The sequence below is a fragment of the Hemitrygon akajei genome, chromosome 8, assembly GCF_048418815.1.
Source record: "Hemitrygon akajei chromosome 8, sHemAka1.3, whole genome shotgun sequence".
NCBI lineage: Eukaryota > Metazoa > Chordata > Chondrichthyes > Myliobatiformes > Dasyatidae > Hemitrygon > Hemitrygon akajei.
The window spans coordinates 137,447,045-137,591,223 of NC_133131.1; the positions used below are offsets into that span (position 1 = coordinate 137,447,045).

Below are 144,179 nucleotides of genomic sequence, written 5' to 3' on the forward strand. Positions count from 1 at the left end.
AACAATCTTAACTTTAACTGGAAAATGATAACAAACAAATTACTAAAGCGAAAATATAATAAACTAAACAAATGCCATAAAGGCAACACACTCCCTGCCTGACCTTCGTAGGGTCACAATGAACATAATACAAAACTTCAGTCTCTAAATCAGTCCTTAGGTAGAAGTAGAATGACTTCTGTAACTGGCCTTTGGTAAATTTTCACATCACCTTGGTCAGACGTTTTTAACTCAACCTTCCTGACATGTCCATCCCTACTAGGGAATGTGGCACTGATTCTGGCCATTGGCCAGCTGTTGCGGGCGATTTGCTTGTCCCTGAGCAGGACTAAATCTCCAACTTGAAGATTCCTGCGAGGTCCTGTCCACTTTTGTCTGTGTTGCAACAAAGGTAGATATTCATGGCTCCAACAAGACCAGAACTGATTTGCGAGAGCCTGAACCTGTCTCCATTGCTTTGTGTACAAATCCTTGTCTGAGAAGTCCCCAGGTGGAGGGGGAACTCCTGTCTTCTGCGTAAGGAGCATTGATGGCGAGAGTATGAAGGGGTTTTCCGGGTCAGAAGACACAGGTAGGAGTGGTCGTGCATTTATAATGGCTGTGACCTCTGCCATTAGTGTGCACAGTACCTCGTGGGTCAATCGGGTGCGTTGCTGCAGAAACATTGAATCAAGAATTCTTCTGGTGATACCAATCATCCGCTCCCATGCGCCTCCCATGTGAGAGGTGTGTGGTGTGTTAAACTCCCAGTTGTACCCCTGCTGACTGAGGTACTTTTGCACCATTTTGTCCATCCCCAGCTCCTTTGATGCTCCAACAAAGTTTGTGCCGCAATCAGACCTTAACTGTTTTGCAGAACCTCTTAGCGCAAAGAAGCACCTGAGTGCGTTAATGCAGCTGGATGTATCCAAAGATTTGATGACCTCAATGTGTACCGCTCTTGAACTCATGCAGCTAAACATGATGGCCCACCGCTTGCTCTCTGCTTGTCCTCCTCTGGTGTGTCTAGTAGTGATAGTCCAGGGACCAAATACATTGAGCCCCACATACGTAAAAGGAGGGCAGGCTTCAAGGCGTTCTGGTGGGAGGTCCGCCATACGTTGAGCTTCCAACTTGCCTTGCAGTTTCCTGCAGGTTACACATTTGTGGAGTACTGAATTGATCAGTGTTTTACCTCCCAAGATCCACAGTCCCGCTGCCCTTATTGCTCCTTCCGTCAGGTGGCGGCCCTGATGCCTTACCTGTTCATGGTGATGGCGAGTGAGCAGTAAGGACACATGGCTGTCTTTGGGCAGGATTACTGGACTCTTTTCTGCAGCTGGAAGTTGGGAGTGTATTAACCGGCCTCCAATACAGATGATATCATTCTTCAGGATCGGGTTGAATTTCCTCAAAGGGCTGTCCTTTGGTATTGGTTTATTAGCTTGGAGAGCCGAAAACTCCCCTGCAAAAGCCACTCTTTGAGTTGCTTTAAAGATGACGTCCTTTGCCTGGGCCAATTCGTCCGCAGTGCGAGGTAAGTTACATCTGTGCCATAAGAAACGGAAGAAATTGCGATGGTCTTCCTGTACTAAGAAGCAATGGAACATCTGCTGGATGTCTGCTAAGATTGTGACCTTCTCCTTCCGGAAGTGCAGCAGGACCCCGAGAAGGGTATTGTTAAGGTCGGGGCCTGTAAGGAGCACGTCATTAAGGGAGATACTAGCGCACTGAGCACAGGAGTCAAAGACCACCCTGATCTGATTGGGCTTTTGTGGGTGATAAACCCCAAACGTTGGGAGGTACCAGCACTCCTCGCCTTCCCTCAGTGGCTGTGCTACTTCAGCATGTCCATTAGCAAAGATCTTCTCCATAAATGCTACGTATTGTTGCTGCATCTCAGGTTTCCTTTTCAGGGTTTTTTGCAAGGACATGAACCGCTTGACTGCCTGCTCTTTGTTGTTTGGCCAGCACTGGGTGTGGTTCTCTGAAAGGTAGTGGGGCGACCCAATTATTTGCTTCATCTCTGAAGACCTTGGTGTCCATTATTTTTAAGAAAATGGCGTCTTGAGCTGATGGAGCAAGATTATTATCATACTCAGTTTGAGCGAAGACTGACTGACCCAGCGTCTTGTCGGTTACTTTACATTTGTTAAAGCCTTGTCGTGCTTCCTTGATACACATGAAACTTCTGTGGGGTTGAAAAATTGAATGGCGGCCACTCTCTAGCACATTGGTCTTGAGTGTGTTAACTGTCAGTTTGTGTACATTGCCAAGGCACACCTCTCCTATCACCACCCAGTCCAGATCCAGGCGTTGCGCAAAGGGGGCGTTGTGTGGTCCATTGACCTGCTGCCTGACCTTGTGCACCTGGAGAATGTCTCTTCCTAATAGCAGGAGTATTTCTGCTTTTGGATCCAGTTCTGGGATGTGCTTGGCAATGTGGTGGAGATGCGGCTGGTGTAGCACTGCACTTGGCGTCAGGATCTCAGTGCGGTTATTCAAAATTTCATTGCACTCTAAGAGTGGAGAGAGACGGATGACAACTTTACCATCCAGCGACTCGAGTTGGAAGCCTTCTGCCTTCCTTCCATAAGTTTCCACGCTGCCTGAGCAAGTTCTAAGGTAGTATGGGAACTGATTACTCTCAATGTTGAACAAGTCACAGAACTCTGGTCTGTCTAGTGAGCGATTGCTCTGATCATCCAGAATTACATAGGCTTTGATGGCCTTGTCTTTGTCTCCCTTAGGGTACACCTTAGTGAGGCAGATCTTTGAACAAGAATGGCTTGATTGAGCTTGACCGCAAACTTCTGTGCAGCTCGAGCTGACAACGGTTGTCGTGGAGTGAGCCTCTCCCTCCCCGCCGTCCTGTTGTGAGGGTGAAGGAGCTTTGATGGTTTGCGGTAATGGGCCGGGATGCATGGCCTCATCGTGATTAGCGCTATTACAGTCCGGGCACTTCACGGAGATCGTACACTCTCTAGCAAGGTGAGAGGTAGAGGAACAGCATTTAAAACATATTTTTTTCTCCTTGAGAAGGGCCATCCTCTCTTCAAGGGTTTTTTTTCCTAAACATTCTGCATTTTTTGAGGGGGTGGGGTTTGTTGTGCAATGGACAATTCTTGCTAGGGTCACTGTTAGTTGTAGAGACTTCAGTTTTATGCACTGAGACAGGTTTATTGATGTTAAAGTTATTCGAAGTGGATTTAACTGGCTTGGTGTGAATTGTACTGCTACCTTGACTCATGAAACTAGGGTCGTTTTGATTCTTCGCCTCCTTGCACACAAACCTAGTGAAATACTTAAAGGGAGGAAATTGACCATCGTTCTCTTCCTTGTACTCTGAGCCAACAGACACCCAACCTTCCTGCAGCCCAAATGGAAGTTTGTAGACGATTTGTCTAATCTCGTATGAAGTATCTAGGTATAATAGACCAGTTAAATAGCCATCTTCTTTGGCGCCTTGAATCTCCATGAGTAGATCTCCGAGCTCTCTTAACTTAGTGTGGTCCTTGGCTGACACCTTAGGAAAATTTTCCAGACGTCAGAATAGTGCCGCTTCAATAATTTCAGGGGCCGCATAGCACTCCCAAAGTCTCTCCCATGCTTTGCGTAAGCCTAGCTTGGGGTTGTTAATGTACACTGAACGTATGCGTCTCACCTGTTCGCATGATTCTTGTTACATTTTGTCATAAGATCCAACTCTTGGGTTGCTCCGAGCTGGACTCCGTGGATAGCGTTGGCGAATGTGGAGTACCATGCATGGTAATTTTCAAATTTATCGTCGAACTGGTATAGTCCTGAAGTGATGAGATCTCGTCGTGCTATATACTGCGCCATGGGTTCAACTGCAAGTGGCATGCTGGCTGGGGGAATATGTCAGCGGGTATATGACTGAGGGTGTACATCTCTTATGGAATTTGCTGTTCTGAATTCAGCCTTTGCCTCTCTTCTCTCCAAATCTGGTAAGTTTTGTGTCGAGAAGTATTTGTCATCAGCCCTTTCATTCTTGAATTCATCGCGGAGTTGCAAGGGTAAATTGTCTTCCTCGGATGGATGTGTTGCAATTGGGCCTCTCTGAGACTCCTCATGAAATGGGACGTTAGCATATAAGTATGGAGAGGAAGAATGAATCTTCAAGTCTATTTGAGATCGGACATAGTCGCTTGTGCGTTCCAATCTGATCTTTTCTGAAGTAGATTTTACGTCAACCAGAACATGCATTTCTTCAGCATTTTCTATTATCTCTATTTCCACCCTGGCAGCTTCTGCTTCTCGGTGTAGTGTCAGCACTTCTAACTCTGACTCTATCCTTACCTTTTCCAACTGGTTTTTGGCTTCTCTGGCAGCCGCTTCCTGTTGGTTTTCAGCTTCTCTGGCAGCCGTTTCCTTTTTCAATTTTGCTTCTTGTTCGGCATACAACGCTCGCACCTTGGCGGCTTCTGCCTTAGCTCTTGTATGGGCAGCCTTACTTGTTGATGCCCTACTGCCCCTATCGCTGGATGGCAACGACTTGATGCTGGATCGAGTTGTCATTGCTGCACTTGAAATACCTGATAATGCCGCCTTTTCACTGTAGTGTTCTCACACAGGTGTAACAGAACTCTGAACTAAACACCAAGGTAAACCGTAGTCAATGAAGACAGGATCACAGTAAGATTAACCGTTTACTGTTCACTCTTCCACATTAACGTATGGTGAAAACTGTTGATAAAACAATATAGAATATATACAGTATTTGTTTCCTTCTTGATATCACATTTACATCATAAATACTTGCAGAAGTAAAACTACAACAACTATATTACACTAAAGTGCAACATACAATCAGAATCTACCTACGCCATCGACTGCTTTAAATACACTTCAACACAAATTATCCGCAACTCTTTAAATAACAAAAACATAAACCTTATCAACCATCACTACTTTTAACAGAATCAGCGTTAGCATTTTTAATTCAACATAACGATTATCTCATGAACTTATGGCGTTGCTTCACTGATGTTTCTAGTGCGTAGAAAGAAAACTTTTCTCGCACTGATCCTGCACATGTGAGCCCCCTCCTTCCTGTTTCTCCAAACTGGTATTTTCCCACAAGACGCGGCGAAACCGGGTGTGACGTCATCGCATGCCGCGATATATCACAGACAATGAATTTACTTTAAACAATCTTAACTTTAACTAGAAAACGATAACAAATGAATTACTAAAGCGAAAATATAATAAACTAAACAAATGCCATAAAGGCAACACAGAGGTGTATAAAGATTGAACATTCATGGTAAAAATGAAGCGGTCGGGCCCAGGGAATTGGAAGTTATTGAAGAGGTGAAGGGCGTGGGATGTATATTTAACATAACTTAGCATGTTGGTTTGTGCAGCATACTCATATGCTAAACCTAAGTAAATATTATAATCGCAGGCAAATCTAGATACAAAAGCAATAGGCAAATAAGTCCAGATAACGTTAGCCATTTCATTTTTTTCTGCAGTTTTCTTCCCTTACAGTCTTCCTCTTCGGAAGAGAGTGCTGATACAGTTTACACTTGGTTCCGTGTACCCATTTGGCTTTGCCTTGTACCTTGACTGGCGTCTGGGTGGTTAGTAGCACTAGATAGGGCGCCTTCCAACTAGGAGAGAAAGAATCCTTTTCGAACAATCTGATATACACAGAATCGGCTGGTTTAAAAGGATGTGTATTTTCTTTCCCAGGTTTGGACAGGGCTGTAATCACTCTTTTCATAATTCTTTCTAATAGGCTTATCTAGGATTCTTAATATCTCTAAAGCTTTCTCATCAGTCCATTCTGAGCAATCTGAGCACTTGTCAAGGTGGGGGCAGGTCTAGAACCTGTGAGCATAGGTCTTCTTTCTTTTTCAATCTTTTTATTAGTATTAAAAATATTATGAACAAAATACAGTTAATATATTAATAAAGGGATTACAAACATACAAATTCCCATTACACATGAAGGAATACATAAGCAATGAATACAGTATAAATAAGTTTTCCCAAAACATGAACCATATAGTATATATATGAACAAGGTAAATCTAGATATTTCATAATATATAATTTATAAAAAAAAGAAAAAGAAAAAAAAATATATGCAAAGTTACTAACCTACTAGTCTAATATCTAAGGAAAAAAAAGAAAGCAAAAAAAGAAAAAAAAACTAAAGAAAAAGAGAGAAAAAAGGGCTGTTTATAGTATCTCACAAGAATACATAAACATCAATGTCGTCAACTCCGATCCTCTCAACATACATACAATTAAAGCTGAAAAAACCAATAAGCTTGGCACAGGGCCATTACATCATATGAAAATATTGAATAAATGGTCTCCATATCTTTTCAAATTTAATAGAAGTATCAAATACAGCACTTCTAATTTTTTCTAAATTTAGACATAACATAGTTTGAGAAAGCCAATGAAATACCGTGGGAGGATTAATTTCCTTCCAATTCAACAAAATAGATCTTCTAGCCATCAAAGTAAGAAAAACAATCATTCGACAGGTGAAAGGAGATAAATGGAGTGAGTCCATCATCGGTAAACCAAAAATTGTGGTAATAGGATGGGGTTATAAATCGATGTTCAGTACCACAGAGATAATATCAAAAATATCTTTCCAATATTTTTTCAAAAGCGGACATGACTAAAACATATGAGTTAAAGACGTGATTTCTAATTGACATCTGTCACAAATAGGGTTTATATAAGAATAAAAATGAGCTAATTTATCCTTGGACATATGGGCCCTATGTACAACCTTAAATTGTATTAATGAATGTTTGGCACATATAGATGATGTATTAACTAATTGAAGAATTCTATCCCAATTCTCAATAGGAATAATAAGATTGAGCTCTCTTTCCCAATCATTTTTGGTCTTATCAAAGGGCACTGAACGTATCTTCATAATTATATTATAAAGTTTTGATATAAGCCCTTTTTGAAAAGGGTTTAATTCAAACAAACTCTCCAAAATATCTGAAGACACAAAATTTGGAAACGTAGGAAGTACCGTACTTAAGAAATGCCTAACCTGTAAGTATCTAAAAAAATGAAATCTAGGCAAATTATATTTATTAGATAATTGCTCAAAAGACATAAAACAATTGTCCAAAAATAAGTCAGAAAATCTTAATAAACTCTTAGTTTTCCAAGCCGAAAAAGCTTGATCTATAATTGAGGGGTGGAAAAAACAATTAGCTACAATAGGACTATTTAAAACGAATTGAGTCAACCCGAAAAATTTCCGAAATTGAAACCATATACGTAAGGTATATTTAACTATCGGGTTGTCAATTCGTTTCGGCAATTTAGAAAGAGCAAAAGGGAGAGATGTCCCTAAAATAGAACCCAGAGCATAACCTGATACCGATTTAGTTTCCAAACTCACCCAATGAGGGCCAAAAGGACCATCCCATTCTTTCAACCAACATAACAAATATCTAATATTAACTGCCCAATAATAAAATCTGAAATTGGGTAATGCCAACCCACCTTCCTTCTTTGTCTTCTGTAAGTATGTTTTACCTAACCTGGGATTTTTATTCTGCCATATATATGAGGAAATTTTTGAATCAACATTAGTAAAAAAGGATTTCGGAATAAAAATTGGTACCACTTGAAAAATATATAAAAATTTAGGTAAAATAACCATCTTAATAGCATTAATCCTACCTATCAGAGATAAAGATAAAGGTGACCACTTAGTAAACAAGCCTTTAATCTGATCAATTAAGGGTAGAAAATTAAACCCAAATAATTCTTTATGGTTTTTTGTGATTTTAATCCCTAAGTAAGTAAAAGAATCATTAACTAATTTAAAAGGTAAAATACCATAGCTTGGGACCTGTCTATTCAAAGGAAACAATTCACTCTTATTAAGATTTAACTTATACCCAGAAAACTCACTAAATTGAGCCAACAATGATAAGACTGCTGGAATAGATTTCTCAGGGTTAGAGATGAATAATAATAAATCATCTGCGTACAAAGATACCTTATGAATATCTGTTCCACGATTAATACCCAAAATATCCTGTGATTCTCTGATGGCAATTGCCAAAGTTTCTAAAGCGATGTTAAATAGTAATGGACTAAGAGGACAACCTTGTCTAGTGCCCCGAAATAAATGAAAAAATGGAGATCTTTGATTATTAGTAAACACTGAGGCTACTGGAGTTTGATAAATCAGTTTAATCCAAGAAATAAAGGTCGGACTGAAATTAAACTTCTCCAGCACATAAAATAAGTAAGGCCATTCAACTCTATCAAATGCTTTCTCCGCATCTAATGAAATAACACATTCTGAAGTGGTATGTGAAGGAGTATAAACAATATTCAGTAATCTCCTAACATTGAAAAAAGAATAGTGATTTTTAATAAAACCGGTTTGGTCTTCCGAAATAATTTGGGATAATACCTTCTCCAACCTGGAAGCCAGTAACTTGGAAAAGATCTTAGAATCCACATTCAATAAAGATATTGGTCTATAAGATGCACAGTCAGTAGGGTCTTTATCTTTCTTCAGTATTAAGGAAATGGAAGCTCTATAAAAAGATTGTGGCAAATTCCCCAATCTAATTGCTTCTTCAAAAACCTTGCATAGCCAAGGAGAGAGAGTAGCAGAAAAACATTTAAAAAATTCTACTGTATACCCATCTGGACCTGGTGCTTTCCCAGAATTCATTGAGGAAATAACCCCTTTAATTTCCGCATCCGTGAACGGAGTATCTAATACTGAAAGATCATCGGATGATAATTTTGGAAAATTCAATTTCCCAAGAAAATCACACATGGTATTATGATCCTGAGGGAATTCAGATTGATACAGGGAGGTATAAAAGTCTTGAAAAGACTTATTTATCTCATCATGGTTAACTGTCAAATCCCCATTCTGCTGACGAACCTTAGTGATTTGACGTTTAACCCAAACATTCTTCAACTGACTAGCTAACAGTTTTCCCGATTTATCACTATGTATATAGAAATCAGATCTGGTTTTCATTAATTGATTTTCAATCGGAGATGTAAGCAATAAACTATGTTCCATTTGGAGTTCAACCCTCTGTTTGTAAAGCTCCCTACTAGGAGTAGTTGAATATTTCTTGTCAATCTCTTTAATTTTATCAACCAATAAAAGAGTTTCCTTCTTAATGTGTTTTCTCACACCAACAGAGTAAGAGATAATCTGTCCATGTATATACGCTTTAAAGGTGTCCCAAAGTATTCCGCAAGAAATATCTTCCGTAGAATTAGTTGAAAAGAAGAAATCGATCTGCTCCTTCATAAATTTAATAAAGTCCGGCTCTTGCAATAAGGTAGAGTCAAATCGCCATTGTCTAGCACTTAAAACTGTATCCGTAAAATTAATAGAAAGTTTTAATGGAGCATGGTCAGATATAGCTATAATGTCATAATTACAACCAATTACCGATGGAATAAAACAGGAGTCAATAAAAAAATAATCAATTCTCGAATAAGAGTGATAAACATGTGAGAAAAAGGAAAACTCCTTATCATTAGGATGACGAAATCTCCAGATATCAAAAACTCCATTATCAGTCAAAAAGGAGTTAATACAAGTGGCCGACTTATTGGGTAAAGTCTGAATAGATGTAGATTTGTCCATCAAAGGATTTAGACAACAATTAAAGTCACCACCCATTATTAACTTATATTCATTTAAATTAGGTAAAGAAGTAAATAAGGACTTAAAAAAGTCAGGACAATCCACATTTGGAGCATAAACATTAACCATAGCAACCTTTTTATTACAAAGTAAACCCGTAATTAACAAAAATCTACCATTCGGATCCGAAAGGATATCATGTTGAACAAATGCAATAGAGGAGTCAATAAAAATTGAAACTCCCTTAACTTTGGCATTCGAATTCGAATGATACTGTTGACCCCGCCAAGATCTAAAAAAGTGATATTTGTCCTCCTTCCTCACATGAGTTTCTTGTACAAAAATGATATGAACATTAAGTCTTTGGAATACTTTGAAAATCTTCTTTCATTTAATCGGATGGTTTAAACCATTAGTATTCCAAGACACAAAGTTAATGGTTTTAGCCATGGTTCTAAAGTCATCCCTTTGGTATAGAAAGGGTTAACCATATTATAAACTCATGCACCCAGAAGAGGAACAAAAATAACGAGCGGACCCGGAAGTGACGACATCGTAGACATATTTGTAGTTCAAGAACAGCCCGAGTGAAAAAACTAAAACAAATTGATAAAAGAAAAATAAAAAAGGAAAACAGACCAACACCCACCCCCACATGAAAAAGAAAAAAAGCCAAAATATGGCTAAAAAAAGGAAGAAATTAGACTAAATCTACCCCCATATCAGCGGCAGACCACTCCGTATTTAAAGGATATATGAAAAAAAACCACCCCAACTTTAAGAATTATAATCGCAATACTAAAATCTGCACTTCTTAATATGCTTAGTTGTAAAAAAAAGAGTATAATCACTAAAAGTTTATAAATCGGGTTATAACCCAAACAAATCAAGAAGTATTTAAACTATGATAAGCGATGCATTATAGGAAGAAGACGAAAAAAGAAACAATAACGCCATCTTAAACAAAACCAAGAATATTTTGCAAAAAACTACCATCTTGATAATAAAAAAAAATTCCCTTCGAAAGGTTAAAAATATACCTTCAAGGGAACAAAAATAGTAGTCAAAAATATAGTATAGTGGTTAAAGTGTATGAGACAGAGCGATTAATATAATGAAAGCACACTTTAACTTAAATATGAAGTATAGGATAACCCTACACCAATAGCCAGAGACTAACCCTGGTTTAAGGAATCGAAAACCATCTTTCACGATCAGAATCACTCATTTATTAGAGAGTAGTGTCTATATCAGTAGGGAAGTTCTCCTCCAAATACTTTTTCGCTTCAAAAGTAGAAAGGAAAACCTGACGTGGAGCGTTCAGCAGGGAGATCCTGAGCTTCGCCGGGTATAAGAGCGCAGGTTTTAGATTTTTCTCATAACATTCAGACATCAGAGGTTTAAAAAGAAGCCTTTTCTTCATAATTTCAGAACTAAAATCTTCCACCAAACGGAAATAGTAATTTTGAAATGTAATCATCCCAGCCCTCCGAGCCTCACAAATGAGTTGTTCTTTGTCGTGTACGTAGTGAAACCAGACAATTACCACTGGGGGTTTGGCTGAAGCACTCGATGAACGACTCCAAATTCTATGTGCTCGGTCAAGTAGCGGGGGGTTCTCTGGAAAGACCGACGGAAACGCATCTTTTAAAAATTGAGCAAAATATTTCGAAGGATCGCCTTTTTCTATGCCATCTGGGAGACCAAGCATTCGTAGGTTCTGTCTTCTGGACCGATTCTCCAAATCGACACTCTTGGCTTTAAGTGTTTCCACCAGTTTAATGGTCGAAATTAAATCCTATTGCAATTTTTCAATTGTCAAATCTCGTTTCCGAGCTTCTTCTTGCAGAGACGCTATAAGAACTTGTTGCTGGTTAATTACTGAATCCGTCTTAACCATATAATCTTGAAAAGCCTTTATATCTTGTTTAAAAGCTTGATGTTGTTCATCAGATTTTCTATCCAAAACCTCCATAAACAGTTCATAAGTTAACTCAGTGCGTTGCGGTTGAGCTTGCTTCTTTCCATTACCGTTCGGGTTACGCCCCGGTTCTCATCCTTTGGATCTAAGAGCCATTTCTGTTTGCATATCTTCAAGAATTCACAATAAAATCTTAACGATAAGCCCAAGAAAGTAGCAAGAATCTTTTGGTGTAGGTAACAATAAGTTGAATAAGGGTGATCAAAGGTTAAAACAAGTAAAGGTTATGGAGCGGATCTGAAACAGTACTCACTCCATGAGCGTCTCCCGCTGACCAGCATAGGTCTTCTGTCAATATTTCAAAGGAGCTCAATTTTGGTTCTCCTGTGAACATAATTTCTCAATGTATACAGAGCAATCTGCCGTGCCTCGGGCCATTTCAATCCCGCTTTTTGGCGCCAGGGTTTCTTAATACTCCATTCTCCATTAAATGGAAGGAGTTTACCCCTATTACACATCTACAATGGCTACGTGATATTATGTCTTATTTAAATTTAGAAAAGATCCACTGCTCAGTCTTAAATTTGAAACGATCTTTTTATGATATCTGGGGACCTTTCCTAAATTACTTTTCCAATTTATAAATTTTAACAGTGCACAGACTTTTATGTTAATTTTTATCTTCTCTTCATAAGCGAACATGTCTTTTTTTCCTAATTATCCATTATCATCCATCAGCTTTTTTCTTTGGTAGTTGGTAGGGGGTTGACTTTTTTTTATATAAATTTTTTTTATGATGTATGACTTATCTTTAAATTTTTGATTACAGAGTTGTATACCTTTATGTGTTATGCTATAACATTTTGATCCATTTTATTACAATATATGAATGTACATAAGTTATGTTGAGATGTATCTATGTGTCGCACTCTGTAAATCTTGTTTTTTTTTCTTCTGAATAAAAATATTGTAAAAAGAATACTCCATTCATTCTTTCCTGAAAATTGAGATTGATAGGCTCCGCACCAATGCTTTCGTTTCCCTGTGAAATGGATTTCTCTATCACTATTATATTTACAAGAAATTCCAAATTAGCAAATAATTTCCTGCATCAGTATTTTAACTACTCTACGAGTATCACATTTAGGCTGTCATGGTCTGGTCCATGTAGACTGCATTCCGGTTAAGGTCCGGTTCAATCGCTCCTTATTCCAGGTTTTCTGGTTTTCTCTTGTTCTGTTGGGTGCTCTAATTGAGGCAGCTGATTCTCATTTTGGGCTGGCTATGGGTTCAGCTTCATTTGCTGGTAGTCAAGTGAATGGACAATAAATCCTGAAGGTGGCAGTAATGCAACAGTGTGGATGCCAACTGCTGTAAAAACTCAAGGAAGAAGAAGAAGCTTCATTTGCTGAACTGTTCCCTTCATCTTCCTCTTGAAGCCTTTGCCTGCAACCTTGACTGGATTGCTGTCAAGTTCTACTGCTGGATCAAGACTGGAGTTTTGCTGTGTCTAGATAAGGAACTGTCTATTGTTGTTTGGAACTGTCTCTGTGCCCATGCCCTTGCTAGGTAGGTCTGGCTGTTTGCTGCTACCTTGTGTTAGGAACTGTCTCTCTGTTCTGTGTAGAGCCCTGGCCCCAAGTCCTGTTTCTAAGGAGGGGTCCTGGCTCTGTGTTCCATGGCCCTGTGTTCCTGTCTCTCTCAAGGCCAAGGCTCTCTGTTCAGGTGTCCTGTCCTGTCCATGTGCCTTGTCCTGTGCAGGAGTTCCATGTCTAGTCCTGCAGCCATGCCTCGAAGAACCCTAGCCATGTCCAGTCCTGTAGCTATGTCATGTCCTCGCCTAGTTTTGGGGTCCAAGCCTGAGTCAAGACCTGGGTTCTGGGTCCTTGTCCAGTCTCTGGCTTGGAGTCCAAGCCCAGGCTCCTAGTTCCCAGTTCCTTGTCCTGGTCTTGCTTTCTTAGCCAAAGTCCTAGCCCGTCTGTGTTCCTGTCCCAGCTCCTAGTCTGTGTCCAATCCCATCCCTAACTCTAGTCCAGTCCAGTTCCTAGTACTTTTAGTGTCTGTGTCTTGCATTTGGGTCCACTCCTATCACCCACTTTATGACATAGGTGTAGGAAATGCTTCTACCCATTTAGAAAACGTATTCACAATAACTAACAGATATTTATACTATTTATAACCCCTCCCCCCACACACAAACACTTCCTGGTACATGTACAAAGTCTATTTATAGATTCATAAATGGTGCCTAGGGGTGGGCGAATAGTCAAATTTAGTGGGAGACTTCCCTCGATTGTTTCTTTGGCAAATATCACAAGTTCTAACCAACTCTTCTACTAGTACTGTTAGCCCTGAGCAAACAACTGCTTGTAGGGAAAATATGGTGTGTAGTGTAATTGTCCGTTAACATAGCATCAAAGGCTCTGTATTCCGGAGCCCAGTGTCAGTAATTTCCAAGGAATGCAAACATCGCTTCTTATTTTCTGGTCCAGGAGACTGTGCGATTGTGGACACGCGTTCAGGACCAAGTCTTCTGGTGCCTTGTTGCACAATATAGACCAAATGGGTAACAGTTGCATGGCGAAACTATAGCTTAGAGAATGAGGCTCGGTGTCCATCGGTTCACAAGTGGTTTGGCAGTGTCAGTCTTACGGCAATCTGCCAGTGTCTTGGAGGCCAGCAGCAGATCGTTAGCTTCAATTACACTAATATAATGTACTATTATATAATACATTATATAATGTATATAACTATAATGTACTCAACTCATCTCGTACGGCAGCTACATAAACCGCTGGACTCTCGGTATATACCCCTGAGGCATCCTCGTCCAGGTATATTGTTGTAATTTATACGTAAAGGCGAACCCATATTGACTGTCCCCGTACAGAAGGATCGAGAAGGCGGCAGAGCAGAGGTCCATCACTGTGTATCATCGAGGTTCAGATGGTATTGAGGCTGAAATTTGTGTCCGGTGCAACAGGGGAAATGGGCTGTACTATCTGATTGACAGCCTTCGAATCCTGCACAAACCGCCATTCGGTGTCGGGGATTGGCAATATGGGTTATTGCAAGGGATTTGTGCTGTGTGTAGCACTCCTTGTTGTAAGAGTCTTGATAACTGGTTTAATAGCGTTAACAGCTTCAGGAGATAAACGGTATTGACGAATGGTGAGGATTCTCACGTTTCACAGGTCACAGGTCAGACACTTCTTACAAAAATACTTAAATACTTTTTGCATATATACAAGGTTCTGACCTGTTAGATATTATTTTAAAAATGAATCCTTTAGTGAAGGGTTTTACTGGGGAAATTTATAATTTGTTGTTACAACAGCACAATTACCCTTTACTTAAGATTAAGCAAGATTAGGAGAGAGAGCTTAACATAACCCTGATAACAGAAGATTGGTTAACTCTTCTTCAACTTGTGCCAATCACTCATTAATTCAATTTAATATTGTACATCGTTACTATTTGACAAAGGAGAAATTGTCTAAAATATTTCCTAATGCTGATAGTCAGTGTGACAGATGTGAAACCGAGACAGCCACATTGACATATGTTTTGGTTGTGTTCTGTACTGAAACATTTTGGAAGTCTCTTTTCTCTACAATTTCTAAAGTTTTAAAAATTAATTTACAACCTAATAAATTGACAGTTTTATTTAGTATAATCACTCAATAGATTCATGGTATTTCACCATCAGACCAACATGTAATTGCATTTGTTAAATTATTGGCCAGAAGGGCTATTTTGTTGAAATGGAAAGGTGCTTCTGCTCCTACTTTGATACAATGGTTTTCTCAGGTGATGTTATGTCTTTATTTGGAGAAAATCAGAACTCAAACTTTTGATCCTTGATTTGATTTTGAGAAAAGGTGGGGTTCATTCACCAGCTACTATCTGATTTGAGTTAATTAATATGGTTTCCTTCCGATTTTTCTTTAAGAGGATTTGAGTTAGCGGATTGATATTTTTTTTTTATGGAAGCTTGTATGATGTATAACTCCAGGGTTGTACTCCCAATGTTTTTTTCAGTTAGTAGTGGTTTTTTAGTCAGTAGGGGTTGTTTTTTTTCTTCTTAAATATTCTTAACACTTTATTTTCTCTTATTATTATTGATATATTGCTTAGCTTTGTTAATCAGTTATTTGCTAATTTAATTCCTTATTGTACATAATGACATATTGACTTAATGTATCTCTCTTTGTTAATCTTCAATAATAATGAATAAAAAAGATCTTAAAATGAAACCCTTAGTCCTCAGGATAAAATTTTCTTCCACGCTCCTCTCCTTCGGGGGTTTACTGAAAGTCTGATCTTTGCCGACTCTATCACCCATCCTATTGGGTCCCAAGGGGATTTTGCATCATACAAGGAGCCGACCCTCTGAAGGACTCACTATTTTTCATTCCAGGGCCAGAAGACATAGGAGCAGAATTAAGCTATTCAGCCTGTCGAGTCTGCTCTGCCATTCCATCATGGCTGATCCCGGATCCCACTCAATCCCATACACCTGCCTTCTCGCCATGTCCTTTATTGCCCTGACAGATCAGGAATTGATTAAATATACGGAAGGACTTGACCTCCACTGTAGTCTATGGCAGGGCATTCCACAGATCTAATCCTCTCTGGCAAAAAAAATCCTCCTTACCTCTGTTCTAAAGGGTTGCCCCACAATTTTGAGGCTGTGCCCTCTAGTTCTGGATACCCCCACTAGAGGATAATTAGTTAATACTCGGCACTATTGTTCCTTTTACCAAAATGCATTATCATACATTTCCCAACACTATTCCATCTGCAATGTTTTTGTCTATTCTAATTTCTCCAAGTCCTGCTGCAGTGGCATTGCTTCCTCAGCACTGCCTACACCTCCCTCTATCATTCACAAACTGTGCCACAAAGGCATCAATTCCATTATCTAAATCATTGACAAGCAATGTAAAAAGCAATGGTCTCAATACTGATCTCTGAGGAACACCACTAGTCACTGGTCGCCAACCATAAAGGGCCCCCTTTTATTCTCACTCACTGCCTCCTGCCTGTCAGCCATTCCTCTATCCATGCCAGTATACAGTGGCATGCAGAAGTTTGGGCACCCCTGGTCAAAATTTCTGTTACTGTGAATAGTTAAGTGAGTACAAGCTCACCTGATTTCCAAAAGGCATAAAGGTAAAGATGACACATTTTAATATTTTAAGCAAGATTACTTTTTTAAATTTCAAAATAACAAAAAAGGAAAATGGCCCAAAGCAAAGGTTTGGGCACCTTGCATGGTCAGTACTTAGTAGCACCCCCTTTGGTAAGTATGACAGCTTGTAAATGCTTTCTGTAGCCAGATAAGAGTCTTTCATTTCTTGTTTGGGGGATTTTTGCCCATTCTTCCTTGCAAAAGGTTTCTATTTCTGTGAGATTCTTCAGCCATCTTGAAAGCACTGCTCTTTTGAGGACTATCCACAGGTTTTCGATCATGTTTGGGTCAGGGGACTGTGAGGGCCATGGCAAAACCTTCAGCTTGTGCCTCTTGAGGTAGTCCATTGTGGATTTTGAGGTGTGTTTAGGATCATTATCCTGTTGTAGAAGTCAACCTCTTTTCATCTACAATTTTTTTTAGAGATGGTGTGATGTTTGCTTCCAGAATTTGCAGTATTTAATTGAATTTATTCTTCCCTCTACCAGTGAAATGTTCCCCGTGCCACTGGCTGCAACACAAGCCCAAAGCATTATCGATCCACCCCCGTGCTTAACAGTTGGAAAGATGTTTATTTCATGAAATTCTGCATCCTTTTTTTATCCAAACATACTTTTGCTCATTGTGGCCATAAAGTTCTATTTTAAATTTATCAATCCACAGGACTTGTTTCCAAAATGCATCAGGATTGCTTAAATGTTCCTTTGCAAACATATGATGTTGAATTTTGTGCTGAGGATGCAGGAAAGGTTTTCTTCTGATGACTCTTCCATGAAGGTCATATTTGTGCAAGTGTCGCTGCACAGTAGAACAGTGCACCACCACTCCAGAGTCTGCTAAATCTTCCTGAAGGACTTTTGCAGTCAAACGGGGCAGTTTTGATTTGTTTTTCTAACAATCCTATGAACAGTTCTCTCAAAAAGTTTTCTTGGTCTTCCAGACCTCAACTTAACCTCCACCATTCCTGTTAACTGCCATTTCTTCATTACTTTATGAACTGAGGAAACAACTACCTGAAAATGCTTTGCTATCTTTTTATAGCCTTCTCCTGCTTTGTGGGCATCATTTATATTTATTTTCAGAGTACTAGGCAGCTGCTTAGAGGAGCCCATGGCTGCTGATTGTTGGGACAAATTTGAGGAGTCAGCGTATTTATAAAGCTTTAAAATTTGCATCACCTGGCCTTTCTTTTCCAATATTTTTATTAGTTTCTACATAAAAGAGTACAGAGTAAAAGAAAGTGTATATAAAGGTCAAAAACGATTAAAAAAAACCTACCAATTACATTATCTCTGTTCATAATAATCTCATTACCCCATATTCATGTAAGTTAATCAATAGTTATATTGAAATATACTAATTTATTACAAAAAAAACCTAACCCTTACCAAAACCGAAGCTGTTAAGGACAAGAAGGTAAAATACCTTCTCAAAAAATGAAAATTAATAATAGCCAACACCTGAGTTTAAACAATGAATTGAAGGTTTTGAAAATAATTCAGAAAAGGTCCCCACAATGTTTGAAAGTCTTGACAAGGTTCAGAAATTGAACAACTAATCTTCTCTAAATCTAATCATGACACTCTCTCACCTAGAGGGGGTCAGTTGTGCTGTGAGGATTACATTCCTTGACTTCTCTAGTGCCTTTAACACCATCCAGCCCAAGATCTTAAGGCACAAACTAACAGAGATGGGAGTAGACTCTCACATGGTGGATTGGATAGTGGACTACTTGACAGATAGACCTCAGTATGTGCGGTTGGGAGACTGTAGGTCTGACACGGTGGTCAGCAGCACAGGGGCGCCGCAGGGAACCGTACTCTCTCCGGTCCTGTTCACCCTGTACACATCAGACTTCCAATATAACTCAGAGTCCTGCCATGTGCAGAAGTTTGCTGATGACACGGCCATAGTGGGGTGTGTCAGGAATGGACAGGAGGAGGAGTATAGGAAACTGATACAGGACTTTGTGATATGGTGCAACTCAAACTACCTGCGTCTCAATATCACCAAGACCAAGGAGATGGTGGTGGACTTTAGGAGATCTAGGCCTCATATGGAGCCAGTGATCATTAATGGAGAATGTGTGGAGCAGGTTAAGACCTACAAGTATCTGGGAGTACAGTTAGACGAGAAGCTAGACTGGACTGCCAACACAGATGTCTTGTGCAGGAAGGCACAGAGTCGACTGTACTTCCTAAGAAGGTTGGCGTCATTCAATGTCTGTAGTGAGATGCTGAAGATGTTCTATAGGTCAGTTGTGGAGAGCGCCCTCTTCTTTGTGGTGGCATGTTGGGGAGGAAGCATTAAGAAGAGGGACGCCTCACGTCTTAATAAGCTGGTAAGGAAGGCGGGCTCTGTCGTGGGCAAAGTACTGGAGAGTTTAACATCGGTAGCTGAGCGAAGGGCCCTGAGTAGGCTACGGTCAATTATGGAAAACTCTGAACATCCTCTACATAGCACCATCCAGAGACAGAGAAGCAGTTTCAGCGACAGGTTACTATCGATGCAATGCTCCTCAGACAGGATGAAGAGGTCAATACTCCCCAATGCCATTAGGCTTTACAATTCTACCGCCAGGACTTAAGAACTTTTTAAAAGCTATTATTAATGCTTTTTGAGATAGTGATTTAGATGCATATCATATTCTTTACTGAGTTAAGTATTGTATGTAATTAGTTTTGCTACAACAAGTGTATGGGACATTGGAAAAAAAGTTGAATTTCCCCATGGGGATGAATAAAGTATCTATCTATCTATCTAATTTTGCATGACCAACGAGCATGAGTAGCAGGAAAAGCATCTTTCCATTTAAACAAAAGTACCCTCCGAGCTATAAGAGAGCTAAAGGCCAAAATATGTAAATCAGATGTCTTCAGCTTAATATCTTGTCCTGCAACAATACCAAATAGGGCAGTCAGACAGTTGGACTTAAAGTTGACTTTGAAAAGTAAGGAAAAAGTTTGAAAGACTTCCTTCCAATATTTTTCAAGCTTCGGACAAGTCCAAAACATATTAATTAATGAAGGTTCTCAATTATTACATCTGTCACAGTAGGGAGATATATTCAAATAAAAATGAGATATTTATCCTTGGTCATATGACCTCTATGTACCACCTTAAATTGTAGGAGGGAATGACGAGTACATAGTGATGAACTATTAACCTGTTTAAAAACTTCATTCCAAGCTTCCTCAGATATTGATGTCTGTAAACCTTGTTCCCAGAGATTCTTAATTTTGTCTAAAGGAACATTCCTCTTCTCCAGTAACATACCATAAATATTAGATATAGAACCATTATGAAAAGGTGTCAAACAAAATATTACATCTAGTAAGTTCTTAACTGAGCTTACAGGAAATGTGCAAAATTGAGATCTTAAAAAGTCTCTGATGTGTAAATGTCTAAAAAAGTGAGTTTTGGTTAAGCTATATTAATCTGACAATTGCTCAAATGATAAAAGGTTTCCTCCAACAAACAGATACCAATAACATTTAATACCCAACCTGTCCCATTCTTTAAAAACTAAATAAGTCATGGAGGGTTTAAAAAATTAGAATAAATGGGACTTGAAAGGGAAAATCTCAATAAACCAAAGTGTTTTCTAAATTGTATCCAGATCCTCAAAGTATGTTTAACTATCAGTTTAGCATTGTAAGTAAAATTATCAGTTTACTTACAAATAAAGGAAGTGAGGATTCAAGAAGAGAAATAATAGAAAATTTATGAACAGTGTTAGCTTCTTAAGAAACCCATACCGGACAGTCTACGTGATTAATATAATATAGCCAATATGTAAGATATTGTATATTAAATGCCCAGTAATAAAACCTAAAATTAGGTAAGGCTAAACCTCCAGACTTTTTAGATTTTTGAAGATGAATTTCAAATTGATTGCTACTTGGAATTGACATTAAATACTGGGACACTTTCTGTTTAAAACAAAAAGCTGAACAAAGAATATTTGTTTAAAGTTTCGGTTAAGAGGAATAATAGTCCTACTACACTAAGTGTTTAAGTTTTGAACTCCTTCTTCCTCATATTTTTCATGAAGCCAATTTTTAATATTTTAAAATAAATTTTAAATAATAAAGCTTTATTATCAACAACTCTGACCCCCTGGAAAGGTCTTGCAGTTTTGCAAGGAAACTGAACTTCCTTTTAAGCCTCTCAGGCTCTGAAAAGTGAAGGTCCATCATAACTGACAACTAACTCTCTGCAGTTCATGAAAACATCCCTGGCCTCTTCACTATGTTCTCCATCCCATTACTTTTGCCTAACTTTCTCCCCTTCTTTATCCCTTTTATGGTCCTTTTATCCCTTTTATGGACCATGACACAGTACTTCCCATATCATGGTCCAGTCTGTGAAATCTGCATTCCAGTTGATGGTCCAGTCTGTGAAATCTGCATTCCAGTTGATGGTCCAGTCCATGTTTCTTATTCCAGGTTTTCCGGGTTTCCCCAGTTTCTGTTGAGGCAGCTGATTCTTGTTTGGGCTGGCTTCATAAATAGCCTCAGGATTCAGCTTCCAGCTGCAGGATTGTTCCTGTCCAAACACTCTGTCTGTATCCCTTCCCCTCGCCTTCCTCCTGGAGCCTAGCCTAGCCTTGCCTTGCCTTGCCTTGCCTCTAGCCTTGCCCCACCTTGGCCAGGAGCCCTGCCCTGCCAGGAGCTCTGCCTCTACTTGGAGCCTCACCCTGCCCCACCCTGCCCTGCCTCGGACTGGAGCCTCGCCCTGCCCTGCCCTGCCCCACCTTGGCCTGGAGCCTCACCTCGCCTCGCCTCGCCCCATCCCACCTCTGCCTGGAGCCTCGCCCTGCCCTGCCCTGCCCCACCTTGGCCTGGAGCCTCACCTCGCCTCGCCTCGCCCCATCCCACCTCTGCCTGGAGCCTCGCCTCTGCCTGGAGCCTTGCCCTGTTTGGAACTGTCTGTCTGTGTCCAGGCCTTCGCTAGGTAGGTCTGGGTGTTTTGCCACTACCTAGCATTGGGAACTGTCTCATCATGTTCAGCATTCTGCATGATGAATCCTGGCCCTATGTCCTGTACCCAAGGAGGGGTACCAGCTCTGTGTTCTTCGTTCCTGTTCTCCCTTGACCAAGGCTTTGCGTTCCTGTCTCTTCCTCGACCAAGTCTAGGGATCTTGTCCAGTCCCAGTCACGTCCAAGGTCCTTGTCCTGTCCAAGCCATGGATTTATGTTCTCGTCTTGTCATGTGCCTTGCCCAGCCCAGGAGCACCTTGCCCAGCCCGTAGCTGGGGTTCCCTTGTCCTGTCTTGAAGTCTCACGTCCAGCTCTGTTGCCTCTCCTCATCCTGTAGCCACGTCTCGCCCAGCCCAGGAGCACCTTGCCCAGCCCGTAGCTGGGGTTCCCTTGTCCTGTCCATGAGTCTCACGTCCCATCCTGTAAACTCATCATGTCCTCACCAGGTTCTGGGTCCTTGTCCAGTCTCTGGCTCAGCGTCCAAGCCCAGGCTCCTAGTTCCCAGTTCTATGTCCTGGTTCCTCTGTCCTAGCCAAGTCCTAGCCCAGGCCCGGAGTCCTTGTCTGGTCCAGGGCCTGTGTCATGTCCAGCATCTCTTCTTCCTCACTTCCCTTGCTTCCTCCTCAAGCCTAGTCCTGTTGCTGGTAGTTCAGTGTCTGTGTCTTGCTTTTGGGTCCATTCCAACGACCCCCTTATGACATCTCAGTATCTTCCATTTTTATATCAGATTTCCAGAATCTGCCGTTTTTTTTGTTTTCAAGTGTAGATAGATCTTGAGAATCCACATATATGTTTATTTTTAGCGCCATTCCCAGTAGAGTGTAGAACGGGCTGCAGGGCAAGTAATTAATCTCCTGGGTACGAGCGATTAAATGGACGAGAAGATGTAATGTGAAAACTGCTGAAAGACTCAAACTGCTTTCAGAAGAGTTTGTAGTCCACACGGGCTTATCGATGGAGCTGAGTCCATGCATTTATTGGAAAACAAAACTGTACAGTGGAGAAACCAATGGCGTGGCTGTTCACTTACTCTCAGCCGCGGACAATGGCATAAAGAGCGGAAAAATGAATGTCCATCCCTCTGCGGATGGAGGTGTCGGTCAACTGGAAAAAAATACCTGTAACGCCTACAGAGGTCTGCCGAACGATGGGGATTTGAAAACTGCAATTGTTTAAATTCAAGTGATTTGTATTGGTGTCAAGAGTATTGACGACACTTTATTTTAAGATTCAGTCAGCAATCTGAGCACGGTCGGGGAACGCTGTTGCAAATGAGGTCTTATCCAAAAGTCGCATCCAACTAACGCCAAAAATAATATGTTGTTGAGAACCCTGGGAACCAGAACATGATAACCGATTATATTAAGTTTACAGAGCAAATAACCTTTTGGAAGAACTCAGCGAATCGAACAGCCTCTGAGCAAAGGGAGGAATTGTCAAAGTTTCGGGTCAAGAGTCTGCTTCAACTCTTCCCATAATTCACCCTTCCCCAAATGCAGCCGGAGCTGCTCATTTCCTCCAACAGGTTCTCTCCTCTTTCGCTATGGTTATCGTTAAAACGCGCAATAAGTAGGTGGAGCCACTGGGTGAACCGGTCGCTACAACGAAGGTAGAGTCACACTAGAAGTCAGACTGTCGAGTTTCTCTGATCGTTGAGCCATGAAATCAAAAGCAAGGTATTTCCTCCTTGTTGTAGTTTCTTCCGTTTGCTTCTGTTTCGTCTTTTGGAAAGGAAGAGAACAGATAAATAATTTCAGGTACGGAAAAATGATTTGCAAGTCATTTGACATATTTTCCAAGACGTGGGAGAATAATTTTTAAGAGAAGTCGGTTGGTAGTATTGATAATTAAATTGTTACATGGAAATATACTGAAGTTATCTCAGCAAATGATATTTGGTCTCGCCTCTTTACAACGGTAATTAACTTTTTTGTGAACAAATTGTTTCAATTAGTCAGTTTTTAGTCTGTATTTTTTAATTCTAAAGCATCCTTGGTTAAAAAAATTAAATGTGAAAGACTTGCCAACTAGTTGTGCAACAGGAAAGGATCAGTTGAACTGCATTCCCTAGGTTTCTTTACAAATTCGTCGAATCCAGCCGCGATAAACATCAAATAAGGAAGTCAGGGATAAAGAATAGGCATAGAATGATCTTGAGGTTAAATGATTAACCATATTTTTGTTAATGGCGGAGCAGGCACGGCAGGCCCACATAGCCTCTGTTTCTCATGTTTAGTTGTGCCGCTCTTTGACTTCAAAGAGACTTGACCTATACTTACATTACTGGAGGTGGTATTTCATTCATGAAAATATGCTGTTCCCATTGTGTGCTTGTGGGTCTTTAGAAAAACTCACTGCACAGTCAGTCTATATTGCCATATAACCCTCTCATAACTGTTACATATCCCATGAAAGTATTTTGTTTTCAAACCACTTAAAATATTCTACCCCTAAATGATGGGGCGAATGATCACTCTGAGTTATTGTGGGGTTGTGGAGTTATTGTAAGGTTAGTATTATACAGTTGAAGTCTTATTTATGCAAAAAGCTAAAGTTGAGCAGCCTTGAGTAATTGGTGAAACGTGCACGATATGGGGTTGGATCATTGCCGTCTCATTTAGAGGAATAACAGTTCTACTACACTAAGTGTTTTGGTTTTGAACTTCTTCCTCATTTTTCATGAAGCCAATTTTTAATATTTTTATTCATTATAGAATCAAGAAACAGATATGGAATGATCAAAAGGAAATAAATTCACCAGAATGTATGGAAATAGCCAAAATCCTCACACTTAAACCCAAAAGGTAACAAAACTTTCAATTCTGAGTCCAGCATCTCTGATTATATAAAATAAACCATTATATTGTCATGGTCCGGTCCATGAAATCCACGTCCCGGTTCATGGTCCGGTCCATGGACTCCGAACTCTGGGTCCTCTGGCTATCCATTGTTTCGGTTGGGTTTAATCACAGGCATCTGATTCTCATATTGGAGCTGGAATATAAGTGGCCCTGGGTTTGAGTGTAGTTGCTGGTTTGTCTTGTTGGTATCCTGTCCTTGCCTCTGTGGGGTAAGTCTGGATGTTCTTGCAGTTACCCTATGGTGGGATCTGTCCCATCCTGTCCTTGCCTGTATCGCCATCAAGTTCAGACGCCAGAGTGAGACCGGAGCCTTGCCACGCCAACAGAAGAAACTATCTATCGTTGAGCTTGGAACTGTCTCTTTGTGTCTCTGTGTTTAGTGTCCATGTATAAGTCCTGGCCCTATGTCCTGTCCCCAAGGAGGGGTCCTGGAGGTTCCAGTCTGTGTCCAAGCCCAAGTTGTAGCCTAGGCCCTGAACCCTGGTCTCGTCTAGGGCCAGTGTCCATGTCCAGCTATGCCTCTCCCCACCTCTGCGTTCCTGTTCTCCCTCGACCTAGACCAAGTCTGAGCTTCATGTCCTTGTCCAGCCCTGGAGTCCCACGTCCTGCCCTCACCTGGATCCGGAGTCCGAGCCCGAGTCAAGACCCAGGTTCCAGGTCCCTGTCCAGTCTCTGGCTTGGAGTCCTTGTCCTTGGATCATTTTCTTGGATCACTTTCTTACATAATAGAAGACACAATCTTAATAGACACTATAAAACACAACATCAGACTGAAATAGAAGGAAAGCTGAAGCTAGTGCTTGCGTCTGAGTTACGGAAAGAATATGTGATTAAGAAAAAGAAATTTTAGAACAAGACCAAGTAGAATGTAAAAAAGTACCAATTTCATGGTTACTTCGGAAACACTGATCAGATAAATTTGGGTTTAATTTATTTATTTTTTGTGGTGTAATATATAATTGATGTAAAAAATTGTATTGCACTAATCTTAATCGGACGTTTATTGTATTTGTCATACTCTCAAGACATAGTCTTGACCAATTTTTTTCTTCAATTTAAATATTCAAATCACTTTCCCATTTTTGTCTTGACTTATGGACTCCTTGTTTAATTGCCTGTTTTTGAATCAAATTATACATACAAGAGATACATTTTTTAATCTTTCCTTTTTGAATTAAAGTTTCTATTTCATTGGATTTTGGTAATAACATTGTTGGACCTAATTTTTCTCTTAAATAAGCCCTTAGTTGAAAGTAACAAAAAAGAGTGTTGTTTGATACTTTATATTTATTCTTTAATTGATCGAATGACATTAATATACCTCCTTCAAAACAATCTCCTATATATCTAATCCCTTTTTGAAACCAGTTATATAAAAGTATATAAAATTCAACCTTTTTGGACAAATTTAAGAGTTTTATTGGAACGAATTATTGGAATACAACTTCCACATAATCCAATATTACTTTTACTAGGTGATATTGAAGGGATAAAACCGATATCCAAATTGAATAAATATCAGAAAGAATTTATAAAAATTGCATTGGCAGTAGCCAAAAAAGCTATTGCAGTTACTTGGAAATCGGATACATATTTAAGTATAGATCATTGGAAGAAAGAAATTTATGGCTGTATTCCACTTGAAAAAATTACTTATAATTTAAGAGATAAATATGAAACATTTTTGAAAATTTGGCACCCTTATTTACAAAAGATAGGATTAAATATATAGGTGCTCCGAAGATGAAATAATTGGTTACTTGGGGAAAGAAATAAATATATATACTAAAGTTATTACGACCTCCATGGAGCATGTGGGGATCTTCCAATATCCAGGCATTCCTTTTTTCTTTCTTTCTTTCTTTCTTTCTTTCTATAGGGATGTTAGGGGGGAGGGGTTAAGGGGAGGGGGGATGGGTAACACATATTTTCTTTTTCACACTTTTATTCTGTAACTATTTGAAAACACAATAAAAAAAGTTTAAAAAAAAAAGAAAAAGAAAGAAATCAAAACACAAAATATATTAAAAGAAGTCTCATTAAGGTAAGTAATGTTTGCCTTGTTTTTATATTAAATCAATATATCATGTAAAAATGCTAGATATGTCTATATTAACATATTTTTACAAGAATTTTATGGGGGTACAAGAGTTATATGGCACATCTGAACTCGTGCGTGAAAAAATTGACACGGAATGTAAAAGGTTGGCCATCCTTGTCCTAGGCCCTCAGGTTCTGAAGGAAGTAGCTAGAGAGATAGCGGAGGCATTAACAATGATCTTTCAAGAATTGATAGATTCTGGCATTGTACCGGATGACTGGAAATCTGCTTTTTAAGAAGGGTGGGAGGCAGCAGAAAGGAAAATATAGACCTGTTAGCCTGACATCAGTGGTTGGAAGTTGTTGGAATCGATTTGTTAGGGATGAGATTACGGTGTACCTGGAGACACATGATAAGATAGGCCAAAGCCAGCACGGTTTCCTGAAAGAAAAATCCTGCCTGACAAGCCTACTGCAATTCTTTGAGGAAATTATGAGCAGGGTAGACAAAGGCGATGCATTAGACATGGTGTACTCGGATTTTCAGAAGGCCTTGGACAATGTGCTGCATCTGAGGCTGCTTAGCAAGATAAGAGCCCATGGAATTACAGGGAAGTTACTAGCGTGGGTGGAGTATTGGCTGGTCAGCAGAAAACTGAGAGTTGGAATAAAGGAATGTTATTCTGGCTGGCTGCAATTACCAGTGGAGTTCCACAGGGGTCAGTGTTGGGACCGCTGCTTTTTACAACATAATTCAATGATTTGGACAACGGTATTAATGAATTTGTGGCTAAATTTGCCAATGATACAAAGTGGAAGAGTAGGTAGTTTTGAGGAAACAGAGCCTGTAGAGAGACTTGGATAGTTTAGGGGAATGGGCAAAGAAGTGGCAAATAAAATACAATGTTGGAAAGTGTATGGTCATGCACTTTGGGGGAAGAAATAAACAGGCAGACTATTATTTAGATGGGGAGAGAATTCAAAATGCAGAGATGCAAAAGGACTTGGGAGTCCTTGTGCAGGATACCCTAAAGGTTAACCTCCAGGTTGAGTCAGTGGTGAAGAAGGCAAATGCAATGGTAGCATTTATTTCTAGAGGTATAGAATATAAGAACAGGGATGTGATGTTGAGGTTCTATAAGGCACTCGTGAGACCAGACTTGGAGTATTGTGTGCAGTTTTGGGCTCCTTATTTTAGAAAGGATATACTGACCTTGGAGAGGGTTCGGAGAAGATTCACGAGAATGATTCCAGGAATGCAAGGGTTACCATATGAGGAATTTCTGGCAGCTCTTGGGCTGTATTCCCAGGAGTTCAGGAGAATGAGGGAGGTTTGCATAGAAACATTCTGAATGTTAAAAGGCCTGAACAGATTAGATATGGCAAAGTTACTTTCCATGGTAGGGGATTCTAGGACTTCAGGATTGAAGGACGTCCTTTTAGAATTAAAATGCAGTGAAATTACTTTAGTCAGAGGGTGGTAAATCTATGAAATTCGTTGCCACGAGCGGCTGTGGAGGCTAAGTCATTGGGTGCATTTAAGGCAAAGATAGGATCTTGATTAGTCAGGACATCAAAGGGTGAAAGCAGGGAGGTGGGATGACTGGAAGAATTGGATCAGCCATGATTGAATGGCGGAGCAGACTCAATGGACTGAATGGCCCCAGCAAATCTAGTTTGAACTCTCTCCAATAGCCTTAGCAAACCCCCCCTGCCAGGATATTGGTCCCCCTCATATTCAAGTGCAACCTATCCTTTTTGTACAGGTCATGCCTGCCCCAAAAGAGGTTCCAATGATGCAGAAATCTGTATCCCTACCCACTGCTCAAATCCCTCACCATACATTTAGCCTCCACTTCATTCTATTCCTATACTCACTATCGTGTGGCACAGGCGGCAATCCTGAGATTACCACCTTTGAGGTCCTGCTTCTCTGCTTCTTTCTTAACTCCCTGTAGTCTGTTTTCAGGACCTCCTCCCTTTTCTTACCTATGTCATTGGTACCAATATGTTCCACGACCTCTGGCTGTTTACCTTCCTACTTCAGGATGTCGTGGCAACGATCAGAAACATCCCAGACCGTGGTATCTGAGAGGCAAACTACCATCCGTGTTTCTTTCCTGTATCCACAGAATTGCCTCTCTGCCCCCCTAACTATAGTCCCCTATCACTGCTGCCATCCTCTTCCTTGCCCTACCCTTCTGAGCAACAGGACCAGGCTCTGTGCTAGAGGCACAGCCACTGTTGCTTCGCCTAGGTAGGTTAGCCACCCCCCACCCCCCCACCGATAGTACTCAAACAGGAGTACTAATTGTTAAGGGGGACATTGGGGTATTTGGGGCACCGAATGTTGGAGTATTCTCTAGTATCTGACTCTTGCCCTTTCCTCTCCTGACTGTTACCCACTTATCTGTCTCCCGAGGCTCCTAGTGTGACTACTTGTCTATAGCTCCTCTCTATCACCTCCTCACTTTCCCCGACCAGACAAAGGTTATCAAGCTGCATCTCCAGTTCACTAACCAAGTCCCTAAGGATCTGCAGCTCGACACACCTGTGCAGATGTGGCTGTCCAGAAGGTTGTGAGTCTCCTCGACATCCCACATCTGACCCACAGTACAGAACACTGGCCTCACAGACATACTTACTGTTTCTTTTCTTCACAAGTAACTTACCTCACCTCGATGCATTATCACCAAAGACCAATTGAGCCAAATCCCTCCTACTCTGACTCCCTCTACTCCGTCACCAGCTCCTCTGATGCCTGCTCTATAAAGCTATCTTCTTTTTACATTCTTCCCACCGGTCTAACTCGTTGATGTACACATGCCTGCGCAATCATGCCTCGATCAAAACTTTTTGTTTTCCCGGCATAACATCACCTTCCATTCTAACATCACTTTGTGGTTTGACTTCAAATTTCATAGCAATATTTGCATTCGATATTTACTCGTTCAACCATTCTACTACAAGCTGCTTGGATGTATTCCTTAAACAATCTCCTTAACTGGAGTGTATGCACTGGCAGGACTGGACGAAGGGTCTCGGCCTGAAATGTTGACTGTACTCTTTTCCATAGATGCTGCCTGGCCTGCTGAGCTCCTTCAGCATTTTGTGTGTGCTGCTAGGCAGGCTTCACTCTCTTGCTTCTTCTTTCCTCTTTGGTGGGCAGCCACATAACTGCCCTCTTACGCTGTCTCTAGCAATTGTTGTACCCACTTCTCTGACACAATCCCATCGATTTCAGGTTCGGACAAACCTAATGCTAACAACTCCTCTAATACTCTCATGTCCCTTCTCGTCCTGAATTTATAAGGGTGTAACCTTTTGAAGATGCACTGTATTCCTTATTATCATTAAGGCAAAACTACCTGCCGTGTTCCGGCACCATTTTTGCAATCGTATTTTGTAGTTTTTGTTTCATCCTTTCCAAAATTCCACTAGACTGTGGTCTATAGGGTACATGAAATCTCTGCTTGATCCCTAAAAGTGCCATGGCATCTTGCATTAGCTGAGCCATGAAATGTGTCCCTTGTTCCAGTTTGGTACTCTGGGGTAGCCCCCAGCGAGGGAATATCCTTCTTAATAAGACTTCTGCAGTGGCCTTTGCTGAGTTTGCCTTAGCCAGGAAAGCTTCCGCCCATCTATTACTACTAGAATATATTTGTATTGTCCTGAGCTGGACAGTAAGGGACCAATGTAATCTATCTGCCAATTAGTCCAAGGCCCTTCCACTGATCTGGTGTGTCAAAGGGCTCCTTTCTTTACATTTCTGTCAGGATTATATTGTACACAAATCAAATAAATGTTGACATAATGCTCCACATCATTCTTCATCCTAAGCCAGCAGCCCACTTTTCCAGAGTGCCTGGTGTCCCCATAGATCATGGTACCAATGGATCATCTGGTTTCTTCCATCCAAAACCATAGGCTTTCCTTCATGAAGGACAACTCCATCTTTGACAAGCACTCCCGAGTACTCTTTTTGTATATTTCAGACAATTTTTAAAATTCTTGCATCTGATCCTTTGTAAAATCCACAACTTTAACCTGTTCCTTCTGCCTCCCAATCTCCCCAATCTGTGGCTGCCATTCCTACCCAAATAAAGCACCTTGCTTTGCCAGTTCGTCAGCCTTTCTGTTTTCCTCAGGAGATAATTTAGAGTGGGATTTCACCATTATGACTCCATATTTTTCCCTTTGCCAGCTCAGATATATATTGTAATAAAGTAGCAATGTGAGTGGCTTCCGGTCAGCTGAAACAAGTCCTCTGGCTTCCCACAGAGGCAAATGTTCTGTAAGGCTGTTCCAAGTGTATTTACTATCAGAGTGTAAGACTAACCCTGGCAGAAAACGTTCTGGATAGCTAACCACGTATGCTACAGTTGCCATTTCTGCTGCCTGTGCACTCATGGTTTTGTGTAACTTTAAAGCTACACTAGGCCTTTCCTGGCTACGTTCATCCTCTGCATATATGCCACACCCAGTTGTCCTCTCACTATTCTGTACTGATGAGCAGTGTTACGAAACCCCGTAACCAGGTAACTTACCAGCAAAGATAGCGGGATCAGCTGAGTCGGATGCTACTATTTTCAAACGTTTTATTCAAAAAGGGCACAAACGTATGGTTAATACAAAACATTCAGATCATATACATCGTCAAAACTCAATCTAAAACACCGGTGTAATAATAATCAATCAGAAATAAGCTCTATAGTTGTCTAGGGGTAATACTGAGTCCAATTGAAATATAAAGAGTCACTCAGAAGTTTGCAGGCTTTTCCCTTTTGGGAACCACTGGGGTTTTCACGTGGTAGAGAGAGAGAGATGATTTAGAAAGGATAAACACTTGCCCGTTGTCTTTGCAGAGCAAATCCTTGGAATCAGGGGAGCAGGCTTCCCCGTTGTTAGTTAAAAGCAGTCTTTCGTTGGTTCTAGCCACAGATTCAAAATTTGGAATCTAACGCACGTGGCTTCCTTCAAAATGGCTTCCCGCTCCCACGGGAATCGGTATCGTGCTTCTTTGGTGTCTCCTTGGTGCGTCTGAGGGTTTCCCCCCCTCAGACCCTCCTTTATACTTCTTCACGGGATCGCAGGTGTCAATCAGGTTGCAGGTAATGTGATCTCTCTCTCAACCAGCCCACTTTGCCCGAGGGCTTTTCACGTGGTCTCCATGAGACAATAGTCAATGTCGCCTTTATTCTGCTTCTTGGGAGAACGTGGTCTTCCGCACGTCTCTCTCTCTCTCTCTCTCTCCCATTTTCCTGTGTCTATTCAGCACGTCTCTTTCTCTCTTGGGTCAGTTGACCCCCCCTCGACTAGGGCTCTTGCGATTCTCACAAAGGAGGGGGCCGAGGGCATAACAGCAGCCATCTACAAAAATTTTAAAATAAGGTTTTTCTTTTTCCTTTGTGTTTTTGTTCTCAGGCATTACTTTATCTGATCTGCTTTCACCCCCTCCTTTTTGTTCTGACACAAATGGATCCTTGCGATCATTTGCTCTCATAACGTGACACTCACGTTCACTTTCTCGGTACACCGGGTTTTTGGCTAACATTGAGGTAATGTTTACTCATTTCACACTAATATTTCTCCCTTGCAACGGCAACATCCATCTAGCAATTCTGTTTTGGCTTACTGAGCCATCTTTAATCCTTCTATCTGGCAGTAATTGTATGGGGGTGTGTTCTATCAGTATGTAAGTGGATTAAGTCCCACTATTTTGGCAAAATTTTGTACCACCCAGAAAACTGCCGGCAAGTATTTTTCATACAGTATACCCCTGTTCTACTGGTGAGAACATGCATGATGCATATGTTACTGGTCTTAACTTCCCATGCATCTCCTGTAACAACACTGCTGAGAGGGTGGTATCAGTTGTAGCCACCTCCAATGAGAATGGCTCATTCGGATTTGGGGTTTTTACAGTATGTACAGTGGCTAGCGCCTGCTTCAGAGCTGTAATGGCCTGGGTGTGTTCTGATTTCCATTCCCATGCCATATTCTTTTTCAGTAATTCCATTAAAGGAGCCGCATTAGTGGAAAATCCATCAATGTGATCTCTACAGTATCCTACCAGCCCCAGAAAGGACCGCAGCCCTTTCCGGTCTCGGGGAATAGGCAGTTTCATAACCAATTCTACTCTTTGCTTATCAATTTCTCTTCTTCCCAATGTCAATTATTCCCAAATAACAAAGTTCTTATTTCATCGTTTTTGTTTTTTTAGGGTTTACCTTTAGTCCCAGTGCAAGTAATAATTGCAACAATTCTGCCAATAACTGATAATGTTCCTGCTTGGTTTCAGTCTGCAGAAGCAGATCAACTTTGTATTGTACCAAGCACTCAGGACTTGAAAATTGTTTTAACCCTTTGCCTAAGCATTGGTGAAATATTCAGTAGATGGGGAATTATGGAACCCCTGTGGTAGGGCAATCCAAGAAAGTCCCTGAAAAGTAAATGCAACCTTGTATTGACACTCTCATTTTAGTGGGATAGACCAAAATCCATTATTTATGTCTAAAACTGAACCATTGCGATCTTCCATTCTGTTTGACCACTGTCTCTGTGTTAGTTGCTACAGCTGAGGCTGTTAATGGGGTTACTTTATTTAGCTCTCAATAGTCTATTGTCAACCTCCAACTGCCATCTGGTTTCCTCACTGGCCATATGGGTGAGTTATTAGTGCAGACTACAGGCCTCAGTACCCCTTGCTGTATCAAACTCTGTATTATCTTACCTATATCTTCCTCTGCTTTTTGGGAGACCCATATTGCTATTGTTGTGTGGGGTCTAAACCTTGTATGCACACACTACCAGTCATCCTTCTGATCATTGCTCATCTCCTCTAGTTTTATCCACACTGCACCCATTGTGCATAGTCAATCCCAAATATTCTCCTGCTGGGATCTGCATGTAGTGTATTTTATTCATGCCAGTTAGCATCTACCAAATCATACAATTAACTGTGTCAAAACAAAGCCCCGCTTTGCCCATGTAATCCCACCCCAGTATATGTTCCTGATCCCAGGGTAATTCCACCAACACTATCGAATGTTCCAATGCTTTGTGTCCTATCCTTATTTCCAATGGTAAACTCACATGTCCCACTTGCGAATGTCCTGTGAATACACTTAGGATAATTTAACCTTGTATCTCCCAATTTGCTTTACTTACATTAGTGGTTTGGGATTCTCTGGTATCTCATAAAAGTAACAGGGCAGCCTCCAACCCTACCACTCACTAAAGGTCTTCCAGTTCCATTCCACCTTGTGTTACACTCCGATGTTGGTGAGGCCTGACACCATCATTGAAGCTCAGGGTACAATTACGTCCCACTGGCTCAAGGTCACCTGACCTACCTGGGCCACCAGCTTACTGGTTCTTGTACAGGGCTACAACCAACATTGTTTCATGGTTCTACCCTACCCAGCCTTGTGTATTTGTGTCTTTCAACTCTGGCCAGTCCAAAGCAGTTTAATGTGGCGACCCAGACATAGTCTAATGAGATTACAGATCGTTTCTTTGGTAGGTCTGGCATTTTACATAATAAGTAGCTACTCATCTGAGAATGGTCTCAGATTTAGCAGGTCATTATCTGAAGTTCCTTGTGTCCGCATTGAATTGTTCTGATTAGATTGTCCCAGGGTAAGAATCAGTTCACAGAATGGGGGGAAACAAAGACAATAGGTTTGTCTGCTTTCCCTGTGCTTTATTTGTCAAATCCATTAATTATACACTGTAGTTTCTTCTGGCCACCTAGCTGATCGAGTAACCCGTTTGCAGGCCACTGGTTGAGTTGAGCACAGAGACAAGTGAACCTCGTGGAGCAGCCAGCTGAATGGGCTTGACCTTCACCTCTGGCACAAACACTCAATCTGGCCCAGCACTTAAATCAATCAAACCTCTGGTCTTTCCTCACTCTTGGGCTTGGGTCCCATCACTTTGACTCTGCCTCATGTCCATTCACTTCTCAGTTCTGCCTCCAAATCCACTCCAACAATGGACAAGCATTGGCTCAATCCCCGCCTTCGGGCCTGGGTCTCACCGCCTTGATTCTGTCCGTACATGCCACGTCACTACCTTTCTGCACCTTTCAGACGTCAGTTCATACCACAAAAATGCTAGGTGATACAGGCAGTCAGAAGCTCAATTCCGAAAGGGAAGTTACAGGCAATTGATTGCAATGATCATTTACCAGAAAGATTAATAAAGTAGTTAGTGGTTTTCTTTGTTTTATTTGCAATGGGCAAGTAGTTGCTGTGCTTCATCTGCACCATCTTAAACTGAAGCATATCTGAAAGAGGTGGGAACAGACTAATATGCCTCTTAAATCCTTTCTACCATTCATTAAGATCATGACTGATCTTCGATCATCAACTAATTTTCCAGTTTCAGCCACTGAGTTCCAAAGGGATTATCCTTTATTTGGAAATTGTGATCCATCCAGTCTAGATCCCTCAACTAAGGAAAACAAGCTTCAGATGAACCTAACAAATTCTGCCCATCTAAGGCCCTCATACTAAAGAAGTACCAGTCAATACTGGGGAAGTTGAAATCACCTACTAGAATGTGCTGTTCTATTAACAGTATGTCTTGACATGACCTGCCTGCAAATCTGTTCCACTGGATATGTGGTTCTTAACCTCTCACATCACAGAGTGAGCTTTGAAATTTCTTTGAGATGCATACATGGTCGATCTGGTTTACTGTTAGCTGGCTTGGTGACATCCATATTGCCTTGCTCATTTACTTGTGTGTGAATAAGCTTCCTCCAATAACTAGCCAGAAGTTAGCACAAGTTTCAGAAAATCATTTCCTATTTTTGTTCATTTCTCTGGGACCATGCTTCACTCTCTACTGTTAATATCCTGCATTATCCCTGCTTATTTTGGCATTAATGTCCGCAATGAAAATGGTCAAGTTTTTTTCCCTTCCCTCTGCTGATGACCGCACTGAGTGTTAAGCAGAATTTTATTTGTCGTCTTCATTAGCATTGCTTATTGGTGCATCACGTTGGATAACTCAAGCTGTGATATTCTTGTGCTTGGTTTTAAAGCTAGCACTGATGGTTCTGGAACTGATGGCTTGCCATGAGATCATGCCTCTATGTGCTTTTGGTTTCTTCATGAAGGCTACACTCTCTGTATGTGGTACATCATCATTTTGATGGCCTGAGTAGATGATACTTAACCTGTTTGCCAGTTGAATCTCTCCAGATGACATCCATCTTGTCTCAGTCAGTCTGAGAATTGACTTTTTGTATCTTTTCATCTCATTTGCTATGATGATGAATTTTCCTGTCTGGTACATGGTTCTCACTGTTGTGTATTTGATATTTCAATAATATTTGAGTAACCTTGTGATTGTGTATATTGTTTGCTCAGGCATTCTTGTTAGTTTAAATAATGAATTATGGCTTTTATGTAAAAATATGTTAACTGCATACATCATCATGCTACTACGTGATACGTCTGTGCCTTGCTTAAAGTAAAGACTTAGCTAGATCTGCATTACCTGACTCCTGTGTCTTCTTTGGAAGTAATTTAATATCTTGAAGTTAAAACACATAACATTGGCGATTAGGTATTTTAAAATGACCCCAAAACGGCTACTGACCTGTTCAAGTGAACAAAATGTTCAAAATAAAATTGTGTGAGAAACAGACAGCCTGAGCACAGGGAGGTCAAGCTTTGTTTTAAAAAAGGCGTTCTTCAGAAGGGAAGATAAAATTATTTTTAAAGAAAATTCAGAAAATGGAAGATTCAGTGTTTCCTAAAGCATGAGTACTGGGTGATAATAATCACAGAAAAGTCGGAGATGGCTGGCTACATCGGAAAGATTGATATTTAATTATACAATGGCTAATTGGCTCATATATACTAAACTATTGGAACAGTATTTTAAAGCAAATGAAACAGCAACAAGAAGTGAGTGCCAATTTTACTGAGTACATTGAGCTTAAAGGCATACAGTTTGCTTCAATATTTGACTGCTCCATTGAAACCAGCTGAAATGAGCTGTGCTGTTATTCTAAAAGTAATGCAGGAACATTTAGAACAAAAACCATTGCTGATTGGAGAATGCTTCAGGTTTCATAAGTGGAACCAAAAAGAAGAGGGGTCCATTTCAGTGTACATGGCTGAATTGAAGAGATTGTCTGAGCATTTTCAGTTTGGTAATGGGTTTAATGGTACTTTAAGATTCTACAAACTAAATGATCTCTTAAAGAATGCCTCCTAACTGAAGCACAACTTCAGTGGAAATTGATATTCCAAGGAAACCACAGACAGAGGTGCAGTCAGGAATGAAAGTGAGTGTGAACAAAACTGCAATGCTGAAACAAGAGACCTGCTTGGCGAAACAGATTTAAGTTACCATTGTGTCAGGGGCTCACATGCACCTAATACATGTTGATTTAAAGGTAAAACTAGCAGAAAATAGGAAGGAAAAGCAAAGAGTTCCTGAAAAGAGAATTTAGAGAGCTAGGTAGAAAGCTGAAAAGCACGACCTGCCAGGTAGTAATTTCTGAACTGCTGCCTGTGTCATGTGCTAGTGAGGGTAGAAACAAGATGATTTAGCAGATAAATGTGTGGCTGATAAGCTGGTGCAAGGAGCAGGGCTTCAGGATCCTGGACCATTGGGATCTCTTCTGGGGGAGGTATGACCTGTTCAACAGTGATGAGTTGCACCTGAACCCAATGGGACCAATGTTCTCAGGGGCAGGTTTGTTAGAGCTGTTGGGGAGGGTTTAAACTAATTTGAAAGGAAGGTGGGAACTGGAGTGAGGGGACTCAGGATAGGATGGATGGTAAAAAAGTCAAGATAGCATGCAGTTAGACCATCAGGAAGGGCAGGCAGATGATGGGACTTAGTTGCAGCCAAGAAGCTGAGTATCAAAACATTAGAGATGCAGAATCAGAAAGGATAGCAAATATGGTACTCAAGGTGTTGTATCTAAATGCACGTATTATATGAAATAAGGTGGATGATCTTATTGCACTATTACAGATTGCCAGGTATGATGTTGTGGTCATCACTGAATCATGGCTGAAGGATGGTTGCAGTTGGGAGCTGAATTCCAAGGTTACACATTGTATCAGAGGGATAGGAAGGTAGGCGAAAGGGGTGGCATGGCTCTGCTGGTTAAAACTGGCATCAAATCAGTGAAAAGGTGTGATATAGGATCAGAAGATGTTCAATCCTTGTGGGTTGAGTTAAGAAACTGCAAGGGTAAAAGGACACCGATGGAAGTTACATGCAGGCCTCCCAACAGTGGCTGGGAGGTGGACCACAGGATACAACAGGAAATAGAGAAAGCATGTCAAAGGGGCAATGTTATGATAGTCATGGCAGATTTTAACGTGTATGACGATTGAGAAAATCAGGTTAGTAATGGATCTCGAGAGTGAGTTTGTTGAATGCCTAATAGGATACAGAACTGGGACCCCTCCTTAGGAACAGGACATGAGGCTGGGGCTCTACACAGAGTCAGGAACCTTCCTAGGGAGCAGGACGTAGGGCTGGGACTCGGGTTTTTGTCATTGAAATGATAGACCAATTAGCCTGACCTCAGTGGTTGGGAAGATGTTAGAGTCAATTGTTAAGCTTGAGATGATGGAGTACTTGGAGATACAGGACAAGATAGTACAAAGTCAGCATGGTTTCCTTCAGGGAAAATCCTGCCTGACAAACCTATTGAAATTCTTTGAGGAGATTACAAGTAGGATAGATTAAGGGGATACAGTGGATGTTGTATATTTGGACTTTCAGGAGGCCTTTGACAAGGTGCCACACATGAGGCTGCTTACCAAGTTAAGAGCCTATGGTATTACAGGAAAGTTACTAACATGGTCAGGGCATTGGCTGATTAGTAGGAAGCAGTGGGTGGGAATTAAAAGATCCTTTTCTGCTTGGCTAGTGACTAGTCGTGTTCCACAGGGGTCAGTGTTGGGACCACTTTTTATGCTGTATATAAATGATTTAGATGGTGGAATAGATGACTCTGTTGCCAGGTTTGCAGATGATATGAAGACTGGTGGAGGGGCAGGTAGTGTTGAGGAAACAGGTAGGATGCAGAAGGTGTTAGACAGATTAGGAGAATGGGCAAGATAATGGCAAATGAAATACAATGTTAGAAAATGCGTGGTCATGCTCTTTGGTAGTAGAAATAAATGTGCAGACTATTTTCTAAATGGGGCAAAAATCCAAAAATCTGAGATGCAGAGGGACTTGGGAGTTCTTATGCAGAACACTCAGAATGTTAACTTGCAGGTTGAATTGGTGGTGAGAAAGGCAAATGCCATGTTAGTATTCACTTCAATTGGTTTAGAATACAAGAGCAAGGAGGTGATGCTGAGGCTTAATAAGGCACTGCTGAGGCCTCACCTTGAGTATTGTGAACAGTTTTGGGCCCGGCATCTGAGAAAAGATGTACTGGCATTGGAGAGGGCCCAGAGGAGTTTCACAAGGGTGATTCCAGGAATGAAAGGGTTATCATACGAGATATGTTTGATGGCTCTGGGTCTGTACTCGCTGGAATTCAGAAGGATTGAGGGGGGATCTTTTGAGTTTTGAAAGGCCTAGACAGATTAGATGTGAAAAGGATATTTCCTATGGTAGGAGAGTCTAGGTCAAGTGGGCACTGCTTCAAGGATAGTGTGGTGACCTTTCAAAACAGAGATGTAGAGAAATTTCTTTAGCCAAAGGTGAATTTGGGGAATTTGTTGCCATAGGCAGCTGTGGAGTCCAGGTCGTTCGGTGTATTTAAGGCAGAGATTGATAGGTTCTTGATTGGGCAAGACATCAAAGTTTACAGGGAGAAGACTAGGAACTGGGGTTGAGGAGGAGAAAAAAAAGATCAGCCATGATTGAATGGTGCAGCAAACTTGATGGGTCAGATGGCCTAATTCTGCTCCTATGTCTTATGGTCTTGTGGTCCAAAATGCAACAAAGTAAAACACACAAAAAACATATCTTGGGCAGACAAAAATAAATGGTCTGCACAGGCAAGAGAAAGCACTAAAAAGTCAAGTTGTACTTTCAAAAAGAACACTAATCTGGACTCTGTTGACAAGAAAGCCTGATATGATGAGACTGACACAGGATTGTGCAGTCTTGAGATTTACAATGTAAAAATTAGCAATAGACAAGAACTATGGCTTACACCAGAACTGAATGGCAAATTAATTAAAATGGAATGGGCCACTGGCTCACCTGTTTCAGTCATTCCACAAAATGGGTTTCAAAAGTACATTTAATGTCAGAGAAATGTATACAATATACATGCTGAAATGCTTGTTCTTCATAACCATCCACAAAAACAGAGAAGTGCCCCCAAAGAATGAATGACGCTTAAATGTTAGATCTCCAAAGTCCCCCCCAGCTCCCGTCCTTCCCATGCATAAGTGGCAGCATGCAACAATCCCCCCTCCCTCCACCAGCAAAAAAAGAGCATCGGCACCTCTGCCACCGAGCACTCAAGCATGAGCAAGGCATCAGCAAAGACACATACTCGCAGTACCCCAAAGACGACATTGTTCACCTGACATTCGACATGCCACAGGCTATTTTTCTCCCTGATAAGGGAGAAAGAGGTGTCTCCATTTCACAGCGAGGGGGGAGACATAACAAACAACTCGCTGGTTTATGATGTTAAAAGTCTGTTGCGTCGCTTTTCCGAGCTTTGTGCCCAAAGATCTCGGGTCTCTGGGAACACAGCTTCAGATCTTCCATCTCCCACCAGTCTTCTGCTCGGACACTGACCACTGATTCCCCCCCACCCCACCCGTCTCCAGAGCCATGACAACTTGGTCCTCCAAAGGCGAATGGAGCTCTCAGGCCGAGCTCTTGGTGTGCTGAACAACGGCCAGTTGTGATACCCCGAAATCACGAGAGTGGGTCCCATTTCCACCAAGAACCATAGTTAGTGTGAAACTCTGGGTCAGGGTCTTCAAAAGAACCATGAAAGGGAAAATTAGAGATATTAAAGATGGAAATATAGCTGTTTCTGAAGATGCAAGCAAAAGAGTCACTGTTAGGTGCCATTATCCCTCCTGAGCTCTGCCTTCTATGTGACTGGCTTTTCAAAATTACCACACTGAAACCCAGCTGGATGAATGGAAGGCCAAAAAGGAATGAGTCAATGGAGATGTGGAAACACAGAATTCATCAGATGTTGTGAATGAGGAAATCAAGAAGAGAGATCAGGTCAAAAGGGAGCAATAGAAAGATTAATAAGAGCATACTGCAGTGAACTAAATGCACCTTCCTAAGATCACAATACACAAACTAGAAGAAGAAAACGAAAGGAAGAGATGGAGAAAAAGAATGTGAACAAGAAACAGAATGATGTGAAAGAGAGAAGGAACATGAAAAAGGAGAAAAAGGATCAATGTAGATCCAGAGAGAGAAAAGGAGAAGAAAGGTATCCAGAGCTGTCAGAAACAAGTCCTGAAGTCTCAAGGTTGATTCCAGCAGCCCCCATGGAGGAGACCCCAGGGCCTGGGATTGTTTTTGCAGAAGTAAGTCTTACCTGCCAAGTGGAGTGATCCCCACTGTCAGGAAAGATATTATCCCACAAGAGTAATAAATTCTCCACAGCAATTAAATCTTTCATCCTGAATAGGACAATTCTAAATGTATTTGGATTTGGATGTATTCTACAATTCTAAATGAATCTGGACATGCTTTGGATGTCTGTATATATTTGGATGTCTACTGAGTTAAAGTTTATAGCTAAGCAGAGATGAGTGTTGAGTATTTGATATTTGAATAATATTTGAGTAATCTTTTGTATATACATATAGGATGATTAAGCATTCTTGTTCATTTAAATAATTACGAGTTATATGTATAAATACACTAATTGCATACATCGTCACTGTACCATGTGATACATGGACATCACACTTAAACTCTTAGGAGGCAGTGATCATAGCATGATAGAATTCAACCTGCTGTTTGAGTGGGAGAAGATGAAGTCAGATGTATCAGTATTACAGTGAAGTAAAGGGAATTAGAGGCATGAGAGAGGAGGTGGCCAAAGTTGATTGAAAGGGGATGCTATCAGGGATGATGGCGGAGCAGCAATGACTGGAGTTTCTGGGGGCAGTTTGGATGGCATAGGATAGATAAATCCCGAAGATGAAGAAGGATTTTAAAGTGAGAATGAGGTAACTGTTGCTGACAAAGAAAGTCAATGACAGCACAAAAGGAAAAGAAAGGGCATATAATATAGTGAAAGTTAGTGGGAAGCTGGCTTGGGAAGCTTTCAAAACCAGCAGAAGGCAACTAAAAAAATTCATAAGAAGAGAAAAGAATAGTTAAGAATGTTGGATAACTAGTAATGTAAAAAAGGACACCAAAAGTTTTTTTGTCAGATATAACTAGTAAAAGAGAGACAAAATGGATATAAGACCACTGAAAAATGACACTGGAGAGGGAGGAATGGGGGACAAAGAAATGGCAAACAAACTTAATGAGTATTTTGCATCAGTGTTCACTGTGGAATACATTAGCAATATTCAAGAAGTTCAAATTTTTATGGTCTTATGGAGTGTCAGGTATCAGAACTGTAGTTGCTGTTATTAAGGAGAAGGTGCTTGGGAAACTGAAAGGTCCGAAGGTAAATAAGTCACCTAGACCAGATGAACTACACCCCAGGGTTCTGAAAGAGGAAGCTGAAGAGATTATAGAGGCATTAGTAGTGATCATTCTGTTAATATCTGAAATATGCTTCTGGAGGAGATGGTTCAGGTAGATACAATGACAACATTTATGGTCACAACATTAAAGAAGATCTAAATAGGCACTTGAATCACAGGGGCATGGAAGGCTACGGACCTAATGTGGGTAAATAGAATTCATAAAGAAAGGTAAAATGGCCATTGTGGACATGGTGGGTTGATTATGCTTCTATGGTGTATAACTATCTCTCAGAAGCCTGTCTACATTCTCATCTCTACCCACCTTCCCACTTCACGTATAAAACAGGTCATTTTTTAAAAAATCGAGGCATGACTGCACAGGCGCGCAGTTGTCAGTGAGTTAGACTAGTGGGAAGAATTTAAATGCAGGGAGTTTTTCTTCAGAGAATTGATCAAGGCTTGATTGCGCAGACATGAGGACATCAGCGAGTTAGACTGGTGGGAAGAATTTAAAAGGAGAGAGTTTTTTCAGCAGTTTGATTGAGGCACAATTGCCAGGCGCGTGGACACCATTGAGTTAGACTGGCGGGAAGAATTTTAAAAGAAAACAGCTTTATAGAGCGTGCAACTGAGCAGAGGGAGTCAGAGTAGGAGAACTTTGTCAAAACGAGGCTTCAGTGATAACGGGCTGAGGCAAGGTAAGTTACTTCTGAAGAATAGGAATAGTAAGAATGTCTGTGAGGCCAGTGCTCTGTACTGGGTGTCAGATGCAGGATGTCTAGGAGACTCCCAGCCTCCCGGATGGCCACATCTGTGCCAGGTGCATCAAACTGCAGCTCTATAGGGACCAGGTTAGGGAAATGAAGCTGCAGATTGATGACCTTCCTCTGGTCAGGGAAAGTGAGGAGGTGCTGGAGAGAACCTATAGGCAAATAGTCACACTGGGGCCTCAGGGGACAAATAGGTGGGTAACAGTCAGGAGAGGGAAGGTCAAGAATCAGATACTAGAGAGTACCCCTGTGGCTGTCCCCCTTAACAATAAGTATTCCTGTTTGAGTACTGTTGGGAGGGTGGGTGACCTACCTGTGGGAAGCAACAGTGGCCGTACCTCTGGCACTGAGCCTGTGGCTCAGAAGGGTAGGGAAAGGAAGAGGATGGCAGCAGTGATAGGGGACTCTATAGTTACGAGGGAAGACAGGTGATTCCGTGGATCCAGGAAAGGAACATGGATGGTAATTTACCTCCCAGCTGCCAGGGTCCAGGATATTTCTGATTGCATCCACAATATCCTGAAGTGGGAAGGTAAGCAGCCAGAGGTCGTGGTTAATATTGGGTAGGGAAAGGGAGGAGGTCCTGAAAAAAGAATACAGGGAGTTAGGAAAGAAGTTGTGAAGCAGGACCTCTAAGGTAGTAATCTGGGGATTACTGCCTGTGACACACGACGGTGAGAATAGGAATAGAGTGAGGTGGAGGATAAATGCGTGGCTGAAGGATTGGAGCAGGGGCAAGGGATTCAGAATTCTGGATCATTGGGACCTCTTCTGGGGCAGGCGTGACCTGTACAAAAAGGATGGGTTACACTTGAATTCCAGGGGGACCAATATCCTGGAGGGAAGGTTTGCTAAGGCTGTTGGGGAGAGTTAAAACTAGAATTGCTGGGGGGTGGGAACTGAACTGAAGAGACACAAGACATGGTTGGCTCACAAATAAAGAAAGGTCGTAGGCAGTGCGAGAGGGAGGATAGGCAGGTGATAGAGAAGGAATGCACTCAGAATGATGGTTTGAGATGTGTCTATTTTAACGAAAGGAGTATCATGAACAAAGCAGATGAGTTTAGAGAGTGGATCAGTACATTGAGCTAAGATGTTGTGGCCATTACAGAGACTTGGATGGCTCAGGGGCAGAAATGGCTACTTTGAGTGCCAGGCTTTAGATGTTTCAGAAAGGACAGGGAGGGAGGCAAAAGAGGTGGGGGTGTGGCACTGCTGATCAGAGATAGTGTCATGGCTACAGAAGAAGAGGAGGTCATGGAGAGATTGTCTACTGAGTCTCTGTGAGTGGAAGTTAGAAACAGGAAGTGGTCACTAACTCGGTATTTTTTATAGACCAACCAATAGTAACAGGGACATCAAGGAGCAGATAGGGAGACAGATTCTGGAACAGTGCAGTAATAACAGGGTTGTTGTGATGGTGGATTTTAATTTCCCTAATATTGATTGGCATCTCCATAGACTGAGGGGTTTAGATGGGGTGGAGTTTGTCAGGTGTGTTTAGAAAGGTTTCCTGACACAGAATGTACATAAGCATACAAGAGAAGAGGCTATACTTGATCTGGTATTGGGAAATGAACCTGATCAGGTGTCAGGTCTCTCAGTGGGAGAGCATTTTGAAGATAGTGATCATAATTCTATCTCCTCTACCACAGCATTGGAGAGAGATAGCAAACAGACAATTTAGGAAAGTGTTTAATTGGTATAAGAGGAAATATGAAGCTATCAGGCAGGAACTTGGAAGTATAAATTGGGAGCAGATGTTCTCAGGGAAATGTACGGCAGAAATGTGGCAGATGTTTAGGGGGTATTTGTGTGGCGTTCTGCATGGGTGTGTTCCAATGAGACAGGAAAAGGATGGTAAGGTACAGGAACCATGGTGTACAATGGCTGTTGAAAATCTAATCAAGAAGAAAAGAAAAGCTTAAGAAAGGTTCAAAAAACTAGGTAATGATAGACATCTAATTCTTTCAAAAATAATGGCTAATCGGCTGGAGAATATTCCAGCTAAAATTATCTCTCAAGACCAAACAGGTTTTGTAAAGTGCCATTATTCCTTCTCTAATGTTCGGAGACTGTTAAATGTTATATATTCATCCTTTTCTACGTCTCCCCAGCGTGTTGTCTCTCTCAATGCTGAAAAGTCATTTGATAGAGCTGAATGGAAATACTTATTTAGTGTTTTAGAGAAATTTGGCTTTGGTATTAATTTTAAAAAGTGGATCAGAATGATATATAAAAGCCCTGTTGCTACTGTTATCACTAACAATTGCAGATCTTTTTTTCAGCTTTCATGGGGTACAAGACAAGGATGTCTGTTAAGTCCTTTATTACTTAATTTGGGGCTGGAACCCTTGGCTATTGCACTTCGTGAAGCTGAAGATATTCTGGTTCTGGTCACCAAATTATATTAAAGATGTCAACAAAATAGAGAGAGTACAGAGGAGATTTACTAGAATGTTACCTGGGTTTCAGCACCTAAGTTACAGAGAAAGATTGACCAAGTTAGGTCTTTATTCTTTGGAGCGTAGAAGGTTGAGGGGGGCTTGATAGAGGTATTTAAAATTATGAGGGGGATAGATAGAGTTACATGGATAGGCTTTTTCCATTAAGAGTAGGGGAGATTCAAACAAGAGGACATGATATGAGAGTTAAGGGGCAAAAGTTTAGGGGTAACATGAGGCGGAACTTCTTTACTCAGAGTGGTAGCTGTGTGGAACGAGCTTCCTGTAGAAGTGGTAGAGGGAGGTTAGATTTTGTCATTCAAAAAAAAATTGGATAGGTATATGGTCAGGAATGGAATGGAGGGTTATGGGCTGAGTGCAGGTAGGTGGGACTAGGTGAAAGTAAGCGTTCAGCACAAACTAGAAGGGCTGAGATGGCCTGTTTCCGTGCTGTAATTGTTATATGGTAATATGGTTATATTCATGGAATTCTCATAAATAGGACTGTTCATAAGATCTCCCTTTATGCTGATGATCTCTTAGTTTATATTTCGAATCCTGAAGAATCCATTCCTAGTTTATTGAAACAGTTAAACAATTTTGGAAAGTTTTCGGGATATAAACTAAACCTTTATAAAAGTGAATTATTTCCCCTAAATGATTCTGCTTCTATATACGATGACATTCCTTTTAGAGTTACGGACTCATTTACATATTTAGGTATTATCACTAAAGATCATAAAGATCTTTATAAAGCTAATTTGGTTCCTTTAGTGGATTTTATGAAGCAATTATTTTGTAGATGGAATCCACTTACACTTAGCTGGCCAAATTCATGTAGTTAAAATAATTTTACCAACATTTTTATATGTATTTCAAATATCCCTATTATTTAACTAAGAAGTTCTTTGATCAGGTTGACTCTATTATTTCATCTTTTGTTTTGAATAATAAAAGACCAAGAATTGGTAAATATCATTTACAAAAATTTAAAAAAGATGGAGGTGTTGCTCTGCCTAATTTAAGAATATTATTGAGCTGTTAATATACGTTATATGTGTTTTTGGTTATATTGGGCTGATAAAAATGAACGATCACCTTGGGCTGATTTGGAATTGAATGCTGTGAAAAAGTTTCACTTAACCTCATTATTAGGAGCTTCTCTACCTGTACAACTGGCCAAAATTACTAATTTAAATTTATACCCTGTGATTAAGCAGTCATTACAAATTTGGTTCCAGTTTAGTAAGTTATTTTAATCCCAAAAAATTTAAACTTTTTAGTTTAATTTATCAAAATTATTTATTTAAGCCTTCATTAAGTGATCGTACCTTTCTTCTTTGGAGGAATAAAGGAGTTTATTCCATCATGGATCTGTTCCAAGATGGCTGATTGATGCCTTTTGAGAAATTAGTAACTAAATACTCTCTTTCATATTCACATTTCCTGCAATATCTTCAGGTCAGACACTTCTTACAAGAATATTTAAGTAATTGTCCATATATTCAGGATTCTGACCTGTTAGATATTATTTTTAAAATGAATCCTTCAGTGAAGGGTTTTATTGGGAAAATTTATAATTTATAGTTACAACAGCACAATTACCTTTCACTTAAGATTACGCAAGAATGGGAGAGAGAGCTTAACATGACCTTGATAACAGAAGATTGGTTGCGGATTTTGAAGTTGGTTAACTCATCTTCGATCTGTGCCAGTCACTCTTTAATTCAATTTAAAATTGTACATCGTTACTATTTGACAAAGGAGAGACTGTCTGAAATGTTTACTAATGTTGATAGTGTGATAGATGTAAAACCAAGAAACCACATTGACACATACGTTTTGGTTGTGTTCTGTATTGAAACATTTTTGGAAGTCTATTTTCTCTACAATTTCTAAAGTTCTAAAAATTAATTTGCAACCTAACAAAATGACAGTTTTATTTGGTATAATCACTCAATATTTTCATGGTATTTCTCCATCAGACTATCAGACAAGCATTTGTTACATTATTGGCCAGAAGGGCTATTTTGTTGAAATGGAAAGATACTTCTGCTCCTACTTTGATACAATGGTTTTCTCAGATGATGTTATGTCTTAGTTTGGAGAAAATCAGAAGTCGAACTTTTGATCCTTGATTTGATTGAGAAAAGGTGGGGTTCATTCACCCGCTACTATAATCTGATTTGAGTTAATTAATATGGTTTCCTTCCGATTTTTTTTAAATGGATTTGAGTTGGTGGATTGATGTTTTTCTTTTATGGAAGCTTGTATGATGTATAGCTCTGGGGTTGTGCTCCCAATGGGTTTTTTTCTCAGTTTTTTTTTAGTTACAGGAGTAGTAGGGTTTTTATTCTTAGTTAGTAGAGGTTCTTTTTTTCCTTTTTTCTTTCAAAAAATATTCTTAACACTTTATTTTTTCTTATTATTGATATATTGCTTAGCTTTGTTAATCAGTTATTTGCTAATTTAATTCTTCATTGTACATAATGACATATTGACTTAATGTATCTTTTTTGTTGATCTTCAATAATAATTAATTATTATTTAAAAAATAAAAGTAAATGATAGAAATCTAGAAAATTATGCAGCCAGCAGGAAGGAGCTTAAGAATGAAATGAGGAGAGCCAGAAGGGGCCATGAGAAGGCCTTGGTGAGCAGGATTAAGCAAAACTGCAAAGCATTCTACAAGTATGTGAAGAGCAAGAGGGCAAGACATGAGAGAATAGGACCAATCAAGTGTGACAGTTGAAAAGTGTGTATGGAACTGGAGGAGGTAGCAGAGGTACATAATGAATGCTTCAGTATTCACTACGGACTAGGACCGTGGTGATTTTAGGGATGATTTATAGCAGAAAGAAAAGCTTGAGCATATAGACATTAAGAAAGAGGATGTGCTGGAGGTTTTGGAAAGCATCAGATTTGATAAGTCCCTGGGTCCAGACGAGACATACCATGGCAACTGTGGGAAGCAAGGGAGGTAATTGCTGAGCATTTGGCACTGATTTTTTGCTTTATCAATGGGGACGGGAGAGTTTCGGAGGATTGGAGGGTTGCAGATGTTGTTCCTTTATTCAAGAAAGGCAGTAGAGATAGCCTAGGAAATTATAGACCAGTGAGTCTAACTTCAGTGGTTGGTAAGTTGACGGTGAAGATCCTGAGAGGCAGGATTTATGAACATTTGGAGAGGCATAATATGATTAGGAGTTTTCAGCATGGGTTTATCAAAGGCAGGTCATACGTTACAGATTGATTGAAATTTTTGAGGATGTGACTAAACACATTGATAAAGGTAGAACAGTAGATGTAGTGTATATGGATTTCAGCAAGGCATTTGACAAGGTACCCCATGCAAGACTTATTGAGAAAGTAAGGAGGCATGGGATCCAAGGGCACCTTGCTTTGTGGATCTAGAAATGGCTTGCACACAGAAGGCCAAGAGTGGTTGTAGAAGGGTCATATTCTGCATGGAGGCTGGTGACCAGTGGTCTCTCAAGGATGTTCTTGGACCCCTACTCCATGGATTTTATAAATGACCTGGATGAGGAAGTGGAGGAGTGGGTTAGTAAACTTGCTGATGACGCAAAGTTGGGGGAGTTGTGGACAGTGTGGAGGGCTGTCAACGATTACAGTGAGACAAAACTGGGCTGAGAATTGGCAGATGGACTTCAACCCAGATAAGTGTGAGGTGGTTCATTCTAGTAGGTCAAATATGATGGCAGAATATAGTATTAATGGTAAGACTCTTGGCAGTGTGGAGGATCAGAGGGATCTTGTGTTCTGAGTCCATAGGACACTCAAAGCTGCTGCGTAAGTTGACTCTATGGTTAAGAAGGTATACAGTATATTGGCCTTCATCAACTGTACGATTGAGTTCACCATCCGAGAGGTAGTGTTACAGCTATATAGGACCCTGGTCAGGCCCCACTTGGAGTACTGTGCTCAGTTCTGGTCGCCTCACTATAGGAAGGATGTGGAAACCATAGAAAGGGTGCAGAGGAGATCTACAAGGATGTTGCCTGGATTGTCCACAGGTACTTCATACGTATTATATTATATCTGACCCAACAGGATGCAGCTGCATTACTATATGAGGCTCTGATTACATCCTTGTACTCTGCTGTGCATGACAACGTGTTACCACTGATAGCTGAAGTCCAGTCAGCTATTTGTCAGCAAAGCATGTCTACTTATGTTGCCGCCTTCAGGGAGATACAATAGTGAACTTGGACTATAAGATCCCTCTGTACATCAGTGCTGTTAGTGGTCCTGTCATTTACTGAACCCTTCATTTTAAGTAAGGGATATGTCAAATGCCTTAAAATCCACACAGACAACCTCCATTGCTCAACCTTCATCAATCACCTTTGTCATCTCAATAGTCTTTCTGACTTCAGAGTGGAATAAGCCCTTTGGGCCCTTTGAGCTGTGACAGCTAGCAACTCCTAATCTAACCTTAGCCCAATCACAACTTACAATGAGATATCAAACTACCAACCAGAATGCTTTTGGATGGTGGGAGGAAACTGGAGCACTTGGAGGAAACACATGCAGTCACAACGAGAATGTACCAAATCCTTAAAAATAGCAGTGAGGCTTGAACTCAGGTTGCTGGTACTGTAAAACATTGTGCTAGCCACTATTTACAACAAACTTTCTCATCTTATTGGACTAAGGAAGTCCCAGTTAATGTCAGGAAAGTTCAAGGCATTCAGTAAGCTGCTGCTTTTACAACTTTCCCTAAGCTGCCAACAGACTTGGCCCTCTATCACCTGCTGTCTGTTTGAAGGGCTATAGTGACAATAGGGATAGGTTAAATAGGTTTGGAGTTTATTCCCTGGAGCACAAGAGAATGAGGCGAAATCTTATAGAGGCGTACTACGACGTGAGAGATGTGTAATAAATGAATGAATGCAGGTTTTTTTCCCCTCAGCTTGGGTAAGACTAAAACTAAAGGTCATAAACTTAGGCTAAAATCTGGAATATTTAACAGGAATCTGAGGAGGAACTGCTTTGTTCAGTGGGTGGTGCAGGTGTGAAACTAGCTGTCAGCAGAACTGGTAGGTGTGAGTTCAATTGTTATACTTAAGAGAAGTTTGATTAAGTACAATTAACGAGAGGCATTGATCGTGTGGATAGCCAGAGGCTTTTTCCCAATACTGAAATGGTTACCACAAGAGGACACAGGTTTAAGGTGCTGGGGAGTAGGTACAGAGGAGATGTCAGGGGTAAGTTTTTTACTCAGAGTGGTGAGTGCGTAGAATGGGCTGCCAGCAACGGTGGTGGAGGCAGAAACGATAGGGTCTTTTAAGATACTTTTGGATAGCTACATGGAGCTTAGAAAAACAGAGGGCCATAGGTGAACCTAGTAATGTCTAAGATAGGGACATGTTTGGCACAACTTGTATTGTGCTGTAGGTTTTCTATGTTTCAATGTTATATGGATGAGAGAGGTATGGAGGGCTATGGCCTGGGTGCATGTGGATGGGACTAGGCAGAAAACCAGGATGGCATGGGCTAGATGGGCTGAAAAGCCTGTTTCTGTGCTGTGGTTCTGTATGACAATGATTCTATTGCATTCTCCTTATTTTTGAGCTCTACCCATATTGGATCAGCCCTCCAGTTTGTCCTCCCTGGCTGCAGCTGTAAGATTTTCTCTGATCAGTAGAACAATTTCTCATGACTTACTTCCCCCTCTATCACATCTGAAATACTGGAAGCCCGATGTTCAACTGCCCAGACCTGCCCCTCCCACATCCTATGATACAATCAAGTCCCAGAGCAATATAAAGGTGAAGAGGCCAATGTTGAAGAAAACTTAACAAGAGGAAAATAAGTCACACAATGAATAGTATTAAAATAGTTAAGAGCAAGGCGAAGCACATAAATGTCCATAAATGATTCAACATACTTGCAGTGAAGAAGTGGAAGCAGCAACATAACCACAGACAAGCTCTGGTTAGATTACTGTGTTTTTGCCGGACTTGATTATGGTTAACAGTCACAGTAGTAATTACGAAGTTTGATGAGCTATTTGCCAGCACAGCAAGGAAAGAAGAAACTTTTGGCTTCTTGTTTTTACATCAGAAATTTCTAAAATGTTCCCAATCCATGGGCTTGCTGCTTCTCCCGGTAACTTCATAAACCTTTCCTTAGCTTGATTATTAGTTTAATTTCTGTTGTAATCATTTATTAAAAAAATATAGAAATGTAGAAAACCTGTAACACAATACTGGCCCTTCGGCCCATGATGCCGTGCCGAACATGTACTTATTTTAGAAATTACCTCGGTTACCCATAGCCGTCTATTTTTCTAAGCTCCTTTTTTCTTATCCAGGAGTCTCTTAAGAGACTCTATTGTATCCGCCTCTAACTCCATCGCCGGTAGCCAATGCCAAGTCTCACCACCCTCTACGTAAAAAAATAACTTATCCTTGACATCCCCTCTGTACCTACTGCCAAGCACCTTAAAACTGTGCACTCTTGTGTTTGCTGTTTCAGCCCTAGGAAAAAGCCTCTGACTATCCACACAATCAATGCCTCTCATCATCTTGTACACCTCTACCAGGTCACCTCATATCCTCCGTCGCTCCAAGGAGAAAAGGCTAAGTTTGCTCAAACTATTCTCAAAAGGCATGCTTGCCAAACCAGGCAACATCCTTGTAAATCTCCTCTGCACCCTTTCTATGGTTTCCACATCCTTCCTATAGTGAGGCGACCAGAACTGAGCACAGTACTCCAAGTGGGGTCTGACCAGGGTCCTATATATCTGTGACACTACCTCTCGGCTGCTGAACTCAATCCCATGGTTGATGAAGGCCAATACACCGTATGCCTTCTTAACCACACAGTCAACCTGTGCAGCAGCTTTCAGTGTCCTATGGAGTCAAAACCCAATGTGAGAGTTAATTACTTATTAAGATGTGCAGTGACTCCAAGGAGTTAAATACTAAGCTTCTGCTAAACTGCTAACGCAAGGATGACTAAAGGGGGGGGGGGGGGGTGGTCGCTAAAGCTGCAAAGGTGTAACCGTGAAGATTGTGAAATATGCTACTGATAATAAAATAGAGGATGTAATGGTTGACCGTGGGTTGTAACGAAAGACAACCCCAAATATGGAATGGAAAAGTACTGAGTACTAAGCTCAAGAGTGTGCACCTCCTAGCTCTTCTGAGCCGGGAGGGGAGGAGTTAAGAGAGACATATAAAAATTGGAACTGTGTAAGGCTCAAGGTTCCTTTTTATAAGGCACCCAGCTCTGCAGACCTGTTCTAATAAACTTTGTTTCCTTGAATTTGTCCTTGGCCATGATTCAGGGGCAGGACGTTTCTGACACCCAAGATGCCTCTGATACTCCATACTGCCAAGAGTATTACCATTAATACTATATTCTGCCATCATATTTGACCTACCAAAATTAACCACTTCATACTTATCTGGGTTGAACTCCATCTGCTACTTCTCAGCCCAGTTTTGCATCCTATCAATGTCCCACTGTAACCTCCGACATCCCTCCACACTATCCACAATACCCCCAACATTTGTGTTATCAACAAATTTACTAACCCATCCCTTCACTTCCTCATCCAGGTCATTTATAAAAATCACAAAGAGTAGAGATCCCAGAACAGATCCCTGAGGCGCACCACAGATGACCAATCTCTATGCAGAATATGACCCATCTACAACCACTCTTTGCCTTCTGTGGGCAAGCCAGTTCTGGATCCACAAAGCAATTTCCCCTTGGATCCCATGCCTCCGTACTTTCTCAATAAGCCTTGCATGGGGTACCTTGTCAAAAGCCTTGCTGAAATCCATATACACTACATCTACAGCTCTTCCTTCATCAATGTGTTTAGTCACATCCTCAAAAAATTCAATCAGGCTCGTAAGGCACGACCTGCCTTTAACAAAGCCATTCTGAAAATTGCTAATCATATTATGCCTCTCCAAATGTTCATAAATCCTTCTCTCAAGATCTTCTCCATCAACTTACCAACCACTGAAGTAAGACTCAGTGGTCTATAATTTCCTGGGTTATCTCTACTCCCTTTCTTGAATTAGGAAACAACATATTTTGGAACCTTTTGGTTTCCCTTAATCCTCTCAGCCAAGGCCTTCTCATGGTCCCTTCTGGCTTTTCTAATTTCAGTTTTAAGCTCCTTCCTGTTAGCCTTATAATTTTCTAGACTTCTATCATTACATAGTTTTTTGAACTTTTCGTCAACTTTTCTTTTCTTGACTAAATGTTTAACAGCCTTTATACAGCACGGTTCCTGTACCCTACCATCCTTTCCCTGTCTCATTGGAATGTACCTATGCAGGATGTCACGCAAATATCCCCTGAAGATTTGCCACATTTCTACCATACATTTCCCTGAGAACATCTGATCCTAATTTATACTTACAAGTTCCTGGCTGATAGCTTCATATTTCCCCTTACTCCAATATAACGCTTTCCTAACTTGTCTGTTCCTATTCCTCTCCAATGCTATGGTAAAGAGATGGAATTATGATCACTATCTCCAAAATGCTCTCCCACTGAGAGATCTGACACCTGACCAGGTTCATTTCCCTGGAAGCCTGATGGAAGTTTATTAAATTATGAGAGCAATTGATAGGATAGATTGTCAGAATCTCTTTCCCAGGCCAGAAATACCAAATATTGAAAAAAAAACAGACATTTATTGAGAAGAGATGTTAAGGCAGATGATTAGTGTAAATTTTTTTCTCACAGAGTGGTAGATGCCAGGAGCAGCTGCCAGTGTGGTGGTAGAATCAGACACAATATTGATATTGACAGACACATGGAGACTTAGGATCATGTACAACCATCTGGAATTAGTTACTGTAGCCCATGTGGTCTATTCTATATTGTTCTATATTCTATGTGGGCTTCTCTGTAATACCACAGCAAGCCCTATCTCAGACCATTGAGTTCAAGTTCCCTTTTCTCGTGAATGAAATTTCATTACAATGCTGCAAAAAGAAACAAAATAAGCATAAAGAATACAATTTTTTAAAAAAGCTGTAAATATATAAGCAATCCTAGAAAACGTAATGTACAAGAAACTGTTATATACAGTGTGTGTTTAATGCTTCAGTAATAGATAGATGATAGATAGATAGATACTTTATTCATCCCCATGGGGAAATTCAACTTTTTTCCAATGTCCCATACACTTGTTGTAGCAAAACTAATTACATACAATACTTAACTCAGTAAAAAATATGATATGCATCTAAATCACTATCTCAAAAAGCATTAATAATAGCTTTTAAAAAGTTCTTAAGTCCTGGCGGTAGAATTGTAAAGCCTAATGGCATTGGGGAGTATTGACCTCTTCATCCTGTCTGAGGAGCATTGCATCGATAGTAACCTGTCGCTGAAACTGCTTCTCTGTCTCTGGATGGTGCTATGTAGAGGATGTTCAGAGTTTTCCATAATTGACCGTAGCCTACTCAGCGCCCTTCGCTCAGCTACCGATGTTAAACTCTCCAGTACTTTGCCCACGACAGAGCCCGCCTTCCTTACCAGCTTATTAAGACGTGAGGCGTCCCTCTTCTTAATGCTTCCTCCCCAACATGCCACCACAAAGAAGAGGGCGCTCTCCACAACTGACCTATAGAACATCTTCAGCATCTCACTACAGACATTGAATGACGCCAACCTTCTTAGGAAGTACAGTCGACTCTGTGCCTTCCTGCACAAGGCCTCTGTGTTGGCAGTCCAGTCTAGCTTCTCGTCTAACTGTACTCCCAGATACTTGTAGGTCTTAACCTGCTCCACACATTCTCCATTAATGATCACTGGCTCCATATGAGGCCTAGATCTCCTAAAGTCCACCACCATCTCCTTGGTCTTGGCATCAGCGAACTTCTGCACATGGCAGGACTCCGAGTTATATTGGAAGTCTGATGTGTACAGGGTGAACAGGACCGGAGAGAGTATTAGAATAATTTTGTAAATATTCTGCTTGATTAAGCATTCTTGTTTCTTTCAATGATTCATTACAGATTATATGTATAAATACGTGAATTGCATATGTTATCATGCTACTATATGATATGTGTGTGTACTTAAAGTAAAACTCAAAGTTAGACTTGCATTTTGGACTCGCGTATACTTTGAATTAGTTTAATGTTTTGAAGTTACAAAACATAACATTGGCGATGAAATATTTTTAAAACACACCTAAGACAGCTATCACAAACAAGAGAAAAGCTGCAGATGCTGGAAATCTGAGCAACACACACAAAATACTGGAGGAACTCAGCAGGCCGGGCAGCATCTATGGGGAAAAAGCACCGTCGACGTTTTTGGCCGAAACCCTGGATGCCATGCCCCTCCTACTCCATAAAGCCTCTATTTTGGCTCTTTGTTGCTTCTATATTTGCAGCCACAATTACAACATTCGAAGGGTGTTTGAACAAGTATATGGATAGGAAATACAGAGAAAATATGGGTCTTATGCAGCCAAATAGGATTAGTTCAGTGTAAATATATACGTATCTTTTAATATTGAGAGATAGGAAAATGTTCAATAAAAGCTGGTTGTCAATGTTAAACAAAATCTTGAAAGCTAATGTGCAGGTGCAGCAGGCTGTTAGAAAGACGTCTTTTATTGCAGGAAGATTTGAATGCAAGAGCAATGATCTCTTATCACAATAATATAAACTATTGTTGTGATCTTGTTTTCCAGTTCTTTCTCCATTGCTATCCATGTTTGCTTTTCCAAGAAAAGTTCAGAGAATGTTGATGGTACTGCTAAAATGATGGTCTCAAAATGGGAGGAAGATAAACATCCTCCATATTCTGGATCTGAAGGGACATCATTTTCAGACCAAAGAAGGATCCAGTACTAGCATTCCTTCTCTAAGACATTAATGAATCAGATGGGTGTTAAATAAGAATTCACTCATTTCATAATCACCATCATAATGACCAGCTTTAACTCCAAGTGTATTTAATTTCTTGATTATGAGTTCCCCAGATGCCATTGTTAGATTTAAGCTTTACCTATGGATTAATGGTCCACAACTCTGGATTTGTGCCCAGAAACTTCAGTGGTACTTTACCCCATCCTGCTGTCCTTCATATTGAATCTATCTTTTTCAATTCCTCCATAGTTCAGCTTTGCATGCAGGCTATCTTCTTTCCTTCATGTCCACTCTGGTACTGTAGTTGTAGAATTTGACCTCAATCCCTCCAGACTGGCTTACACTTGTGGCTTAGTGCAGAACAATATTTTTCTACTGATTTATTGCTCTCAAAGGTAATGTTCAAATATTGATCTGCTCTTGCCTTCAAAACTTTAAGTGCCACTCACCTGCGTGGTCCACTGTATCTACTTCATTTTTGGTTTTATTCAGTCATTTTTCAGGAGATGAGTACAGAGGCGAGGCCAGCATTTATTTCTCAATAATACCTGCCCTGAAAAGGTGCTAGAGGGCTGCCTCTGGAACGGCTGTTTTCTTTTTGATGAGCGTGCTTCCACATGGTGAAACACATGGCTGGTGTGCTTCTATGCACCTGAAGCCTCTTGCAAGTAGAGGTCAAGGGCAAGGCAGTTTCCTTTGGAGCCCATGTGTTACGTACCCCATAACGGGTTAAAAAGGACCAGCAGAAATGGACACACCTGGAGTCTCAGTCTTCCTTTATAAACACTATTTTATTAGTAACTATATAATATAGTAATAAAAAAACAAGATAAGGATAACAGGTTAGCAGAGTATATGCATATATAAGTGAGTAAATAAAGTTCCCAAACTTCTCCCAGCTCAGGATATAAATGATACAGTCTTATGATGATATAGGTATGAAGTCAGTTCCGTTCTGGATATTGAATTGAGTAGATTGAAGAGAGAGATGTGATTTGTCTTCCCAGTGCCGATGCCGTCGAATCTTGCACATCGTCCACCTGCTCCCGAAACTTACTAAAGTCACCAAAAGAGAGTGCCATTTTCACGCGGTAAAGCTATCAGCCCAGGCGAGGGTTAAACACACCGATCGTTTTCCACCGGTCACCCCCTTGTACACACTGTGAGCAAAAACCCCACCTTTGTCGTGGGCACACAAAACTCAACCAGTGTCAGTTTCATCAGTTTGCATTTTGTGTGTGTTGCTTGAATTTCCAGCAGCTGCAGATCTCCTTGTGTTTGCATTGGGAAAATCAGTTTGGTACTGGATCCCAAGACAGGGAATTTGTAGAATGTCTACCAGATGACTTTTTAGAGCAGCTTGTGGTTGAGCCCACAAGGAGAAAAAGCAATTCTGAATTGGGTGTTGTGAAATGAATCAGATTTGATTAGGAAACTCAAGGTAAAGGAACCTTTAGGGGTCAAAGGTCATAATGGAAACATAGAAATGTTGAAAAACTTACAGCACAATACAAGCCCTTCAGGCCACAAAGCTGTGCCAAACATGTCCCTACCTTAGAAATTGCCTAGGGTTACTCATAATCCTCTATTTTTCTAAGCTCCATGTACCTATCCAGGAGTCTCTTAGAAGACCCTGTTGTATCCGTCTCCACCACCATCGCCGGCAGCCCATTCCACACACTCACCACTCTCTGCAAAAAATAATTTAGTCCTGATATCTCCTCTGTACCTGCTTCCAAGCACCTTAAAACTGTGCCATCTCGTGCTAGCTATTTCAGCCCTGGGAGAAAGCCTCAAACTATCCATGCAATCAATGCGTCTCATCATCTTATTCACAATAATATTATAGAATTTACCCTGCATTTTAAGGGGTAGAAGATAAAATCAAATATACTGTATCACTACTACAGTGGAGTAAAGGGAATTACAGAGGCATGAGAGGTTGCTGGCTAAAGTTGATTGGAAAGGGACACTAGCAGGGATGATGACTGAGTATCAGTGGCTGGAGTTATTAGGAGCAATTCGGAAGGCAGTGTATAGATACATCCCCAAGGTGAAGAAATATTCTAAGGAGAGGATGAGCCAACCATGGCTAACAAGGGAAGTCAAAAACAGCATAAAAGAGGGTGCATGTAATATAACAAAGAGTGAGAAATTAGAGGAATAGGTAACTTTTAAAAAAACAACAGAAAGCAACTGACAAAAAACATAAAGAAAGAAATGATGAAATATGCAGGTAAGCTAGCCAATAATATAAAAGGCGATACCAAAATTTTTTCATATATAAAAGAGGGATAAGAGTGGATACTGGACCACTGGAAAATTATGCTGGAGAACTAGTAATTCTGGAGAAAGAAATAGTGTATGACGTTAATAAGTATTTTGGGTCAGTCTTCATTGTGGAATACACTAGCAGTATTCCAGAAGTTCAAGTGTCAGAGACAACAAATTAGTGTGGTTGCTTTTACTAAAGAGGGTGCTTGGGAAGCTGAAAGTCCGAAGGTAGATAAGTCACCTGGACCAGATGGACTACACCCCAGGGTCCCGAATGACGTAGCTGAAGAGATTATGCAGGCATTAGTAATGGTTTTTCAAGAATCACTAGATTCTGTAATATTTCCAGGGGGCTGGAAAATAACAGATGTCACTCAAATTTTTAAGAAGGGAGGGAGGCAGAAGAATAGAAATTATAGGCCAATTAACCTGACATCAGTGGTTGGAAAGACATTGGACTCCATTATTAAGGATGAAGTTTCAGAGTACTTAGAGGCACATGATAAATTAGGCAAAGTCAGCATGGTTTCCCTAAGGGGAAATCTTGCTTGACAAATTATTTGGAGTTCTTTGAGGAAATAACATGCAGGATAGACAAAGGAGAGGTGTATTATCTAAACTAAGTTTTCCGGTGGCCCAATCACTTCGGGAGTGAGAGAGGAGGCAATTCACAGGCCAGGGAGAAAGATTTAAAAAGGAGTGTTCGTGTCTTTCAGCTTTTTCCCAGTGCCCAATCAAAGCGGGAGCATGAAAGGAAGTAACTCACAAATTGGGGAAAGATATTTAAAAAGGAGCATTCATATTTTTTTGGTGTTTTTCCAGTGGTCCAATCACATCAGGAGTGAGAAAGAAGACGACTCACAAGTCAGGGAGAGAGATTTAAGATGGAGTGTTTGTGGGCTTTTGGTGTTTTCCAGAAGCACAGCCAAATAGCAACTACCTGCGTCTCAATATCACCAAGACCAAGGAGATGGTGGTGGACTTTAGGAGATCTAGGCCTCATATGGAGCCAGTGATCATTAATGGAGAATGTATGGAGCAGGTTAAGACCTACAAGTATCTGGGAGTACAGTTAGACGAGAAGCTAGACTGGACTGCCAACACAGAGGCCTTGTGAAGGAAGGCACAGTGTCGACTGTACTTCCTAAGAAGGTTGGCGTCATTCAATGTCTGTAGTGAGATGCTGAAGATGTTCTATAGGTCAGTTGTGGAGAGCGCCCTCTTCTTTGTGGTGGCGTGTTGGGGAGGAAGCATTAAGAAGAGGGACGCCTCACGTGTTAATAAGCTGGTAAGGAAGGCGTGCTCTGTCGTGGGCAAAGTACTGGAGAGTTTAACATCGGTAGCTGAGCGAAGGGCGCTGAGTAGGCTACGGTCAATTATGGATAACTCTGAACATCCTCTACATAGCACCATCCAGAGACAGAGAAGCAGTTTCAGCGACAGGTTACTATCGATGCAATGCTCCTCAGACAGGATGAAGAGGTCAATACTCCCCAATGCCATTAGGCTTTACAATTCTACCGCCAGGACTTAAGAACTTTTTTTTAAAAAGCTATTATTAATGCTTTTTGAGATAGTGATTTAGATGCATATCATATTCTTTACTGAGTTAAGTATTGTATGTAATTAGTTTTGCTACAACAAGGGTATGGGACATTGGAAAAAAAAGTTGAATTTCCCCATGGGGATGAATAAAGTATCTATCTATCTATCTATCTATCTATCTATCTATCTATCTATCTATCTATCTATCTATCTATCTATTAGCAAAGGCAAATAAAATTAAGGCAAGGTTAAGTGTTGTGTGAATGGACCAGTGTTAGAATGGGGAGGCTTTGGCTCATCAGGCTTTGAAGAAAACAGGATTGGGTGAGATAAGTATTTGGTGAGCTACTTCATTCTTCGTTTCTCATCTGTTCGTCCAATGAGAAACGCTCGAGGAGCTGAGTTATGTTCTTTGTGTAAGATGTGGGAATTTTGGAAGACTTCCAGCCTCCTACATAACCACATCTGCACCATATGCACCAAGCTACAGCTCCTCAGAGAATGTGTTAAAGAAATGGAGCCTGATGAATATTGGCTCGAACGGGAAACTGAGGAGATAGTAGATAGGAGATACAGGGAGATAGTCACCCCTGAGTTGCAGGAGGCGGGTAACTGGGTGACTGTCAGAAGAGGAAAAGGAAATGGGTAGCCAGTACAGAGTACCACTGTGGCTATTCCTTTCCATAACGAGTATACCACTTTGGATACTGTTGAGAGGGTCAACTTACCGGAGGGACCCACGGTGACCGGGTCTCTGCACTGTGGCTCAGAAGGGAAGGGAGGGAGAAGGGGACTGTGGCAGTGATAGGAGATTTTATAGTTAGGAGCATTAGATATGAGATTTTATGGATGTGATAGAGATGCCTGGATGGTATGTTGCCTTCCAGGTCCCAGCATCAGGGACATACAAGAATGGGTATACAAGCTGAGGCAGTGTGTAATTAGACTGTCAGGAAGTTCAAGCTGATGAAAGGGCAAAATTGAAGACAGTGGGATGAGTTGTAGGGTTACAGAGGCCAAAATAAAAAAGGGTGAATACAGGGCAGGAAGTTTTATATTCAAATGCACACAGTATAGGGAATAAAGTAGATGATCTTGCAGCTTAGAGATTGGCAGGTTTGATGTTGTGGGCATCACTGTGTCAGGACTGAAATAAGATTATAGTTGGGAGCTTAACATCCTAAGGATACGCTTTGCATTGAAAGAACGGGTAGATAGGCAGAGGGGGTGGCATGGCTCTGTTGGGAAAAAAAAGGGAACCAAATCCTTTGAAAGAGATGACAGAGGATTGGAAGATGTAGAATACTTTTGGGCAGAGCTAAGAAACTGGCAGGGTAAAAGAGCTTGATAGGAGTTACATACAGGCCTCCAAACAGTAGCTAGGATATCAGCTACAAATTACAATGGGAGATTTAAGACGATGCTTGGGATATTGGCAGCTAACAAAATTGCTAACTACTTTATTAATAACACTTTTATTCTGAAAACAATCATTGCAATCAATAAACAAGAGGAAATCTGCAGATGCTGGAAATCCAAGCAACATCCACAAAATGCTGGAGGAACTCAGCAGGCCAGGCAGCATCTATGGTAAAGAGTACAGTCGATGTTTCAAGCCGAGTTCCTCCAGCACTTTGTGTGAGTTGCACTGCAATCAATAGCCTGTAACTGTCATGGTTCGGTCTGCTGGCTGCTTCTTTCAGTTAATTTCCTTTTCCCCATGTTCCGGGGAAAAGACCCTGTTGGGCTCTTTGATTAGGGCACCTGATCCTTATTCAAACGGTTCAGGATAAAAACCCCAGCTTACAGCTACTCGCTGCTGGTTTGTCACTGGGCGGCTATGCTCGTTCTGGGCTGCTGAGAATGAGTCGAGTCGAGAGTGTGCCCGTTGCAGCTCCTGGGTCAAGTTGAGAGTTCCTGCTTCGAGTCAAGAGGCTGGTACGTCACTGTAGCCTGAGCGGTGATGAATGTGCTGAGCCGCTGAGAATAAGAGACCATCTTCATGAACTTCTCCATGTCAAAATACATTTTGTCTGTTGTTGTTCGTTTCTGTCATCTCATGTCCAGCTGAATGGGTCCGGCTGTTTTCCCGCTGCTCTGAGCCGGGATGCGAGTGGTCTGTCAATTTGTTTTGTTGGCTCTGAGTCCCAGTCCAAGTCAAGGCTCTGAATCCAAGTCCAAGTCCAGGCTCTGTGTTCCAGTCAAGTCCAAGTTGAGGCTTTGTGTCCAGTCAAGTCGAGGCTTTGTGTCTGGGTCAAGTTACAATCCAAGTCCTGGCTCCGAGTCCAAGTCACGTCCCAGTCCAAATCAAGTCCAAGTCCCGGTTCCAAGTCCAAGTGCGTCTCCGTGTCAAGTCTCCATGTTTGTGTCCAGCACTTGGGTTCACCCCCAGTCACTCTGTGTAACAGTAACTTCCCTCTTTGAGGTGTGAACTGAAGTCTCAAGGGTTCAGGATGGTTGTGTTCTGTGTATATGTCTCATGAATCAAGGTGGCGGGGCCAAAGCCTGAGAAAGAGGAACAAACCAATATATGGTCATTGCTGGGGCAGTCGGTGCAGATTTGAAGCAGCGCATCTGAGGCGAGCCAAGGCAAGGCAGGGCCTGAGAGTGAGGAACAAGTCAATATTAGACCAAGTTAAGCTCTGGGCCAGAATTGGAAGGTAAGGTAGGGGCAAAATTGAGGCTGTCAGGCCCAGTCCCAAAAGCATATTGATGTGGCAGAGCCTGGGTCCAAGAGTGAGTGGATTTAAGCTCTGTGTCATATTGAAAAGGACGGGGTGTCTGGGCCAGAGGTGAGGGACGGGCCGGTGTTTACGCAATGCTCGGTGAGGTTTACTCGTCTCTGTGCTGAACTGAAGGCTGTAGCCTGCAACTACCAGGCTTCCGGATTGGCTGTTACTGGCTTCATGTCTGTGAACTCACTTTCATAAACGTTTGTTCGGAATGTTACTCACTTACTTTTTATCCTCTGTATGATTTGTTCTTATTTTTGCAGATTGGGTATTTGATGATCTTTTTCAATGGGTTCTTTAGGGTTTCTTTGTTTTATAGATGCCTGTAAGGAGATGAATCTCAAGATTGAATATAGTATACATACTTTGATGATAATTGTACTTTGAACTTTGAGATAGGAAATGCATGTCATGGTGGATTTCAATATGCAGGTAGATTGAGAAAATCAAGTTGGTACTGAGTGCCAAGAGAGGGAATTTGTAGAATGCCTACAAGGTAGCTGTTTAAAGCAGCTTGTGATTGAGCCCAATAGGGTATCAGCTATTCTGGATTGGGTGTTGTGTAATGAACTGGATTTGATTAGGGAAATGAAGGTAAATGAAGATATTGAAGACAGTGATTATAATGTGATAGGATTCACCCTGCAGTTTCAGAGGGAGAAGGTAGAGCCAGATGTATCAGTATTACAGGCAAGTAAAGGGACTTACAGAGGCATGAGAGAGGGACCAGCCAAAGTTGATTGGAAGGGGACACCAGCGGGGACAACAGCAGAGCAGCAATGGTTGGAGTTTCTGGAAGCAATTCAGAAGGCACAGGATGGATACATCCCAAAGAAGAAGTGTTCTAAAGGCAGAATGACACAACCGTGGTTGACAAAGGAAGTCAATGCCACTTAAAAAAAAGCCAAAGAGAGGGTATATAATATAGCAAAAGTTAGTGTGAAGTTCGAGGATTGGGAAGCTTTTAAAAAACAACAGAAGACAACTAAAAAAGCTGTAAGAAGGGGATTGATGAAATATGAAGGTAAGCTCGCAAATAATATCAGAGGATACCAAAAGTATTTTCAGATATGTAAAGCGTGAAAGAGAGGTGAGAGTAGATATCAGACTGTTGCAAAAGTAATACTGGAGAGGTAGAAATGGGGACAAGAAAGTGGGGTATTAGCTGAGTAAGTGTTTTGCATCTGTCTTCACTGTGGGAGACACTCGCCATATGCCGGAAGCTGAGGAGTGTCAGGGGTCAGAAGTGAGTGCAGATGCTATTACTAGGGAGGAGGTGCTTGGGAAGGTGAACGGTCTGAAGTTAGATAGGTCAACTGGATCAGATGAACTACTCTCCAGGATTCTGAAAGAGGTAGCTGAAGAGATTGTGGAGGAATTAGTGATAATCTTTCAAGATCAAAAAAAAATTGGCATCTTTCCAGAGGACTGGAAAGTTGAAAATGTCTCTCTACACTTCAAGAAGAGAGGGAGGCAGAAGAAAGGAAATTAAAGGCCAGTTAGCTTGACCTTAGTGTTGGGAAGATGATGATTGTTAAGAATGAGGTTTTGGGATATTCAGAGGCACATGATAAAATAGGCCATAGTCAGCATGGTTTCCTTTTGATAGAAAAATCTGTTGGAATTCTTAGAGTGCTTAGCCCACTGCTCTACTGTCTCTACACCCATGACCGAGTGGTTGGGCACCGCTCAAACAGCATCAATACATTTGCTGATGATACAATGATTGTTAGCAGGATCTCAAATGGTGCCAAAAAGACGTAAAGGAGTGAGATATGCCAGTTAGTTGAGTGATGTCACAGCAACAACATCCACAAGACCAAAGAGCTGATTGTGGACTTCAGGAATGGTATGACGAGGGAACACAAACCTGATCCTCATAGAGGGATCAGAAGTGGCGACGCTGAGCAATTTCAAGTTCCTGGATGTCAATATCTCTGAGGACCTAAACTGGATGCAACATGTGGATGGAACTATAAAGGAGTCAAGACAGTGCTATATTTCATTAAGAGTTTGAAGAGATTTGGTTTGTCAACTAAAACACTCAAAAGCTTCTACAAGTGTATCATGGAGAGCATTCTGACTGGCTGTATCACTGGTGTTGGGGTGAGGGTACTGCTCAAGATCAAAATAAGTTGTAGATACTTGTAAAATTAGTCAGTTCCATCATGGGTTCCAGCCTCTGTACTATTCAACGCATCTTCAAAGAGTGGTGCCTTAGGGAGGCAGTGTCCATCGTTAAGGATCCCCACCACCCAGGACATGCCCTCTTCACACTGTTACCATCAGGAAGAAGGTACAGGAGCCTGAAGGCACACACTCAGCGATTCAGAAACAACTTCTTCCTCTCTGCCACCAAATTATAAATGGTCATTTAACCCATGAATACTACCTCACTATTTTTTTATTTCTAATATTTTGCACTATTATTTTAATAAACTGAAGTATTTAATAGACATATATATTGTGATGCTCTGGGGGATGGAGGGGTGGAGAGTGTGGTCAACAGCCTGCCCCAACATTCCTAATGACCAGTGCTTTTTATTGTTATTGTGTTAAAGTACTTTTGTGGAATTATGGTGGGATGTTCAAGTTCATTTATTGTTACATTTTTGCATGCGTTATACAGTTGTTCGTACACGTGTTTGTGGATCACCCTCACTGTAACTGGGGTGTGAAATAATCACCTCCCCCATCTGTATGTGACTGAGTGGGTTCTCTCCCTGGGTCATAGCGCCCAGTCTGTTTTTGTGTTCATCACAATAAACATAGTCTTTGAGTTTAATGAGATTCTTCCTCTATCATTATGGACCAAGTTCACGCCACATTGGTGTCAGGAGTGGGATTAGAAATTAATGGTAAGTTTGAAGAGCTACGACTTTGGATAGGCCACCTTAAGACCCAGAGAATAAGTCGAGGGCCTGAGGATTATGCCTCCCCACACCCCCAGGCGGGCTAATGAAGACAGGACCCAGCGGTCAGAGATCAGCCATGATGGAACGGTGGAGCAGACTCGATGAGCTAAATGGCCGAACTCTGCTCCTATTTTTTATAGTCTTTTGGAAGTCAGCCAGTTTACTGTTTTGACCATTATACTAAAAGCTATTTTGATGGGAAATACTACCTGCATTTTGTTGTCTGATGAATGAACTTCACTCCAGTAATAAGTTGGACATTTCCAAAGTTGTCAGACATGAATTTACACTTGGTATAACTATAGTTATGCAACACACACATAACGCCTGAGCAGCTCAGCAAATTGTTACTTCTTGTTGAGATTTGTATCTATTACTCATAGATGACTGCAACGTTTTAGTGAAGAAAACAGATTTAAGCAGACAGATTTACAATAGACGGATGTGTCATTGTGTGGTTTCATTACTCCACTAGTTTCCTTCGGTTTGAGCAAAGTCCATTGCTATCTGTTCCTGGATATGGGCAATTACTTCTGTGAAATACTGTTTATTTTATTGCCTGATTTTTTAAAAAGTTCATGAAGTCATTTTGTCTTTTCGTGTCATGGTGAAATTTGAAGCTTGGTCACAAAACTGCCTTTGTGGCACAGTTACCTGACTTATTTGATGTTGTAATTATTTGAGTTAGGTACTGACTCTTTCTTCAGATCTGATTGCCCTCTCAGCCTATCAGAGAGTGGTGGTCACTATATGATTAGTGTAAATGTGTGCTTGATAGTTGACGTGAATAATCAAGATGGTAGGAACAATTTTCCCATCTAGAGCTCAGTGAAGAACACTCAGTGAGATGTCTGCACTTTATTAGAGGTGCTCTCACTGAAATCTGCCAACCGCTCCAGCCAGTGTTCCTCCCATATATGTGGTGCAGGCTGGCTTCAACTAGTTAATCAATAGATGTTCTTCATTTATTTATTTAGCAACACACTTGACCTACGTAGTCCCATGCAGTTTCAATGCTGCTTATATCATGAGAATTTGCAAACCTTTCAACTCTACACGATTTGATTTTATGCTCTTAGGTTTACTGAGGATGATTTTATTAAACTGTTCAAGCAACTTCAGAATTGCAAGTGGGTGAAGAATACAGAAGAGCAGAAGAATTTGAGGTAATTTGCAAAGTTTAGTATTGCTGAAGTATAACTGAACTGCATCTAAAATATTCTTGGAAGAGAATGGTGGATTTATTTCTGGTGCTTCACTTTCACCTCACATCCCAAAGACAGCTCATAGAATTACAGAACATGAGAAAAGGACCTTCAATGCAACACATTCATCCTGACTAAAGTGCCTATCTCAGCTAATCCCATTTTCCTGCGTTTGGAACATGTTCCTCTAAAACTTTCTGACCCACGTACCTGAAAATGTCTCTGTAGTTATACCCACCACTTCCTCTGGCAACCATTCTCAGAGTGGAAAATCTTGCTTTTCAGGATCCCTTTAAATATTTCTCCTTTTATCATAAACCTATGTCCTTTAGTTTAAGGCTATGGCTATCCACCTTACCTTTGCTTCACATAGTTTTATAAACTTTCATAAGGTCACCCCTCAACCTGCTTTGTTTCAGGAAAAATAGGGAATAGATGTGCAGAATGATAGATTAATCATCCAGTGTTTGTCTATGAGTTACTACAAGACCATTCTCCACGTGTCTTACAAACAATATTATGTGATGCTTCTTTAAAGTAGAGATATCCCTTTAGAACTGAGTTCAGGAGGGATCTTTTCAGCCAGGAGTTGCTCAATCCATGGAACATGTTGCCACAGTGGGCTATGGAGGCCAAATCGAAGTGTGCATTTAAGGTAGAGATTAATGGATTCTTAATTAGTAAGGGATTATGGTTTACGGGAGAAAGCTGGAAAAAGGGGTTGAAAATGGGAGGCTTCTAATCAGATTTTGAGAGTACGAAACTTATATGTGCCTTTCACAACAAAAGACAAGGATAACAGGTTTTGGGAACCTTGATTTCAAGAGATATTGAGGCCCTGTTTAAGAAAAAAGCAGGTGCATAGCAGGTTTAGGCAGGTAGGAACAAATGAGGAACTTGAGGAGTATAAAAAATGCAAGAGAACACTTAAGAAAGGAATCAGGAAGGCTAAAAGAATGCATGAGGTTGCTGCAGCAGACATGATGAAGGAGAAACCTAAGAGATTCTACGTATATGTTAAGAGCAAAAGAATTGCAAGAGACAAAATAAAGTTCACTGGCAGATCAGGAAGATAATTTATGCTAGAGAGAATGAGATGTGGGAGAACTTAGATTAATTTCTTGCATCTGTATTGTTACAAGAACGGCCCCTTGTTATAATAATCAAGGTGGCACAGTGAGATTCTGTAATTACCACCAAATACCTGTATTGTTTCAATGGAAGAACATGTGAACTTACACAACTGAATACCTGTGTGCAGACCTACTAAGTTTTCCTATCCTTCCATGAACAGTCAACAAATAGGAAGGATAATACCAGTTAAAAGAATTCTTTGCTGCTGACTGTATCTTCCTCGTAGTCCCGTCTCGAATCTCCACGTCCTTGGAGCTCCTCATATCCACGATGTTGAATCTTCTACAGAGTCATCTCTATCTTTTATCAGAAAACCTCTGCTTTTATATCCATTCCTCACCAGTTGAAATATTACATTCCAATGTCATTGGATATAGGTTATGTGTCTGACCTTTAACACCTTTCTATTAGCTCTGCTCCAAGCCAGCATCCATTTATTGCCCTCTTACCAGAAGGCAGCAATCGGTAATTTATGGCTCTTTCTTCTCAATCAGCAAACAGATTGAAGCACACAGGGCAAATACAGACCCCAAAAGTTAAAAACCTGCATGTTATATCCAACTAAAGAACACCTCACTTCTTATTTGGAAATTATCCCTAGTTCAGCACATTACCTGGAGCGTAATCATGTCAACTTTAAAACAGCGACCAAGCCAAGAGACTTTAGCTCACAACAGGGAGAACACAGAGTTCCTTCATAAAATGGCAGCTTCTATCTCCTTCCTAATGGCAAGAACAAAGGTAAATGCCCCGTCTGCTTCCACTGTCCTTGAATCATTTAAACTTACTGATTTGTAGACTGTAGTTCTTCCTGGGTAACAGTATTTCCTCGGGAGCTTGACACAGACTCTATAGAAGGGAGGCAAAGTAGTAGTTCAGCCATGGACCCTATGCAGATTACAGAAGAGGAGGTGTTTGCTGTCTTGAAGCAATCAAGGTGGACAGATCCTCAGGGCCTGAGAAGGTGTTCCCTTGGATCCTGTGGAGGCAAGTGCAAAAATTGCAGGGGTCCTTACAGGCATACTTGAATCATCCTAGGCAACAGATGCAATATTGGAGGATAGGACAATAGTTAATGTTGTTCCTCTGTTTACAATGTCACATACCCTGTGACTGGGTTACCAAACCAGCAGAAATGGAATGATATGTTGGAGTCTGATGGTACTGTAACTAAAGGTGTTTATTAGTAAACTAAGTAATACAATATCAAAAATGCAAATATACATATAAAACAGGTTAGCAATGATAAATACAGAAGTGTAGGAATAAGAATCAAAACCAAGCTCTGTCGTAGTCTAGGGGTAAATGAATAGTCTGAAGATAATGCAGAGTTCAGTTCAGTTCAGTTTGGGTTGAGGTAGTTGCTGTTGTGATGTTGGAGAGAGAGAGAGAGAGAGCAAGCGAGAGATGAGCAGCTACAGCAGGCAAACCTTCTGTCGTCTTCTTGTTCCGTTGTACCTTTGTGGTCACCGATTATGACCCCTCCATTCCGAGCCAGACCGTTCTTCAATGGTGGGCTCGTCACCACCATGGTGGTCACGTCAATGGTGTCATGGGTGGACACACACACAAGCCACCACCGGCCTGGTTTCACACACTGTGAGCCTCTGACCGATTCCCCCCAAATCGATCCTCCAAGCCCCCACCTTCCTGTGGGTGCACAACACTCGTTCAGTGTCCAGTGGCGTGTCTGCCTGTGTCTCAGCAGACTCGTCTTTTATCTCCCCCGCCGGGGTACCAGCCATCCATCAACTCCATGTCCATCAAACTGGCCACTCCCTCCTGTCTCAGCAGGCACCTGGCATCACTCTGCTGTGTCAGCAAGGATTCACACAAGCAGGCAGAGTCCTTGGAAGTAAAGTCAACAATCAGCGAAGAAGCCATAATTTAAAATCCTTGTGTCTCTCTCATTATCAGCATGTGTAGCATGGTGCCTCTCCCCCTCTTTATCTCTCTCTTGTTAGCAGCATAGTTCACGGGGTGGGGGGGGGGTGTCAACTCTGGACACCATCTCCCCATGGTTTTCTCATCACACATAACAAAAGGCTGTAAGAATAAATCATGATATTATATGCCAGTGAGCCTGACATTAGCGGTGGAAAAGTTATTGGAAGGTATTCTAAGAGACCGGATTTATGTGTATTTGGATAGACAGTTCGAGAGTGTCAGAGCAGAAGTGTGTGAGGTTGTCATTACTCGGGAGAAAGTTCTTGGGAAGCTGAAAGGTCTGAAGATAGATAAGTCACCTGCACCAGATAGTATATCCCAAGGTTTCTGAAAGAGGTGGCCAAAGAGATTGTGGAACGTTTAGTAATGATCTTTCAAGAATCAGTTGATCTTGGCATGTTTCTGGAGGAATGGAAAATTACCAATGTCACTCCACTCTTCAAGAAAGGAGAGAGGCAGAAGAAAGGAAATTGCAGGCCAATTAGTCTGACGTTAGTGATTCGGAAGATGTTGGAGTCAATAGTTAACGATATGGTTTCAATGCACTTGGAGGCACGTTATAAAATAGGCTGCAGTCAGCATGGTTTCCTTAAGGGAAAATCTTGCCTGTCATATGTTTTGGAATTCTTTGAAGAATAACCATAGACAAAGGAGAATTGGCGGATGTTGCGTACTTGGATTTTCAGAAGGCCTTTGACAAGTTGACACTCATGAGGCTGCTTAACAAGTTAGGAGCCCATTGTATTAGGGAATGAACCTAGCATGGATAGAGCATTGGCTAATTGGCTGGTGACAAATAGGAGGCAATAAAGGGAGCCTTTTCTGGCTGGCTGCCAGTGACCGGTGGTGTTGGGACAGCTTCTTTTTGCATTATATGTCAGTGATTTGGATAACGGAATTGTTAGCTTCGTAGAAAATTTGTGGATGATACCAAAATAGATGGAGCAGCAGGTAGTTCTGAGGAAGCAGAGAGGCTACAGAAGGACTTAAACAGATTAGAAAATTGGGCAAACAAGTAACAAATGGATTACAGCATTCGGAAGTGTATGGTCATGCACTTTGGTAAAAGAAATAGTGTTGGCGTGTGGTCAAGTGGCTAAGGTCTAGTGATCTGAAGGTCACTAGTTCGAGCCTCAGCTGAGGCAGCATGTTGTGTCCTTGAACAAGGCACTTAACCACACATTGCTCTGTGACAACACCAGTGCCAAGCTGTATCGGCCTAGTGCCCTTCCCTTGGACATCATCGGTGGCGTGGAGAAGGGAGACTTGCAGCATGGTCAACTGCCAATCTTCCATACAAATTTGCCCAGGCCTCAGTCAACATCAAAATTAATGGAAAGCTGAAGAAGAAGAAGAAGAAATAAAAGCATAGACTGTTTTCTAAGTGGAGAGAAAATTCAAAAAATCTGAAATGCAAAGGAACTTGGAAGTCCTTGTGCAAGATCCCCTAAAGGTTAATATACAGGTTCAGCCATGTGTTGTTAGCGTTCATTGTGAGAGGACTAGAATATAAAAGGAAGAATGTAATGTTGAGGCTTTATGAAGCACTGGTTAGGCCTCACTTGGAGTACTATGAGCAGGTTTTGAGCCCTTATCTAAGAAGGAATGTGCTGAAATTGCTGAGGGTTCAAAGGAGGTTCAGGAAAATGATTTCAAGATTGAAAGGCTTGTCATTTGAGGAGTGTTTGATGGCTCTGGGCCTTGACTCACTGCAGTTCAGAAGAATGAAGGGTGACCTTATTGAAACCTATCGAATGTTGAAAGAACTCGATAGAGTCTATGTGGAGAGGATGTTTCCTATGGTGGGAGAGTCTAAGACCAGAGGACACAGCCTCAGAATAGAGAAGAGTCCAGTTAGAAAAAAGTGAAGAGGAATTTCTTTAGCCAAGGAGTGGTGAAGCTGTAGAATTCATTGCCACAGGCAGCTGTAGAGGCCATGTCACTGGGTGTATTTAAGGCAGAGATTGATAGATTCTTGATTAGTTAGGACATGAAGGAATACGGGGAGAAGGCAAGACATTGGGGCTGAGATGGAAAATGGGTCAGCCACGATGATATGGCAGAGCAGACTCAATGGGCAAATGGCCTAATACTGCTCATACATCTTATGGTTTTATGGGATTGATTAGGGATAGTCAGTATGGTTTTGTGCATGGTAGGTCATGTCCAACCAATCATAGTGGGATTTTTGTGGTAGTTACCAGGAAAGTTGATGAAGGCAAGGCAGTAGACTTCAGCAAGGCATTTGACAAGTTTCCGCTCGTGAGGTTAGTCATGAGATTCGGTCACTTGGCATTCAAGATGAGCTACAAATTGGACTAGACATTGTTTTTGTGGGAGAAGCCAGAGTGGTAGTTTATGGTTGCCTGTCTGACTGAAATCCTGTGACTAATGGAGTGTCACAAGGATCGGTGCTGGGTCCATTATTGTTTGTCATCTTTATCAATGATCTGGATGATAATGTGGCTAACTGGATGACATCAAGATTGGGGGTAAAATGAACAGCAAATAAGACTATCAAAGCTTGGAGCAGGATCTGGACCAGCTGGGAAAATGGATTGAAAAATGGCAGATGGAATTTAATGCAGGCAAGTGTGAGGTGTGGCAGTTTGGAAGGACCAACCAGGGTAGGTCTTACATAGTGAGCAGTAGGGCACTGAGGGGTGTGGTAAAACAAAGGGATTTAGGAATAAAGGTTCATAATTCATTGAAGTGGTGTCACAGCTAGATAGTGTTGTACAGAAGGCTTTTGTCACATTAGTCTTCATAGATCAAAGTACTGTGTCCAGGATTTGAGATGTTATGTTAAAGTTGTATAAGATGTTGCTGAGGCTTAATTTTGAGTATTGTGTCCATTTATGATCATCTGCCTACGGGAAAGATATAAATTAGATTGAAAGAGTATGGAAAAAATTTACAGGCATGTTGCCAGGTCTGGAGGATCTGAGTTATAAAGAAAGATTGAATAGGTTAGAACTTTATCCCCTAGAATGTAGAAGTCTGAGGGGAGCTTTGATAGTGGTATACAAAATTATGAAGGATATAGGTAGTGTAAATGCAAGCAGGCTTTTTTCCACTGAGGTTGGCTGAGATGAAAACTGGAGGTCATGGGTTAAGGGTGAAAGGTGAAATGTTTAAGGGGAACATCAGGGGAAACATCTTCACTCAGAGGGCGGTGAGTGGCTGGAGTAAGCTGCCAGAGCAAATGGAGAATGCAGGTTCAGTTTCAATAATTAAGAGACCAGATATAGGTCGATGGAACTAGGCAGTTTAAATGGTTTGGCACGGGCTAGATGGGCCAAAGGACCTATTATGCTGAAATATTTCATGACTATGACAAAAAAAATAATCGGACATGATTGAAAGACAGAGCAGATACTCTTGGTTGGATGGCCTAATTATGCTTCCCATCTTATGATCTTTGTAATATAAAAATGCTTTATTAAATAAAATAACTTAAAAAGGAGCAAGCAGAATTCCTAAGTTCTGCACAGAAGTACTCAGGAAGCTGGTTTCTGTAATTTGGACATTAAAACAATTCATTCACAAGGCAGAGATCTGATAGTCAATATCCCAGCAGACATTGCAATGAGTGGTTGCCTTAGTTTTGACTGAAATCTTGACTGGACATGGAATCTATAATTTCCTGACTCAGAAGTGATGGTGTTACCAAATGGAAAACTGAACAGTGTATAGTGTAACTTTACACATGTAATGATATTGTGTTGCAGTTGTACAAAATGTTAGTGAGAGCACACATAGTGTATTATATACAATTCTGTTCAACAGGCTACAGTAAAGATGTGGTGGCATGTGAGTCAGTGCGGAAGTGGTAGACCAGATGTTGTTTGTAATGTAAGTCTGTAGTTGCAATGAGTGGTTGGACAGATTTGGTTTATTCTCACTGGAATGTTAAGTGTTTGTGGGGGTAAGCTTATAGAGATTTATCAAATTACGAGGGCATAGATGTAAGTAGAATCACTTTCCCAGGGCAGGGGATACTAGGACTAGAAGGCAAGGGTGTAAAGGAAGAGGGGAGGAATTTAAAGGAGATCTGAGAGCTAAGTTTTTCATAGTGATTGCCGAATATTTCAGATGAGCAGCCAGAGAAACAGGTAGATGTAGATACTATTACAATCTTTAGGAAGCATTTGGACAGATGCATGGATTGATGCAGATACTTGGATAAGAAAGGTGGAAAGGAATGCTGGCACTGTTCCCCCTAAGATGGAGGGGTGTTAAGACAGGGAGTCACTGAAACGCTCTCCCACACATAGTGCTTGTTGCCACATAGCTGGAAATTTCTTTTATATAATGTTTTATTAAAATGGTGTGTAGTTTTTAGACCATGTAAAAATGTTTCTGCTCAGAGCAATGGTTGGTCTGCACAGCTGTAAAAATGAAAGTCGAGGGGTTGGAAAAAGGTCTAACGATTAGTAGAGACAGGCATCATGGTTGATATAGATAGAATAAATGGTCACAAGTACTTTTTCCCCAGAGGAGAAAAGTATAGAATTAGAGGGCACAGGTTCAAGGTGAGAGGAAAGGCATTGAAATGAGAACTGATGGGTAGTTTTACACACAGAGAGATGAATGGTTGGCTTGGGTGAGGTGGGGCAAGAAGGTCCAGTTCTGTGCTTTGATTCTATAATTCAATGTTTTCTCTTCCAGGTCACGGCTGCAGAAATGCTGCAATGCAAGTCAAAATTTTATTGTCACTCAGGACAATTCACCATTGGGAACAAATATCAGTTATAGTGCAGAACCTCGAAGAACTTTTAAAATTACAGAAGATGTTGTCAATCTACTTCCTAAGGTAGGTGATAGTTTACTCGAGTATACATGAATTAAGAGTAAGTGTAAGATGTGCTGCATTTTAAAAAATCTTGAATACTGCAGAAGGTTCACAACTCCATAGTTCATTTTTTCCAATTTACGAACCATTCCACTTCTCACAGCATTTTCACAAATACTGGAGATGAAACTCTTGCTCTCTCCCTCATCCTTTCCCATTACCCATGGATCCTAACAGTCCTTAAAAGTGAAGCAACAATTAATTTGTATTTCTTTGAGTTGAACTTATTCCATTTGGTGCTGCTGTTGTGGAGAAATCAAATGCAGACTGTGGGACTTCTACATTGTTCCAATGATGCCTAATGTAATGTCATCCTTGGGACTTAGAATTGAGCTTATCAGTTTGAGGTGACTTTTATGAAGATGTACCTGTGTTAAGTTTCCTAATTACTTTCTTTTCCTGTTATAGTCTGTTACAAATTATGCACTGGGACATTCTGATCCTTCTACATCTTGGAACACTGTAATCTCTTACCTCATAGATGACACCAAAATAGACAATTTCACATTATCCTAGAATATACAGTATTCGCCAAGTATTTATTCACTAAACCTATATTTCTTAGTAGGCTGCTTTCATCCTCTATCACAATTTACTCTGCTACTTAATGTCAATAGCATATTTAGCGAACACATGTTTCATTCCTTTATCCAAACTACAGCACTTACATTGATTATCAATAGCTATAACTCATCACTTGTCAGGTCTTGTCAACCAGGAAAGACCTGATGTAATGACTGTTTCCTGTTAGCTGGTCAACTGTCTGTTTATTCCAATCTGCTATGTTCTGTGTCGGGTAATTTTATTGTGGCACTAACTTTTGATGCAGTTTTATCTCATGTGTACATATAGCATTTCAGCTCAATACCTTGGTTCAACAATGAAGAGTAGGTTCATGAAACAACAGGAATAGAGTTTAAATATCTGGAATGCAATTTAAAATTATGACTATTGCATGAAAACTGAATCAAACAACTAGTTCAGATACTAGCAGAAAAGGAGAAGAGTGCTGAAGTACTGTTGTTGACAGTGGCAAACTAAAAGCAGTAGAAAACTAGCTTTAGATCAAAGAAAGATATGCAATGTCTAGTGTTTATGGCTACTTCTACTGTTAATGAGTATTTTTATCTTAAAAGTATTAAATGGCAGCTACTGAAACACCGCTGTATGGAAAGAATCCTTACCTATCATTGGAGTCATTCATGAATTAACGTCTTGGGGAGGCAAATATTCATCTTGTAGCAGACAGGGTCATTGAGAAAGGGAAGGCTATCCTAGTGTCAGCTACTGTTTTAAGGTTACTGTAACCGCATAACCTCAAAGTATTTTATCATAAAATAGTGTTTGTTTTCCATTTAGTAAAATCTTTTGGCAGCACTAATGCACAGCTCTTGGCAATTCAAGTTCTGGTTGATTTAAATGGAGGCGGGCAAAGGATTCTCTAGTTCTAGATGATCCAAGTAAATATCTGGTCAATGGCAAACAGTATGAGCAGTATTATGTTGATGACGGGAAATTCTGTGATGCAAATGACATGGAATGTCAAGAGAGCACAGGAACATAACCAAAGAACCAGAAGTTGGTTGTTTGACCATCTGAGGCAGCACCACTACACATCATGGTAGACCTTCTTCCTTGGCTCCATTCTCACACCTTATCCCCATATCTGTTAATATTCAGAAATGTATTCTTTTGAGTGAAGTTGATGACTGAGGCTCCATAGCCATAGGAAATGATAAACAATCAGCAAACAAAAAAATTTCTACTCATCTTAGTCCTAAGAATAACATTTGATTACTCAGCCAGTGGAAATGCCCTGAATCCATCAAGCCTGTCAGGTCCTGTAGAATTATTTTAGTCTTCAATTAATTCTACTCTCATTCTTTTAAACTCTGGAGAAAAAAAAAAGCTTAATCTGTGCAATCGCTCCTCGTACAGCAACAAGACAATTAAGTTAAAGGAATATTAACTGCACACCCTCCACATCAAGTACATCCCTTTTAAAGGCATGTGAATAAATCTATAAATGATATTCCAGATGATGAATCAGCAAATGTAAGACAACATTGTTCCTATACTTAAATCACATAGTAATAAAGACCAGCATACGATTTGCTTTACAAATTGGTTGCTGTATCTTCACATTAACTTTTAAGTGTGCGTACACAAGGACACCAAGGTACCTTTAAAGACAAACATTTCCAAATAGGTCACTGTTTTGTGTTCTGTGTGATACGGTGGATGATTTCACATATCTCCTTATTCCACCTGCTATGTTTTCACCCACGCCTGTTCACATTAATTTTCTAAAACAAAATGTTTCCAGTCCAAATTTTCCAGGTTCTGCCATCTCAGCAGGTGTAAGTATCAATGATCTTTAATATGAACCTTGCAGAGAGAATTTAGTGATAGTCATGTTGGGTAAGGAATATTAACATTTCACTTTCAATTCAAGACCATTCTGCATGGAAGGAAGCCAGCAATTTGACTTAAGCATAAGGAAATTGGCTACTAAAAAGACCAAGGGAAGATTATGGTGCATTGAACCAATGACTTTATTTTTAGAATCTTTTTATTGGTACATAATCATCAACAGCTATAAAATGATACAAATCTTTAACAGATTAATACATATACAATTAATAAAGCTGAAGAGAAAAAACTGATCTTGAAATATAAAAATGGAAAAAAAATTATATATATATATATAAGAGAAAAAGAAAAAAAAGAACCCCAGCTAAGTAAGAAAAAAAACGCACTAAACTATAATAAAAAAGAACCATTAGAATCAACCCCCGGAGCAATATGTTTTGACCATCATCTAAATATATAAAAAAGTCATCAACCGTCATTTCATATTTATAAAAAAAATTAAATTGGAAGGAAACCATATAACTTAATTCAAATTAAATAATAATATTTGGCAAAAGAACCTCATCTTCTCTCAAAATCAAATCAAAGATCAAAAGTTCTACTTCTAATTTTTTCCAAACTAAGACATAACATCACTTGAGAAAACTATTCAATTAATATAGGGGAAGAAATATCTTTCCATTTTAATAAAATAGCTCTTCTTGGCAGCATTGTAACAAATGCAATTACATGTTGATCTGAAGATGAGATACCCTGAATATGATGCAGATCTATTCCAAACAGAACAGTCAATCTATTAGGTTGTAAATTAATTTTCAAAGCTTTAGAAATTGTAGAAAATAAAGATTTTGAAAACAATTTTAATGAAGAACATGACCAGAACATACGTGACAAAGTAGCTACTTCAGTTTTAGATCTATTGCAATAGTTATCTATACTAGGAAATACTTTAGATAGTCTTTCCTTTATTAAGTAATAACGGTGTACAATTTTAAATTGAATTAAATGATAGTTGGCACATAAAGAAGAATTTGTTTTTCAAAACTCAAAGCCAATCTTCATTAACAAAGGTCATATTAAGTTCTCTCTCCCAATCTTGTTTAATCTTTAGTGATAGGTTCTCTTTTTGTAACAAAAGTAAATTATAAATTCTGCTAATGGAACCTTTCACTAAGGGATTCAATTTCAAAATGGTATCCAACAAATCAGATTCTTGTAAATATGGAAACTTAGGTAAATATTGTTGTAAAAAATGTCCAACCTGAAAATATTGCAAAAAAATGTGTATGAATGAGAGAAAATTTATTAATTAACTCCTCAAAAGTCATCAATTGACCATCACAAAATAAATCTGTAAAAGAATGAATTCCTTTATTTTTCCATAAAAGAAAAATGGGGTCAGTTGTTGAAGGTTTAAATAAAAAGTTTTGATATAAAAAACTAGGTAATTTAAATTGTTTAAGATTAAAAGAATTACAGAACTGAAACCAGATCCATAGAGATTGTTTAATAACCGGATAGAGATTTAAATTTGGAATTTTAGAGAGCTGTAAAGGTAATGGAGCTCCTAAAATTGAAGTTAAATTAAATTGTTTAACAGCTTTTAATTCCAAATCAACCCATAATGGTTTTTGGCTCTTATCAAGCCAATATAACCAAAAACATAATTGTCTAATATTCACAGCCCAGTACTACAGTCTTAAATTAGGAAGTGCAAGTCCACCATCTTTTTTAAATTTTTGTAAATGATACTTATTCATTCTAGGGCTCTTATTGTTCCAAATAAAATAAATAAGGGAGTCAATTTGATCAAAAAATGTTTTAGTTAAAAAGATAAGTATATTTTGGAAAATATATAAAAATCTAGGTAGAATCATCATTTTCACAGCATGAATATGACCTATTAAAGAAAAAGTGGATTCCATCTAGAAAATAATTGTTTCATGGAGCCCATTAAAGGAACTATATTCACTTTATAGAGATCTTTATATTTTTTAGTAATTATAATACCTAAATACCTAAATGTATTAACAATTCTAAAAGGAATATCATTATATGTACAAGCATGAACAATTAATGGGAACAATTCACTTTTATTCAGGTTAAGTTTATATCCTGAAAATTTACCAAAATCTTTAAGTGTTTCCAAAAGATTAGGAATTGATTCTTCAAGATTTGAAATAAAAACCAAAAGATCATCTGCATAAAGAGAAATCTTATGGTTCCATTCATAGAGATACCATGAATATTTTTAGCTTCACGTAATGTTATAGCTAAAGGCTCCAATACAAGATTAAATAATAACGGACTTAATGGACATCCCTGTCTAGTGCCACGAGACGGTGAGAAAAAAGACCAACGGTTATTAGTAATGACCGTTATTATTTAATAATTATTAACACAATACTTACTGACTTTTATTGTGTTATTGAACCAAGCATTGCCTTTCATAAGGAGTTAAATTCCTGTTAAATTCCTGTTAAATTCCTGTTAAATTGCTTTACACTGGTTATTATTTGCCTTTTGAAGTGCAATTCTAAAGAGCTGATTAACATGACCCATGGTAAATGCTAACCAGAGGAACACACCCTCATTCTGTGAATGAATAAGTATTTAAACCATCTGCAGCTACCTGTTCCACAGTTGATAGGAAATGCGGGACAGGGACATGAAATGAAAAGCTGTGATAGAAACCTTTTGCCTTCTCTATTGTTCAACCCCATTGCTTCATTCAGTGAATTTTCTCCTCCTCTCTAGTGTTGCGGAATGAGAGTCGAATCCTACACAAAATTAGTTATAGGAAGATGCACACTGATTCCCAAATATGGAAGGGCATGTCAGCCATGAGTGTAGGAAAGGAATTAATGTGCTTTGTCCCCTTGGAAAGCTGTAGGAGTTATATCAGAAAGGGGTTCTGGATAAGAAAGTACAAAGAATTCTGTCATTCAATGTTTACTCTGGAGCAATTTAGTTTAACACTAAATATAATATACTACCGTAGATTCCGTACTACAGAGCGCACCTGATTAAAAGCCGCAGGCTCTAATTTTAGAAAGAAAATCAATTTTGTACTTGTACAAACCGCACCGGATTTTAGGCCACACCGGATTTTAGGCCGCAGGTGTCCCACGTTGCAATATGAGATATTTACACAGAAAGATATTACACGTGAGGATTTTTTAACTTTTAATTAAATCCGTATGGTAACATAAACAAATACATATTGCAAATGCTTTTTTTCGAACCGTGTCTGTAACATGGCTACTTTTAAAATACATACGTATCGGTAACACACAAATTACGTTGCGTATACTTTTTTACTGAACAGTGCACGAACAACATTCCAATATCTCCTAACGACTGGTAAAAAAATATATATACTGCAGCCTACCAGGAAAAGTTATTGATTGCCTTTAACTTAAAAGCAGCGTTTTCGCTCGGGTCTAATGCCGCTCGCCCCCCAACTTTCCGTTTATCGCAAACCGGCATTTTCCTACAAGATGCGGCAAAACCGGATGTGACGTCATAGCATCCCGGGATGTAGTACAGAAAACAAATATAGTTAAAACACTTCTAACTTTAACTAGAAAATACTAACAAATGAATTACTAAGCGAAAATATTATAAACTAAGTAACTGCCATAAAGGCAGCACAATGCTTTTCTTCGAGTGTTTTCCATGTTGATGAGGGTGAGTACAAATGACTGATTTACAATAATTTAATTGTGAAAGTGCGCTTGATTTATCATACAATTTCATTGGACCTCTGTGAACTACTCATCAATTTTATTGGTCTACTGTTACGAGGCAAAATGTTTTTGGCGGCATGAAAAAAAAACATGTATTAGCCGCACCGTAGTAAAAGCCGCAGTGTTCAAAGCTGTTCAAAATGTGGGAAAAAAGTAGCGGCTTATAATCCGGCATCTACGGTAATACTAAATTATTTCCCATTAATAATACCACTCACGATCTGAGCGGTTATGTTTTTGTATACTTCTGTATATGTGTATCCAAAATCATTATTCTATTTTATATACTTGTAGTAGATCTTACTGATTCCTTCCACTTCACTTTCACTCTTTCTTATTTGATAATTTTTAAGTATGTAATCCATTGGGTAAGTGTGTAGATATCTCCCTGTTGTCAGAGGGGAAAAGTGCTCTGGTTGGAGTTGCAGCTGAAGCCACAATTGAATCCATTGCACACATTTTATTCACTTCCCATCTGTAGTAGCGTGCAATAAATTCAATGTATTATATAATTATCCTGTGAAATTCCCATCTCCGCAGTACATGTATGACTTGGATCACACTTTAAAAACTCATTATCCACTTGTAGAAAAGAACACTTCACTGTCTAAGTTAAGTATTTTAATTGTAAGGACTGCTTCACTGCAGCAACTCTGATCTCACAGCATTGAATACAAGGACATCGTTAACAACCTACAAAACTTGTTTCAAATACAATTATTTTAAGCTACATTCAGATAATTTGTAGATTTTTTTTGTCTTGTTTTTTTTCCTCTGAAAGGAGTTTTAAAACATAATGAGGATAATTGACATTTTCCTACATCCTCACCCTGGTATTTTCTCCTTTAAATATACTGTAAAATAATCCCATGAGATTGATAATGCAAATTCAATTTTCTGCAGAATTTAAGAAATGATAGAATTGTAAGAGATTCTAATTCTATGTCACTGATTTTGTTTAGACAGTGCCATTTAAAAAGCTTAAGCACTGCTCTGTTGTTGGAAATGCTGGAATTTTGGCAAACAGCAGTTGTGGAACAGAAATAGATCGGGCTAACTTTGTATTCAGGTATGAATCAGAATATGGGTTTCATTTGCTTCAGAAACGTTGGCCTACTGGAGATAATCATTTGGTTTGAAAATCACCTCTGACTAGAATTTTTTAAGGCCTATTGCCAATTCAATGATTGATATGGTGTTAATGATGATTTCATTACAAAATTTGAGTCCTTTATTGTTAAATAATTTAAATTACAATCTATCACATCTGTCGTCTTAGCTAGTCTGATAAAAAATTTATGCTTATTTTATTTTTTCCCATTAAATTGTTGTTTTTCATGATGTACATACAAGTGGCAAGTTTAAATTATGCAATATTATGTATTTGCTTGCAGGTGTAATCTGCCTCCTCTTGTTGATTATAAGGAAGATGTGGGTACTAAAACAGATGTTGTTACTTCCAATCCAACTATCATTATAAATAGGTAATTATTTATTTAGCTACTGAAAACAAAGATAAAGAGAAATGTATCAAAGATGGAAGAGGGAAGCTGTGTATTGAAAACAGATGTATGTTGTAGCCAGTCCCCATATTTTCAGGAATTTTTCTTTCTATTTTGTTTCTTTATCATTGTCTTCTCTAGTAATTTGATGAGTTCATGCAAGCAAGGAATTTCATTGCTTCTAGGTGTACATGACAATAAATTAATCTGAACCTTTAGCAACATGTAAAATACTGGAGCAACTCAGTGGCCTGTGGAGAGAAACAAACAATCAATGTTTTGGATCAGTCGTCTTCATATGGACTGGAAGAGAGAGGGGAGCTAGCCAGCATTATAGTATGAAGGGAAGGGATGGTGCAAGGGCTAGCAGCCAGTGGGTAGAGCAACACACAAAAAGCTGGTGGAACGCAGCAGCCCAGGCAGCATTTATAGGAAGAAGCACTGTCGACGTTTCGGGCCGAGACCCTTCATCAGGACTAACTGAAAGGAAAGATAGTAAGAGATTTGAAAGTAGGAGGGGAGGGGGAAATGCAAAATGATAGGAGAAAACCGCAGGGGGTGGAGTGAAGTTGAGAGCTGGAAGGGTGATTGGCAAAAGGGATACAGAGGTGGAGAAGGGAAAGGATCATGGGACGGGAGGCCTAGGGAGAAAGAAAGGTGGAGGGGAGCACCAGAGGGAGATGGAGAACAAGCAGAGTGATGGGCAGAGAGAGAAAAAAAGAGAAGGGGGGAAAGAAAACTAAACATACCAGGGATGGGGTAAGAAGGGGAGGAGGGGTATTAATGGAAGTTAGAGAAGTCAATGTTCATGCCATCAGGTTGGAGGCTACCCAGCTGGTATACAAGGTGTTGTTCCTTCAACCTGAATGTGGCTTCTTCATCTTTACAGTAGAGGAGGCCAAGGATAGACATATCAGAATGGGAATGGAACGTGGAAATAAAATGTGTGGCCACTGGGAGATCCTGCTTTTTCTGGCAGACCGAGCGTAGGTGTTCAGTAAAACGGTCCCCAAATCTGCGTCGGGTCTCACCAATATATAAAAGGCCACACCAGGAGCACCGGACGCAGTATACCACACCAGCCGACTCACAGGTGAAGTGTCACCTCACCTGGAAGGACTGTCTGGGGCCCTGAAAGGTGGTGAGGGAGGAATTGTAAGGGCAGGTGTAGCACTTGTTCTGCTTACAAGGATAAGTGCCAGGAGGGAGATCGGTGGGAAGGGATGGGAGGGACGAATGGACAAGGGAGCCGTGCAGGGAGCGATCCCTGTGGAAAGCAGAAAGAGGGGCGAGGGGAAGATGTGCTTGGTGGTGGGATCCTGTTGGAGGTGGAAGTTATGGAGAATTATACGTTGGACCCAGAGGCTGGTGGGGTAGTAGGTGAGGACAAGGGGAACCCTATCCTGAATGGGGTGGCAGGTTGATGGGGTGAGGGCAGATGTGCGGGAAATGGGAAAGATGCATTTGAGAGAAGAGATGATGGTGGAACAAGGGAAGCCCTTTTGTTTAAAAAAGGAAGACATCTCATTCGTCCTGGAATGAAAAGCCTCATCCTGAGAACAGATGTGGCAGAGACGGAGGAATTGCGAGAAGGGGATAGCATTGAAATAGATACATTTCAACCCCTTTAACTGGCTACAATTATGTTCTGTCCCCTGCCTGTCCTTCCTCATCAACTCAGAACTCTTAGCATCATGCCCTTGCCCTTCTACCTTAATCGCTGCACTCACATTCTGATTCCCACCCCCCTGCCAAACTAGTTTAAACCCTCCCCAACAGCTCTATCAAACTTGCCCGCCAGGATATTGGTCCCCCTAGGATTCAGGTGCAACCCGTCCTTGTTGTCCAGGTCACACCCGCCCCAAAAGAGGTCCCAATTATCCAGGAATCTGAATCCCTGCCCCCTGCTCCAATCCCTCAGCCACACATTGATCCTTCACCTCATTCTATTCCTATTCTCACTGACGTGTGGCACAGGCAATGATCCCGAGATTACTACCTTTGAGGTCCTGCTTTTCAACTTCCTTCCTAACTCCCTGTAGTCTTCTTTCAGGACCTCTTCCCTTTTCCTACCCATGCCATTGGTACCAATATGTACCACAACCTCTGCTGTTCTCCCTCCCACCGCAGGATACCTTGGACGCGATCAGAAACATCCCGGACCCTGGCAAACTACCATCTGAGTTTTTTTTCCTGCATCCACAAAATCACCTGTCTGAACCCCTGACTATAGAGTCCCCTATCACTACTGCTTTCCTCTTTCTTTCCCTACCCTTCTGAGCCGTAAGGCCAGACTCTGTGCCAGAGGCACGGCCACTGTCGCTTCCCCCAGGTAGGCTGTCCCCCCCAACAGTACTCAAACAGGAGTACTTATTGTCAAGGGGTACAGCCACAGGGGTATTCTCTAGTACCTGACTCTTCCCCTTCCCTCTCCTGACTGTGACCCATTTCTCTGTCCCCTGTGGCCCCAGAGTAACCACCTGCCTGTAATTCCTCTCTATCACCTCCTCACTCTCCTTGACCAGACGAAGGTCATCAAGCTGCATCTCCAGTTCCCCAACACTGTCCCTTAGGAGTTGCATCTCGATGCATCTGGTAATAATAAATTAATAACCTAATAAATAAATAACCTAATTAATTAAAAACCTAATAATAAATTTTCCTAATTTGTCAACTCTTATACCTCGTACCTTTGCTATTTCCTTATCTGAGATTCGAGACCCTCAGTTTCTGTTTCTAATGTTTCAAATTTTAATCTTAATGCAGAATTCTATCATTGGATTTCTCTTCCACAAAATACCACACACACCAAGATTGTTAATTATTCGGTTCTGATTGCACATAACCTAAACTGGATAGCATGTTCTAGGTTGCAGCGAGGTTTACTCAGCTCGAACGACGGACACGGCCACCGCCTCCAGGTTTCAGAGCTTCTGTGTGCAGCACCTGCACTGAGAGCTGTGAGCTGACGTCAGTCCGCGGTGGCCGGAGGGCCGTGCTGTGCTGGAGCTGAGCTGCTTACGGCCCAAGAGCAGGCGGCTTCGGCTGGACACGCATGCCAGCCTCAGCTTGCACGCTGTTCAGGCCAAGTGCGGCAGCACCGGCTCCCCCTCTGTTCCCCTGCACCAGGAGACGCAGCCGTTCACCGGCTACAGGCTCTATAAGGCACTCCTGAGACCCCACTTATTGTGTGCAGTTTTGGGCTCCTTATTTTAGGAAAGTCTCACAAGAGTGATTCCAGGAATGAAAGGGTTACTGTATGCGGAACATCTGGTTGCTCTTGGGCTGTATTCCCTGGAGTTCATGAGAATGAAGGGGGATCTCGTCGAAACATTCTGAATGTTAAAAGGACTGGACAATTTAGATAAGGCAAAGTTATTTCCCCATGGTACGGGAGTCCAGGACTAGAAGACAACTTCGGGATTGAAGGATGTCCATTTAGAACAGAAATGTGTAGAAATTACTTTAGTCTGAGAGTGGTAAATCTGGAATTTGTTGCCACAAGCGGCTGTGGAGGCCAAGTCATTGGGTGTATTTCAGGCAGAGATAGATAGGTTATTGATTAGCCAGAGCATCAATGGGTATAGGGAGAAGGCAGGGGAGTGGAGATGGCTGGAAGAATTGGATCAGCCCATGATTGAATGAATTGTGGGCACAAGCAGGTGTGTGATGGGTGGACAAACATGAGAAAATCTGCAGATGCTGGAAATCCGCACAACGCACACAAAATGCTGGAAGAAAAAGAGCAAACAGTCGACGTTTCAGGCTGAGGTCCTTTATCAGGATTGTAAAAAAGATGGGAAGTCAGAGTAATAAAGTGAGGGGAGGGGAGGAAGAAATACAAGGTGGTAGGTGATAGGTGAAACCTGACATATTACCGGAAGTTTGAGAAATCGATGTTCATTCAATCAAGTTAGAGGCTATACAGCATGTCAGTCGTTGGCCTCCTCCACTGCTGCGATGAGGCCACACTCAGATTGGAGGAATAACACCGTATATTCCATCTGGGTTGTCTTTAACCTGATGGCATGAACATCAATTTCTGAACTTCTGGTAGTTGCAGGGGAGTTGTAGGAGCTGTAGGCAGGTTGTGAAGGTGGGGGAGATTAGAGGGGTAGTAAAGAGGGCAGAGAGATCAGAGAAAACAAAAGATGGGGATGGGGTTACTGGAGGTTAGAAAAATTGTTTTTGATGCTTTCATGTTGCAGAGCAACAAGACAGAATATGAGATGGTGATTTTCCAGTTTGCTTCTGACTTAATGTGGTATTTATGGACATCAGTGTGGGAATGGAAAGTGGAGTTAATATGGCTGGCAACACGACTTTGATCTCTAGGGAGAGTGTAGAGCACAAGAGTCACAGCCAGAGGCTTTAATACAGAATGTGACACGAATCAGAGGCTAATGTGAAAACCAGAGCTTTTGGAAATTTTACTCACCACAGATGTCCAGACAGGATGTAATGCCTCTGAAACACCAGCACTCACTGATGTGCCTATGATCCTTGACCTCTCTGAATAGCTAGTTATTGCCAGATCACCACCTCCACTAATGGAGTACTACCAGAGGGGTGACCATTGAAGGAATATATCTCCAGCTGCTTGCAGGAAGCAACACCCACTGTTAGAAAAGTAACAATGCAGTGCAATATGCTCGTCAGTTTATCCAACACCTGAAGTCACATGCAAAGCTCCAATTTGAGGCAATAAGGGCAGAAATGGGCCTTGCATGAATAGTGAAGACATTAAACTTGGGTTGTTTTCTCTGGCGTGGCAAAGGCTGAGGAGAGATTATTAAAATTATAAATGACATAGATAAAGTGGACAGCTGGTATCATTTTCCTGAGGTCAAAATGTCTAATACTAGCAGTCATGCATTTTAGACGAGAGTGAATAGTTCAAAGGAGTTGTGTGGGGCAAATCTTTTTCAAAGAGACTGGAGTGTGCCTGGAGTACATTGTTAGGGGTGGTCAATGGAGACAAATATGATGGAGGTATTTAAGAGGGTACTTGATAGTCACTTGAATGTATATAGAATGGAGGGATATGGACATTGTGTAGGCAGAACCGATTAGCGTAGTTAGGCATTTTATTACTAGAGTAATGTGTTTAGCACATCATGGGCCAAAATGCATGTTCCTGTGATATTCTATGTATTACATATCATAATTACATATCTGGTAAATAGAATGTAGAATTGTAGTTTTGAATGTTAGTTCATCTGCATATGATTGATAATTTGACTTTACTTACAGGTTCTCCTGATCACTTACAAAAAATATTTTGAGAGATTGATCATTTCCTTGAACTTCATGGCCTTAATGTAAACTGTATTATTTAAATTACAGGTTTAAAAATCTTAATTTAAGAAGAAAACCATTTATGGACCATATATCTGCATATGAAGATGCATTTATTCTATTGCCTGCATTTTCTCATTCATTCTGTACTTCAATTTCATTTAAAGTTTTATACACTCTGCAAGATTTTGGAATGAAACACCAGGCGGTGTTTTTAAATCCTTCATATATGAATTCCGTCAGTAAATTCTGGAAAGGTGAAAATTTAAATGAGAATGTTCTTTCTAGCGGTTTGTTAATAATAAGTGCAGCGATAGACATGTGTGAAGAAGTTTGGTTGTATGGATTTTGGCCCTTCACCAAGGACATGAATGGAAACAAATTCTTCCATCATTACTACGACAACCAGTTGCCATCAAAAGCTCACAAAATGCCTGCTGAGTTCTACAAACTAATGCAGCTTCACGCGAAAGGCATTGTGAAGCTGCACGCTGGTAGCTGTGAAAATGTAAGAAATTGATAAACTTGAAACAAAAACTCTTATTTTGTGATGGAGAAGCAAAAAACTTACTTACCAACTATTATTGATGCAACATAGAAAATATTCTATCTGGATGAATAACAGCTCTGCATGTGACTGTAAGAAACTGCTGAGAGTTTTGGATGTAGCTTAGCACATCACGGAATCCAGCCTCCTCTGTGGTAATTCTGTCAATATTTTGTGTTGAAAGAGGCCTTTTGACCCAATGAGTTCAGACCATTCCACTTTACATTAATCCTATGTTTTATTTTCCCTAAATTTTCTTTAAACGCCTTCCCCTTACCAACAACTCACACTAGGGGCAATTTACAATGGCCAGTTAACCTACTATCACACACATCATTTGAAATGTTGGGGGGAACTATGTGGGAGCACCCAGAAGATACCCACATGATCACGGAGAACATGGAAACTCCAGTAACCGAGCATCCAAAATCAGAAATGAATCTGGTTGCTGGCACTATGAGTTAGACAGTCAACTAGCAGAGCCACGGTGACAGGGTATAAATGTGTTTTTTTCATTTATAGTTTTATCTCTCTTCAGATAATATAATAAATTATTACTACTGATGACACTTTATGATACTGCATACAATGTTAACTAAAGTGTAACACCCTGGTTAAGATTTTAATGCTAATGTAGGTTTTTGTAATGTTGAAACAGTTTTCTGTAGAAGCAGTGTGTTCTGCTGGTAGTGTTTGGGTTATCATTAAGGGGTTGTGATGATCATGTATCCAATCATGATGGTGGAATTGGGAGAAGGTTCTAGAGAATGCTGGGCAAAGATGTTTTCTGATGGACACTGGGGTGGGTGAGGTCTTTTTGGCGAGAGATGGAGAGAGAAGCTCGAGAGAACCAGCCGTAGGATTCATTCCAATGAAAATCGTGATTCGATGGAATCTGAGAGGGGAAATCCTACCAGTGATCGGTGAATAGGAGTTGGTGCCATGAGTACATCAGACACTTCAGCTTTTGGAAGGTTTGAGCTCCAACCTGTGCACTTTTGACTTTTAATTATGTTGCGGGCCTTTTGATTTTTCTCTTTCTCTTCTTTCATCTTAAATAACAGTGTATTTTGTATGCAAGAGAGACAGATACATGATAAGATTGACTAGATTTAAGTATTCAATTACTTATATTCAGATTTGGAATAAAGTTATTTTGATTTTGAACACTCAAGTTGTAAGGAATGGTGAATGTAACACATTTACAGGTAAGAAAATGTACATTGATTAATGGCTTTGGTAAAGCTTTGCTAAATACAAATAATGAATTGAAAGCGCTTTCACTTCTTCATTTTATATCTTTTCCAAAATGATATAATTTTAAGACTTTAATATTACCCAAACAATGCACACAATTGTGGAATTGCAAATGTTTTTTAACATGGAAAGAGACATTCAACCCATACTGGCTCCATATATGAACAATCCAGTTAGACTCCACATCCTTATAGCCCTGAAAATTATTTCAGATACTCATCCAACTTCTTTCTGAATGTTCTAATAGAATCTTCCACTCCAACTCCCCTGGTCATGAAAACAAATTGTATCACTATTGATTCTTTTGTCTTTCAGCCTCAATCTATGTCCTGTAGTTCCTGATCATTCTGATGCTAAGACCTGGTTCTCTCAATCTATTTTCCCTGAACTCGTAATGATTTCATAGGATCACCTTGCAGCCATCAGTATTCCAAAGAGAACAAACCCAACTTTCTGGCTACCCATAAAACTAACGTCTCTCATTCTTGCAATCATAACCTAAGAATATAGGAAATTGTGCTATTTCTCTATACGTTTTGAAATTGAGTGCGCCTGACTAGACCATAAGACAGGACCATAAATTAGGTCATTTGACCTATCCAGTCTGCTCTACCATTCGATCATGGCTGATCCTTTATTTTTCTCTTCCTCAACCCCATTTCCCGGCCATCTCCCTGTAACCTTTGATGCCATGTCCAGTCAAGAACCTATCAAACTCTGCTTTAAATACACCCAACGACCTGGCCTGCACAGCTGCATGTGGCAACAAATTCCACAAATTCATCACCCTCTGGGTAAAGGAATTTCTCCGCATCTCTATTTTGAAAGGACATCCCTCTATCCTGAAGTTGTGCCATCTTGTCCTAGACTCTCCCACCATGGGAAACATCCCTTTTCCCACATCTATTCTGTTTAGGTCTCACCATTTGGAAGGTTTCAATGGGATACCCCCTCATCCTTCTAAATTCCTGTGAGTACAGACCCAGAGCCATCAAATGTTCCTCATATTATAACCCTTTCGTTCCTGGATTTATCCTTGTGAACCTCGTCTGGACTATCTCCAATGCCTGCATAGCTTTTCTAAGTCCAAAACTGTTCACAATACTCAAAGTGAGGCCTCACCAGTGCCTTATAAAACCTCAGAATCTAGACCTCTTAAAATGAATGCTAACATTGCATTTGCCTTCCTCACCACCAACTTAGTCTGCAAGTCATCCTTTAGGGTGTTCTGCACAAGTACTCCCAAGTCCCTTTGCATCTCAGATTTTTGGATTTTTTCCCTGTTTGGAAAGTAGTCTGCACATTTAGTTCTACTACCAAAGTGCATGACCATGTGTTTTCCAACATTATATTTCATTTGCCACTTTCTTGCCTATTTTCCTAATCTGTCTATGTCCATCTGCATCCTACCTGTTTCCTCAACAATTCTTCCACCAATCCTTGTATCATATGCAAACTTGGCAACAAAACTACCTATTTCATTAAATAAATCATTTATATACAACATAAAAAGAAGTGGCTCCAACACTGACCCCTGCAGAACACCACTAGACACTGGCAGCCAACCAGACAAGAATCCTTTTATTCACAGTCACTACCTCCTTCCAATCAACCAGTGCTCCAACCATGTTAGTAGCTTTCCTCTAATACCATGGGCTCTTAACTTGGTTAGCAGCTTCATGTGTAGCACCTTGTCAAAGGCTTTCTGAAAGTGCAAATATACAACATCAACTGAATTCCCTTTATCTCTCCTACTTGTAATCTCCTCAAAGAATTCCATTAGCTTTATCAAGCAGGAGTTTCCCTGAAAGAAACCATGCTGACTTTGTCCTATCTTGTCCCATGTCATCAAGTACTCCATAACCTCATCCTTAACAATTGACCCCAACATCTTCCTGACCCCTGAGGTCAGGCTAACTGGTCTATAATTTCCTTTCTGCTGCCTTCCTCCTTTCTTAAAGATTGGAGTGACATTTGCTGTTTTCCATTCCTCTGGCACCATTCCAGAGCTCAATGGTTTTTGAAAGGTCATTGTTCATGCCACCACAATGTCTAATGTTACCTCTTTCAGAACCCTAGGGTGCAGTTTATTTGGTCCGGATGACTTATGTACCTTTAGGTCCTTCAGCTTTTTGAGCACCTTTTCCCCTTGTAATAGTCACTGCACCCACTTCTCTTCCTTCACACACTACAACATCTGGCACACTGCTCGTGTCTTCCACAGTGAGACCGATGCAAATACTCATTTGGTTCATCTGCCCTATCTCCTTGTCCCCTGATATTATTTCTCCTGCCTCATTTTCTAATGGTCCTATATCCACTCTGATCTCTTTTTTTTATATACTCGAAAAAGCTTTTATTATCCACTCTAATATTATCTGCTAGCTTGCTTTAAAATTTCATCTTTTCCCTTCTAATGATTCTTTTAGTTGCTCTCTGTAGGATTTTAAAAACTTCCCAATCCTCTATCTTCTCACTAGGTTTTGCATTGTTGTATGCCCTTTCTTTTGCTTTTACATTGGCTTTGACTTCCCTTGTCAGCCATGATTGTACTATTTTGCCATTTGAGTATTTCTTCATTTTTGGAATACATATGCACCTTGCACCATCCTCATTTACCCCAGAAACACACACCATTGCTCAAACCTTCACTGAAGTATTGCTACATCAGACTACTTTCTCCCCATCAAATTTCAAGTTGAACTCAATCATATTTTGATCGCTGGTTCCTAAAGGTTCTTTTACCTTAAGCTTCCTAATCACCTCTGGTTCATTACGTAACACCTAATCCAGTATCACTGATCCCCTAATAGGCTCAATGACAAACTGCTCTAAAAAGCTATCTCTTAGGCATTCAACAAACTCACTCTCTTGAGATCCATTACCAACTTGATTTTCCCAGTCGAACTGCATGTTAAATTCTCCCATGACTATCATAACTTTATCCCTTTGACATGTCTTCTCTATTTCCTGTTGTAATCTGTGGTTTACCTCCCAGCCACTGTTGAGAGGCCTGTATATAACTGCCATCAGGGTCCTTTTATCCTTGCAGTTTCTTTACTCAAACCACAAGGATTCAACATCTTCCAATCCTATGTCACATCTTTCTACTCATTCGGTGCCATTCTTTACCAGCAGATCCACACCATCCCCTCCGCCTACCGTCCTATCCCTCTGATACAATGTGTAACCTTGGACATTCAGCTCCCAACTACAACCATCCTTCAGCCACGATTCAGTGATGTCCACAACTAGAATCCTTAAATTATGCCAAGACTTTTGCACAACTTGCCTGCTAGCATTTTGTTGTTCATGCAGCAGAACACCTCGATTCCTCTTCAGTTCAATCACTTGCAATCACTTTCCATTTAGATAGATATCTGCTTTTTGATTTCCCACACCACACGACTTCCATACTTTCCCACATTAAATTCCATTCATCAGTCTTTTGCCCACTTGCTCAATATACATATCTATATCCATTGCACAGTCAGAGTAGTGTAGTCATAGAACACGGAAAAGATTTCTGTGTCACTTCACTTGTCCATACCGATCAAATTGCCTACCTGAGCTAGTCCCAGTTGCCTCTGTTCAACCCATCTCCTCTTAACCTTTCTTGTCTACTACCTTTCGAGATGTCTTAAATGATGCCATTTGCCTGCCTCTACCATATCTTGTGGTAGGTCATTCTATATGTCCACTACCTTTTCTGTGCCCCTCACCTAAAATCTATGCCCTTGACTTAAAATTCCCTGATGCTGGGAAAAAAGATTCTGACCTTTCACCTTATCTATGTCATTAGAAACATAGAAAATCCACAGCACAATACAGGCCCTTCAGCCCACAAGGTTGTGCCGAACAAGTCCCTACCATAGAAATTACTAGTCTTACCTATAGCCCTCTATTTTGCTAAGCTCCATGTACCTATGCAAAAGTCTCTTAAAAGACCCTTTCATATCCACCTCCACCACCTTTGCCGGCAACTCATTCCACACACTCACCACTTGGAGTAAAAAACTTACCCCTGACATCTCCTCTGTACCTACTCCCCAGCACCTTAAAACTGTGTCCTCTTTTGGCAACCATTTCAGCCCTGGGAAGAAACCTCTGAATATCCACACGATCAATGCCTCTCAACATCTTATACACCTCTATCAGGTCACTTCTCATCCTCTGTTGCTCCAAGGAGAAAAGGCCGAGTTCACTCAACCTATCTTCATAAGAGATGCTCCCCAGGCAAAATCCTTGTAAATCTCCTCTGTACCCTTTCTATGGCTTCTACATCCTTCCTGTAGCGAGGTGACCAAAACTGAGCACAGTACTCCAAGTCATGGCCCGAAACGTTGACTGCTCATTACAACAGATGCTGCCCGACCTGCTGAGTTCATCCACCTTGTTTGTTTGTGTTGATTTGACCACAGCATCTGCGGTATACTTTGTGTTTACTCCAAGTGGGGTCTGACCAGGGTCCTGTATAGCTGCAACATTACCTCTTGGCTCCTAAATTCAATCCCACGATTGATGAAGGTCAATACACTATACCCCTTCTTAACCATTGAATCAAACAGCACAGCCGCTTTGAGTGTCCAGTGGACTCTGACCCCAAGATCCCTCTGATCCTCCACACTGCCAAGAGTCTTACAATTAATACTATATTCTGCCATCATATTTGACCTACCAAAATGAACCACTTCACACTTATCTGGGTTGAACTCCATCTGCCACTTCTCAGCCCAGTTTTGCATCCTATCAATGTCCCACTGTAACCTCTGACAGCTCTCAACACTATTCACAACACACCCAACCTTAGTGTCATTAGCAAACTTACTAACCCATCCCTCCACTTTCTCATCCAGGTCAATTAAAAAATCACAAACAGTAAGGGTCCCAGAACAGATCACTGAGGCGCTCCACTGGTGACCGACCTCCATGAAGAATCTGACCCGTCTACTACCACTCTTTGCCTTCTGTGGGCAAGCCAGTTTTCGATCCACAACACAATGGCCCCTTGGTTCCCATGCCTCCTTACTTTCTCAAAAAGCCTTGCATGGGGAACCTTATCAAATGCCTTGCTAAAATCCATATACACTACATCTACTGCTCTTCCTTCATCAATATGTTTAGCCACATCCTCAAAAAAATTCAGTCAGGCTCATAAGGCACAACCTGCTCTTGACAAAGTGTCATAAGGTGGGCTTTGAGAGCGGACCCAAATGCAAGACACAGACTCTGAAGTCCTAGGGACAGGACTAGGTGTGTCAAGAAAGCAAGGGAATTGCAGAAGAAACGACACTGGACAAGACACAGGCCCTGGACGAGACTAGGACACAGGGCCTTGAATAGGATTAGACTGGGAAAGCGAGACCTGGACAGGGAACTTGGAACCTGGACAAGGACTCTGAGCCAGAGACTGGACAGGGAGCCGGAACCTGGGTCTTGACTCAGGCTTGGACTCCAGATCTAGGCGAGGACAAGACATGGCAAGGCAACAGGACTGGACGTGGGGGCAGGACACAGAATTCCTGGGCTGGACGTGGGACTCTTGGGCTGGATGAGGACATGAAGCTCAAACCTGGACAAGGGAGTCTGGAACACAGAACCTTGGTCTTGGGAGACGGGAACGCGGAACACAGAGCCTTGGTCTTGGGAGACGGGAACGTGGAACACAGAACCTTGGTCTTGGGAGACGGGAACGCGGAACACAGAGCCTTGGTCTTGGGAGACGGGAACGTGGAAAATAGAGCCTTGGTCTTGGGAGATGGGAACATGGAACACAGAGCCTTGGTCTTGGGAGACGGAAACGCGGAACACAGAGCCTTGGTCTTGGGAGATGGGAACGTGGAACACAGAGCCTTGGTCTTGGGAGATGGGAACGTGGAAAATAGAGCCTTGGTCTTGGGAGATGGGAACGTGGAACACAGAGCCCTGACCCATCCTTGGGAACAGGATGTAGGGCCGGGACTCATACACAGAAAGCTGAACATGACAAGACAGTTCAAAACACTAGTTAGCGGCAAACGGCTGGACCTACTTAGTGAAGGTGAGGACACAAAGATACAGTTCCAAACAACAAAAGATGTTTCCTTATCTGGACACAGCAAGGCTCCGGTCTTGCTCTGGCAGTAGAACTTGATGGCGAGGCTCCAGCCAAGGGTTACAGAAAGAAGGGGAAGGGAAGGGAACAATCCAGCCTCAGGATAACAGCAAAGGCAGCCTGGCTTACCCAACAGAGGCAAGGACAGGAAGGGACAGATCCAACCACAGGGTAACAGCAAAGATGGCCTGACTTACCCCACTGAGGTGAGGATGGGGTACTGACAAGACAAACCAGCCCCCACACTCAAACCCAAGGTCACTTATATTCCATCCCCAATATGAGAATCAGGTGCCTGTGAGTAAGCCCAACTGAAACAAGGGACAGCCAGAAGACTCGGAGTCCAGACTTCACGGACCAGACCATGACACAAAGCCGTGCTGACTATTCCTAATCATACTATACCTCTCCAATTGTTCATAAATTCTGCCTCTCAGAATCTTCTCCATCAACTTAGCAACCACTGAGGTAAGACTCACTGGTCTATAATTTCCTGGTCTATCTCTACTCCTTTTCTTGAATAAAGGAACAACATTCGCAACCCTCCAATCCTCTGGAATCTCTCCCATCCCTATTGATTGATGTCCCTCATTACTTTTAAAAACCTCTCTGAATTACCTCTCAGACTCCTACGTTCTATAGACAAAGAAGCCCCATCCAATCCTGCCTCTATTGAAATTAAAGCTCTTCCTTGTGAATCTTTGCTGTATGCTTTCCAGCATTCTTTCATCAGCGAGGGAGAGAGAGGTCACTCCTGCAACAGTGAGAATGGAGATGAGGAACTGACATTAACAATGTTATAATCTCCCATGTCTCTTCTCCAAGCCATTACCCCACCCGTCTCGAGGACCAAGAGGCTTTCACACTCCATTTAAGACAAACTTTCAACACTAAATCAGACTTAGAAACAAATGCCGCTTCATTTCTTCTGATGACTCCTGATGAAGGGTTTCAGCCCAAAACGTCATCACTACCATAGATGCTGTCTGGCCTGCTGAGTTCTGCCAGCATTTTGCGTTTTTATTCATTTCTTCCTCATCACCTTTGCCTTCTTGTTAAATATAGTCCCATACTGAATATGACTATAATACAGAGGATGCAGTGGGCATTCACTAGGATTTTGTTCAAGATAGAGCATTTAAGCTAAATGGAGATTGCTGAAGGCAGAGGAGCAACATGTTAGAAGTACATAAAAATACTAAGAGACATAGATAGGACAGATAGTCAGAGTCTTTTTCCCAGCGTGAAAAATATCAAATTCCAGAGGGCACAGCATTACTCTGAGAAAAGGAATGTTTAAGAGAGATTTACAAGGTAAGATTTTATACACAGAGAATGGTAGATGAGGTGATGGAAGCACTAATGATAGCAATGTCTGTGGCAATTGTGCACCTGAGCAGACAGAGAATGGAGAGGCATAGATGGTATGCAGGAAGATGGGAACATTTTAAATTTGCATCATAAATTATGCAGACATTGTGCACCGAAGGGTCTGTCCCTACACTGGACTGTTCCACCTTCTTTCTTAATAGAGACAAAGAAATTCAGGGTCATGTGAAGCTATGGGTGCAGGTGGTGGATGGTCGAATGAACCGCTGATGCATATCACAAGTCCTGGTTATGCAACCATTGATGCCAGGCAGGCAATCTCTGAAGAGTTTTGATAAATTAAAAAGAGTATATACAAATTATGTATTAAGTAACAAATGGACAGTTACCACAAAGTATCCAAAGATTGTTTAAAATGAGAGAAAGTCAACATGATTTAAGAGGAACATGTATATTTCAAAAACAGAGGATAAGAACAAATGAAAAAAACATTGTATTTCAGTCAGAGGGGTGAATTTATGTAACAGTTGTAGTGAGAATTTAAAAACTGCACCACACTTAACAAGTTTAAAAAATTATTTTAAAATAATTTAATGAACAAATATAAAGTACATGATTAAAAAAGAATGGGAATAATGTAAATAAATGATACTTGGAATTGGATTTTGTGTTGAAAGATTATGAACTTTTTTGTTTTGATGTGATGATTGACGACAAATATGTTTTTGTAAAAGTAAGAGGAGTAGCGTAATAATCTGTAGCTTCAGCCTACACCCTTTCAGTCTGTTTTAAAGATTTTTATTATATAATTTTGTCTTATGTAATCATCGTTGAAAGTGATGCTTTTTGTCATGTTTCTACTGACTGAAATAAAATTTCATTCATTTCATTCATTCATAATGGCTGGGGTCACCCATCTTGTAAATACACTGCCTAGAAGAGGGCAATGGCAAATTACTTCTTCAGAAAAATTTGCCAAGAACTATCACGGTCAAAAACCATGATCGCCCACGTCACAACATGGCACATAATGACAATGATGATAAATCTAATGTCATAACTAGTGAGTTATTGGGGAGAAAATTCTTAAGAAACAGTTTTATTCTATACCTGGAAAGCCAAGGATTATTGAGGAATCACTAGTTTGGATTTCTTACAGAGATACTGTCTGATCAATGTCATGTATTTTCCAAAGAGGTAATGGTGTATTATAATCTCCGAGTCATTAGAATCATACAGTCTAGAAGCAACCCCTTGAGCTCAACTCATCGATGCTGACTGTGTTGCACAGTGAGCCAGTCCCATCTGCCCACATTTGGTCCACGGCCTCTAAACATCTCTTAACTGTTAATGAGGGCAACGTGGTTGATGTAATCTACAGAGAATTCATTAAGGCCTCCGAGAAGGTTTCAGGGCCAGATAACAAATGAAATATAAAATTGACTTGCTAATAGAAGCAGAGGTGATGGATAAGGATTGTATTTGTGATTAGAACCCTACAATGAGAAGTGTCTTTTAAGTACTGATGCTTTTAGTACTGATGTAATGATGTAATGATTTGACATCTGGCATGTCATCTAAAACTTTCCATGGATACACAGTGGAGTGTATCCTGACTAGCTGCATCATGGCTCAGTGCAGTCATAGAGTCATAGAGAAATACACAAACAGGCCCTTCAGCACATCTAGCCCATGTGGAAAATCAATGAAACTGTCTACTCCCAAGGTCCTGCATAGGACCCTAGCTCTTGATATCCCTGCTATCCAGGTACCTATTCAAACATTTAAGTCAAGCACGCATGGACCACTTGTGCTGACAGCTCATTCCACACTCTCATGACCTTCTGAGTGAAGAACTTTACCCCCAGGTTCCCATTAAACTTCTCACCTTTCACCCTTAAGCTATGACTTCTAGCTGTAGTCCCACCCAATCTCAGTGGCAAAAGCCTGCTTGCATTCATCCTGTCTATAACCCTCATAATTTTGTATGCCTCTATCAAATCTCCTCTCAATCTTCTAAAGAATACAATGCCAACATATTCCATCTTTCCTATAACTCAGGTCCTCCAGACCCCCAAAATCCTTGTAAATTTTCTCTGTAATCTTTCAACCTTGTTTATATCTTTTCTGTAGGTAATGACCAAAGCTACACATGATACTCCAAATTAGGCTTCACCAAGTTCTAATACAACTTAAAAATAACATCTCAACTTTTGTACTCAATTCATTTATTTATGAAGGCCAATGTGCCAAAAGCTTTCTTTATGACCCCATCTGCCTGTGATGCCACTTTCAATGAATTATGAACTTGTATTCCCAGATCCTTTTGTTCTACCACATTCCTCAGTGCCCTACCGTTTAAGGCCTACCCTGGTTAGTCCTACTTAAGTGGAAAACCTGGCACTTGCCTGCATTAAATTCCATCTTTCATTTTTCCACCCATTTTTCTTGCTGGTCCAGATCCCTCTGCAAGTCATGATAGCCTTCCTCGCTGTCCATTACACACTCCCAATCTTTGAGTCATCCGCAAATTTGCTGATGTAGTTAACCACATTATCATCCAGATCATTGATATAGATAACACATAACAAAAGACCCAGCACCATTCCCTGCAGCACTCCACTAGTTACAGGCCTCCAGTCAAAGAGGCAACTCTCTACGACTACTCGTTGGCTCTCCCACAAAGCCAACGTCTAATCCACTTTACTACCTCATCCTGAATATCAAGCAACTGAACCTTCTTGACCAGCCTTCCATCCGGGACCTTGTCAAATTCCTTCCTAAAGACATTAAGACCATAAGACATAGGAGCAGAATTAGGTCATTCCATCATGGCTGATCCTGGATCCCACTTAATCCCATACACCTGCCTTCTCGCTATATCTTTTGATGTCTTGACCGATCAGGAAACTCTCAACTTCTGCCTTAAATATACCCACAGACTTGGTCTACATTGCAATCTGTGGCAGAGCATTCCACAGATTCACCACTCTCTGGCTAAAAAAATTCTGATCTACCTCCATTTCCAATTTTCAGGCTGCGCCCTCTAGTTCTGGATACCCCACCACAGGAATCACATTTGTGAACCTCCTCTAGACTATCTCCAATGACAACACATCCTTTCTGAGATATGGGGCCCAAAACTGTTGACAATACTCTTACGTGCAGCCTGACTTGTGTCTTGCAAAGCTTCAAAATTATCTCCTTGTTTTTATATTCTATTCCCCTTGAAATAAATGCCAACATTGCATTTGCCTTCTTTATCACAGACTCAACCTGTAAATTAACCTTCTGGGAGTCTTGCACATGGACTCCTAAGTCTTCTGCACCTTTGATGTTTAAACCATCTCCCCATTTAGATAATAGCCCACACTGTTGTTCCTTTTACCAAAATGCATTATCATATATTTCCCAATACTGTATTCCATCTGCCATTTTTTAGCCCATTCTTTCAATTTGTCTAAATCCTGCTGCAATGGCATTGCTTCCTCAGCATTACCTACACCTCCACCTATCTTTGATTCTTCAGCAAACTTTGCCACACAGCAATCAATTCCATTATCCAATTCATTGACAAACAATGTGAAAAGAAGTGGTTCCAATACTGGCCTCTCAGGAACACCACTACACAATGGTAGCCAACCAGAAAAGGCCCCCTTTATTCCCACTCACTGCCTCCTACCTGTTAGCCATTCCTCTATCCATGTCACTATCTTTCAGTAATGCCAAAATATTTTATCTTTTTAAGCAGTCTCATGTGTGGCAACTTATTAAATGCCTTCTGAAAATCCATGTAAATGACATCCATTACCTTTCCTTTGTCCACCCTGATCTTGTTATCTCCTTGAAGAACTCTAAATGATTTGTCAAGCAAGATTTCCCTTTACAGAAACCATGCTGACTTTGACTTATTTTATCATTAGTCTCCAAGTACCCCGAAACCTCATCCGTAGTAGTAGACCAACAATCTCCCACCACTAAAGTTCAGTGAACTGATTATAATTTCCTTTCTTTTGACTTTCCCCCTTCTTAAAGAGTGGAGTGACACTTGCAGTCTTCCAGTCCTCTACAGCCATGTCAGAATCAAATGATTCTTGAAAGATATACCTCCCTGTATCATTCTGAATTCCCTCATGATCGTAATACCATGTGTGATTTTCTTGGGAAATTGAATTTTCCAAAATTATCATCAGATGATCTTTCAATATTAGAAACTCCTATTACGGATGCAGAAATTAAAGGGGTTATTTCCTCTATGAATTCTGGGAAAGCACCAGGTCCAGATGGGTATACAGTAGAATTTTAAAAATGTTTTTCTGCTACTCTGTCTCCTTGGTTATGCAGGGTTTTTGAAGAAGCAATTAGATTGGGCAATCTGCCACAAACTTTTTATAGAACTTCCATTTCTTTAATACTGAAGAAAGATAAAGACCCTACTGACTGTGCATCCTATAGACCAATATCTTTATTGAATGTAGATTCCAAGATCTTTTCCAAGTTACTGGCATCCAGGCTGGAGAAGGTATTACCCCAAATTATTTCGGAAGATCAAACCGGTTTTATTAAAAATCGCTATTCTTTTTTCAATATTAGGAGATTATTGAATATTGTTTATACTCCTTCACATAGCACTTCAGAATGTGTTATTTCATTAGATGCGGAGAAAGCATTTGATAGAGTTGAATGGCCATACTTATTTTATGTGCTTGAGAAGTTTAATTTTAGTCCGACATTCATTTCCTGGATTAAACTGATATATCATACTCCAGTAGCCTCGGTGCTTACTAACAATCTAAGATCTCCCTTTTTTCGTTTATTTCGGGGTACTAGACAAGGCTGTCCTCTTAGTCCATTATTATTTGATATTGCTTTAGAACCCTTGGCAATTGCTATCAGAGAATCACAGAACATTTTTGGCATTAATCGTGGGACAGATATACATAAGTTATCATTATATGCAGATGATTTATTGTTATTTATTTCTGATCCTGAGAAATCCATTCCTGCAGTTTTATCACTGTTGGTTCAATTTAGTGATTTTTCCGGGTATAAATTAAATCTTAATAAGAATGAATTGTTTCCTTTAAATAGACCGGTTCCAATTTATGGAAATTTACCTTTTAAATTAGTTAATGTCTCTTTTATGTACTTAGGGATTAAAATCACAAAAAACTATAAAGACTTATTTAAGGTTAATTTTTTACCCTTAATTGATCAAATTAAATGTTTGTTTACTAAATGGTCACCACTATCTTCATCTCTGATAGGTCAAATTAATGCTATTAAGATAGTTATTTTACCCAAGTTTTTATATATATTTCAAGCAGTACCAATTTTTATTCCGAAATCTTTTTTTGCTAATGTTGATTCAAAAATTTCCTCATATATATGGCAGAATAAAAATCCTAGGTTAGGTAAAATATATTTACAGAAGGCAAAGGAGGAAGGTGGATTGGCATTGCCTAATTTTAGATTTTATTATTGGGCAGTTAATATCTGATATTTGATATGTTGGTTAAAGGATTGGGATATATCTTTTAGCCCTCATTGGGTAAACATGGAAATTAAATCTGTACAAGGATTTGCATTGGGTTCTATTTTAGGGACTTCTCTTCCCTTTGCTCTTTCTAAATTGCCGAAATGAATTGACAACCCGATAGTTAAACATACTTTACGTATATGGTTTCAATTTCGGAAATATTTTGGGTTGACTCAGTTTGTTTTAAATATTCCTATTGTATCCAATTGCTTTTTTTATCCTTCTATTATAGACCAAGCTTATTCAGCTTGGAAGACTAAAGGATTATTACGATTTTCCGATTTATTTTTGGATAATTGTTTTATGTCTTTTGAGCAATTATCTAATAAATATAATTTGCCTAGATTTCATTTTTTTAGATATTTACAGATTAGGAATTTCTTAAATACTGTACTTGCTACTTTTCCAAATTTTGTGTCTTCAGGTATTTTGGAGAATTTGTTTGAACTAAATCCCTTTCAGAAAGGGCTAATATCAAAACTTTACAATATAATTATGAAGATACGTTCCGAGCCCTTTTATAAGACTAAAAATGATTGAGAAAGAGAACTTAACCTTATTATCCCTATTGAGAATTGGGATAAATTCTTCAATTAGTTAATACATCATCTATATGTGCTAAACATTCATTAATACAGTTTAAAGTTGTGCACAGGGCTCATATGTCCAAGGATAAATTGGCTCGTTTTTATTCCTATATAAATCCTATTTGTGACAGATGTCATTCTGAGATAGCGTCTTTAACTCATATGTTTTGGTCATGTCCGCTTTTGAAAAAATATTGGAAAGATATTTTTGATATTATTTCTGCAGTATTGAACATTGATTTACAACCTCATCCTATTACTGCAATTTTTGGTTTACCAATGATGGACTCACTCCATTTATCCACTTCCGCTTGTCGAATGATTGCATTTCTTACATTAATGGCTAGAAGATCTATTTTGTTGAATTGGAAAGAAATTAATCCTCCTACCTTATTTCATTGGTTTTCTCAAACTATGTTATGTTTAAATTTAGAAAAAATTAGAAGTGTTGTATTTGATACTTCTATTAAATTTGAAAAGATATGGAGACCATTTATTCAATATTTTCATATGATGTAATATGACCCTGTTCCAAGCCTATTTGTTTTTCCAGTTTTGATTGTATATATGTTGAGTGGATCGGAGTTGATGACACTGATGATTTTCTATTGTTGCAAGATATTATAAACAGCCCTTTTTTTTCTATTTTTTCTTTTTCTCTTTTTTCTTTTTTTGTTTCTTTTTTCTCTATTAGTTATTAGATTATTAGATTAGTTTTTTTGCATATTTTTTTTCTTTTTTCTGTTTTTAAAAAAATATATATATTATGATATACCTAGGTTTGACTTGTTTATTTGTATATTGTATCGTTCATGATTTGGGAATACTCATTTATACTGTAATCATTGCTTATGTATTCTCTCATGTTTAGTTGGAAAGTGTATGTTTGTAATTCCATTATCTATGTATCATTTTATTTTGTTGATATTAATAACAATAATAAAAAGATTGAAAAAGAAAGAAAGGGATGGAAACAATCAGAAGTAGAGGTCAAGACCACAGACCAATGTTCTGCAAGGACCTCCCTGAAACCTGTCTCAGAAGTTGTGTTGCTCCTCCCCAAAGAAGACTTACGTTAAACATGATAGCAAGGTATTTAGCAGTGACACACAAAGGTCAGGCAGGGAGTGTTCTGCCTTTCAAATAAATGATTTATGTTCTTTTCTATGTGGTCAAGCATATTTACCTTTTATTTTGAAATGAGCAGCTTCAGATCTGTATTAGATTCCTTCCTGTGCATTCAAGATGTCAGAAGTAGGAAAGCACGTCTACGAACTGAAACTAAACAGAAAGGCTTGATACTCATCTCTTTTGGAAATTCCTCCCTCTTGCCCCAAGTCCTGACTCCAGCAAGCTGTCAAAAAGGTTCCACATGGGAGATTGGAGATTGGTATAGGAGGTTGTGACTCAAGGTTCCCAAGGCAAGTGGTAAATTGAATCCAACATTGGGTTGGTATTAGGAAGCAGACAGTAATCTAACTTTCCTGGTCTCATCTACCATGATGTGTTCTTAAAGTTGCAGTCTTCTGATCCGGAGAAAAGAATGGAACCAACCAAAGTGCTCATAAATGAAAGGCAACATGATGACAAGAGAATATCCAGATTTATTTGTAAGGCAACAAAAGTTTGAAAAAAAAAAGTAAAAGAATTGGAGCTAGAAGTGGCGGGCTTGTGTTTGAAGAGCAAATAGTACAAGTGAATATGAGAATGGAACACACAAGGTATTTCAGAGATAGATACAGAATTGAAGATATGGGCTGGTGTGTACAAAATAACGAGGAGAGAATATTAAAAATTTAATTGGTGGAATGAAGTATTGTTACTGTCAGAAAAGGTGAAGGCAGGTGCAATGGGAAGATGAAAGCCACATACTTATTGGAGGCAACAATTCCTTCATTTCAAAACCATCTTCCTATATTCCTCAATTCCAATGACTTTGAACCTAATAAGCCATCCCTGGTTCTCTGTCCACAGATGATGCCTAATCTGTTGAGTGATTCCAATAACTTCCAGTTTTATTAATCATGTATCATCCTGTATCATGGCCTGGTATGGAAACACCAATGCCTTTGAACAGAAAATCTTATCAAAGGTCCAGAATGTCATGGGTAAAGCCCTCCCAAATTTCGAGCATATCTACATGAAATGCTGTTGTAGGAAAGCAGCATCCATCATCAGAGATCCTCAGCACCCAGGTCATACTCTTTTCTCGCTGCTGCCATCAGGGAAAAGGTGCAAGAGCCTCAGAGCTCACACCACCAGGTTCACGAACAGTTACTATCCATCAACCATCAGGTTGAACAAAATGGTATTGTTATGAGTGATGAACAGATCTGATGGACAATGGGGTGCAGAGTTACCCATCCCCCACTCCCTGAGAATCATGAACCATTGCTGTTGCTATGCTGCTCATGAGAGAGAGAGAGATGTTAAATATGCAAGAACATCTGCTACAGATAAAAGAGGGGAGAGAGACTGTTGATCTCCTGTATTATGACTTCTACAAGGATTATTTATCTTTTAACATTTTGCTCATTAACATTCCTCAGGAGACAGCAGGAGTGGCCTGATTTGATGGACACTGTCATTCAGAGTTGATGGATAGCTGAGACCCCGTGAGCAGGGATAAAAGACAGGTCTGGAGAGACACCCTTCAGACACACCAGGAGACACACCAGTGGACACTGATTGAGTGTTGGAAACCCACAGGAAAGGTGGAAGCATCGGAGACCGAACCAGGTGATCGGTCAGTTAAACTCACAGTGTTACAGCAGGGCCGGTGGGGACTTGTGTGTGTGTCCACTCATGCCAGAGTGACGAGTCCACCACAGAAGAACGGTCTAGCTGAATGACAGAGGGGTCATAACTGAATGGCCACAATGACACGACGGATTAAGAAAGGAGTAAAAGGTTTGCCTGCCGCAGCTGTTGCTGTTAATCTCACTCGCTCTCTCTCTCTCCAACAATTACAACACAACAACCATAACTACCTCAGCACGCATGAACTGAACTGAACTTTATACTTTTCTATGACAATTCATTTACCCCTAGACAGCGATAGAGCTTGTTTATAATTGCTTATTATTATTCCTACACTTTTAGGTTTATTTTTGCTAACCTGTGTTATATGTATATTTGCATTATTGGTATTGTTTTGCTTATTTTACTAATAAACACTTTTGAATACAGTACCACAAGACTCCAAAGGATTCTTCTGTCTTTGCTGGTCAGACACCCAGTTACGGGGTATGTAACAGTATAACTACACACACTTGCCCAACTATTGAGATGTTCCCACAACCAATAATCTCACATAAGGACTCAATCTTGGTATTTCATGTACCCATTAATTATTGCAATTTTTTAATATTTGTATTTGCATTTGGTTGTCTTATACACTCTGGATCATCTTTCATTGAACCTGTTATAGTTACTGTTCTATAGATTTGCTGACTATGCCTGCAGGAGAATAAGTGTCAGGGTTGTATGTGGTGATATGTATGTACTCTGATAATAAAACTTACTTTGAATGTTAATATTTCCAGCATCTTAAAGGATAAGAGTTTAAGGAACCATTTATACAAGTTTATAATGGTGCCAGTTCAAGTAGAGAACAGAATAAGCTGCAGGACTTGTCATTATCCTCTTGGGTACATATAATTAAATGGTCTAAACACAAAACTTAAGTGCAAAAAAAACTTCTGAAACAGGCTGAATGGGATAGCAGGTCAGTTTAAAATGTACAAAGGAAGAGCTTATCAATAAAGCTAAACCCATGCAGTTATTGAAAAATAACATTCACAACAGATACAATGAAGTTCAGATTAGGAGACAGATGTGTGAGGGAGCAAAAACAATTGGTTTTTTTTATTGATCCTGAGTTCAAATTCCCACTATTCCTTGGTGTCTCTTCAGTGTAAAAGGATTGGATGGGCAGAATTTGTTCAGTGTGTCCAGGAAGGATTCCCAACAAAGAAAGTAGACAGACCAATTAAAAGAAAGGCCAAACTGGATCTGGCACCAAGCAATGAACCTCGTCGGGTGACAGATCTCTCAGCTGGCGAGCAATTCAGAAACAGTGAACACAACTTCTTGACCTTTACAATAACCTTCGAAAAGAGATAGGAGCAGATGGTATGGGGAAGTATTTAAATGCAGGAACAATGAATTACGATGCTATTAGACAGAAACTTGGGAGTGTAAATTCGAAATGGATGCACTCAAGGAAATGGACAATAGAAATGTGGAGGTTGTTTAGGGATCACTTGCATCATGCTCTGGATAGGTTTGAGCATAAGACCACAAGACCATCTGATATAGGAGCAGTATTAGCCTGCTCCACCCTTTCATCATCACCATCCATTTTCCCTCTCAACCCCAATCTCCTGCCTTCTCCCCATGTCCCTTCATGTCTTGAACAATCAAGAATCTATCAAACCTTGCCTTAAATATATCCATTCACATCCAGGAATCTATTTTTTTGAGTAATGTTGATGACCAGGATTCCATAGTCCTCTGGGGCAGATAATTGCAAACAATCAACAAGTGAAGAAGTTTCTCCTCATCTTAGTTGTACATGGCCCATTCTTCTTCTCAAAGTCTAATCCTTGATTCCTCGGCCAGTGAAAATGTCCTCCCTGCATCCAGTCGTTCAAACCTTGTAAGAATATTTTTGTTCTCTCATTCTTCAAAACTCTGGAGAAATAAGGTAATCTATGCATTCACTCATCATATGTGAACATAGTGATTGTATCTGACGTCATCACCTACTCTGTAAGTCAATAAGTAAATAAAAGAATATCTTTCCGAAGAATCCTTTTTAATCATCTTTACTCTAACCTTAAATATATACTCTTTTCTTTTTGATGCAACTGCCATGGGGAAAACTTTCTATCAAGGGCTTTTATTTTTACCTGTATCAGTTCACTCGTCTGTCTCCTTCACTCCAGGGAAAAGAGGTCCTGCGTATCAAATCTCTCCCAATGACTAACAGTCTGATTACGATCCATGCTGCCAGCTCACCTGACTTCCCTGGTGAACCGGCTCGCCCTCTCCCTACCCTGCGACAAACATTCTGATTATGATCCATGCTGCCAGCTCACCTGATTTCCCTGGTGAGCCGGCTCGCCCTCTCCCAACCCTGCCTCTGTCATCTCTGCCCATTGAACTGGCTTCATTTATTCTCTACATTTGTCTCCTCACCTGTGGTATGACTGCAGTTCTTCCAATTCCCCTGCTAAATTTGCTTATTCCCCACCACCCCATCCCCCCGCCTCTGAGTAGCATGGGCTACTTTAGGCCATTTGATGTGTGATCATTAAGTCTGTATAGCAGCTGATGAGAAAATCATTTAATGTGGGGGACTGATAAATTGGTTTATTATTGTCACGTGGATCAATGATAGTGAAAAGCCTTGTTTCAGGTCCAGAACCAGAATCCGAATCAGGTTGAATATCACTGGTATATATCATGAAATTTGTGGTCATGTCACAGTAGTACATTGTAATACATAATATTAAGATATATAAATTACAAAAGGAAACATATATTTAATAATTACATTCAGTAAGTAGTGCAAACAGAGAGCAAAAAAAGTGAGGTAGTGTTCATAGGTTCATGGTCCATTCCAAAATCTGATGGCAGAGGGGAAGAGGGTGATCCCGAAGCATTAAGTATGTGTCTTCAGACTACTCCTGAATGGTAGCGATGAGAAGAGGACCTGTCCTGGGTGATGGGTCCTTAATGATGGATGTTGCCTTTTGAAGCTGTCCTGGATGCTGGCACATATCCATGAGCATGGGAACAATGGGAATATGTAACATAATCATTCAGAATGTTATAGTGAATGAAAATTAAATGAAAAGCAGCTGCAGATACTGAAAACCTAAAATACAGATATAGTGGGCTGATACCCATAACAGAGCTGGCTGAGATTACAACTTTCTGCACCTTTCTTGAATCCTGTGCAGTGGCTCCTCTATTCTGGATGGTAATGTAGCCAGTTAGAAAGCCCTCCATGGTACACCTGCAGAAACTTACACGTCTTTGGTGACATCTCAACCTCCTAATGGACTAGAGCTGCTGTCACGCCTTCTTTGTAATTTTATCAATATGCTGGGCCCATGACAGATCTTCAGTGATGCTGACACCCAGGAACTTGAACCTGCTCATCCTTTTCACTGCTGATCCCTCGGTAAGGATGGCTGTGTGTTCCCTCAACTTCCACATTCCTGAAATCTACAGTCTAATGGACTTTGAGTGCGAGGTTGTTGTTGCGACACCATTCAACCAGCTGATCTTTCTCGCTCCTGTATGACTCATCATCATCTGAAATTCTGCCAATGATAGTTGTGTCATCGGCAAACTTCTAGATGGTGTCTGTTATCTTTATAGATCCTTTCATCACATCAAAGCCCTGAGACAGTGCAATGGTAGAATGCAGATTAAAGGGTGGTGCAGCCCATTGGGTCAGAATGTCCTGTTCCAAGCTGTATCTCTAAGTAAAATAAAATAACTAGTGTTACAAGCTGAGAAAATGCAGCACTGGCAAACGATAAGCTACAAACCATAAAAAGGAGGCTGTCAGGTCAAGAGTCCATCCTTGTCATAATAGGACATTGTTGAATAATTCTGCAACTGCAGAGTACAAGTTGTCCAGGGGCCGGATGCTATGTGCTTTTCATCTTTTGTATCTTCTTCTGCAAAGGAGAGGGTAGAAAACAAATGTCAAGAGTGGGGACAATAGTTGAGTGATCAGAAATTAAATGAGTTGCAAGGAATAATATTGAAATAATTCAAGACAGACTAAAGAAGGAGATGGGGGAAATAATCGGTCTTTCTAAAATCATATTGAAATATATGTTTTAACTTATAATAAATATCTCAAGAGAAAGCTCTTGAATCTGAATCTGAACCAAATGTCTAGTCCATTTTCTTTCTTTATCCCCTTTGATTAAGAACATTAAGTGTATGGAGACAATTATTTGGTTAGCTTGATAAATTTCCACAGTATAATTGTTGAACTGTCACAGCTGAACTGCTGCCTGTCATGCAGACAACCATTGACAGAGTGTCCTCTACCAGTTCCATCAGACCATGCAGCTTGTTCCAAAACAATCACAGTGATGGTGCACAACTGGAAAGAGGATATTTAGCCCAAAGAGTTAGTAGCCGCACAAGGAGACTGTGGTAACAAGGTGATGTTTCCAGGCAGTCACTGGCTATTCATAGTTTTTATTTGAGGTTCCTTTCAAAGATCAATGAATGGTCATTGGGTGACAAAGATTATTCTCTCATGATATATAAATGTACATTGAATTCAAGGAGAGAAGCTGTGTGGTTTTGCTAGGACTGCAGAGCACCATAGACTGTGTAAGGTAAGAAATCAAGTTACAGGCATTGCAGATCAACACTATCTAGTATGAAGATCAAAACATCTATGTGATGTAATACACTAGGCAATACACAGGTCATTTTATGGAATCCTGGTAGCAGCCATAATGGTTTCATTTTATAGCAGATTGTTCTGCAAATTAAATAGTGGTCACTGGGAGACGAGTGCTTCAATTATTACATGAAGCAATGAAACATTTTGTCATGAGAAATGAGATGGTGCACACACCTGGTATTTTAACATAATCCTTCCCTTGTCTCAACCATGCTGGCAGAGCCCCCAGTACTCAAAGTGAAGTTATCAAAATGTATGGTGGTATGCTGAAAACCGTGCAATCTTTCATAGGAGTAAGAAGTTTGCCGATGACTAAACAGTCAGCGACTGCAGAACAAAAGAAGAGAAACAAAGCATGAAAAGAGGGAGTGTTGCTGGGATAGGAAAGGTCCAATAATATTGGCAACTTTTCTCTGCTTTGGGGTTTGCGAAGAACAATTCTGAATCTAACCCTAAACATACGTCCACATTGGTACAATCTGTTAGGATAATGTTGAAATCATGGCTGACTTACAGTAAGTAAAAAGTAAAAAAGTAGTAAGATGAAAAGTAAAAGTGGCAGGCAGGCAAATCCAGGGCAAAAAGCAAACAGGGCCACTTTTCAGCATAATTGTATAAGGGCTAAGAGTGTTGTAAAAACAAGCCTGAAGGCTTTGTGTGTCAATGCGAGGAGCATTTGTAACAAGGTGGATGAATTGAATGTGCGGATAGTTATTAATGAATATGATATAGTTGGTATCACAGAGACATGGCTCCAGGGTGACCAAAGATGGGAGCTCAACATCCAGGGATATTCAATATTCAGGAGGGATAGACAGGAAAGAAAAGGAGGTGGGGTAGCGTTGCTGGTTAGAGAGGAGATTAACACAATAGAAAGGAAGGACATTAGCCTGGAGGATGTGGAATCGATATGGGTAGAGCTGCATAACACTAAGGGGCAGAAAACGCTGGTGGGAGTTGTGTACAGACCACCTAACAGTAGTAGTGAGGTTGGGGATGGCATTAAACAGGAAATTAGAAATGCGTGCAATAAAGGAACAGTAGTTATTATGGGTGACTTCAATCTTCATATAGATTGGGTGAACCAAATTGGTAAGGGTGCTGAGGAAGAGGATTTCTTGGAATGTATGCGGGATGGTTTTCTGAACCAACATGTTGAGGAACCAACTAGAGAGCAGGCCATTCTAGATTGGGTATTGAGCAATGAGGAAGGGTTAGTTAGCAATCTTGTCGTGCGAGGCCCCTTGGGTAAGCGTGACCATAATATGGTGGAATTCTTCATTAAGATGGAGAGTGACATAGTTAATTCAGAAGCAAAGGTTCTGAACTTAAAGAAGGGTAACTTTGAAGGTATGAGACGTGAATTAGCTAAGATAAACTGGCAAATGATACTTCAAGGGTTGACGGTGGATATGCAATAGCAAACATTTAAAGATCGTATTGATGAACTACAACAATTGTTCATCCCAGTTTGGCAACAGAATAAACCAGGGAAGGTAGTGCACCCGTGGCTGACAAGGAAAATTAGGGATAGTATCAAGACCAAAGAAGAAGCATATAAATTAGCCAGAAAAAGCAGGACACCTGAGGACTGGGAGAAATTCAGAGACCAGAAGAGGAGGACAAAGCACTTAATTAGGAAAGGGAAAAAAGATTATGAGATAAAGCTGGCAGAAAACATAAAAACTGACTGTAAAAGCTTTTATAGATATGTGGAAAGAAAAATATTAGTCAAGACAAATGTAGGTCCCTTACAGTCAGAAACAGGTGAATTGATCATAGGGAACAAGGACATGGCAGACCAATTGAATAACTACTTTGGTTCTGTCTTCACTAAGGAGGACATAATAAATCTTCCGGAAATAGTAGGGGACCAATGGTCTAGTGAGATGGAGGAACTGAGGGAAATACATGTTAGTAGGGAAGTGGTGTTAGGTAAATTGAAGGGATAAAAGGCAGATAAATCCCTAGGGCCAGATGGTCTGCATCCCAGAGTGCTTAAGGAAGTATCCCAAGAAATAGTGGATGCATTAGTGATAATTTTTCAAAACATCTTAGATTCTGGATTAGTTCCTGAGGATTGGAGGGTGGCTAATGTAACCCCACTTTTTAAAAAAGGAGGGAGAGAAAAACCAGTGAATTATAGACCAGTTAGTCTGACATCGATGGTGGGGAAAATGCTAGAGTCGGTTATCAAAGATGTGATAACAGCACATTTGGAAAGAGGTGAAATCATCGGACAAAGTCAGCATGGATTTGTGAAAGGAAAATCATGTCTGACGAATCTTATAGAATTTTTTGAAGATGTAACTAGTAGAGTGGATAGGGGAGAGCCAGTGGATGTGGTATATTTAGATTTTCAAAAGGCTTTTGACAAGGGCCCACACAGGAGATTAGTCTGCAAACTTAAAGCACACGGTATTGGGGGTATATTATTGATGTGGATAGAGAATTGGTTGGCAGACAGGAAGCAAAGAGTGGGAGTAAACGGGACCTTATCAGAATGGCAGGCAGTGGCTAGTGGGGTACTGCAAGACTCAGTGCTGGGACCCCAGTTGTTTACAATATATATTAATGATTTAGATGAGGGAATTAAATGCAGCATCTCCAAGTTTGTGGATGACATGAAGCTGGGTGGCAGTGTTAGCTGTGAGGAGGATGCTAAGAGGATGCAGGGTGACTTGGATAGGTTAGGTGAGTGAGTAAATTCATGGCAGATGCAATTTAATGTGGATAAATATGAGGTTATCCACTTTGGTTGCAAGAACAGGAAAACAGATTATTATCTGAATGGTGGCCGATTAGGAAAAGGGGAGGTGCAACGAGACCTGGGTGTCATTGTACACCAGTCATTGAAGGTGGGCATGCAGGTACAGCAGGTGGTGAAAAAGGCAAATGGTATGTTGGCATTCATAGCAAAAGGATTTGAGTACAGGAGCAGGGAGGTTCTACTGCAGTTGTACAAGGCCTTGGTGAGACCGCACCTAGAGTATTGTGTGCAGTTTTGGTCCCCTAATCTGAGGTAAGACATTCTTGCCATAGAGGGAGTACAAAGAAGGTTCACCAGATTGATTCCTGGGATGGCAGGCCTTTCATATGAAGAAAGATTGGATCGACTAGGCTTATTCTCACTGGAATTTAGAAGATTGAGGGGGGATCTTATTGAAACGTATAAAATTCTAAAGGGATTGGACAGGCTAGATGCAGGAAGATTGTTTCCGATGTTGGGGAAGTCCAGAATGAGGGGTCACAGTTTAAGGATAAAGGGGAAGCCTTTTAGGACCGAGATGAGGAAAAACTTCTTCACACAGAGAGTGGTGAATCTGTGGAATTCTCTGCTACAGGAAACAGTTGAGGCCAGTTCATTGGCTATATTTAAGAGGAAGTTAGATATGGCCCTTGTGGCTAAAGGGATCGGGGGTATGGAGAGAAAGCAGGTATAGGTTTATGAGTTGGATGATCAGCCATGATCATACTGAATGGCGGTGCAGGCTCGAAGGGCCGAATGGCCTACTCCTGCACCTATTTTCTATGTTTCTATGTTACACCCTATAAAAGCCATATAATTCAATATAATGTGCTACGTACCCGTGACACGTGACAGTGGTGTACTTGTCACGTGACAGGTGTTGAAGCTATACTGGAGTTGAGGTAATGATCTTGTGATGGTGGAGTGACATCATTTTCCCGCCAGTAGAGGTCATGTGACAGGTTTTTTTTACAGGGTATAAAAGGAGGACCCCTCCCTGTGAGGAGGGGCAGTTCGTGGCTGGATTTGCCATGTTGACTTCATGCCACTGTGTGGTTTAATGTTTTGATGCAGTTTAGTTGAAAGATGGAGAGTTTTATTTAATGCCTAAAGTTTAAAAGGTCATTGCCAGCAGTTTCTTTATAATACTGCCAGTTAAAAATCAGTGGAGAGTGAAGATCGGAGTTCGGAAGTTAAAGGACCGAGGAAAGTCGATTTTGATGGTGAAACAGGTTCGACCTTGTTTGATCCTCATTCGGAAGGAATTCGTTGACTGTGCTCGTGTTAATCCCTGTGAAATAGCAGAAAGGATTGAGTACAGTTTTGTAAAGGAAAGGTCAGTGCCTTTAAGCTGTTTCATTTCATCTTTGTAAATTCTCCGTGGGAAAAGTATAGTTCGACTGGGAATCGCAACAGGACGACATGAAAGAGAATTTAAATCGTCTTAAAAAAGTCTCTCCCTTAAATGGACTGTAAGCATTTTGAACTTTTGCAATACTACTTTGAAGAACGGTTTTTGCAACATCGCTTTAAGAACTGATTAAGCTGCTGCACAGCAGCTGACCCGGTTACGTGAGTACTTTGTTTACCTTTGGGGGTTTGTTTTACGGTGTTTAATAAATGTTTTATTTGTTATAAAAACCCCTGCCTCACTCATATATTTATTGTTGCTGAATCCATAACAAATGAAATAACCAAAGGAGTGGTTGGTAATATGAAATATAGGGAATAATATTGGTAGATAACTACAGCTATAAAGTGAATAAAATATGTGCCATAAACTGAGTTATAGCTTCAGATTCTGCAGCTCCCAACAAAGCACTTCCTCCCTGTCACAGCAGGTAGGTACAGGAATGTACATAGTTGCACAATGTACTGAATAGTTATCTTGGGAATTTTGCCATCACAGTGACATGCAAATGTTATGGATTACACTTTAAAAGCTTAGTTTACTAAAATCAACAGTTTTTATTGTAAGTCAACACTTTTCAATTGTTAGCATTGCTTCACTACTGCAACTCTGATCTCATTATTTTGAAGATAAGGAAATAATTCCAAAATACTTCTTACAAGTGCAATATTCATGTAACTTTCTTGTTTTGAAATAACTTTTGAAACATTATTAAGATAGACATCTTAATACAGCCCCTCCCTGGATATTTCCTCCCTTAAATATACTATAAAATAATACTATGATGTTGATTATATATGTACAGTTAATAGAACAAAGGGCATGAAACATTACAGTGCAGTCACCCTTTGACCCACAATGTTGTGCCAAACCAATTGAATTAATAATCAAATGGCCAACTAAACTAATCGGTTCTGCCAACAAAATGTCCATATCCTTACATTTCCCTCATATCCATGTGTCTATCTAAATGTCTCTTAGAAGTCCCTAATGCATCCGCCTCTACCACCATCCCAGGCAGCATTTTGCAGACACCCACCACTCTGTGTAGAAAACCTGCCCCTCACATCTCCTTTGAACCTGCCCTCCTCTCACCTTACATGCTTGCCTTCTAGTATTAGAGATTTTAACTCTGAGAAAAAGATACTGTCTACTCTGTGCCTTAGGACCTATAAACCTACAAAATTGTTCTCTGCAAAACTGAAGAAATGATAGAATTGTAAGAGATTTTAATTCAATGTCACTGATTTTGTTTAGCCGGTACCACTTAAAAAACGTAAACGCTGCTCCATTGTTGGAAATGCTGGAATTTTAGCGAACAGCAGGTGTGGAACAGAAATAAACCAGGCTGACTTTGTGTTCAGGTAAGAGTCAAAATGTGGCTTGGAGTTTCTCTAGAAACATTGGTCTTCTGCATCTGAGCACTTAGTTTGAAAGTTACCCCTCTCGGCAATTTTCTAAGACCTGTCACAAAACCATTGATTAATTTTCTGTTACTGATGACTTAGAACCATAGAACCATAGAACATTACAGCACAGAAACAGGCCTTTTGGCCCTTCTTGGCTGTGCTGAACCATTTTTCTGCCTATTCCCACTGACCTGCACCTGGACCATATCCCTCCATACAGCTCTCATCCATGTACCTGTCCAAATTTTTCTTAAATCTTAAAAGTGAGCCCACATTTACCACTTCATCTGGCAGCTCATTCCACACTTCCACCACTCTCTGTGTGAAGAAGCCCCCCACCAATGCTCCCTTTAAACTTTTCCCCCTTCATCTTTAACACATGCCCTCTGTTTTTTTTTCTCCCCTAGCCTCAGTGGAAAAAGCCCGCTTGCATTTTACTTTATCTATACCCATCATAATTTTATATACCTCTATCAAATCTCCCCTCATTCTTCTACGTTCCAGGGAATAAAGTCCTAACGTATTCAACTTTTCTCTGTAACTCAGTTTCTCAAGTCCCGGCAACATCCTTGTAAACCTTCTCTGCACTCTTTCAACCTTATTAATATCCTTCCTGTAATTCATGACCAAGTTTTAGTAATTTATTTCTAACTGATTTAAATACAAATTTAATTTAAATACAAATCAAATATTGTGACATCCAATCCAACCATCATCAAAGAAGTGTGATTGTCAATTTGGATTTATTAATCAACTAAAAATAAAGATAAAGATAAATGAGTGACACCAAATCTTTGGCAGCACACAAATGTTGGCAGAGAAATGGACAGTTAACATTTTGGGTCAAAGACTTTAATCAAGACTGAAAGATAGATGGGAGATAGTCAGTAGAAAAGGGTAGAGGGAAGCGGTTGAGCAAGAACTAGTCGGTGATAGGTGGATCTATGAGAGGAAGGGTGAAATGCAGATTCGGGAAGGGGGAGTGGATCTGAAATGTCCTCCTTTTTAAGCCTGTGACCTAAATATAGAACATAGAACTCGGTACAGAGCCTTCAGCCCACAATATTTTGCCATCCTTTTAACCTACCTCAAGATCATTCTAAAACTTCCTTCCCACAGAACCTTACATTTTTCAACCATAGTCAACATGGATTCCTCAATGGAAAATCTTGCCTGACAAATCAGTTGGAATTCATTGAAGAAATAACAAGCACGATAGACAAAGAAGAATTGGTAGATGTTGTGTACCTGGATTTTCAGAAGCTTTTGACAATGTGCCACACATGAGGAGGCTCAACAAGTTAAGAGCCGATGTTATTACAGGAAAGGTGCCAGCATGGATAAAGCCATAGCTGATTGACAGGAGGCAAAGTGTGGGGAGAAAGGAAGCCCTTACTGCTTGGCTGCATATGACTAGTTATGTCCCACAGGGATCTGTGTTGGAAACAATTCTTTTGACATTATATGTCAATGACTTGGATGATAGAATTGATTGTTTTGTGGCAAAGTTTGCAGACAATGAAGATAGATGGAGGGGCAGGCTATTTTGAGGAAGTACAGAAGCTATGGAAGGTCTTAGACAGATTAGGAGAACGGGCAAGGACATGGCAGATGGAATACTGTGTTGAGTAGTGTATGGTCATGTACGTTGGTAGAAGAAATAAAAGGGCAGACTATTTTTTAAATGGAGAGAAAATTCAAAAATCTAAGGTACAAAGGGACTTGGAAGTCCATGTGTAGAATTCTCTAAAGGTTAATTTAAAAGTTGAGTCAGTGGTGAGGAAGGTAAATGTGATCTGAGCATTCATTTTAAGAGGACTAGAATATAAAAGTGAGGTTGTAATGTTGAGGCTTTATAAAGCACTGGTGAGGCTTCACTTGTAGTATTATAAACTGTTTTTGTGCCCCTTATGTTGGAAAGAATGTGCTGAAATTGGAGAGGTTTCAAAAGAGGGCACAACCTCAGAATAGAGGGGAGTCCTTTTTGTCATGGTCCAGTCCGTTAACTACTCATTTCAGTTAATTTCCTTTTCCCCGTGTTCCACTGGGATCCTTGATAAGGGCACTTGATCCTCATTCGAACCAGCAGCATGTGAACTCCAGCTTTCGTCTACTCGCTGCTGGTTTGTCCCCTCAGTAGAGCGGCTATGCAAGTGCCAAGACCAATTCAAGTTCTGAGCCACCACGAATAAGGGACCGTCTTCCGAGCTGGTAAGAATAAGGAACCGTCTTCATGAGCTTCTCCATGTCAGGATTCGTATTGTCAGTCGTTGGTTGGTTTAATCATCTCGTTCCCAGCTGAGCAGGTCCGGCAATTTGCCGCTACTCCAAGTTGGGAATTCTGCCTCTTCGTATCTAGCTGAGGATTGCTGGCCATTTGCCGCACCTCTGAGCCAAGATATGAATCGTCTGTCTTTGGTATTTTCGTCTCCGTGTTCCAAGTTCCAGGCTCCGTGTTCCAGTCCGGGCGGGGCTCCGTGTTCCAGTCCAATGGTTCAATTTAACATCAGAGAATGTACACAGTGTAACAACCTGAAATTCCTTCTCTTTACAGACTTCAATGAAACAGAAAGAAAACAATGAATGAAAGGATCATCAGTTCCTCAATGACCCTCCCTCCCCCTCCCACGCACAAGCAGTAGCAAAATCATCAACCCTCCCCCCACTTGCTCCAGCAAAAACACCTCCTCCCTGCCCCCCCCATGCAAACAATAGCATACCCTCAAAGAGACCATGATCTAGAGTGCTTCAAAAACTACAGTCCATCCCAGCACTTTGACATCTGAGACAGGCTCTCTCTCACTTGTTAGTGAGAGGGACATATCACTCTTGTGATGAGAGGGGAGACCAGCAGCTCGCCGTTTCACCGTTGTAATCTGCCACGTCGCTTCTCCAAGCAGTCCCGCGCCCCTCCCACCCCCACCGACTCGAGGACTGACGGGCTCTCACTCATCATCAAAAAAGAAAGGGATGGCTCAAATTCAGGGGCTTTCTTTTGATAGTAGCGTACACCGCTTGCTGTCTCCATATTTCTGTCACTGACATCAACAAGGACTTGAATCATGCATAGAGTCGCACCCCAGAGGCGCTCGTTTTCCAGGGTGCACCTTAAGATACCAAATGCCAGTCTGCATGACGAGTCCAAGATTGAGATCCCACTACCTGAGAAGAACCGTAGTTTGAGTTGCAGTTGTCGATCACGGGCACCAACAGGACCCTAGTCACCTTGAATAGAAAAAGGAGCTATTTCATAGATGAACTGGAAGAACTCTCCCAGGCCTGCAAAAGCCTCTGCTGCCATCTTTTCCAGCTTATCCCATTCCAAGGAAAGGATGTGCTGACATTGCAGAGAGTTTAAAGGAGGTTCACAAAATTGATTCTGTGAATGGAATATTTGATGGCTCTGGACCTGTACTCACTGGAATTCAGAAGAATAAGGGGTCACCTCACTGAAACCTAATGAACATTAAAAGGCCTTGATAGAGTGGATGTTTCCAATGGTGCAGGAATCTAAGACCAGACGACACAGCCTTAGGATGGAGATGAACAGGAATTCTCAAGGTAGAGAATGGTGAATCTGTGCAATTTGTTGCCACAGGCAGCTGTGGAGGCCAAGTCATTGGGTATATTTAAGACAGAGGTGGATGGATATTTGATTAGTCAGAACATAAAGGAATACAAGGAGAATGCAGGAGAATGGGGCTGAGAGAGAAAATGGATCAGCCATGATGAAATGGTGGAGCAGACATGATGGGTCAAATGGCCCGGTTCTGCTCCTGTGTTGCATGGTCATATGGTCTAGCTAAGTGTCTTTCAAATGTTCCAAATGCATCTGCCACTAGCACCATCCCTCTCATATGTGCCATTTTTGCCCGGGGAAAGAATTGCTGGCTGTCCACTCTATTATGATTCTTCTCACTTTATACACCCCTATCAAATGATCTCACATCCTCGTTCACTCCAAAGAGAAAAGCCCTAGCATGCTTATCCTTTCCTCATAAGACAGGCAGCATTCTGGTAAGTACCCTCTGCGCCCTCTCTAAAAACTCCACTTCCTTTCTGTAATGAGGCAAACAGAACAAAGGCTGATAGTATTCGAGAAGTTATTGGTATCCTCCTTTATGAGGACAGATCCAAATCTTGTATTTAATCAATAATCCATTTATTTGGTTTTGATTATAATTTCCATCATTTCACTTATCCTGCATTTAGTATTGTTTTAGCTTGTAGTATCTCAGTGCACTTTTGTAATGAAATAATCTTTCTGGAAGGTATGTAAGACAAATGGATGGTTGTAGATGGTTTGCATTCTCCATGGAGGATGATGACCAGTTTTGTTCCACAGGGATCTGTTCTGGGATCCCTACTCTTTGTGATTTTTATAAATGACATGGATGAAGAAGTAGAAGTTTGCTGATGACACAAAGGTTAGGGGCATTGTGGATAATCTGGAGTGTTGTCAGAGGTTAGAGCAGGACATAAATAGGATACAGAATTGGGCTGAGAAGTGGCATATGGAGTTCAATCCAGATAAATGTGAAGTGATTCATTTTAGGAATTCAAATTTGAAGAGAGAATATAGTATGAAAAGAAAAACTCTTGGCAGTGTGGAGGATCAGAGAGATCTTGGGGTCCATGTCCATTCAACACTCAAAGCTGCTGTGCAGGCTGACAGTGTTATTAAGAAGGTGTATGGTCTGTTGGCATTCATCAACTGTGGGATTGAGTTCAAGAGCCGTGAAGTAATGATGCAGCTACGTAAGACCTTGGCAGTCCTGCCAAAGGGTTGTGCCCTGAAATTCAACTGTACTTCTCTCTATAGAAGCTGCCTTGCCTGCTGAGTTCCTCCAGCATTTTATGTATGTTGCTCAATACAGGAAGGATGTGCAGAGGAAGATATGCACTATAGAAAGAGTGCAGAGGAGATTTTCAAGAATGTTGCCTGGACTGGAGAGTGCCTTATGAAAATAGGTTGAGTGAACTTGGATTTTCTCCTTGGAGCGACCAAATATGAGAGGTGACCTGATAGAGGTGGGTAAGGTGATGACAGGCATTGATCATGTGGATAGTCAGAGGCTTTTTCCCAGGGCTGAAATGGCTAACATGAGGGGGCATAGTTTTAAGCTGCTTGGAAGTAGGTACGGAGGGGATGCTAGGGTAAGTTTTTCACACAGTGTGGCGAGTGCGTGGAATGCACTGCCAGTGACGGTGGTGGAAGCAGGTACAAAACGGTCTTTTAAGAGACTCTTAGATAGATACATGAAGCTTAGCAAAATAGAGGGCTATGCAGTAGGCAAATTCTAGGCAGTTTCTAGAGTAGTTTACATGGTCGGCAATACATTATGGGCTGAAGGGCCTGTCATGTGCTGTAGATTTCCAGTTCTATGTTCTATGAGTCCTGTGGAACACTATTAGTCATCGGCAACCAATCAAAAAAGACTCCCTATATTCCCTCTCTGGCCCTGGCATCTAACTTCTTCTTTATCGCTCTACTTTCTGACCCAGTGTTCTGATTCCCATCCCCCTGACAAACTAGTTTAAACCCTCCTGAGTAGCACTAGCAAACCTCTTGGCCAGGAGGTTAATTGCAGTTCAGTTACAACACCAAATTAGGTGCACCTCATGTACAGGTTACCTCTGCCCCAGAAGAGGGTCCAATGGTCCAAAAACCTAAGACACTGTCCCCTGCACCATCTCCTCAGATACTCATTCATCTGTACTGTCATCCTATTCCTCCCCTGACTTGCACATGGTTTTGAAGCTTGGTTATTACTCCTGAAGGAAAGATGTCGTTGAATGCTATTTTGTAATTGATAAACAGAAGATTGGTGTATGTCTTGTGGTTGTGTTGGTGGTCCAAAGATTCCTTCCACTGTTGACCTGTTGTGGTATGTCAATTGCAGTGGGTCAAAGTTCTTGATTGGGCAGGAGATAATTCTAGTCAAAACCAATCTCTTGTAGCACTTTATTACAGGGGATTTGAGTGCTACTGGATGATACTGGGTCAGTGGAAATGTCACCTTACTTCAAGGAGGATTTGAACACATCTTTAAATTGTTCTCTCTTTTTATTTCTTCTGGAAGAGAGCTCAGAATGTCACTTTTAGCAGTCTGATGCAGTCACATCAATTTTGAATGACAAATTTAGGGGAATTTAGCTGCATATATAAATTGTTTAATTTTAAACAGAAAATAAGAATCAACATTTCTTTGATGGCTTTTCTCAGTATCAATGTCATACAAAACATGAAAGTGGATTGGGAAAACCAGGACAGTAATGGACCTCAAGATAGAGAATCTGTAGAATATCTAAGAGATGGCTTTTTAGAACAGGTTGTTGTTGAGCCCACTAGGGGATTGGCTGTGCTGGATTGGGTGTTGTGCAATGATCCGGAGGGGCAAAGGTTCAAAAGTTCAAAGGTCAAATTTAATGTCAAAAGTTGGAGGCTTTTCTGTTGGATTGGTAAACAAATGTTAACTTTAGATGGCATTTCACTCTGCACCAACAGATAAGAACATCAGGAAAATGAGAGTAGAAGTTGAGTTTTCCAGACCATGAGTCAGGATGTGGTAAATCAAGAGAGTAGGAAAATCGTCAGCCACTAGGTGGCAGGAGAGTCACATATTTAAGCTCTGACACAAAGCTCAATATGGCATTAAACCAAAACCAACATTTTAAAAAAAATGAATTTTCACTCTTCAGTTCGTCTTACTTCTTTAATTTTGGAAATTCTCCTTTTGCTTATTCTTTAGTGTACCTCTTTAGGGGTACTTCCATAAGTTTTCTTAAACTTATGTTATTTTCCAGTTAAAGAACAACACAGTATAAGCTGTTCAGCCCACAATATTCTGTTGACCTTTTAATCTAAGATCAAGCCTTTTAAGATTTGATCGAGAGACGACTGTGCAAGCACATGGACGTCAGCGAGTTAGACCAGCATGAAGAGTTTAAAAGGAGACAGCTTTTATAAAGCGGGCTCCGGAGGAGCAGGCAACAGAGTAGAGGGAGTCAGAGTAGGAGGGCTTTGGCTCAACGGGGCTTTGGTGATAATGGGTCAAGCTGAGGTAGGTTACCTGTGAAGAATAAGAACAGGAAGTATAAGGCCGGTGTTCTGTACCGGGTGCCAGATGTGAGAAGTCCGGGAGACCCCCAGCCTTCTGGAAGGCCATAGCTGCATCAGGTGTGTTGAGCTACACCTCCTTAGGGACTGCGTTAGTGAATTGGAGATGCAGCTCGATGACCATCATCTGGTCAGAGAAAGTGAAGAGATGATAGAGAGGATCGAGGTCACCAGGAGACACTCATGGAGTGAGTACTGTTTCAGATTCGCTCCATAACCTTTACTTTTCTTAACCTATGATCACCCTTATTTAACTTACTTTTACCTACACCAAAAGATTCCTGCTACGTTTTTGGACTTATCTTTAAGAGTGTACTGTGAATTTCGAAGAAATGAGTACAGAAATGGCTTTGAGATCTAAAGGGCGAGACCCTGGGAAAGATTCTAACGGCAACGGAAAGAAAAAAAAAGACCGATCCTAAGCGCACTGAATTGACTTATGATATGTTATTGGAGCTTTTAAATGAAAAATATGAAGAACAACGACAAACTTTCAAACAAGATCTAAAGGCTTTCCAGGATTCTATGGATAAGACTGATTCAGTAGTTAAACAGCAGCAAGCTCTAATCGCAACTTTGCAAGAGGATGCTTGGAAGCGAAACTTGATAATCAAAAAACTGGAGCAGAAATTATCTTCGACGATTAAACAGGTGGAAACACTTAAAGCCAAGAGTGTCGACTTTGAAAATTGGTCCAGAAGACAGAACTTACGCATGCTTGGTCTCCCGGAAGGTATTGAACAAGGGGACCCCTCGAAGTATTTTGCTCAACTTTTAAAGGATGTGTTCCCTTCTGTATTCCCAGACAGTCCTCCGTTACTTGGTCGCGCCCACAGAATTATGCACCGATCATCAAGTTCTTCATCTAAACCACCTGTTGTAATTGTTCGATTTCATTATGTGCATGTCAAAGAGCAACTTATTCGTGTGGCTCGGCGTTTAGGGAATTCAAAGATTTCAAGTTTAGATTAGTGGAGGATTTTAGCCCAGAAGTAATGAAGGCAAGGCTTCTTTTTAAACCTCTGATGTCTGAATGTTATGAGAAAAATCTAAAACCAGCAATTTTATACCCTGCGAAGCTTAGAATCTCGCCTCCGAATGCACCACAGCGTGTTTTTCTCTCCACATCTGAAGCTCGAAGCTTTCTGGATGAGAATTATCCTACTGCTTTGGACTCTCGTTTTTAACAAATGAATGATTTTGATCGTTACAAGATAGTTTTTGTTTCCAAAACCAGATTTTGTTTCTGGCTATTGGTGTAGGTTTATTCTATATTTTGTATTCTAATTAAAGTTTTCTTTCGACGTACTAATCTTCTTATTTTACTTACTTTAACCACTGTACTTTATTTTTGGTCATTATTATTAACCCTTTGAAGGTGAATTTTTTTAAACGGTTTGATATATATCCTTTTCATTTTTTGTGTGACTAAGATGGCGGTTTCTTCTCTAAAATATTTCTTGCTTTTTTTTTGATTTTGTCATTTTTTTTCTCTCGTCTTCTTCCTATAATGCATCTCTTATCACATTTTAACTTACTTTTGTTTGGGTTTTAACCCGATTTATAAGTTACAAGTGTTTATATTCTTTTTGGTTTTTTTTACTAGCAATTATATTAAGTTTGTTTTAGTATAGTGATAATTACTTTTTTGGAGTTTGGGTGGATCTTTTTTTCTCTTTTTTATATATTTGGAGTTGCCTTCTGCTGACACGGGGGTAGATTTAGTATCATTCTTTTTTTTCCCCAGCCTTCTCCAGGCTCGGGATGGACTTTTTCTTCTTGGGTGGGGGGTGGGGGTTTCTTTTCTAAATCTATTGTTCTTTTTACCAGTTTTTTTAGTTTTTTTTATTTGGGCTGATTTTAAACTACTAAAATGTCCACGATGTTGTCACTTCCGGGTCTGCCCCTTATTTTTGTTCCTCTTCCGGGTGCATGAGTTCATAATTTGGTTAACTCTTTATATACCAAAGGGTTGATTTTAGAAATATGGCTCAGACCATTAATTTTGTCTCTTGGAATACTAATGGCTTAAAACATCCGATTAAACGGAAAAAGATTTTCAAAGTATTCCAAAGACTGAACGCACATATTATTTTTGTACAAGAAACTCATGTGAAGAAAGAGGATAATCAACGTTCTTTTCAGTTTTGGAAGGGTCAACAGTACCATTCGAATTCGAATGCCAAAGTAAAGGGAGTTTCAATTTTTATTGACTCCTCTATTACATTTGTCCAACACGATATTATTTCAGATCCGAATGGTAGATTTTTGTTAATTACTGGGTTACTTTTTAACAAAAAGGTTGCTATAGTTAATGTTTATGTTCCAAATGTGGATTATCCTGATTTTTTAAGTCTTTATTTACTTCTCTACCTAATCTAAATGAATATATGTTAATAATGGGTGGTGACTTTAATTGTTGTTTAAATCCTTTGCTGGACAAATCTATATCCACTCAGACTTTACCTAATAAGTCAGCCACATACATTAACTCTTTTTTGACTGATAATGGAATTTTCGATATTTGAAGATTTCGGCATTCTAAGGACAAAGAGTTTTCATTTTTCTCGCATCTTTATCATTCTTACTCGAGAATTGATTTTTTTTTGACTCTCGTTTTATTCCATCTGTAATTGGTTGTAATTATGATATTATAGCCATCTCTGATCATGCTCCATTGAAACTGTCTATTAAACTTATGGATACAGCTTCTAGTGTTAAGCAATGATGATTTGATTCTACCTTACTGCAAGATCCGGATTTCATTAAATGTATGAAGGAACAGATTGATTTCTTCTTTTCAACTAATTCCACGGATGATATTTCTTGCGGAACACTTTGGGACACTTTTAAAGCATATATACGTGGACAGATTATCTCCTATTCCGTTGGTTTAAGAAAACGTATTAAGAAGGAAACTCTTTTATTGGTTGATAAAATTAAAGAAATTGACAAGAAATATTCGACTGCTCCTAGTAAGGAGCTTTACAAACAAAGGGTTGAACTTCAAATGGAACACAGTTTATTACTTACATCTTTGATTGAAAATCAATTAATGAAAACCAGATCTGATTTTTATATACATAGTGATAAATCAGGTAAACTGTTAACTAATCAATTGAAGAATGCTTTGGTTAAACGTCAAATTATTAAGATTTGTCAACAGAATGGTGAATTGACAGTTAACCATGATGAGATAAACAAATCTTTTCAAGATTTTTATGCCTCCCTGTATCATTCTGAATTCCCTTATGAACATAATACCATGTATGATTTTCTTGGGAAATTGAATTTTCCAAAATTATCATCAGATGATCTTTCAATATTAGAAACTCCTATTATGGATGCAGAAATTAAAGGGGTTATTTCCTCTATGAATTCTGGGAAAGCACCAGGTCCAGATGGGTACACAGTAGAATTTTTAAAATGTTTTTCCGCTACTCTTTCTCCTTGGTTATGCAGGGTTTTTGAAGAAGCAATTAGATTGGGTAAACTGCCACAATCTTTTTATAGAGCTTCCATTTCTTTAATATTAAAAAAAGATAAAGACCCTACTGACTGTGCATCCTATAGACCAATATCCTTATTGAATGTAGATTCCAAGATCTTTTCCAAGTTACTGGCATCCAGGCTGGAGAAGGTATTACCTCAAATTATCTCGGAAGATCAAACTGGTTTTATTAAAAAAAAATCGCTATTCTTTTTTCAATATTAGGAGATTATTGAATATTGTTTATACTCCTTCACGTAGCACCTCAGAATGTGTCATTTCATTAGATGCGGAGAAAGCATTTGATAGAGTTGACTGGCCATACTTATTTACCGTGCTTGAGAAGTTTAATTTTAGTCTGACATTCATTTCTTGGATTAAACTGATATATCATACTCCAGTAGCTTCGGTTTTTACTAACAATCAAAGATCTCTCTTTTTTCGTTTATTTTGGGGTACTAGACAAGGCTGTCCTCTTAGTCCATTATTATTTGATATTGCTTTAGAACCCTTGGCAATTGCTATCAGAGAATCACTGAACATTTTTGGCATTACTCAGGGGATGGATATACATAAGTTATCATTATACGCACATGATTTATTATTATTTATTTCTGATCCTGAGAAATCCATTCCTGCAGTTATATCATTGTTGACTCAATTTAGTAATTTTTCTGGGTATAAATTAAATCTTAATAAGAGTGAATTGTTTCCTTTAAATAGACAGGTTCCAATTTATGGAAATTTACCTTTTAAATTAGTTAATGACTCTTTTATATACTTAGGGATTAAAATTACAAAAAATTATAAGGAGTTATTTAAGGTTAATTTTTTACCCTTAATTGATCAGATTAAATGTTTGTTCACTAAATGGTCACCATTATCTTTATCTCTGATAGGTTGGATTAATGCTATTAAGATGATTATTTTACCCAAGTTTTTATATATATTTCAAGCGGTACCAATTTTTATTCCGAAATTTTTTTTGCTAATGTTGATTCAAAAATTTCCTCATATATATGGCAGAATAAAAATCCTAGATTAGGTAAAAAATATTTACAGAAGGCAAGGAAGGGAAGTGGATTGGCATTGCCTAATTTTAGATTTTATTATTGGGCAGTTAATATCCGATATTTGATATGTTGGTTAAAGGATTGGGATTTATCTTTTAGCCCTCATTGGGTGAACCTGGAAATTACATCTGTACAAGGATTTTCATTGGGTTTTATCTTAGGGTCTCCTCTTCCCTTTGCTCTTTCTAAATTGCAGAAACGAATTGACAATCCGATAGTTAAACATACTTTACGTATATGGTTTCAATTTCAGAAATTTTTTGGGTTGAATCAGTCTGTTTTAACTATTCCTATTGTATCCAATTTCTTTTTTTATCCTTCTATTATAGACCAAGCTTATTCAGCTTGGAAGACTAAAGGATAACTACGATTTTCCGATTTATTTTTGGATAATTGTTTTATGTCTTTTGAACAATTATCTAATAAATATAATTTGCCTAGATTTCATTTTTTTTAGATATTTACAGATTAGGAATTTCTTAAATACTGTACTTCCTACCTTTCCAAATCTTGAGTCTTTGGGTATTTTGGAGAATTTGTTAGAACTAAATCCTCCTCAGAAAGGTGTAATATCAAAACTCTACAATATAATTATGAAAATACATTCAGAGCCCTTCTATAAAATTAAAAATGATTGGGAAAGAGAACTTAACCTTACTATCCCTATTGAGAATTGGGATAAAATTCTTCAAATAGTCAATTTATCATCTATATGTGCTAAACATTCATTAATACAGTTTTAAGTTGTGCACAGGGCTCATATGTCCAAGGATAAATTGGTTCGTTTTTATTCCTATATAAAACCTATTTGTGGCAGATGTCATTCTGAGATAGCATCTTTAACTCATATGTTTTGGTCAGGTCCGCTTTTGAAAAAATATTGGAAAGACATTTTTGATATTATTTCCACGGTATTGAACATTGATTTACAACTTCATCCTATTACTGCAATTTTTGGTTTACCAATGATGGACTCAATCCATTTATCTTCTTCTGCTTGTCGAATGATTGCATTTCTTACATTAATGGCTAGAAGATCTATTTTGTTGAATTGGAAAGAAATTAACCCCCCTACCGTATTTCATTGGCTTTCTCAAACTATGTTATGTCTAAATTTGGAGAAAATTAGAAGTGTTGTATTCGACCCTTCTATTAAATTTGAAAAGACATGGAGACCATTTATTCAATATTTTCATATGATGTAATGAGACCCTGTTCCAAACCTATTCGTTTTTCCAGTTTTGGTTATACATATGTTGAGAGGATTGGAGTTGGCGACACTGATGATTTTGTATTTTTTTAATAGATATTATAAACAGCCCATTTTTAAATTTTTTTTCTCTCTTTTTTTTCTTCTTTTCACTTTATTAGTTATTAGGTTGTTAGATTAGTTTTTCTAGCATAATTTTTTTTCTTTTTCTCTTTTTTGTTTTTTTTAATATTATGATATAACCTAGTTTTGCTTTGTTTATATGTTATTTGTATCATTCATGATTTGGGAATACTTAATTATATTGTAACTATTGCTTGTGTATCCTTTCATGTTCAGTATTAATTTGTAAGTTTGTAATCCCACTATCTATGTCTTAATCTTATTATGTTGATATTAATAATAATAATAAAAAGATTGAAAAAGAAAGAAAGATAGAGAGGATCTATAGGCGAGTAGTCACACCGGGGCCTCAAGAGACAGTTAAGTGAGTAACAGTCAGGAGAGGTAAGGACAAGAGTCAGATACTAGAGAGGGAACCCTGTGGCTGTCCAACTTAACAATAAGTACTCCTGTTTGTGCACCGTTGGGGGGGAATTACCTACCTGGCGGAAGCAACAGCAGCTGCGACTCTGGCACTGAGTCTGGCCCTGTGGCTCGGAAGGGTAGGGAGGAGAAGAGGAAGACAGTAGTGATAGGGGACTGAATAGTCAGGGGGCCAGACAGACATTTCTGTGGATGCAGGAAAGAAACATGGATGGTAGTTTGCCTCCCAGCTGCAAGGGTCTGGGATGTTTCTGATCGCATACATCATAATATCCTGAAGCGGGAAGGTAAACAGCCAGAGGTTGTGGTACATATTGGTACCAACGATTTAGGTAGGAAAAGGGAGGAGGTTTTGAAAACAGACTACAGGGAGTTAGGAAAGAAGTTGAGAAGCAGGACCTCAAAGGTAGTAATCTCAGGATTACTGCCTGTGCCATGCGACTGTGAGTATAGGAATAGAGTGAGGTGGAGGATAAGTGTGTGGCTGAGGGATTGGAGAAGGGGGCAGAAATTCAGATATCTGGATCATTGGGACTTATTTTGGGGCAAGCGTAACCACTACAGAAAAGACGGGTTGCACTTGAATCCAAGGGGGAACAATATCCTGGCAGGAAGGTTTGCTAAGCCTATTGGGGAGAGTTTAAACTAGAATTGCTGGGAGGTGTGAACCAAAGTGAAGTGACAGAGGCTGCTGGCTCACAAATAGAGAAAGCTTGGAGACAGTACGAGAGGGAGGATAGGCAATAAAATCATGAACAAAGTGGATGAGCCTAAAGTGTGGATCAGTACCTGGAGCTATGATGTTGTGGCCATTACAGAGACTTGGATGGCTCAGGGGCAGGAATGGCTACATGGAGTGCCGGGTTTTAGATGTTTCAGAAAAGACAGGGAGGGAGGCAAAAAAGGTGGAGGTGTGGCACTGCTGATCAGAGATAGTGTCATGGCTACAGAAAAGGAGGAAGTCATTGACGGATTGTCTACTGAGTCTCTGTGGGTGGAAATTAGAAACAGGAAGGGGTCAATAAACTCTGCTGGGTGTTTTTTATAGAACACCCAATAGTTACAGGGACATTGAAGAGCAGATAAGGAGACAGATCCTGGAAAGGTCTTGTGGTGGGAGATTTTAATTTCCCAAAAATTGATTGGCATCTTCCTAGAGCAAGTTGTTCAGATGGGATGGAGCTTGTTAGGTGTGTTCAGGAAGGTATCTTGATATAATGTGTAGATAAGCCTATAAGAGGAGAGGCGGTATATGATCTGGTATTAGTAAATGAACCTGTTCAGATGTCAGGTCTCTTAATGGGAGAGCATTTTGGAGATAGTGATCACAATACTACCTCCTTTACCTTAGCATTCGGGAGGGATAGGAACAGACAAGTTAGGAAGGCCTTTAATTAGTGTATGTAGAAATATGAAGCTATCAAGCAGAAACTTGGAAACATAAATTGGGAACAGAGGTTCTCAGGGAAATGTATGGAAGAAATGTGGTAAATATTCAGGGGATATTTGCGTGTAGTTCTGCATGGATTTGTTCTAATGACTCAGGCAAAGGATGGTAGGGTACATGAACTGTGGTATACAAAAGGTGTTGAAAATCTAGTCAAGAAGAAAAGAAAAGCTTATGAAAAGTTCAAAAAAACTACCGTAGATTCCGGATTATAAGCCGCTACTTTTTTCCCACATTTTGAACAGCTTTGAACTCTGCGGCCTTTAATCCGAAGCGGCTAATACATGGTTTTTTTTTCATGCCGCCTCGTAAACATTTTGCCTCGTAACAGTAGACCAATAAAATTGATGAGTAGTTCACAGAGGTCCAATGAAATTGTACGATAAATCAAGCGCACTTTCACAATTAAATTATTGTAAATCAGTCATTTGTACTCACCCTCATCAACATGGAAAATACTCGAAGAAAAGCAAGACCCGAGCGCGTCAGACCCGATTAGACCCGATTAGACCCGATCGCGTTACGCAAGCGCGTCAGACCCGATTAGACCCGATCGCGTTACGCAAGCGCGTCAGTCCCGATCGCGTTACGCAAGCGCGTCAGACCCGATTAGACCCGATCGCGTTACGCAAGCGCGTCAGACCCGATTAGACCCGATCGCATTACGCAAGCGCGTCAGACCCGATCGCGTTACGCAAGCGTGTCAGACCCGATTAGACCCGATCGCGTTACGCAAGCGCGTCACACCCGATTAGACCCGATTGCGTTACGCAAGCGCGTCAGACCGATCGCATTACGCAAGCGCGTCAGACCCGATCGCGTTACGCAAGCGCGTCAGACCCGAACGAAAACGCTGCTTTTAAGTTAAAGGCTCGCAGTATATATATTTTTACCAGTCGCTAGGAGATATTGGAATGTTGTTCGTGCTGTTCAGTAAAAAAGTATATGCAACGTAATTTGTGTTACCGATACGTATGTATATTTAAAAGTAGCGGTGCGGCCTAAAATCCGGTGCGGCCTTTACAATTAAAAAATTGATTTTATTTCTAAAATTAGAGCCAGCGGCTTTTAATCAGGTGCGCTCTGTAGTCCGGAATCTACGGTAGGTAATATTAGAGATCCAGAGGATTATAAAGTTAGCAGGAAGGAGCTTAAGAATGAAATTTGGAGAGCCAGAAGGGACAATGAGAAGGCCTTGGTGAGTAGGATTAAGGAAAACCCCAAGGAATTCTACAAGTATGTGAAGATCAAGAGGATCAATAGGATCAAACGTGAGAGAATAGGACCAATCAAGTCTGACAGTGGAAAAGAGTGAATGGAACTGGAGAAGATAGCAGAGATACTTTATGAATACTTTGCTTCAGCATTCACTACGGAAAAGGATCTTGGCAATTTTAGGGATGACTTACAGCGGATTGAAAAGCTGGACATTAAGAGAGAGGATGTGCTGGAGCTTTTGGAAAGCATCAAGTTAGATTAGTCTCCAGGACCAGATGAGATGTACCCCAATCTACTGTGGGAGATGAGGGAGGAGATTGCTAAGCCTCTGGCAATGAATTTTGAATCCTCAATGGGGACAGGAGAGATTCTATTGGATTAGAGGGTTGAAGATGTTGTTCCTTTATTCAAGAAAGGGAGTAGGGATAGCGCAGGAAATTATAGACCAGTGAGCCTTACTTCAGTGGTTGGTAAGATGATGGAAAAGATCCTGAGAGGCAGGATTTATGAACAGTTGGAGAGGCATGATATGATTAGGTATAGTCAACATGGCTTTGTCAAAGGCAGGTCGTGCCTTATGAGACTGATTGCATTTTTTGAGGATATGACTAAACACATTGAAGGTAGATCAGTAGATATAGTGTATATCGATTTCAGCAAGGCATTTGATAAGGCTTATTGAGAAAGTAAGGAGGCATGGGATCCAAGGGGACCTTGCTTTGTGGATCCAGAATTGGCTTGCTCACAGAAGGTAAAGAGTGGTTGTAGATGCATCATATTCTGTATGGAGGCCAGTGACCAGTGGTATTCCTCAGGGATCTGTTCTGGGACCCTTACTCTTCGTGATTTTTATAAATGTCCTGGATGAGGAAGTGGAGGGATGGGTTAGTAAAATTACTGATGACATGAAAGTTGGGTGTGTTGTGGATAGTGTGGATGGCTGTCATAGGTTACAGTGGGACATCAACAGAATGAAACACTATGTGACTGTGGTAGTCCAGAGACAGTTTAGCATGTTTTGCTGAGTTGTAATTGATATAAAATTGAAAGAAGAATATTGTTCAAGAGGCTGTCTGACTTAAATGTGTTTTGTTTTTCTATTTAATTTTTGTTTGGCCACCAAGAGAACCACCATCTGATTGAAAAGTTTATTATTCTGTTTCTATGTGTGACTAGTTTATATTTGAGAATTCAAGTTTCTTGAAATTCTGTAATTAATTGTACATCCTGCGGAGGGCAGTAATACGCCTCGATGCATCTAAACTGCCAGAAGAAGAAGAAGAATGAAACATTTGACTGAGAAGTGGCAGATGGAGTTCAACCCATATAAGTGTGAGGTGGTTCATTTTGGTAGGTCATATATGATGGCAAAATATAGTATTAATGGTAAAACTCTAGGCAGCGTGAAGGATCAGAGGGATCTTGGGGTCCGAGTCCATAGGACACTCAAAGCTGCTGTGCAGGTTGACTTTGCGGTTAGGAAGGCATACAGTGCATTGGCCATCATCGCCCATGGGATTAGGTTTAAGATCGAGAGGTAATGTTGCAGCTGTATAGAACCCTGGTCAGATCCCACTTGGAGTACTGTGCTCAGTTCTGCTCACCTCATTACAGGAAGGAAGTGGAAACTATAGAAAGGGTGCAGAGGATTGCCTGGATGTTGCCTGGATTGGGAAGCATGCCTTATGAGAATAGGTTGAGTGACTTGGCCTTTTCTCCTTGGAACAGCGGAGGATGAGCGATTACCTGATAGAGGTTTTTAAGATGATAAGAGGCATTGATCATGTGGATTGTCAGAGGCTTTTTCCCAGGGCTGTAATGGATAGCATGATAGAGAACAGTTTTAAGGTAAGATGCACAACACGCTGGAGGAATTCAGCAGGTCGGGCAGCATCCGTGGAAACGAACAGTCAATGTTTTGGGCCGGGACCCATCAGGACTGAAGAAGGGAGGGGGCAGCGGCCTCTCTCTCACACACACACTCTCTCTATCTCTCTGTCTCACTTTCTCTGTCTCTCTCTCTCTCTCTCTCAATCTCTCTCTCACCCACTGTCTCTCACACACGCTCACTCTCTCACACACTCCCTCTCACCCTTTCTCTCTCTCACACATTCTCTCTTTCTCACACACACTCTCTCACTATCTCTTTTACTCTCTCTCTCTCTCTCTCTCTCCCTCCCCCTCCCTTCTGAATCCCTGGCAGTTACTTCGACAGTTAATCTCGACAGTTACTTTGGCACTAATCTTCATCTGTTACCTTCACCTGTGTCCTCGTCCATATTGCCGTCAAGGTCGACCGCCAGAGTGAGACCAGAGCCTTGCCACGCCAAGATAATGAACTATCTACCATTGAGTTTGGAACTGTCTCTTTATATCCCCATGTTTAATGTCCATGTCAAAGAAGAGTCCCTGCCCTAGGTCCTGTTCCCAAGGAGGGGTGCAAGCTCTGTGTTCCAGTGCTCAAGTCCAAGGCTCTGAGTTCCTGTGCTCAAGTCTAAGTCTGAGCTTTGTGTCCTCATCCAGTTCTGGTGCCTCTTCCAGTCCATGTGCCTCGCCCAGCCCAGGAGTAGCTCGCCGATTCCTGTGCTGGAGATTCCTCGTCCCGTGCTGGAGTCCCTGGTCCAGTCCAAGCCTAGTCTTAGAACCTCGTCCAGACCCTGTCACGGCTTTGTATTCCCAGCACTATCTAGTCTGTTCCTAGTTCTGGATCTGGGTCTGAGCCCGAGTCAAGACCCATGTTCCAGGTCCCTGTCCAGTCTCTGGCTCGGAATCCTTGTCCGGGCTCTTTGTTCCAAGTTCCACCTCCGGGTCCTGTGTTCCTTGTCCTGTTCCTAGTACTTCAGGGTCTGTCTTGCATTTGGGTCTGCTACCATTGCCCCCTTATGACAGTTAGTTGGGATAAGGCACATAGAACCACTAACTCATTGGGGTAGGCAATGCATACAGTCCACTCTATCTCAGGCAAAGCACTCCCCACCATTGAGGATATTTACATGAAGAGCTGTCATGAGAAAGCAGCTTCCATCAGTACCCAGACTATGCCCTCTTCTCATTACTACCATTGGGTAGAAAGTACAGAAGCCTTAGGTCCTATACCACCAGGTTCAGGAATAGTTATTACCCTCCAACCATCAGGTTCCTGATCTTGTGTGTAAATTCACTCACCACTGTTCTAAACTAATTCTGAGACCCAAAGTCTCACTTTGAAGGATTCTTGACATATCATGTTCTCAGTATTATTTTTATTTGCACAGATTGCCTTCAGTTTTCACAGAGGGTGTTTGTCAGTCTTTGTTTCTCATAAAATTCTATTGCATTGTAAATGCCTGCAAGTAAATGAATCTCAAGTTAGTAATGGTAACAAACTTTGATAATGAATTTACTTTGAACTTAAGTTATTTTTTAGATTATGTCCAAAAAAATTGCCAAATATTTCTAAAATGCTTTAATTCCATTTGGAACTCCTCAGAAATTCCTGAAGATCACCAATGACTGGATACTCAACAGGAACTATGAGATGAATAGAGACTGGGGAATCATCAATAAGTTATTCATCTCCCAATACTCTAAAGATTTTCATGGTTAAGAAATTGGTCAAACTGTAACCAGTGCATTTCAATATTGTGGAAAATTGTGAACTTGTCAACTTTGGACCTAAATAGTGCTATATAAATGATAAAAAGTTGGGTTCTTCAAGAAGGTTAATAAGGAAATTGCAGACCCTCCATTTATTCAGGAAATTGGAGCATTTTAAAAGTAAACATGTTCTCCTAAGGGATGAGTGATCAGGAGAGGAAGTCCAGCTTGATACGGAGTATTTAAAGTGGATAAGGTCCTTCTGGACTGTAGGAAGTCTGTCAGGGGAAGGGACAGAACACTTAATAAAAAAGAGGATAAATTTTGCAGAAGAATTTAAATTGGGGAATTATAGTGGTATGAGAGAGGAGTTGTCTAAGATGTTCAGGGAATCAAGCTAAAAGATAAGTTGGTAAAGAAACAGTAGCATATGTTTAAACTGCTGGTTAATACTAGCATGAGTTTATTCCAACCTAAATGAGGGTTTCTGTGAGAAAGAAGCACAGTCCATGGATAATTAAAAAAAAAAGGTAATGAGTCTTGTGGTTGTGAAAACAATCCCAGGTTCTGGGGTTTGTTCTATGGTGGTTGTAGGAGTTAACTCTATGAATGCACAAACTAGTTCTGGCAGCTCTTGACACCTCTCTTCTCCTTTTTTCGCTCACATTCTTTCTTTCTAACTCCTCTCTTCTTTTCGACTTCTTTGCTTTGTTTTTCTCACCTTCCTTTATCTTCTAGTTTCTCGTATCTGTGAATTTGCTAATTGATCAAGAAATGAAGTCTCATTTATCCTCTTCCATTTCCATGGTACTTATGTCATCCTCCTCTCCTCATTGTTCTTCTTTGGAGGATGTGTATCATGATCTTGAGGAAGGTGTAGTTAGTTCACTGGAGTATTCTCTTATTAATCCTTCATTGCTCCCTTTATGATCTGATCTCTCTCTTGGTTTCCTCATCCATAAAGTCATCCGAAAAATCCTCTGTTTTTGTATCTCCATTGAATCCTTTCTTTTTTGGCCTTTCATTAATTCAGCTGGGCAAAACATGGAGTAACCATCATGAACTCCCGATGACCTGATGATTTCAGTCTCTGAGGCCAAGCAGTCTGAGGTGCCCACCTGCTTCAAGCAGGTTTTAATTATACCGGTACCTGAGAAAAATGTGGTAACCTGCCTGAATGACTATCATCCAGTAGCACTTACATCCACAGCGATTAGATGTTTTAAACGGTTGGTGATGAAACATATCAACTCCTATTATGATCAGTTACACTTGATACACTCCAATTTGCCTACTAGAGTCCACCACAGGTGCTATCTCATTGGCTCTTCACTCAACCCTAGAAAATATGGAGAGCAAAGATGCACACATCAGGCTGCTCTTTACTGACTACAGCTCAGCGTTCACTACCATCATCTGCTCAAAACCAATTAATAAGCCCCTGGACTTTGGCCTCAATGCCTCCTTGTGCACTTGGATCCTGGATTTCCTCACTTGGAGACCCTAGTCAATTTGGATTGTCAGCAACATCACCTCCATGATGTCACCACCAGCACAGGTGCACTACAAGGCTGTGTGCTTAGCCCCCCCCTCCCCCTCCCCGTTCTACCCACTTTACACTTATGACTGTGTGGCTAAGCACAGCTCTAATGCCTTACTCAAGTTTGCTGAAGACACCGCTGTTGTAAGCTGAATCCACAGTGGCAGTGAATCAGCGTATAGGAAGGAGATTGAAAATCTGACTGAGTGGTGCCACAGCACAACAACCTTTTACTCACTGTCAGTAAGTCCAAGGAGCTGATTATTGACTTTAGGAAAAGGAAGCCTGAGGTGCATGAGCCAGTCCTCATCAGAGGATCAGAGTTAGAGAGGATCAACAATTTTAAATTCCTCGGTGTTATTATTCCTGAGGACCTGTCCTGGGCTCAGCATGTACAGTGCCTATAAAATGTATTCACCCACTCCTTGAAAGCTTACATGTTTTATTGTTTTACAACATTGGATCACAATGGAATTAATTTGGCTTTTTCGAGACAGATCAGCAGAAAAACACTCTTCTGTGTCAAAGTGAAAAGAGATCTCTACAAAGTGATCTAAGTTGATTACAATTATAGAACACAAAATAATTGATTGTATAAGTAGTCACCCACCCTTCAATATGATACACCAAATCATCACTGGTGCAGGCAATTTGTTTTAGAAGTCACACAATAAACTAAATGGGAGTCACCTGTGTAGCTGTTGAGGTGTTTCAATTGATTGTAGTAAAAATACTCCTATATCTGGAAGGTTCAATTGCTGGTGAGTCAGTGTCCTGCCAAAAACTACACCGTGAAGACAAAAGAACACTCCAAGCAACTTCACAAAAAGGTTTTTGAAAAGCACAGGTCAGGAGATGAATGCAAGAACATTTCCAAGTCATTGGATATCCTTTGAGGTACGGTTAAGTCAATCATCAAGAAATAGAAGAAAATGGCACAGCTGTCAATCTGCCCAGAGCAGGCTGTCCTCAAAAACTGAGTGACTGTGCAAGAAGGGGACTAGTGAGGGCGGCCACCAAGGGACCTATGACAACTCTGGAGGAGTCACCAGTTTCAGTGTCTGAGATGGGAGAGGCTGCACATACAACAACTGTTAGCTGGGTGCTTCATCAGTCGCAGCTTTATGGGAGAGTGACAAAGAGAAAGCCACTGTTGAAGAAACTCACATGAAATCTCAGCTAGAGTTTGCCAGAAGGCATGTGGGAGAACCTGAAATCAGCCGAAAGAAGGTTCTATGGTCTGATGAAACCAAAACTGAACATAAGCCAAACACCGTACATCATCAAAAACCCACCATCCCTAACATGAAGCATGGTGATGGCTGCATCATGTTGTGGGGATGCTTCTGTATAACAGGCCCTGACAGGCTTGTGAAGGTAGAGGGTAAAATGAGTACAGCAAAATACAGGGAATTCCTGGAGGAAAACCTGATGCAGTCTGCGACAGAATTGCGACTTGGGAGAAGATTTGTTTTCCAGCAAGACATGACCCCAAGCATAAAGCCAAAACTACACAAGAATAGCTTTAAAACAACAAAGTTAATGCCCTGGACTGGACTAGTGAGAGTCCAGACCTCAGTCCAATTGAGAATCTGGGGCTGGACTTGAAAAGGGCTGTTCACACATGATCACCATGCACTCTAACAGAGCTTGAGCAGTTTTGTAAAGAAGAATGGGGAATGATTGCAGTGTCCCGATGTGCAAAGCTGATAGAGACCTATCCACACAGACTTAAGGCCTATGCAATCAATTATTTTGTGTTTCATATTTGTAAGTAATTTAGATCACTTTGTAGAAATCTGTTTTCACTTTCATTTTCACACAGAAGTCTTTTTCTATTGATCAGTGTCAAAAAAGCCAAATTAAATCCACTGTGGTTCAATGCTGTTAAACAATAAAACATGAAAACTTCGAAGGTGGGGTGAATACTTTTTTATAGGCACTGTAAGTGTAGTTATGAAGTAATCATAACACACTTCTACTTTCTTAGGAGTATGCAGAGATTCGGCATTATATCTAAAATTTTGACGAGCATCTATAGATACGCACCAATGCCTTTGAACATAAAATCACACAAAAAGTAATGGATACAGTCAAGTCCCTGATGGGTAAAGCCCTCCATGCCATTGAGCACATCAACATGAAGTGTTTTTACAGGAAAGCAACATCCATCATCAAGACCCCCGCCACCCAGCTCTCTTCTCACTGCTGCCATCAGGAAGAAGGTACAGGAGCCTTAGGACTCACAGCACTGGGTTCAGAAACAGCTAATATCCCTCAATCATTAGGCTCTTGAACCAAAGAGGATAACTTCATTCAACTTTTCTTACCCCGTCCTTGAGATGTTCCCACCACCTATGGACTCTCTTTCAAGGATTCTTCATTTCATATTTTTGATAATTATTGCTTATTTATTTATTGCCAGTGTTTCTTTCCTTTTGTATTGGCACAGCTTGTTATCTTTTGCACATTATTAGAATGCCCAAGTTGGTGTACTGTTTCATTGATCCTGTTATGGTTATTATTCTATGGATTTATTGAGTATGCCCACAAGAAAATGAATCTCAGGACTGTATATGGTGACATATTTGTACTTTGATAATAAATTTACTTTGAACTTTGAGCTTTGGTGTTTGGATCTGCTTTTATAAACAGCTTTATGTCTTCCACTTGAAATTCATGCAATAACCTTAATGCACGCAGAGTAGATTCTGGTTCTTTATATCAGAATCAGAATCAGCTTTAATATCACTGGCAAATGTTGTTGTGAAGCTTGTTCAGAAAATTTCACAACATAAAAGCTGAATGCTTGTAACCCTCTCCCAATTTAAGACCAAGCCATGTTTCGCAACTAATTGCCCAATTAACCGATCAAAAGCTTTCTCGGATATGTTGCCTACAAAAATAGTTGTAGTTGGACTTCCGCATTTCTTCTGAGCAGTATGGCTGTTCCTTAGTCCAATATACTTTCCAACCAGAGGCACAGAGAAAGGCACCAACAACTCTTTACCGTCTATTGGGTAATAGTTCATGATGTACAGCTTGGAGAAAGTTGTGGCATCATCCAATAACTTTCTTAGTTCTCTTTCAGTTGACTCTGTTACAGGTAATGTGGCATGCAAATGGTGAAAGGATCACCAATCAAGTTGTAGTTTTCTCAGCCACCCACGTTCTCACAATCCTGGTCTTCCTGTTTTTACCACATATAAACTGAATGTGGCTTGTTGATTGTTGTATTTCACTGTTACAAATGTCATTTTGTGAAATGGCTGATACAGCTGGGCCAGTGTCCAATTCCATTTTAATCAATTTGCTGTTTGCTTCTGGTATAAGTCATATTGTTTATCATTGTTAGTTTTCATATAGTAAATCTGAAGACTATGCAGTCCTGTGCCCCTCATTATTATCAGATTTTTCATTGACATCATACAGATTAGTGCTCTTTTTGAAACTACAACTTGATGTTTTAGCTTTTTCTCTCCTGTGTACAGTCCATTTACTTCTCTCTGTCCAACATACTCTTTGTATGTGTCCTACTTTGTTGTATTTTCTGCAAATTTCATCTTTAAACCTGCATTGTTCCGGTTTATGTGCCCCCTTGCCATTCTGGTAACACAATTTGTTCGGCCAGGCTGGTTTCAATTTAGTTATTGCAACTTTGCTCACCCTCACTTTCATTCCTGACTGCAACACAATTCTGTCTCTGTCTGCTGTTTCCATTGATACAGCTATAGAAACATAAAAACATAGAAAACATACAGCACAATATAGGCCCTTCAGCCTAAAAAGCTGTGCTGAACATCTCCCTACCTTAGAACTGCCTAGGCTTTACCCATAGCTCTCTATTTTTCGAAGATCCATGTAGCCATCCAGGAGTCTCTTAAAAGATCCTATTGTTTCCACCTCCACCACTGCCGCCAGCAGCGCATTCCACGCAATCACCACTCTCTGCCTAAAAAAACTTACCCTGACATCTTCTCTGTACCTAACTCCAAGCATCTTAAAACTATGCTCTCTCATGCTAGCCAATTCAGCCCTAGGAAAAAGACTAACTATCCACACGATCAATGCCTCTCTTCATCTTATACACGTCTATCAGGTCACATCTCATTCTCCATCACTCCAAGGAGAAAAGGCTGAGTTCACTCAACCTATTCTCATAAGGCATGCTTCCCAATCCAGGCAACATCATTGTAAATCTCCTCTGCACCCTGTCTATGGTTTCCACATTTTCCTGTAGTGAGGAGAACAGAACTGAGCGCAGTAATCCAAGTGGGGTCTGACCAGGGTCCTATATAGCTGTAACATTACCTCTCGGCTCTTAAACTCAATCCCACGGTTGATGAAGGCCAGTGCACCGTATGCCTTCTTAACCACAGAGTCAACCAGCGCAGTGTCTTTGAGTGTCCTATGGACTTGGACCCCAAGATCTCTCTGATCCTCCACACTGCCAAGAGTCTTACCATTAATACCATATTCTGCCACCATATTTGACCTACCAAAATGAACCACCTCACACTTATCTGGGTTGAGCTCCATCTGCCACTTCTCAGCCTAGTTTTGCATACTATCACTATCCCACTGTAACTTCTGACAGCCCTCCACACTATCCACAACACGCCCAAACTTTCTGTCATCAGCAGATTTACTAACCCATCCCTCCACTTCCTCATCCATGTCATTTATAAAAATCACGAAGAGTAGGGGTCCCAGAACAGATCCCTGAGGCACACAACTGGTCACCGAACTCCATGCAGAATATGACCCGTCTACAACCACTCTTTGCCTTCTGTGGGCAAGTCAGTTCAGAATCCACAAAGCAAATTCACTTCGGATCCCATGCCTCCTTACTTTCTCAATAAGCCTTGCATGGGGTACCTTATCAAATGCCTTGCTAAGTTCTATATACACTACTTCTATGGCTCTACCTTCATCAATGTGCTTAGTTTCATCCTCAAAAAATTTAATCAGGCTTTTAAGGCACAACCTGCCTTTGACAAAGCCATTCTGACTATTCTTAATGATATTATGCCTCTCAAAATGTTCATAAATCCTGCCTTTCATGATCTTTTCCATCAACTTACCAACCCCCAAAGTAAGACTCACTGGCCCATAATTTTCTGGGCTATCCCTACTCCCTTTCTTGAATAAGGGAACAACATCTGCAACCCTCCACTCCTCCGGAACCTCTTCTGTCCCCATTGATGATGCAAAGATCATCAGCAGAGGCTCAGCAATCTCCTCCCTCGCTTCCCACAGTAGCCTGGAGTATATCCCATCTGGTCCCAGTGACTTATCCAACTTGATGCTTTCCAAAAGCTCCAGCACATCCTCTTTCTTAATATCTACATTCTCAAGCTTTTCAGTCCACTGCAGGTTATCCCTACAGTCAATCCTTTTCCGTAGTGATACTGAAGCAAAGTATTCATTGAGTACCTCAGCTATTTCCTCCAGTTCCATACACACTTATCCATTGTCACACTTAAATTGTCCTATTCGCTCACGTTTTATCTGCTTGCTCTTCACATACTTGTAGAATGCCTTGGGGTTTTCCTTAATCCTGTCCACCAAGGCCTTCTCTTGGCCACTTCTGGCTCTCCTAATTCATTCTTAAGCTTCTTCCTGCTAGCCTTATAATCTTCTAGATTCATATCATAACCTGGCACAGGAGTGAATCTGCAGATGCTGGAAATAAATAAAAACACAAAATGCTGGCAGAACTCAGCAGGCCAGACAGCTTCTATGGGAGGAGGTAGTGACGATGTTTCGGGCTGAAACCCTTCATATCATTACCTAGTTTTTTGAACCTTTCATAAGCTCTTCTTTTCTTCTTGATTAGATTTACAACAGCCTTTGTGCACCACGGATCTTTTACCCCACCACCCTTTCCATGTCTCATTGGAACGTACCTACTCAGGACCCCACACAAATATCTCCTGAACATTTGCCGCATTTCTTTGGTACGTTTCCCTGAGAACATCTGTTTCCAATTCATGCTTTCAAGTTCCCGCCTGGTAGCCTCATAGTTCCCCTTACTCCAATTACTCGTTTCCCTAACTTGTCTGTTCCTATCTCTCACCAATGCTATGGTAAAGGAGATAGAGTTATGATCACTATCTCCAAAATGCTCTCCCACTGAGTGACCTGATACTTGATCAAGTTCTTTTCCCAATGCCAGATCAAGTACAGCCTCTCCTCTTGTAGGCCTATCTGGATATTGTGTCAAGAAACCTTCCTGAACACACCTAACAAACTCCACCCCATCTAAACCCCTCACTCTAGGGAGATGCCAATCAATATTTGGGGAAATTAAAATCTCCCACCACAAAAACCCTATTATTATTACTCCTTTCCAGAATCTGTCTCCCTATTTGCTTCTTGATGTCCCATAGTTCATGGTGATCTGTAAAAAACACCCAGTAGTTATTGACCCCTTCCTATTCCTTACTTTCACACAAAGAGATTCCATAGACAACCCCTCCATGATTTCGTCCTTTTCTGCAGCCATGACACTATCGCTGATCAACAGTGCCACGCCCCCCACCTCTTTTTCCTCCCTTCCTATCCTTCCTGAAACATCTAAACCCTGGCACTTCAAGTAGCCATTCCTGCCCCTGCACCATCCAAGTCTTTGTAATGGCCACAACATCATAGCTCCAAGTGCTGATCCACGCTCTAAGCACATCCACTTTATTCATGA

General features: G+C 40.4%; 1 protein-coding gene across 2 annotated transcripts; it reads left to right on the forward strand.

Moving 5' to 3' along the window:
- Positions 1-23,329: 23,329 nt before the first annotated feature.
- Positions 23,330-89,606, forward strand: LOC140731472 (alpha-2,8-sialyltransferase 8F-like). 2 transcript variants are annotated; one of them, XM_073052956.1, is made up of 7 exons: positions 23,330-23,401; positions 24,440-24,529; positions 66,907-66,993; positions 74,785-74,929; positions 82,053-82,159; positions 82,485-82,574; positions 87,939-89,606. In XM_073052956.1, the coding sequence occupies exons 1-7, from the start codon at positions 23,385-23,387 to the stop codon at positions 88,408-88,410; spliced, it is 1,008 nt and encodes a 335-aa protein (XP_072909057.1). In that variant the 5' UTR covers positions 23,330-23,384; the 3' UTR covers positions 88,411-89,606. The 2 variants fall into 2 exon arrangements, with proteins under 2 accessions (XP_072909057.1, XP_072909056.1); XM_073052955.1 differs by having other exon boundaries at positions 23,345-23,482.
- The last annotated feature ends 54,573 nt before the right edge of the window (positions 89,607-144,179 follow it).

Coding starts and splice junctions, on each gene's coding strand:
- LOC140731472 (XM_073052955.1), top strand. CDS start 23,385: ATGAAATCAAAAGCAAGGTATTTCCTCCTTGTTGTAGTTTCTTCCGTT. Junction 24,530..66,906: donor CTCACACTTAAACCCAAAAG/GTAACAAAACTT, acceptor TTATGCTCTTAG/GTTTACTGAGGATGATTTTA. Junction 66,994..74,784: donor GAAGAGCAGAAGAATTTGAG/GTAATTTGCAAA, acceptor TTTCTCTTCCAG/GTCACGGCTGCAGAAATGCT.